The sequence below is a fragment of the Sceloporus occidentalis genome, unplaced genomic scaffold (assembly GCF_023333645.1).
Source record: "Sceloporus occidentalis isolate IW3139 unplaced genomic scaffold, rSceOcc1.0.p SCAF_5, whole genome shotgun sequence".
NCBI classification, from domain to species: Eukaryota; Metazoa; Chordata; class Lepidosauria; order Squamata; family Phrynosomatidae; genus Sceloporus; species Sceloporus occidentalis.
The window spans coordinates 169,483,889-169,621,106 of record NW_028316985.1 but is presented as its reverse complement, the minus strand read 5'-3'; the positions used below and the strand labels follow the sequence as shown (position 1 = coordinate 169,621,106).

At 39.8% G+C, this 137,218-nt stretch overlaps 1 protein-coding gene across 2 annotated transcripts; it reads left to right on the top strand.

Annotated features, from left to right (window-relative positions):
- The first annotated feature begins 67,903 nt into the window (after window positions 1–67,903).
- LOC149313133 (melanopsin-like) lies at window positions 67,904–136,964 on the top strand. Of its 2 annotated transcripts, none has more exons than XM_089526107.1 (10): window positions 67,904–68,024; window positions 101,032–101,168; window positions 108,742–108,875; window positions 112,097–112,300; window positions 121,735–121,906; window positions 123,386–123,544; window positions 124,855–124,962; window positions 129,535–129,709; window positions 134,728–134,877; window positions 135,702–136,964. In XM_089526107.1, the coding sequence occupies exons 1-10, from the start codon at window positions 67,998–68,000 to the stop codon at window positions 136,098–136,100; spliced, it is 1,665 nt and encodes a 554-aa protein (XP_089382233.1). In that variant the 5' UTR covers window positions 67,904–67,997; the 3' UTR covers window positions 136,101–136,964. The 2 variants fall into 2 exon arrangements, with proteins under 2 accessions (XP_089382233.1, XP_089382235.1); XM_089526109.1 differs by lacking the exon at window positions 67,904–68,024 and adding an exon at window positions 101,910–101,971 and having other exon boundaries at window positions 101,083–101,168.
- Window positions 136,965–137,218: the final 254 nt, after the last annotated feature.

The following is a 137,218-nucleotide window of genomic DNA, read 5'->3' as shown; positions in this document are numbered from 1 at the left end:
GCTGACTGGTGCTAGGCCAAATGGGCAAAGCAGGCAATCAGTTTGAAGGGATCATGCTAAAATTTGATAATACATATAAAATTATTTAATAGCACTCTCGTGATCTACTGGGATACATGCAGCTGTACAGGAATAGCTCCATGTGTTCAGGTATCAAACAGATGATTGGTAAAATTGGGGAAGAAAGCTGTTTTTAAAAGGGTTTGAAAATCTATGGCGGGATACAGATGGGCAAAAAGGGGTGTATTCATGACGTCATGAAGGTAGAGCCTTCAGATGGCCCTTACCTGAATGCCGCCATGAACACGCCCCCCGCACGCCCCAAGCGGGAAGAAGCGGCATTAAAAAGGTGCTGCTTTTCTCCGCTTCTTTTCTGTTTGATGCGCAGCTGCGCAGCTCCGTCTGTAAGCTGCTGCACCGGTACGCCAGAATTGCTACGCCGCTAATTTAAGTTGCCCATTTAAAAGCTCCGTGTCTGCTGCGTCGCATAATGAGTCGGGGTCCTGGAACATGCGCAGTTTGCAGTCAGGCTTTAATTGCAGCGTCAGCTGCCATGCAGGTGTGGAAGCTGCAGCACAGCTGCAGCGCATTTTAAGACTCCTAACCCTAACCCTAACCCTAGAGCAACATGTACGCATGCGCTGCTTGGAAAGTTCGGACTTTAAAGTGAGCCCCTACACACATTCCTGTGCCATTTTCACCTAACAATAAAAACCCCTAAAACTGTAAATATTTACATATGTACAAGGGAGGTGATGGGGGATGGCAGGGGGACAGCGGTGGCAGCGGCGACAGCTGTGGCTGTGCATTGCAGATTCAGCAGGAGTGCGGGGACCAAAGGAGAGGAGGCATCCATGATGCTGGTGACACTGGCAAAGTGCAAGCGGGCAAGGATGCCAACACCAGCTGATCACCAGCTGGCAGGAGACCACCATTGTTCTTGGGCAGAGCGGGGAAAAAAGTTTTAAAGGGGCTTGGGCACTTTAAATGTGCCCATAGGCTTTCTGCTGCCGCTGCTTAGCGCTGCAGCTGCGCAGCTGCGCATCCACCAGCCGGCAAAGGGGGAAAAAAAGCCCCGTTTTTGGCCGCCCGTGAGGAAGCTGCCTCTCTCTTTGCAGCGTCCTCCGAGGTGGCGGTTTGGAAACTCCGGGTCTGAAACGGCCCCAGGTGAGGCGTCTTCACTGCCCCCCATGTGGAAGCCCCATCTCCTGAGCCACGCCCCCGGGGCGGGCGGTCTGGAGGCTCCGTATTCAGCAGAATACACCTCCAAGACGTCTTCCCCTGCCCGTTTGTATCCCGCCATTGTTACTAGACATACTCATTTTCATTTTCCCCAGAAGGTGGCAGCATTAGAACAGGGAAAACATGAACAATGAGAGAATGTGGAATTAATATGGAAAAACAAAGGGATAATCTAATAAAAGTTTAAATTTTTAGAAACATTTATGGGGCATAATTATAAACCTAAAATAAAAAATTAGTTGAGCCCATCACCACTTAATGCAGCAGAGACTAGTCAATGGAATTTGTGAGTCGATGCAAACCTTCCCATGAGCAGCATTCCATTAATACTAGTATCATACCGCCTTTATACAAATCCAAAGTGGACCTACATCCAGCAATGTGTGTACAGGTCTGCTCACAGCATTTTAGAAAAGGATATTGTAAACCGAATAAGGTACAGAAGAAGCAACCTGATTATCAAGGGACTGGAGCAATTCACCTATGAGGAAAGTTCAGAAAGTTTCCCATAGAAAAAAAAAGCAAGTAAGGCATAATAGACCCAGCATGGCATAGTGGTTTAAATGTTGGATTACAGCTTTGGGGACCAGGGTTCAATTCCCCGCTGGGCCACAAAACCCACACAGGACCTCAGGATGGCAATGGCAAACCAGCTCTAAACAAATCTTGCCAAGAAAACCCCATGATAAGTTTACTTCAGAGTCGTCCTAAGTTGGAAACAACTTGAAGGTTCACAAAGGGGTGATAGAGGTGTGTTATGCACAATGTGAAGTAGATAGCAAGAAACTTTTTCTTCCTATTTAATACTACAACCTGGGATCATCTACTGAAGCTGAATGATAAGAAGTTTAGGATCAATTAAACAATTGATTCACAGAGTGCATAGTGAGCCTGTGGAACTTATTCCCACAAGATATAGCTATGGCTGTCAACTTGGATGACTTTAATTTGAGACTGGATAAATTCATGGAGAATGATGCTGTTTGTGGCTAGTAAAACAGGATGTTTTATCTCAGAGCCAGTCTGCTGGTGTACTGTCAGTTGCAGGAGAGCACAAGGGCACATTAGTGTTCATATGCTGCTGGAGTGCTTCCCATAGATAACTGATTAGCGATTGGGAGTGGAATGTTGGACTAAATAAATTTCTGGCCTGATCCAGCATGGTTCCACTTACATTCTTACTATGCTTGTGTACATTTGCTATCAGAGTTGTGGCTGACAAGTAGGGTACATGAGAAATGGGAATGCTTTTCAGCTGAAGTACTTATATTATAAAACAGGTTGCTAAGATAATTTCTGCCTATGTTTCAGAGAACAATGACAACCCTGAAAATAAAATGTACTTTTAAATATTTTTGACTCTTAAGGTATACTTCAAGGTTGCTATTTAACGATTTTTACTTTTTATGGAGTAGGGTTATTTTCTGTTGTAAGATGCTTTGTGTTCACAAGCTTCCAAAAAGTAGGATAGTGGAGTTGTGCATAACTGATTAAGTGTCTAACTAGGAAGACCCAAGTTCAAATTACTACTTAACCACAAAGTTCATTAGATTACCTTGTGCAGTTACTCTTACTCAATCCAGTTTGCCTCACAGGTAAGGTCTTGAAACTTGAAATCACTTCAATTTATTGCTACGTTTGCCCTTTCCCTCATGAGAGCTTAGCAAAATACATACTTACTAGCACTTTCCACATGATTAGATTTTTGCATCTTTTTCCTCACCATTTCTTCAAGGAAACAGGCTATCAAACTTAACCAAGGCTATGTCAAAAAATTGTCTCGTGGCTTTTGAGCAGTTTTTGTTGTTCATGATCAAGAAGTATCATGAAAACAGGCAATTAAAGATCTGTGTAAAGTTTGCACTCTTGGGCTGTATTGTCTTTCTCTAGCATGGGGCTACAGTGCTTTGTTTTACACTTTTTTTTACACCGTTTATCATGAGCCCTTGGGCTAAGATGGAGCTACAAAAGGGAAACAATACATATTCCCTGAAGGAATAAATTACATTTCAAACTTAGATGCATTTCCCTCTTTTACTTCTTCCTGTTCCTTTGTCCATATTTCTCATTTCTTTAACATCACAGTTCTCTTCCTCTTCAGTGCCCCAATTTACCAGCTTTTCCCTCTTGCAACCTGTTCATGATTTTGATCTCCTCCTGACGTGATTGGTAGTGCCCCCCACTCCCCTTTTGTCTACATTAAAGCTGTTTAATAGAGTGGGCAGAGGTTAAGCCGGCAGAAGTCACGTCAGTGATCAAGCACTCACGTGGGTCCAAAAGCCTCATTTGCTAATGGGACAATCCCAGCAGACTAGAAAATGGGAAAGAAATTGTTGCATTTGGTACATTTCAATAGTGCTGGGTCCCCACTGCCCCCGACTCTGAACCCTTATGTACAAGTTTTGGGAAGCCAAAATTTCTATGTGCATTTACATACCTGACGTTTACTGGAACAAACCATAAAAGCCATATGCCTGATTATTGCCAGACGAACAATATGTGCAAGGCTGACATTAATTCCTATTGAGATCCACTGGTAGGTGTTTTGTAATTCACAAAGCAGTCCTTAAATTGTTCATAATGTTTCAAACGAAACTGACACTAGGTGAGGAAGACAATTCATTGGAAAAGTTACAAACACAGGAAACTTCTTTATTTGTTTATATAGCCACTATTTGTGGCTGCTGTGATGGGTAGAAGCTCATGACATTTCATATTATGTATTATGTACGCTACTGCTAGATCCTCCTTTTACTGGAGAAGCCATAGATTGAATCTTGGACCTTCTACATTCAAAGCCCATATTGGAACTAGATCAGAAGTGGAACCATGTGTTCTTCCATATGTTGCAGTGCAGTTCCAATCAGCCCTAGTCAACATAGCTAATAGGGAGAATGTTGACGAATATCTGTAGGGCTACATAGTACCCATCACTAGACTAGATTTATACACAAGAGAATTCCACTGACATGAGACAGAATAATTATTTTTCCTCCCTGATTTCTTCCTGCATATGCTCCTGAGGACCCACTGGGCCAATATGGCAGGTGGTACTTTAAGCTTCACAGGAGAAACCTGGGGGAAAATATTGTTCTAGTGTCCTTCCACAACTGGGAAACCTCTGCTGGGCTCTGGATCTTTCTCCAATTAAAGGACCCCTTCCTATTTGCAATGAAATAAGTCTGTATGAATTCATCTTGATCAGATGAAAAAAGTTTCATGGAAGAAGCTTGGTTCAGTGGGGCATGGATACCTGAATCTTAGTTTTAGTGTCTCTAAGAATAGACTCATTACATAACTGGGATTTATTTATTTGTTAGTTTAACATTCAACAAATGATTCAATAGGACTAGCTGATAAGACTAATAAAATGCAGGCCAGAAACATCTTCAAAACTGGATTAATCTAGATTTAGTATGTTATAATGAGTATTCGGTCAGGTGTAGGTTGTTTATAAAGGGCACTTTTTATCCTTAGTGGGCTGCAGTGGCATGTCCAATTGCACCAGGTAACATCACAATACCCATGGCTCGCAGTTCCAGCTAAAAAGCAGGGTTTGAGGGAGAGGCATGTGCTGGTGCCAGGAAAGCAAAAACAAAATTGGTGGGGTTGTTGGTTGGGAGAAATGCAAGGGTGCATTTGGGTATGCAAAACCTTCAGAGTCTCCATGCAGCCCGTAAGCCACACCTTTCTCACTATGCCTTATAGCTAGGAGAGTGGAGTCCAATTCCTCATGTACATCACCAATGGGTGCAAATTAGATTGTTTTCTTTCCTACAGAGTGAGACTAGATGTTACAGATTCAGACCAGACTGGCCAGAGTGAGACCAATGATTCAGGTCATGGATGCTTGGAATAAAGGAGTGACCATGATTTTTTGCATCTCCAAAACAAACCTACTATCTTCAGGTGTGGAGGAGGTTGTGTTCAAGTAAGATGCAGCCACCAATCCATTCAGCTTCTGTACATGAAACTGCAACTCTGGTAGTTTGCAGTAAAATCTGAGTATAGTCTCTTCTAAAAGGTGGCAAGCAATCACTATTTCCTGAGTTATCTCTAGGTGCACACATCTAGATAGCATTTACACTCTGCATCTATTCTGTATTGCCCCCTTAAACCCCCACAAAGGATGGACTATGTTAAATCACTTTCTGATGCTACTTCTAACTCCCATCTGAGGCAACATAATTTGGACCCAAGCATGGAATCCCATTCTTGAAGCACTTTCACATTATACAATTATAGCACAGTGATCCCAATTTAAGCGCTCTTGTAACATCCTATGGAATGCTGGGGCTTGTAGTTTGGTGAAGTACTAGAGCTCTCTGGCACTAGAGCATTAGGGAATACTCCTCCCTTCACTGAAAACTCCAGAATACCATAGGATGGAACTATAGTTTTTAAAATGGAATCATAGTGCTATGATTGTGTAGTATGAAAGGACCCATAGTAAGCACTTCTTATAAATGTTCCCTTCAATGTGAACCCTCAAGATGGAGCACCTGTCTTGGATCATTGAGACAAAATGCACTATGAGGATGGCAAAACTTTCCAAGGAAAGGATGAGGAATTCACTTTTTTAAAATTTATTTTGTCACGTATCAGGTGTTTAATCCCTCCAGAATAACCTGCCTTTCATTACAGATGAATTATCCTCACAGTAATTGCTCTTCTCTGCAATTTGCCTTTGGGCACATCAAACACACTTGGGCACATCAAACACAAACCTTTTGTAGTTCCTGAGCATGCCTGGTCTTTCAAACAGAAGAGAATATGAGAAGAGCAAAAATTCTGGATTAAATATCTCAAGTAGGAGTTATTGGGAATAAAATCAAAAATCCTTTTTATTTCTCTTGCATGGTTTTACAAACGATATATATAAGTGTGATGCTACAAATAAGAACTTCAGATATTGCAGATTTTATTCATTTCCTCAGAAGTGGCCCATGTGGCTTCCATCAAGAAAGCTTTGACCATTTTCATTTCCCTACTGACTCATGACCTCAGGCACATCCCTCTTTAGATCATCCTGTGTTTGCTTCTCTCTTGTTAATTCTACTGGGCTTCAAAGGAACATTGCCCCATTTCCTTTCTTTTATTTTCAGGTTGTTTGCAGGTACAAAGTAGGCCTTTGGGAGAGTACCCTTTTAAGAGCCACAAGGTGTGAATACTAAAGGGTCATTGCTAACGGCAGTTTCAGGGCAAAAGCAAATTCCAGTTTGAAATTTAGGAGGAGGAAAGTTTCAGCTATTGTAAATCTCTACAGGTACACCACAGTTAAATATGGTCTAGTGGTTTGAGTGTTGGACTAAAGGCTTATCTACTCTTAAATGTATTGTGTGCATTTCTGTGGATTTCCATGATACTCTGGTAAAAACTATGAGGCATTTTTCTTTTGAGTTTAAGGAGTTGGGTTGTTGTTTTTTTGTGCACCTCTTTGCAAAAAGCCCAAAACACTGCAAACTGTGTGTGACCAGATCAAATTCTATTCCAGGGGTAGGCAATCTTTTTGAGCTGGGGGCCGGGTTGCTGTCCCTCAAACAACTGGGGGGCCGAAGCCAAAAAATAAATAATTAAATAATTTTTAAAGAAATTAAATATATAAATAAACCAGGACAAATGTAGGACAAAAATTTCAAATAGAAGACACTTTTTTAAAAAAAAATGGAGGACACGCGAAAAAATTTGCTGATTTTTTTAAAAATGTTAATATAAATGCATGTTTCTGAGGCTTCTATAGACAATTGCCCCCCAAAGGCCCTGGCGGCATTCGGTGGCAGGACCGGGCTGGGGCTGGTCCCAAGGCCTCACCAAGCCGCATCCGGCCTGCGGGCCGCAGGTTGCCTACCCCTGTTCTATTCAAATGGAATGCGGATTATGTTAATCGTGTAGACAGGCCCTGGGATACTGGGAGACCAGAGTTTGAATCCCTGCTCAGCCATGGAAACCTGCTGGGTGGGCAAGTCACACTTTCTCAGCATCAGAGGAAGCCAAAGCAAACCCCCTCTGAACAACCCTTGCCAAGAAATCTCCATGATAGGATCACCATAAGTCAGAAATAACCTAAAGGCAAACAACAATACCTCACTTAATGAAGTAGATGTGCTGCCGGTCATTACTTCTTTAACAGAAACTTTGGTACCAGAGGCAGAAATAACATAGAAAGAAAAGAGATGGGTTCCAACACCACAAAAGCAAAGAGCAGTTCAATGTGTTTCGGCAAAGGTTTTATCCAAAACTACCAATATGTGCATATGAAATGAAACATCCAGGTCAAGGAAGATGTTCGCAGACAAGGTGGGTAGACCAAAACAGCCTGGGACACAGATGGTCCCTTCAGGTGTCCTAGTCCACCAGCCATCAGTGGCAAGTAGACTGGAGCCTGTCTTTTCCACAGCAGTCCAATCTAATCCTCCAGGACCATTGGCCTCGCTGGATGTGTGTGTGTATGCACCAGGCAGCCTGGGAATACCAGCATGAGTTAACACACTGGAGTGACATGAATGAGGATGGCACTGCTTACCTTCCTAGGCCAGGTGTCAAAGCTGACCTCCTTCAGACTATTTCCAGAATTGTTGCTATCAGAAGGGCTGTAAGCATTAAGTATCAGAGAGGAAAAGACATGCTTGGTGTATCTCTAACTGTGTCAACTTATTTTTCTGGACGAAAGTCCATAGAATCATAGACTTTGAAGAGACCACAAGGGTCATTCAGTCCAACCCTCTGCCATGCAGGAACTCTCAATCAAAGCATCCCCGACAGATGGCCATCCAGCCTCTGTTTAAAGACCTCTAAGGAAGGAGACTCCACCACACTCCGAGGGAGTGTGTTCCACTGTCGAACAGCCCTTACTGTCAGGAAGTTCCTCCTAATGTCAAGGTGGAATCTCAAGATGTTGAATAGCACTGGGCCCAGGACAGATCCCTGTGGGACCCCACTGGTCACTTCTCTCCAGGATGAAAAGGAGCCATTGTTGAGCACCCTTTGGGTTCAGCCAGTCAACCAATTACAAATCCATGTAACAGTTGCCTTGTTTAGCTCACATTCTACAAGCTTGTTTGCAAGAATGTCATGGGGAACTTTGTCAAAGGCCTTACTGAAATCAAGATACAGCGCGCCCGCGCCATATGCGGGCGCGCCATACGCGGCCTTGAGCATACGCGCTCAAGCTATGGGGCACACACAGGGCGGAGTGTCCCATTCAATTGAATGGGCGCGCGCGCCTGTTGCGCCCCGCACGCTCCCGCGCTGCCGCGCCACCGTGCATGAGCCCCATTGTTTCCAATGGGGCTCGAGCATAGGCGGAATTCGCCTTACGCGGTGGGATCCGGAAAGGATCCCCCACATAAGGTGAGGACAGACTGTATACTATATCCACAGCATTCCCTTCATCTACCAAGCTGGTAATTTTATCAAAAAAAGAGATCAGGTTTGTCTGGCATGACTTGCTTCTCTGAAACCTATGTTGACTTTTTAGTCCTTGAAACCAAGGCACACAAGTCAAATGACATGCAAGCATTTTACTAAGTTAGCCCAAGTGAAGCCATATTAGTGCCTCCTTCCTCTTCATAGCCCACTGGCGTATTCCATTATGATTCCAAATAGTCCAAATAGCAGTCACTCTTTACCTTCTCTCAACCCTCCCATACACTTGGGCTAAAAATAAGGGAGGAAAGAAGCGCATTGACCCCAATGAACTTTCTAAAATCCCTCCACTTATATTTCCTGATCCTAATAGAATGTTCACATGCTTGCTTTTAATTTATTTTTTAAAAAGTTCAACTACATACTTCTGTTTTAATGTACTGTGTAATTTAGCCCCAATCTTGGTAGTTCACCAATGATTTACAGATGTAAATGTTCACATCCTCTCCACAGCTAGAATACAATTGCTGCAGGCTTGGAATGGGAAAAAAAGCCTTTTGAAACCATAAACATTCTTTCTTTAAAAAACAAACAAAACAATTTTATCAATGAGAATAATTCCTTGGGAAATGTGCAGAGATCAGAATATATGAAATACATATCCATTGCTGCTTAGATAATCAATGGTATTACCCTTGCAACTGAAAATTTGTAATTTCAAGTTACAATACTCAAGGAGAGTGCATTCAATAAAACAAATAAATTGCCCTTAAATGATGAAATTGAAGAAAGATACAAAATGTAGCTGAGTGATTCCAAAAGTATGTCTATGCAACAGGAAGAAAGAACAGGGAAAATACAAAGACAGAATTGACTTTGTTATTTTTCAGAAATGTTATCTCTTCTTCCTCTTCAAAACTGTGACATGACTGCCCAAAAAAGTCTTATAGGGTTTAACATAAAGTAGTCCAGGGACAAGGAACCAAAGGAGTTAATCAGACAAGGGAAATTGGAAGTATAATACAATGGCAATCTGAATGCAATCATGGGGTTTAACGTTATTGTGTGATAGACTACCACACACAATTTTGGGCAATGGCAAGCTATTTTTGGGCAATGGGAAGTCAGTTTGAACGCAATTCGAATTCACGTAAATTTGCTGAACTAGCAAATTCATGTGAATGCATTCTGGCCCCACTTTCTTTTCATTCAAAATTAAGAGAAATTCCTCCTGTCTGATAAACCCCTCAGAAACCCCAGGACAGAGGAGGCCAAGTAAGGTTCCTTATTCAACCTGCAAGCTGCTTCTGCTGTTATCTCTTAATATCAGTGAACCTCTTGCATCAAAACAAACTCTGGATTCCAGGTTTGGTACCAACCATGTTATAAAACCAGGGTAGACAAAATACCTACTTTCCAACATTTAACAGATGTAAACTGGAAAACATGCAGCCAAACAACAAGAGAATATAATCAAGATGGCAAAAGCTATTAATAAGGAAGAACACACAAGCTAGGGAAAGCTGCCAAAGTTTGCTTTTGCTTGAATCTACTGGGAAGGGCAAGACTCTGCCTCCTCCTCTTCTCTCCCTGCTGCTAATTTGATTGAATGCAAACTACATTTTGAACTTTGGATGCAATTGAAGTAAGATGAGGAGAAAGAGGGAGGAAGAGAGAGAATATCTAAAAAGCAATTAAAAAGTGGATTAAACAAAACTATCTCTGCCAAAATGAAACAGTTGGAAGGTATGCAAAATATACAACATGTGTGACCCCCGATTCCTTTCAATCGCCCCCCCCTCTCTCTCTCTCACACACACACACACTATTATCCCCCAAGATGGGAAATAATGTCCCCAGAAACCTCTTGGAGTATGATTCATCTTTTAAATATAATTATCTCCCAGATATTTGCTTTTCTTCCATTCTTTCTTTTTGATAAAAAAAGGCTTTTTAAAAAGTGTATGGTCAGAGCCATACAGTTCCAAGGGTAGTGAAGATGGTCCCTTAGAATTTGCCTAGAATTTGCTCTGAAGATGGTCCCTTAGAATTTGCCTAGAATTTGCTCTTGTCTGAAAGGAAGCCCATCCAGAGTGATAAGACCATTGCTGGTAATGGAAAGTTGCTGAAACAGATGTCCTAAAATTAAAACCATAATTATAAACCTCCTACTCATTGCATTTAAATGGAAAAGAGCTTTGTGGACTTGAATTTTTAATTTTAAACCCATTTAAATCATGACAATTGTCATGCCCACAAAGAAGGAAATAAGGAAAACAGCAAGAAATTTCAAATTTCATTCCAAAATACGATGGTCAAAAGGAATAGAGCAAGCTGTAAACTTGTGGGAACTATCTGCGGGATCACTAGAACCTGAAAGTCCACCAGCTAGAGTTGCATAGAAAATAGTACTGTAGTTCAAGAAGAGAGATGGAAAATTGCCGAATCCGGGACTGCTGAATGGATGATGAGTCCAGCAATTTGTTTTCAATAGGAAAGTTTGTTTCCTAAATATATCGGGATGTTCAGATACTTACAAGAAGCTTCAGTAGGTTGCTTTTGCCTTAGCCTCTCTCCTCTCTTCCCACTGAGTTAACTGAGTGGAACCTACTTTTGCACTTTGCTCAGTTTGCAGCAATTGAAGTATGCTAAGGACAAAGGGGAAAAAAGAAGGAGGATAGAGTAACTGGGACATTTTAAAAGCAGCTGAAAAAAGTGGAAAGACAGAGGATCAATCAAATCTAGATTAAACATGTATATATATTTATGCATCTGTGTGCTATTGTCCAAGAGATCCTGCATCTTCTGTGTACAATTGCCGCAGTAGAATATATGTGCTAGCCCTGCCATTAGACAGAATGAGGCAACCGCCTCAGATGACATACGTTGAAGAAAGCACTCTCATCTCCCCATCCATTCTTCCCCAGCCTCCCACATTCCTCTCTCTTGAAAGATGCTGCTATATATGACATACAGCCTGTGGTGTATCTGCTGAATGAGCCTGTCGATTTTAGTTACTCATGTATATACTCATGTATAAGTCAAGAAATTTTAGTCAAAAAATTGTCACCAAAACCCTGACTTATCTGCTGGTCAATATATGTACTGTACTTTAGCTCTTATTTAAAAAGAATTCATCCCCTGGTGAAAGTTAAGCATGCAGTCTGATATGGAAGCACCACTGATCCTTCTCTATTTTCTCATCCATCCAGCCTTGAGGGTGCACTCAAGCTGTTATACCTGCTGGGTTTTTGTAAGTTCTTTGGCATTGTTTTTCCCTGATTCATTCTTAAGACCCTTTGTTACATGCCCCTATGTTTTACCTTCAACCTATCCTTGGGTCATATAAAAATCCATAATTTTGGCCCCAATATCTGCCCCGACTTATACATGAGGTCAACCTCTGATCAAGTATATATGGAATTTCAGAAGATTCTGTCTCATTGCCCGTGTTGATTAAAAATCAAATGCTAGTCCTGTTGGATTCTCTGTGAGGAATTTATGGAGTTACCCTCTTGTGTTTTGCTTAGGGAACCAAATTGTCTTGCTTTAGGGCTGTACCCCAGTATATATTGTTGAGATGGTGTGTCTTCAAGTCATTTCTGACTTATGGCAACCCTATCATGGGGTTTTCTTGGCAAGATTTGTTCAGAGGAAGTTTGCCATTGCCTTCTCCTGAGACTGAGAGCATGTGCCTTACCCAAGGTCACCCAGTGAGTTTCGTGGCTCAGCAGGGAATCAGACCCTGGTCTCTAGAATCTTAGTCCAACACTCAAACCACTATATCACACTGGCTCTCCCCAGATATATGTGTGTGTGTGTGTGTGTGTGTGTGTGTGTGTGTGTGTGTGTGATTCCCTTGTGCAGTCTGACCAATCCTCATTAAAACTTGTCAGACTGTAAAACATGAATCTCTGAGGATAATTCTGTATGCACTGGAAGTCTTCCATTTGTTTGTTACTTAACTGTGGGCTTCAAGGCAAAGGCCTTCTGAACTTAACTGGACAAACCTCAAGGAGCACCAGAAAACATTCTTCAGCTCAGAGGATTAACCTAGTTGCAGAAAGGGGAAGGATGGATAGTGGCAACATTTTTTGCAGAACAAGAAAAATAGACTGGAACAACAGCCGCATCACCACATTAATGAGATTCTTATTAACAGAAGAAAATAGGATCTAAGATGACAGCCAACCTCTTCCTTAAGGCTGTGGAGACAAGGTAGACAAGGCTGAATCAGCTGTTTCTGTCTGCCTCTCCACCGCCAAGGGTAGGCCTTTTGGTGAAAAGTGTCACCTTTAATTGCTTTTTCCGCTTTTGCAAATTAGTTCCTTCAAAGCCTGTTTATTTATGCTGCCTCCACCATTTGGGACAAAGAATCTCTAATTGTCAGAAGAACCAAAGGGCTGCTTTTTCCCAGACAGTGGTGGTATTTAAAAGGTCACCAAGTCTTGGGGACTGCAGATGAGGGGAAAAAATTTACTCCCTTTATATGGCATATAGATGTGGGTTTGTTTGTTTTTTAAAGCAGACCTTGTTCATGGAGTTTAATGGGGTGAGGAATCACAATCTGCACTCTTCTTGGACAACAGTCTCTAATCTAACATTAAGAATAGAAGTAACCAAAAATCAGCTGCAGAGCATTTCATGTTTCCTGGATGTATAATATGGGACTTACAAGGAGTGGTTCTTGAACAAACAAAAAATCCAAAACAGAAAAACATTCAAAGGAAGTATGAAAAGAGAAACAACTGAACTGACATATATTCACAAAGCCCATCCATTAGGAGAGGCATGAACAGGAATAATAGTTTCATGGCACACTGTTTAATATATGAATCTTCACAACTACACATATAACAAATGCAATATCCTCAGAGAAAATTTTGAACCCAAGGGAACTGACCTTTAGTAAGCAGATTTATTGCTTTCCCACATCTTTGCTAACAGACTGAGGGTGCATTTACACTATAGAAATAATACAGTTTGGCACCACTTTAAGGAGTGTAGTTCCATCCTATAAAATCATGGGATTTGTAGTTTATAAGATCATTAACCTTCTCTGCCAAAGAGTACTGGTGCCTCACAAAACTACAGATTACGGGTTTCTATAAGATAGAGCTATGGTAGTTAAAGTGGTGTCAAACTACATAATTTCTACAGTGTAACTGCATCTTACATTAAATACTACTACCAACCAATTGAAAGGCCTGTATACACACTTCTTTGAAGACGTATGACCAGGATCACAATTTGTATTTTTCTGTATCCCATTATATCCTACTCCCACAACTCTGTAACTATGCTTTAAAAGTTGTGGATTTAATATCACTCAGTGAAAGTGCATCTGAGGAAGTGGAGTAATATCCACAAAAGCTGATGCTAAAGTATAAATCAATTAGTCTTAAATGTGCTGCTAGACTCCCACCACCACCACCACTTTCTTTCCTTTTTTAATACTCCATGGCTATCCTTCCGGGAGTGTTTTATTAGTTCATTTGAATGCATGGGTACATATTTCAATTTGTTTCTTGATTGCCAAACCTCATTAAAGTTGCTCAGATTCATGTCCGAAATGATAATTGAAAATAGTAATAGCCCTAACATTAGACAAGATGAGACAGCCTCCTCAACCATCGGTGCTGGGTGGTGTCATCTTGCAAACTGCCTTGAATCCCATTTGGGAGAAAGGTAGGATATAAATGCAATAAATAAATACAAGGTGACCAGATATCGTAACCATAAAATAAAATAAAAGCCAAAAACTCTAAGATAAATATAAATTCATTTCACATGGTTTATTTATAGCTATATTACATATATTGTATTCTATTGCATACTCAACTATATTTTCTGATGAACTTATCTTCACTAAAATGCCTTATTGGCTTGCAATATACTTGTAGGACTCTGGCAAGACAAATGCTTAAAATTGTACTTTACTAGCAAACAAATTGTATTTTACTAGTTGGGGGAAAAAACGTTTTAACATTTGCAGTGTGTCCTCAAGCAACTAAATACCAGACATGTTAGCTGTCCTTTTCACCTTCAAGAAACAAACACACCTTGAGCTCTGGAGGCAAGTATTTGTTGCTGCTCCTAGGAAAAAATAACTTTAGAAGGATCCATCTTATTCCCCCATTTACAGACCTTCAATGGCAGGCTACCAAGTGGAGGCATTTCTCAAGGGGAACAGCAAACACTGTGTTATTCAATGGGCTTTTTAGCTATGATCGAAATGGATGATAATTTGGAATTCCTCCTGGGCAGAAGGTTGAAATGTAGGACATGTTCTGAAAAAGGGGGACATCTGGTCACCCTGAATAAACAGCATAAATAAAACCTTTGAACTATTCTTAAAATTGTCCCTGTGGCTATGCTTGCTGGAGGTGTTGGTGGTAGGGTTCTGGGAGTCAAAAGCAACTTTCTCAACTTCTGGAACAGACTGGATCTGTTTAATCCTTTGTACCATGAAGCAAAATGTCTCAGGCTTGGTCTGCAAAAGAAGTTTGTTAATGATGCAAAAATAGAGCACTTCTCATTGAAGAGTCAAAGGGAAAACTGTGGCCAGCGTAACCATGTATCTGAGACTTTTGGCCAAGTGTTAACTGTTGATGGACAACCTCTGATGTCCCTTTTATGAGTCTTATCTTTATATTGAATTTGGACTTAGGACCAAGGATGATATTATCCCTGAATAGGAATGATTTAGGATAGCTGTAATTGCACTTAAATTATGGTCATACTGTTAACCCATAACACAGTGTCCAGCCCACTTGTCCCAGCACTGCAGCAGCTGCATCTTGAACTTGCCCCCTAATAGCAAAGAAAATTCTTGTTGGTTGCTGTGAACTATGTGAACAGACCACCCAATGAAGCAACCTTTCCTTTGGCAAACATCTTTTCTATTTAATTCAATTCCCTAGATTATTGTTGTCCAAGATCTGGAGCAAAACCTCTCTCTGTTTCCATGCAGGCTTGTTTGTGGGAGAGTTGCTGACCTTCCAAACAGCTTTCTACCATGGGAGATGGCTACAAACCAAACTATAATTTTAAGTGGGCAGAACATTGTAACACACTTAGAATCATAAAGTGAGAAGAGACCTCAAGGGCCATCCAGTCAAACCCCTTGCCATGCAGGAATACACAATCAAATCACCCCCAACAGATGCCCATGGCATTCTCAGAAGTGATGAATGATGGCTCCCATCTCAGTGGAACAGTGTATCCACTTTAGATTTCACTCTGAACAGTAGAGCTAAATCTATTTTTGAGTTAGGGTTTAGCACCTTGGATAACACTTTAAAATTCAGGCTAAAATTCAGAGCAGATTCACCATCCCCCTAATATTGGATCCAGCATTTGACACTGACTATTAGCAGGTATGTATCAACTTCTTTCTAAATAATTTTAAGTATTTGTTAAAATATTTTACAAGAAAGGAGAAGAAAGCAATGGTACAATTCAGATAACTATGGCCCTTTATAAACAGGCACCCAAGTACGTACTCTGTATGTACTAGGGTTGCCTGGGGGCGTCTCTTTTAGATGCCCCCAACCCTAGTACATACAGAGTACGTACAAAATGGCAGTGCCCTGTCCACATGGGCGCCGCCATTATGACGTCACGGCTGCGCCGCCTCCAAACGGAACGGCACAGATGTGATGTCCTGGCACCCTTTCTGCGGTGACGGAAGGAGCTCCATTTTGGAGCTCCTTCTTGGTCGCTGGCACAGCCTTTACATGGCTGCACCAGCGACACAAAGGAGAAAGGGTCCAAGTGGCCCCTTTCTCCCTTTCCCCGCCGTGTCGGGGTGTCCTTGGGGCTTGAAGCCCCAAGGACACCCCTTTCCAGGCCGCGGGGAAGCGGCCTTTTGCCACTTCCCCGCGCCTGGAAAAGCGGCGGATCAGGGCCTCAGGGCTGCCGCTGTGGCAGCTGAGGCCCCGATCCATCGGGGAAAGGGGTGGGTACAGGCTGCCCCAAAGGAGCGGTCTGTAAACTGCCTATATTATTTCTCAACAAAATTTTAAAATATTAGGATGAATGTCAATGAAATCAGTTATTTGCTGAGCATCTCAGACATGTTTCCTGCTACATAGTCCTGGGTTGGATAGCTTAGGTCTCATCCTGTCACACTCTGGCTTCAAAGGGATTGTTGGATATCTGCTGTGTTGAGAGTATAAACTGCAGATCTGTCTCCACTATTTCTCTAGTTGGTGCTCTTTATTCGTGAGCTCTCCTTATATTCTTCTTAGTCTCTTTTCTCTCTTGGTCTTTTGCCTGTTGTGCTCAGTTGGGCGTTTGTTTTATTTGTTGGTTTTGCTTTGTGATTTGCAGTGTCTCTTCAAAATGTTATGCCCTTCAACAGTCCGAAGCAGCACAATCATTCTACAATTTCCATCCAGCTGGCACATATAAATTTGGTCATGCTGATGTTCCCTCTTATTAGCTTAATTGAGGAGTGGACCACACACATCTACAACCAGATGTTCTGCCAAACAGTATCTTTGTTGTGATCTCCCTGAAACCTTGGCTGCTGTCACACTACAGAATTAATGCAGTTTGACACTGCTTTAAATGCCATGGCTCCATCCTATGGAATTTTGGAATCTATAGTTTGCTGTGACACCATTGCTCTCTGACAGGGAAGGCTAAATATCTCACAAAATTATAAAATCCCAGAATTCCATAACATTGAGCCATAGCATTTAAAGCATTAATTCTGCAGTGTAGATACAGCCCAAGTGTCATAAACATCATGTTATCTCATGCTACATTTCCAGTAATATGTATGCAAGATGATATGCAAACAGTGTAGTGTAGGGTTTGAGAGCTGACTACAGCTCTGGAGATCAGGGTTTGATTTCCCACTTGAGCATAAAAACCCAGTGGATGATCTTGGGCAAGTCATATTCTCTCAGCCTCAGAGGATGGCAATGAAAACCTCCACCCACCACCCACCACCCACCCCAAAGAAACTTGTCTAGAAAACCCTATGATAGGTTTGCCTTAGAGTTGCCATCAGTCAAAAATGACTTGGAGGAACAAACCACAAAATTATGAAAACTATGCTCACAATGTTGGACATTATACTTGCCATACAGAGAATTTTCAAGTAATTATCATGTAACAGGTGTAACTTGAAGATCAGCTCTAAGCCCCATGGATTTCACTAGCCTTAGAAACTTTTGACTATGAGTAGATTGCCATTCTAAACAATTCAAACAAACATCTTCTCTTTCCTGATCTGCCTCATGTTCATTTGAAAGTTACTAAATTCAGTGGCACTTGCTTACAACACACATACCTGCTCAGACGTAAGTCACACTGAACTCAACAGGGAACAGTCTGAGAAAATTTGGTATAAGAGTGCAATATATGTAATTTGGATTGTGGACTTCTGGAGACACCTTCCATTTTGTGCCACTCAGTTTGCAGAGTTTCAACATCTATAAAATAGAATTTCTGGGAATCGGGAATGAGGGGAAAAATAAGCATTTCCAGTAAGTCTGATGTTGATGAGAAAGTAATGACTACATTTATGAAATTTCTGATCGTCTTGTTTCTGTTGATAAAAGCTTGGTCTGGTTCCCTTAAATTCTTGTGTGTTTTCCCCCCAGAAACATTTATGGATCCTTGTTTGATATGCGCGTGCATGTGTGTGTGTATATATAACCCTTCCAGGAACCTGAAATACAGCACTCATAGGAGTCACAAATCACAACTGCACACTCACTGGAGAAACAATGAATGTTTCAGGTGGATGGACAACAGGGAACAAACATGAATTCTGTTGCTATTACACGAAATATTAAGAAAGTTAGTTTTTTGTATCACAAATCCCAGAATCCTCTGGCCAGTAAGGTCCCAGTGATGCAGAGCTCTGTGGACTTTCTAAACTCTGCTGCATGTCAGTTTCTGCCAATGCTTAAACAAAGTATTGCTATATTTTTTGCAGAGTATTTTTTGTTGTTGTTGTTGTTCAAAAAAAACCATCAAAAGAGCCACAAAATTGTTATTGGAACATTCTTGGTGAGGCTGAACCTTTGTTTGACTGTACAACATGATTGTCAAATGACTGCAGATAAAAAACAGTAATTACATTTACAATTTAACCAAAAATGGCCAAAAATGCCTCCTGCCTTTCAATGCTAAAGTTTTCCTTTGAGCGTTCTTTCTTCAGGAATGCAGATTTCAAGATCAGCAGCAGAAATGTTCTCTCATATATTTCTTAACATTCCCTTTCTGGTGTTGCATGTGTGCCTGTTTTTCTCTCTTTTGCACAGAACCTGACCTATTTTAACTTCAGTTTAATTCTTCTTGTGACCAAAATACTTATTTTTTCTCTTGTAGTTAAGATAAACACATAAAAAATATTTTGAAAGGCACACTCCTGCCATACCTTACCTTGAAGAATCCTCCTGAGATGAGGAGGAAAAGCAGGAAGATGGGCTCTGGCATCAGAAACCTGAGTGGAGTGAGAGACTCCAATTGCCAGTCCCCTTCTGGGGTCAATGGAGGACCCTCCAAAAGTCACCCATCTCTTCCCATCTCCCCAAACCAGGAAGAACATACAGGGTGTATTTTTACTATAAAAATAATGCAGTTTGACACCACGTCAACTGCCATAGCCCCAGCCTACAGAATTTTTACTACTACCAACAGAATCCTAGGATTTGTACTACTACCAACAGTTTTGTGAGGCACCAGAACTATTTGGCAGGGAAAGCTAAGGACCTTGCAAATCTAGAGTTCAATCTGAAATGCAAAGGTAATGGAGGGAGGAATTCAGGACATCTCTGGGAACAGTATTCTGGCTGATGTTGACCCACCTTAAATGTGGCTGTGACAACCCACTAATTGCCATGGCTAAAACATATACAGTAGTCTGGATCAGAGTGCCAGCATGGTGTAGTGGTTTGAGTATTAAATTATTATTTGGGACATCAGGGTTTGAATCCTGGGTTAGCCATGTAAACCCACTGGGTGACCTTGGAGAAGCTACACTCTGTCAGCCTCAGAGAATGGCAATGGCAAATCCCTTCTGAAGAAACTTGCCAAGAAGACCCATGATAAGTTCACCATAGGGTTGCCATAAGTGAAATGACTTGAAGGCACAGAACAAGAACAACAAGGGGGCAAAAAAAAAAAAAAAAACCTACTAGATGGTGGAACCAGAACAAGTCGATCAATCAAAGAGTAAATCAGTAGACAATATCAAAGGATGAAAACATAAGCATGTACCCAAGTGCAGACCTACAGAAAGAAAAAGAAGTCTAGTAGGTTTTTTCATCCAAGGATTGTTCCAATGATATTTTTTTCTTGTTCAGAAGAATCCAATGGCCACCTGTGTGGAAGGTTAGTCATTGCCACATGAGGTCACCAATGTAGCATAAGTTGAATCTCCCTTATCCAAAAAGCTTGGGATCGGAATATTTTGGAATATTTGCTTACATATAAAGAGATACCTTGGAGATGGAACCTAAACCTAAATACGACATTCTTTCATGTTTCATATACACTTTATACAGAGGCCTGAAGGTAATTTTGTACATAATATATTTAATAATTTTGTGCATGAAACAAAGCGTGTATACACTGAACCATCAGAATCCAAAAATGTCACTGTCTCAGCCACTCGTAGAAAAGATTTTGGATTCTGGAGTATTTTGGATTTGGAAATTTCGGATAAGGGAAACTCAACCTGTAGTGATACACGGATATTCCAGAGCGTAATGCTGAGGTATCTGTTATGGCAGCACCATATCTGATATTGTGCTAAATCCTAAAGCCCCTCAGAGGCCACAGTACAACACTATAACATTCACATAAAAACTGGCCAAAACAAGATTATAAGGGGAAGCAATTTTTCAGCTATCATGAAATGTAAGGCATGAAAAATCTCTCCTGACTGTAAGTGTCAAAGAAGTAGTTCTGCCAAATATACTGTGAATGCTTATGTATTCCCTTTTAGAGAAATGAGTTTTATTTTATTTACATTTCCCAATGGGCAGCCTCAGTGATATGGAAAATATTTACTTACTTGCTTACTTACTTATTTTTCCTGCCTTCTCCCTGACAGACAACCTGAGGTGGCTTACAAAATAGGGAAAGCAAGATAAAAATAAAAACTGATGATACAAAGTTAGAACAGATTTAAACCAAATATAATCAAAATGCTATCAGTTTTAAAATGTATAAAATAATGTTTAAAATGTAACATTAAAGATTTTAAAACAGCTTTCTCTCACACACTTGCATCATAAAAAGTCTCTCCACAACCACTTGACCATCAAATACCTGTTTAAATAAAAATGGCATTGCTTGTTGTTGAATCCCAAGCTAAACTGAACCTTTCACACTGATGAGCTATGTTTTTCTACTTTCAGATACCCGCTCCATAAGCTTACCAGGGAATAGTGCTTAAACAGGTAGGTAGCCTTGCATTCAAACAAGCAGGAGGAGGAACAATCCTTGTTACTGGCTCTACCAATGCTTTTCAGAATGACCCCTTAAGTCCTCTGTGCAGGTTGACCACCTTCATTGTCTCCAAAAGAGAGGGGAAAATGAAGGAATAAACTTTTTTTTAAAATGTGAATGTGCTAATTTGTTGGCACAGACACATTCCAAGATATGATTCCTGTGATTTCAGTTGAATCCTGAGATTTGCAATTTAAGGAGTACTATTTAGAATTCGCAGCCAAAGAGCTCTCATTAGCAGCATTTGGTGGCTGCATATACACTTGTCCCTCCATATTTGTGGCTTTGACATTTGCAGATTTTATTATTCACGAATTTGATTAATATGTTCTCTCTAGGAATGTCTAGGTCCTCCAGTGCAATTCTATAGTCAACTTTAATTAAAAGTTGCACTGAAAGACCTAGAGATTCCTAGAGAGAATACTCTACTAGGCATTTGTAGCTCCTCCAGTGCAGCTCTATGGTCAGTGTCTGTCGGACGTTGACCACAGAGTTGCACTGAAGGACCTAGAGATTCCTAGAGAGGTGTCCTCTCAAGTAAAAACATGATGTTTTTGTTATTTGTGGTTTTTCCATATTCACAGGGTTCTAATGCCCCTAACCCTAGTGAATATGAAGAGACAAATGTACTCTGCTGTGTTAGGCTATAGTAATAAGGTCTGCATCTACTCTCATTAGCAGTATTTGGTGTCTGAATATACTCTGCTGTCTTAGGCTGTAGTCATAAGGTCTGCAGGAAGAAACAACAGGGCCACCACTCTGTTTATCCTAACAGTCCCACAAGCCTATGATCAAGCTATTTTTCAGCCTGCTACTTAATTAATTGTCAACCAAATGTATATGTTCTAATTGACTAATGCAATCTGCATAGATTTGCATTTTTAAAGAAAAGGATGTTTTGTTTTACTACATTAAATTGTAAGGGGTAATTTTGGAAACAATTTGAAGGATTAATTGCCACAGTGGGAAATCTAGGTGTCTGCTGTGCCATGGAAACTTGGGTTGAATCACATCCACCTACATGAAGAAATAATGTTTTTAACTTATGCGTGTTAGTTATAAAACTGCCTCCCAGACTATCTGATGTGGGAGATGACATTTTCCCCCAGAGTGCTACGTTACAGTATTATATTTGTGCTCATTCGCTGCAACCGTCTTTCTTTTTTCCTGAAAACAATTCAGGAATTAACAGCTGAAGGTTCAGGGAATGATCCACGGACCTCCACTTTGAGAAACATTGATCCAGAGTTTCTCTTTTATGTATTTGCATTAAAATGAATAAAAATAAGTAAATATGCTGACCATCTCATTAGGAAGTACAAGAACAAAAAGTTCTGAAAGTGACTCACAAACTAAATCGGGGGGGGGGGGGGGGAGATAAAGAATATGACCATAAGATATGACATAAGCTACTGTAAATGTCAATGAAGCAGATGTCACAGAAACCTCTTTCATGTGGGTGGTCTGTGTGCCAACACCGAAAAGGCCCTTTGCCTTGAGCCAAGTACTTCACCTGGCAGGAAAACCCAGAAAAAGGCCTTTGAATGAAACCTCAAGTCCAAGTAGATATGCAAGTCTGGAGGTGGACCTTCAGGTTTCAGAGTCGTCATTTGTGCCTGGGAATGAACTGGGAAATAATGGAAACGATGCAGCACTAGGATAAATCCACCCAGACCGAGTTATCAATTACATACTGTGTGTCTACGCAGCACATTATGGTGATTTGATACCACTTTAACTGTCATAGCACAATCTTATGGGATCCTGGAATTTGAAGTTTGGTCACCTTAGATTTGCTATAAGTCAAAAAGGACTTGAAGGCACACAAAGACAAAGATGCCTGGGGGGGGGGTGTTCGTTACCCTCCCCTAAGCTACTCTACAAATAGTTTCTAGCAGAGAATTTTAAGTTCCTCTCCAAACTTCATATCCCAGCATTACATGGACAGGAGCCAAGACAATTAAAGTGGTATTTGACTGCTGTTACTAGTGGAATAGATAAACTCATTATCATATTCTGGACTAATTAACATTTTTGGATTATTTTCAAAGACAGCCCATGTACAATTAAATATATTAATCCATGTTTAGATGATTAAAATTATTAATGCAACCAATTCATCAACTCAACAGTGCAAATCTGTTTCTTATCTTAAAACCAAAATGAATCCACATTATCCTGATCAGCACTGGCATGGGTCAATATAGGGGTTAGTTAGCCATTGGTATGGTAATGATTTTCCACTGTCTGCTATTTCCACTTTTCTTAGAGAATGTGCAGGAGGGATACATTAAAGAAGATGAGAACATTAATTAAATGACATACTTTCTTGATGAATTCTGAGGCTCTCCTCTTTATCTGAAAGCACCAACTAAATCCAGAGGAAGTCAGAGGGATTAAAATTAAATCCAAGATTTAGTTTGGCAGATGTCTGTTTTGGAAGGTTCATAGGCTATTATTGGATCAGTAAATCATGGTACAGTTCTGGGCAGCCCTGTTTCTCAATAGGCCTGTAAGCATCATTGAATCACTATCCTAACCCTCAGCTCACCCTCTTTCCCTCACACCTTGCAACTGTCTAAGAGACAAGCATTATTATTTATAATGATTATCCCAGTGCTGTGTTTTGGAATCTACAAGCCCAATGACAGTTCACTAAACTAGAAAAGAACTTTAATGTAGAGCCAGCATTAAATAAAAACATTTGCACGTTAAAACACAACAGTTCTGAATAAACTCCCATCAGCAAAGCATTCATGGAGCAGCCATTTCTTCATAATGGAAGTTCCCGTTATTGAAGAAATGGCTGCTCTGCGAATGCTTGGCTGACAGGAGATGCCTCAATGACTCTTCAAAAGCACGACCTGCTATCACACCTTCATGCTTCTGGAGTGTTTTACTGGTGATTTAAGCATGGTAAGCTTCAGGTGTGATCATCTCTCAAGAAAAACTTTAAAATGTATTAAAACTTGTACTGCATAGCAAAGTAATTTTTAAAAAAATATTAATGTGATTTCATGATAAGGAAACATCTTAATAATTTATCAATTTATTTATTATTATATAATTTATTAATATTATTATATTAATTGAAATTTCCCTTTTTTATAATATGATTTATTTGCAAAATAGTTTAATCATTAATTATACCTTTATTTGGAAAGCCAACAGGCTTTTAGAATGGAAGGTTTTTAAGGAAAGAGCACTGAAGAGGGAAGAGGGTGTAGTGGTTTGGGCATTGGACTAGGACTCTGGAGATCAGGGTTCGATCCCTGCTCAGTCATGTAAACTCACTGGGTGACCTTGTCCAAGTCACACTCTCTCAGCCTCAGAGGATGGTAATCTTCAGAAGAAACTTGCCAAGAAAACCCCATGATAGGGTCACCTTAGGGTCGCCGTAAGTCTGAAATGACTTGAAGGCACACAACAACATTGAAGAGGGTGCTGTACCATTTTAATTCAACTGTTTTAAACTGTTTTTTTATTTAAAGTTTATACTTTAAATTGTTTTAATGTTGTTAATAGTTGAATTCAGTTGTAATGTTAGTCTTTTGTATGTTTTTAATTATATTGTATTCATTTTAAGGCTTCTTATTCTTGCTGTTGTGTGCCTTCAAGTCATTTCTGACATAAAGTGACCCTATCATGGGGTTTGCTTGGCAGGATTTGTTCAGAGGAGGTTTGCCATTGCTTTCCCCATTTTAAATCTACCTATTAAATATAGGCTATAGTTTGTTTGTTTATTTATTTGTCAGCCTCCATCCTTTTCTCCTCCTCCCCTCTTCTTCAAAACCAGAAGGTCCTTATATTTGATTGTGTGAACCTGTCCTGAGCAGAGTAAAGGAATGGAGATACAGGTGATAAGCTGCATCCACAGATTTCAACTGGTGAAGTTGTAATGAGTGGGAAGCAGAGTCCAACATAAGACTTTAGCATGGAAAAGGACTTAAGGTCAGAAAACTCCCTTGTTGCTGCTTGCTGTTCTGTTCTTTAATTCTCTCAACAAGCTGTAAATTCCCTCGTTGCTCTCTAATGGATGCTTTTTAGGTTCTGTTATAAACTGATGCTAAGAGTTTCCCCCTGGCACAAGGCGCTTAAGAACACATTGTCTTGATATGGTTTCTCACTTATAAAATTAATGGCTAAGCTGTCTGACCTCTGGAAATTTCAAAATGGGAAAATATCATACAAGAAGCCCTAACATACATGGAATTAACTTCCCCGCATAATATCAAAGACATCTATGCTTTCAGTATTGGCAGAGGAGGACCTGTTTTTCAGAAGCGTCCCATTTACATGACTGCAGGCTTGGTGGGTTCACACCTATTCTTTCTATTCACAGTGTCCTTATTTTTCTGTCCCACCTTCTAAAGCAAATGGGGGTATATCCCATTTTAGAAATGACATGCCACTCAGTTCTGAGACAAGCATGAGACCAAGTATGTTGTATTTCTTAAGTAATGACTTTTGGTTTTGTACCCCATCCAGAACTGTTTGGCACACCTCCAAACCCAGATCAGGACCCTTAATAGTAAGCACTTCACTCTTGTCAGAATTGAGTTTCAATTTATTTTTGCTCATCCAGCCCATTCCCTCCTCTAAGTATCCATACAGAAGAGACACATTATCCTTAGCTGAGGCTGTTTTTGAAGGTATGGAGAAATATATTTGGTTGTCATAAGCATATTAACAGCACCCCACCCCATGCCTTTGGATGATCTCTCCCAGTGGTTTCATGTTGATGTTGAATAGCATCAGGGATAAAATGGCACCTTGTAGTATGCCATATAACAGCTCCTTTTTTGGTTGGACAGTGTTACTGCAAGGTCTTGCTCTTTGCATCCCTCCTCTGTAAAAATATTAAATGGATATCAAAAAGGGATGTATAGAATATGTAACTGTGAGGGGCACCCCACTGCAAGAAATTGTCTTGACCTATAAGGAGATCCAGGTGACTCAGCATGGGGGAGTTCTAAAGCACATAGCAAGGACAGCAAGGATAGATTGATCAAGATCAGAATCTCACAGTGTCCCTTATTGGAGCTATGCATCTGGAATTGGTACAGTATTGCCCTCTGCAAACCCCTTTCAGTCACAATCTGCTACCAATTTTTATATCATTAGTTCTTAAATGTATATCTGAGTGTTTTGCATGAATGATGATTTCCTTTGATTGTACATAAATTTACATTTGAACCTATACTCCAGAGTATTTTTTATTGCTTAAAAAATTCCTTAGGATTGATAGGGCTGAAAGTGACCCTCCTGAATTCCCCATGACACCCTTAATTGTTGTTTTCCCAGATTTTGTTTTTTTTCTTTCTGTATTCCAAGAGGTTGAAATGCCTCTCCTAAAAACTACTTATTGGTGGTGAGAGCTTTAAGCTAAAACATCCTGACATTTGTGATCCTACCCTTTTGCTTTTGGTCTTGTTCATCACTAGAATTCAGCCCATGATAACCTCTCTGAAACTGAAGTTGTCCCTTGGTTTGAAGGAAGTTCCCCAACCTTGATATGTGGTTTCTAAATACATTATTCCAAAACCAGTGTTTTAGTACATAACATGATTATTTCCAATTGAAAGGGATGTATGTGAGAGCACCAAAATGTTCTCTAGCTTCTGCACCCTCCCAGTTCATAAACCTGTTCTTCACTGGCTTTTGGGACATTTGTTCTACTGGAAAAATGAGACATCTGAATGGTGCTATCTTTGAAAGATGGGAATGAACATCCAGCTCTGTGAGTCACCTTGCCATATTGCCTGTCCAGCATAATAATATATTCAATTTTTGCAAATGGGTTGAATGTCTTCCCTAATCCTTATAAGTAATGGTGGGATTCAGCCGTTCATGAATGAAATGAAATGGGTTTTTAAAAACATATTATTTGTATATCACCTAAATGTAAATACTTTGGGGTCAGGGAATATCAAGCCAACAGATAAAGACTTAAAGCTCATCCTTCTTTAGACAGAGACAGCAAGCAAACCATTAATATAACAGAGTGCCAACCTTGGCTGCATTGTTGCTTCACATATCATAGAATCATAGAATCATAGAGGTGGAAGAGATCACAAGGGCCATTCATGTATGATGTTTCTTGGAAGTAAGAGTCAGGGGGCATTTCAACCAGTGGTTCTCAACCTTTGATTTCCCAAAAGTTTTAGACTTCCAGAATCTCCAGCCAGCATGGCCAGTGGTCAGGAATTCTAGGAGTTCAAGTCCAAAGAGACCAGAGGATCACTTTGCCACACCTGAAGAAGGACAATAGGTCAGTTTAAGGTGGTATGTGGCCAGCTGTCGGGAACAGACAATTCTGTCCAATAAGGGGGGAAACAAATGCCAGGGGCAATTCCTCCACATCACCAACTATCTGCTGCCCAAGGTGGCTGCATCACTTTGCATAGGCCAGCTCATGGAATTCCAAGGAGGGTGACCAAAATGGTAAAAGGTTTAGAAGCCATGCCCTATGAGAAGCATCTTAAGTAGCTGGGCAAGTTTAGCCTGGAGAACAGACTGTTGATATGATAGCCATGTTTAAATATTTGTAAGGGTGTCATATTGAGGATGGAAGAAGCTTGTTTTCTCCTCCTCCAGAAATTAGGACAGGGAGTAATGGATTAAATCTACAGTAAAAGAGATTCCACCTCAACATTAGGAGGAACATCCTGATTGTAAGAGACAGTGAAATATGCTACCCTGAATGCATGATGGAATCTCCTTCTTTGGATGTTTTCAACAGAGATTGGATGGTCATCTGTTGGGAGTGCTTTGATTGTGTACTTATTGGGGTTTGGCTGAATGGCCCTTATGGTCTCTTCCAGCTCCATGATTCTACAAATCTATCCTATCAAGTTAATTTTAGAAGTAATCCTAAAGAGAAATCTCAGTTAGTTGAAGAATATACAAATCAATGCACTGCTGCCCTCAGCAATAAATGTTTCATATTTGGGGGGAGGGGGGCAGAACTGTTATGGTTAAGGCATCATTTCAGCAAGTTTTGACCTTACTTCCTAGTATTGCCCAGCAATCCAGTTAGAACTAGCTTGCAAAATTTCTTTCCCCACATTTTGTATGCATCAATAGAAACAATGTGAAAGTAGGAGTAGTTCTGAAGTTAGTGGATCTGTTTAACCTGTTATTTAAACATGATATATATGAACTCCCAGGCCTCTCTACTTCAGTAGCATACAATAACATAATGTAGCCATTCCTTTAAGGGAAATGAAACCTTTTCCCAAAAGTGTCTATGATTTATTATCAGTAATTGCTTCTTCTTTTTTACTCCAACAACTTCTGATATCTGTTGAAAAAGTCCTCAAGCAAGACTTGTCTGTCCTGGAGATCTTACAGCCCCTGAATTAGCCAGCCATTATGAGCCCAAGTCATCTTGCTATGTGAGGCAGAGTATCAAGTACTCCAGGAGTCCAAGTAGACCACAAGTTGAACATGAGTCAACAGTGTGATAAGGCAGCTAAAAAGGCCAGCTACAAAATGCAATTTTAGGCTGCATCAATAAAGTATAGTGTCTAGATCAAGGGAAGTAATAGTGCCAGACATTCTATTCTTCTTTGATCAGGCCCCACCTGGAATATTGTGTCCAGTTCTGGGCACCACAATTCAAAAAGGATGTTGAGAAACTGGAGCGTGTCCAAAGGAGGGTGATTAAAATGGTGAAGGTTCTGGAAACTATGCCCTAGGAGGAACCACTTAGGGAGCTGGGGATGTTTAGCCTGGAGAAGAGAAGGTTAAGACGTGATATGATAGCCCTGTTTAAATATTTGAAGGGATGTCATATTGAGGAGGGAGCAAGCTTGTTTTCTGCTGCTCCAGAGACTAGGACCTGGAGAAATGGAAGCAAGCTACAGGAAAAGAGATTCCACCTCAACATTAGGAGGAACTTCCAGAAAGTAAGGGCTGTTCGACAGTGGAACACACTCCTTCCTCAGAGTGTAGTGGAGTCTCTTTTCTTAGAGGTCTTTAAACAGAGGCTGGATGGCTATCTGTTGGGGATGCTTTGATTGAGAGTTCCTGCATGGCAGGCATTTGTACTGGATGGCCCTTGTGGTCTCTTCCAACTCTACGAATCTAGAGGGGTTTAGAGGGGTTCCTTCCTAGTCCTCCCTAAATCATATTGGAGGAAAACATAGTAAAATTTTCCAAAGCTTGAAAAACCTTACAGGCTCTTTTCAGTTTTAAGAAATCATATATATAAAAATTAATAGGGAGTATGATAGGAGATGCAGCCCTACAATGTCCAGTCCAGGAACATGTGGCCCCAGGCTTTGGGAACTTTCTCTACCTCTGCTGTATGTGATCAGTGAATAGCTGAATAGAGCTCCTGAAATGCATATGTAGCATATGTAAGGGCTCTACATGTTCCATAGGAGCTGATCGCATGGACTTTAAAAGTGTTTCAAGACTCCCAGGTTGGAGCCAGGACACAGGATGGGCATTTTCGCATGCTATGAATCGCCACCTAATCACCTCCCACCATCAGCCCAGGTCCCAGTCGCGCTCCACCAGTACATTTTAGAAGCCAGAAAGCTTTTGACTTCGAAAAAGTGCTGGCAGAGCACAGCTAGGACCCAGCTTGGACCCGGGCTGATGTGCACAGTGATTTGGCGGCTATTGAGCATGTGATAATCCCTACCTCCATCCTGTGTCCCAGCTCCAGCCCAGGAGGCTTGAAATGCTTTTAAAGTAATAAGCTTCTAGGTCTCAGATATATTAGACCCATTCAATCTATTATGGAATGAAGAGTCAACACATTGATAAATCTCACTGATTCAATAGGTTTACTTTAGTTGGGGCATAAATAGGATATAGGCCATAGGATGTCTCACTGCAGTGATCCAGGCATGCATTCACTGAATGCTGGTTTTGAATTACTGAACAGAGCTCTTATCAGATGATGAACAACTCAGAGAAAGAAGACACCTTGGATCGAAAGACAGAACCACTTCTCTAAAAAGCTAATCCTCATGAGAAATGTCCTTGTTTAGACTACCACACCCCAAATTCCGCAGACTGCATGTCAGTCCCAAAAGCAACTTTTTCAAAAACTGGTTCCAGGGCTATTTGTCCATACTCCCATGGAACAAGACAAAATTCAGAACTAATCGATGGTGACAAAGACCTCAGTGTTCTTGTTTTTAACTAATCAGAACTAATATACTCTAAATAATTTATTCAGATAAAAAACCCAAAGATTGATTTTACAAACAACCAGGAAATCAGACAAATCCAATAGGTTTGAGAGAAACTGTGTCTGATCTAATTAAAATCAATGCCATTGCCTGGATTCAGGCTAGCAGCTATTTGCAAATAAATTGTTAACTTTAATTTGACTCCATCCTAATACAGCTGTGGAGTTATTTGAAATAAAAATAGAGACAAGTGGAGTTGTGTCTAGATTACTGACTGCTGCTCTGTTCTGCCTCTTAGCTTCCCTGTCTGCCCAGTGTGCCAGACCCTCCAACATTTCACAGATGAACTGGGACATGTATGGCCAAGCAACGTCAGAATGTGGTCAAGATGGTGAAGATTATTCATGTGGAAGAACATACAAGCTAGGAGAGGTTACAACAGTTTGCATCTGCCTGAGTCTACTGGAAAGGGCAAGATTGTTCCCTCTCCCTGCCCCCTCTCTCCCTCCACTGAGTTAATATTTTATATTTTGAGCTCAGTTTGCAGCAATTGAAGTGAACTGAGGACTAAGGCGGAAAGTGAGAAGAAGAGGAAACACTGGGTTATTTTAAAAGGAGCTGAAGAAATGGGATGGAAGAGAAATTCGGGATGATACCTGCCCAACTAGGACTGTTGCTGTGCTGCCTTTTAGTACAATACATTAAAATGGTACTACTCCAAGCAGTGGTTCCTTGAATGAGACCAGTCTCCAAGCCGTATGTTGATACCTGGAGGTTTTTAGGAACGAACAAGATAATTGGAGCCAATAGGCACAAATATGACACTAGTCCCTGCCAGACTAAGAAGAAAAATGCTGATCCCCTACATCATTAAAAACAGTCTGTCTGTAACCCACCCTATCACTTGTTCTTTGACAGGTTCTTCTTTGGTGCTCACAGTATACTTCTCCTCCAGTATCCATGTTCCCTGTCTTGTATACTATTTCTTTTTTCTGTTTACAATTTTCTATTTTAAAAAAACATAAATGTTTTTGTGTAGTCATAGTGATAAAGTGATGCAAGGCTTCATTCTGGTAACTTAAACATATCCACATTTCCCTTTTGCACTCTACTTTTGTTTTCTATTTCTAATTTATTTTCTTTCTTTTTTCATGTAGTCTTTTTTCATGATAAAGTGATACAGTTGACCCATCATATCCACAGATTCTCCATTCATGGATTAATGATCTTGGGCAAGTCACATGCTCTCAGCCTCAGAAGAAGGCAATGGCAAACCTCCTCTGAACAACTCTTGCCAAGAAAACCACATGGCAGGTTCACCTTAGAGTTGCCATAAGTTGGAAACTACTTGAAGGCACACACCAACAACAACCACAGCTGCAACTCCTGCCAAATCCTGAGACTTTGGAATAGTCAATCCCTCTTTTAAAGTGAATGTCTCCAAAATGCATCCTAATGTCTGTGGGGGTAAAAATCAGTAAGTTATAGCTGCTTGAGTTTTCCAATTCATGTCTTCAATAACTGATTTGTGGAGTGGCAAAGGAGATCACAGAGGAAGAGATCAAATGTATCTAAATATTTCTTCACAGCCCATTCTTCTTTCTCTTCCTCTTTTATTCTACAAAGATAAAAAAAAATCAGTATGATCTCTCTCACTCCCCCTACCTCCCCTTTTTAGTCTTCCCTAAATTCCTCTTTCCTTTCTCTCTTCTGCATACTCTTATTAGTTGAAATATGTTTGCCAGAACATTAACACAGAAGTGTTTTTGTTTTCAAGAGGTGACAAAAAGGACAAATCCTTAATACCTCAACACTTCGGATTGAATGATATACTTAACAGACAAACTAAAGTGCCTAATGGAACCTGACTGCTTGAGAACAAGATTATTGTCTTTACACCTTCCTCTATAACTGAGGAATTGGGGAGCTTTAGCTGGGAAAAGACAGTATCTGTTAGTCTAAATCTAACCTATTAATTCATCCAGTAACACCATTTTAACCCATGTGTGCCCGTAGCCAATTCTGAAAACTTCAGCAAAAGTATACTTAAAACAGTAAAACTGCATCTCATTTTCCTGGAACCTCCTGTCCACAAGAAGACACAAAGCTACATTTTGCACATTTTTCCTGAATAATTTTTTTTCTGGTGTTAGCCAAAAAGCTGTGGGTCCAGGGCGGGCACCCACAAATAAATATGTTTTAGGGGAATTTTTATAGTGCAAATAAAAATACCTTGGCTGGGGCAATGTTCAGCCTGGGATCTTTTCTCTTTGTATATGGGTTCCAAATCACACAGAACTCCAGAGGCAATTCCAAATAGGTTTTGTAGTTTATTAACAAAGTAACCAACACAACATGCCAACACACATGCACACATGCAAGAACTAATAAAGCAACGGTGGGAGAAGATGAAAAGTGGAGACCTTAGTAATGGTAATACTGAAGCTTGGTTCCAATCAAAGGATGTCTGGAATGGATATGGCTCAATAGCTGCTTCGACAAGTGGAGCAGCTGGCTTATTGAGGAATCTAGCAGAGGTCTAACAGAGATTCTGTCCTGCTTCAGACGAGACCAAATTGCTAGTGTTTAGAAAGTGGTTTATACTCGAAATCATGTCCTGGGGCAGTCATTTTAGGATTATCTCATTGCTAAATGGTTTTGCCAAGGAAGAAAAATGTTTGGACAATTGGTGTGAATATCTCAGACAAAGGAAAACTACTACTACTAGAGAAGAGTCCTTTGTCTATGTATGCACAGCTAGCTTCCTCAGGCAGAATCCCATCATCACCCCCCCCCCCCACACACACACACACAGAAAATGCTGATGCCTTTGAGTGATCTCATTGTGGTGGGTGCTCTTGCTTTCTCCCATGCTGCAGCCTTCTTGATTTCCAAATATGGTACAGACAGGCCTCTGCAGTGGGGTTCCCTTTCCAGGCTACCTACCTCAGCACCCTTTTAATATTAAATTGATATCACAAATGAGAGGGGTGATAGGGGGTCTGAGCTTGGGGTAACACTGGATTATATCTGTGGAACTACAGGTGTTGGGATTTTAGAGTTTCCTCTCCGGTACACTATTTTATGATTTTATCAGGATGCTACTGGCAAGAAAAACGCTTCGGTAAAAAAATGTTTCTGTATGTATCAAAGAGCTTGTCAATTCAAGAGTTGAGTAAAAATGCACAGAAGGGCAGAAAAAAGTGAGACTAGCAAGGTAGAAATAGCAGCAAAGAGCAGTTAACAATTTTGGCACTCCTGTACTTGCTAATGGCTAGTTTTCACCTTTACAAATTTCTACCTGCTTTTCCATAGCCATTCTAACCAGTCACGTTTTCTACTTTCTTGGCTCTTCCATTGTTATGTGTTTGACTATGCACAAGTAACTTGCAACACAAGCTATTTTTAGATGTTTTATAAAAGGACTTCTGCTTGTTTCTTTTTTTTTGCTTAAGACTTTTGTGTGGGCATGGATAGGTGTAAGACTGGTGGTTCTTCTGCTTCTGTCTTACTAATTGATTACTCTGAGAAATCTAATATTACCGTTAACTTTTCCAACTGTTACCCACACTTAGGCTTTGTTGCAGCTGAAAATTAAGACTGGTTAAGTAAATCAAGGGGTTATTGGAAATATTTTGAGGAAGGATGTGAAATGATGCACCAGACTGAGGTAAAGAAACGCAGCTCTGCCTGCATTTCACGGATCCCAACCATATTGCAGGGAAGCTTGAAGAGAAGACTTATTTGGATAATCTGAGCACAAGTAGACCGAAGTTTGGAAATGTTGAATTCTTTTTGGATTACAGCTGCCCAAATCCCCCAGTTAGCATGATCTTCATTCGCTGTCATCTCCCATCCCAGTACTAACCAGAACTGTCCCTGCTTAGCTTCCAAGATCAGACAGAACCTGGTGTCTTTAGGGTATTAGGCCATCATATTTTTTTGCCTTATGCCCAGACATTTCTCTCTGCCTTATCCTCTTTTCTGGCTGCTGATTCATCATGCCCCCTGGGACACCCTCCAGGATATCTAACATGGCCCCAGTATGCCCTTTTGCAACCAATAAGAAAAACTGTGTTGATGTTCAGCAATTCATGTCATCCAAAAGGAACAGAGCAATACCCATCCCAGATGATCACTTTAAGTGGATTCAAGGTTATATGCTGAGCTACAGATGTTAAAGGGCAAGAATCTCAGCCATAAATATTAACAAATGGGTCCTCTTCTCTCTTTTAAAGCTAATGGTCAATAAAGATGAGAAACTGAGCCTGGAGTAGAAGGTTCCAACAAGAACTGAGAAGAAGTATACATCCTTTCTTGTCTACAGATGCAAGTTTTGCCATTCAACCCACAAATGATTTCTATAGTACTTGCAATCACTGTCCTGCGAAATCTAAAGAAAGATCCTGCTGGTAAAGGGGAAAACTGACCATTTTGACTACCATGTGTTCTTCCTCCTAGAATAGCTATCGATATATGGATAGAGAATATGTATATTCAAAAGTAGTCCTCTGTTCATGATATCCTATAGAAAGTATGGCAGAGTAATGACAGTGCTGGTCTGGAATTTGTGAGGTCCGTTTCTAATCCTCCACTGAGCCATGAAACTTTGGGTAAGAAGGTAAATTTGCAGCAGCTAGTTTCTCTCTGACCTACTCATAGGATTGTTGTAAAGAAGAGTAGACCTATGTGCCTTGAAGAAAGGGGTATACATATAGCAAAAGGGATATACATATAGCAAAGATATACATGTAGCAAATAAATGAATAATGCAAACAAATGGAAGAAACTCACAGCATTAATTTTGAACAAAATATATGTATGTGTAGCTTCTAATAGTGACTATGGGTTCATCTCCACAGTAGAAATAATGCAGTTTGACACCACTTTAAATGTTGTAGTCCATCCTATAGAATCCTGGGATTTGTAGTTTTAAAAAGTCTTATAGCCCTCTCTGCCAAAGAGTGCTTGTGCCTCACAAAACTGCAGATCCCAGAATTCTGAAGGACTGAGCCATGGCAGTTAAAGTGGTAGCAAACTGCATTATTTCTACAGTTTAGATGCACACTGTGGTGTTCCAGCCTAAGACACTGAGACACAGATATCAATATTAATATAAAATGTAAGGCTGGCCTTCAGTATCCATGGGTTCCTTATCCATGTATTCAATCCATGAACGGCATGAAAATGTATTAAAATATATATAATTCTCAAAAGCAAACCATGATTTTGCCATTTGATATAAGGGAAACTGTTTCACTGTGTCATTGTATTTAATGGGATTTGAGCATCCATGGATTTTGACAGATACTGGGTCCACTGTACAACTCTAAAAATCCCCTTGAAATAAATGCCACTTCATTCCTTGTCTATAAGTGTAGTGCAGTTTTCTGATGTTCATAGGAGTCTGTTTGGTATTATTTTGGAAAAGGAAAAGTGAGGGAAGGAGTACATTGGTATCTTTCAAATGCTGAAAGTGATAGATTTCCTTTTGTCCTTTTGAAAAATCTTGGATAAATCCAAAATGGTAACATGCTATGTATCTCATTCCAAGCTTTAGTATAATTGAAACTAAACTACAGTGGCAACAGTTGATACATCTGTAACTTTTCCCCTAAAAGGTGTATATGTACAAGTGTTGGGGAGTGGTAGTCTACGTGGAAAAGCAGCAGGGGGGTGGATTAAGGCAGCCCTCACCACTATACCTACATTTCAGTCTGAGTTTTGTTTTGCTGCTGCTGGGAAAAAAAGGAAGCAAAGTGACATGCATCTCCTTATACCTAAGCCAGAACAAAGTAAACCAGAAAATCTAAGGATAATTTCAGATAAGGCTCAAAAGAACAACAGTACTAAATATTTCATAGAATTCTCTCTGTATATTACTTTGCCCTGGTTTAACATGTTTTTCTGTTTAGGATTTTTTTTTAACAGTGTCCTTCTTCTGCTAGAATTTTCAATTAGGGAGCAAGTAATTAGCTTACCCTTTTTTCTTTTCTTTTTTGTTCATCTACTTATTGTATAATAGCAGTGTTTGTTAATCCATGGCAGTGCTATGGCTGGCAACTTTTTGGTATTCACGCTACAGTCTGTGGCAGCTTTTTGGTATTCACTTTACAGTGTATGCAAATCACTTGTTGGACTGAACCTTGTGGTAGACCAAGAAAATATGTTTTCCCAAATCCATCAGCTGCTTGGTTTAACTGCTTGATTTAACTGACTGTTCAGTTCTGAGTATGCTGGATACCACTGGGGAAAAATTACTGGAAGCAAATCTAATGGAAATAAATGCCTACTTTAAACTTAATTATGATTGATTTTAGTATTAACTCGAGCATTTTATGCAGGAATCTCCTAATCAGGGCAGGTCCTTGAACAGTTACTGGAATGAGATGACAGTCTCAGATAGCAGATGTTAAGGGGCAACTATAGAAGGCCCCTAACTAATTATTGTGACCCTCAGTCATTCTAATCTCTCCAAGGCCTTGCCAGATGGTGATAAAATTGAAGTAAAATTCAATTGCCAATCCAGTTCAATTTTATCCATGGATTTAGGGATGGAGAGGGGTACCATCCTGTCATCCGTCTCAGGCACAGAACATTTTGGGCTGGCCTTGACCTTAAGTATATGCTAAACGCAGACATTTTTCCTCCTTTAACTCAGGAGGACTCCAAGCTTGAAGAGCTGGATTAAGCCCTTGCCTTACTCTGAGGGTTTCCTTGGCTGAGGTTTCCTTGGCTGAGTGAGGATTTGAACCCTAGTAGTCCAACTGCAGTGCAAGACCCACTCTAGGTACAATTTGGTATAGTAATACAAATACAACTAATGTTCCCTAGAGACAAAATGCCTCTGATATTGAAATTGAATATATAGGGCAGGGGTAGGCAACCTGCGGCCCGCGGGCCGGATGCGGCCTGGCGAGGCCTTGGGACCGGCCCCAGCCCAGTCCTGCCGCCGATTGCTGCTGGGGCCTTTGGGGGGCAATTGTCTATAGAAGCCTCAGAAACATGCATTTACATTAACCTTTTTAAAAAAATCAGCAAATTTTTTCGCGTGTCCTCCATTTTTTTTTAAAAAGTGTCTTCCGTTTGAAAATGTTGTCCTACATTTGTCCTGGTTTATTTATATATTTAATTTTTAAAAATATTTAATTATTTATTTTTTGGCTTCGGCCCCCCAGTTGTCTGAGGGACAGCAACCCGGCCCCCGGCTCAAAATGATTGCCTACCCCTGATATAGGGATTATGATTAGTAGCTATTCATAGCCTTGTGTTATGAGAAAACCCTATGAAATTCATGGGGTTACCATAAATGATCAGGAGACTTGAAAGCACATATACAGATATCATGATCACAGCTGCACTACAGCTATTTTCAACAATCTTTCTGAGCAGCATGATGCCCTAAAAACATTGTCCCATTCTAAGCTTTATAGATCTGTTTATTGAGCGCTCCATGTGTGGGTATTCACTCAGCATGCACAAGAGCCTACTGTACACAGAAACAAGTGTAACTCCAAAGGTCTCTATGAATTATCTGCATACCACAAACCATTATTTTTTGTAGTGCAGTATTAAGCCAGGTAGGGATACCCTATGGATATTGATGCCTCTTTTCATTATGCTTCATAATGAATAAAGGAATAACACAGCCTTTCCTTGAATTTAATGAGGGCCTGCTTCTTTGATACATTTTAATGCTTTGATCTGCACAGCTAGAATGAAGGCATTAGGAATAAAACAATTTAAAGGCAAGAACGATGCTAAGTATTTATGACACTGAAAATAATAGCAGTTGGGACTGACACAATGTAATAACTTATGAAAAGTGCATAATTTCTCCCCTGAAATCTTTAAAACAGAAAAGATAATGGGTTATCCCTAGATGACCATACAGCTTTTAAGTGTTCACAGCCATGAACAAAGTTCAGTGGTTGGGAAGAGTTCTGGGTCTGTATAAAAGATATAAGCTTAGCTTTTTTTGTACAACCAACTACCATGAATTCTGTTATACAATGGATAAAAAAACCAAAATTTAACTATGCAAATATTTTCTGTTTGATGGCACTGCTGTAGCTCCGTCCTATAGAATCCTGGGCTTTGTAGTTTCATAAGGTCTTTAGCCTTCTCTACCAAAGAGTGCTGGTGCCTCACAAAACCACAAATCCCAGGATTCTGTAGGATGGAGCCATGGTTGTTAAAGTGGTGTCAAACAGCATTATATTTACAGTGTAGATACAACCTAATCCATCCATGTTCAACTGGTTTTGAACCAATTCATATGCATTTCATGTGACTGAGCAAGAATACTTTGCTTTTATGCTGCTCTAATGCACACTAGATATGCATCCCTCTCTGCTTCATGGCATTTTACCATTGACTGGGTTGTCAGTGAGATGTCTATCAATAGCACAGCATGGAAAAGAAAAGCAAGCCTGTAAGCTTGGCTTCTTTCCAGGTGTGCCACAAAACCCTGCCACTTGTATCAGTTGTAACATTGTGTTGTGGATTAGTCACCAATGAGCAAACACCATTTTGTACATAATGGATACTGTTCCATGCAAATTTATTTGGAATAAATCCCACTCCCACATAATGCAATGTGTATTATTTCTGAGTATATACCCACAGTATTGCTAGGAAATTGAGCTATAAGAGGCATATGTCTATTTGTGTGTGTGTACTTAGAATCAGAATGGTCTGTAAATGAAAAACAGCACTGAAAGGCAAGTAGATGTAGGAGAAATGAAACCTTTCAGAAAGGTATTAATTTTGTCTTTCCCTGAAAAAGCAAACAAACAGAATTCTGAGATCTCTTTCCATGAGGAAAACAACAATCTGAGTGATTGTTGTTTCCAGTCCATAGACTACTTCCATCCAATTTACACATTAATTATTCTTTTAACAATTCTCCTGATTTGGTGCAATCTGCAAATTCATCCTCCTCATTCTTAACCCCCGTCTTCATATAGTACTAATACGGATACTTGGGGAGGGGGGGGTGGACTTCCATTGTAAGAAATGTCTTACTACCTTTTCTCTGCTTTCTGTTCTTTATTTAACCTCTTATCATTTTATAAGAAGATCTCACTTCTTGTCCTCAAATAAGTTCATCCTGGACTCTTCATTGAAATAAGTTCTTATCAGAATTCCCAAGTATCAAATTTATCAGAAAGCAGAGGTGCATGAGAATCATCCATTCTCTCACAAACTACATTAATCAAGAATAATTATCTGGATATATATTTTCCCAAATCGCAACAGATTAGAATCTCTCCATCATGCAATGCATTATGATTGTATACCGTTCAACAGTTCCAGGTTAGCAGGGACACTCCCAATTAATCTTCTGCTGTTCCACTTTCTCAACTGTATTTAAAATTTCCTACTTTTTGTCTCCTCCTTCCACTTTCCTTCATCATCCTCAGCTTACTTCAGTTGTTGCAAACTGAGCTCAAAGCTCAATGTAGGACATTATCATACAAACCCTGTTCTTGCTGTGATTCTGTTAACAAAAGTAAATGGATCCTCAGTATCACACATTCCTTCAATAGTGCAACTGGTCTGTTTCAACCATCAATGGTCCCTCAGCTCTCTTCCAGACTCCCACTTAACCCTGCCTCCCTGCCCTATCCAGCATTCCTTCTTTATTTTTTCATTTTTATTTTTAGTTGTAGCACAATTTAGCAATTAAGATGACACAATTTAGTGAAACGAAGAAAAAAAAAAAGAAAATGAAAGAAAATGAAAAAAAGAAAGAAAAGAAAACTGGCTTGTCTACAGATAGCAAGGAGGAAGGAGAGAGAGGGAGAGACTAAGACCAAGTGACTACCCAGTATTGGGACTGCAGCTTGAGACATTTATTACACCAGAGGGCTAATGTCACAGAAGCATGATTGGCAGCTTATTGACACATGTTCCCTGTCAATGGCAAGGGATACCGGGTTAACATTTTGGAGACACAGCAGCAACTATTTGGAGGCAACATCGCAGTTTATCACATGGGAGGAATTTCTCTTAATTTCGAATGAAAAGAAAGTGGAGCCAAAACACATTCACGTGAATTCGCTAGTTCAGCGAATTTACATGAATTCGAATTGTGGCCGAACTGACTTCCCATTGCCTGAAAATAGATTACCATTGCCCAAAATTGTGTGTGACCACCTCTCTACAATAACGTGAAACCCCATGATTGCATTCAGACTGACTTCCCATTGCCCAAAATTGCATGTGGTACTCTATCACGCAATAACGTTAAACCCCATGATTATACTTCCAATTTCCCTTGTCTGATAATTTCCTCCATGTGATAAGTATTGCCAAAGGTGCTACTATCCACCTTTAATTCTGATTTAAAAGACTCATGTAATAAAGTCTGTAGTTTACATTCAATGAACTGAAAAGAGGGGAGAGGAGAGGGTAGAATTTTGCCCAACTAGTAGACTCAGTCAAAAGCAAACTTCTGTAGCCTCTTCTGCCTTTGGAACAGAGCATCCCATGCTGTGTGACTCCAAATTGCTTCTAAAAGTAGAGGAAACTCCTCCCAGTTAAGACTGACTTTCTTTGAGGAGATTCTTGAGTTTTGTGTGCTTTTCCTCATTCATAGTTTTTGCCTTGTTGTTGCCTGGCCACACTACTTTTACTTTATGTCAGCGTATGGCTAACATTTTTCAGACATGTGCACCCCTGGTTCCATCTATGAAATATTGGAGGTATGCGACAGAGGAATCCCTGCCATCTCTTCAGGAAAAGTTTTAATATTGGGGGGCACATAAGACACATACATTTTCTTTAAACAAGGCCCTTGGATGTTTATGAATGAAATTTACTCTTCTTGTTGCCTGAGCTCAAATCATAAAGCCGGATTTGGCTCAGGTGTTGTTGCACTTTATATATTGGTTTTTAAAATTGTGTTGTTTTTACACTTCTTGAATCCTGCAGTATACATGCATAAAGATACTTAACTTGTAACAGTCCCTCTCTCTCTTACTTCTCTGGAAGTCCACACCACTGGCTGGTGGTGATATGGGAACATCTCAGCTGCCAGGCTGGCATGACTGGGTTTCAATTTTTCAAACAAGCAAATTGTATCATTTTGTTGTTTGCTTCAGGACACTTGTCCAACATATTTTCTGACTCTCCAGTACAATACTGAAGTGCTAAAGTGATAGCATAGAAAGCTGTTGCATAAAATGAAGTTTTTGCCCTAAATGTTTCCCAATAATATTTTAAGAAACATTTGTTTAGAGAAAAAAACTTTAGTCTTAAATTGGTAGTGGTGTTTATACTGAGAAGATGAAATATAACTTGCAGGGTAGCTGCGTTCCCTGTCGTTTCTGTGCAGACAAAAGTTTTGGGCAAAAAATCCCTGCAATCCAATCTCCTGCAATCCTTGATGGAATATCTCTGAGGGAAATTTGTTCTCAACAGGAAATAAAGATTGCTTGCTCCTTTGGGCCTCTGTTCCATTACTGAGACTATTCACAAAGGACCACCTTCCCCGACATGTTCATATACAAGAAATAAAACCATTATCGGGCATCCTTCTGTGATGCACCTCACTTTACCTGTTGTAGCCAGACTTTGATCAAGTTTATCTAGGGAGACTCACTTGACTTTCAATCTGAACTCATGTGAGCATGTGAAGCTGCTTTGTACCAAGTCATATGATAGGTTCCTCTAACTCAGTATTGTCTGCATTGATTGGACATTGTTTTTCCAAGTTCAGACAGGATTTCACCCCAACCCTATCTGGACATACCTTTTGCATACAAAACATATGCTCTACCAGATAAAGCCCATCTATGTTAATTCAGGAGAATAGATGGTTTGTAGTTCCAGAAGCCTGAACCAGTCTGGTCAGTGGTAAAGAATTAAAGGGACAGTACTGTATCATATGACATTTAAAAGATCCTTCCCCCTGCCTTTTAAAACTAGAATGTGATTAGATATTTAGCTTATATCTGCTCCTCCTGTTTTAATTTGCAATTGTGATATAAGACATTACTTTATATTTTCCTTGTTGACTATACCTTCCCTGGGAATTTACATTTAGTTATTTAGTTTTATGAAAAGATGGGATAAAAACTCACTAAATATATTTTAGCTGCTAAAATATAATGTCTTCTATAAGTCAAACATTGTGAATGCTCTGATTCCTGTTTCTGTTCCAAAATATTGCTTTCTATAAAGCATTTTCTTTTTTCTTTTCTTTTTTTAAATAACATGATCCTCCCCCTCCCATTTGTAAAAATTTTAAAATATGTTGCATATCCCAAAAACAGCTGGAAACTCAATGAGGTAATGTGGTGGAAATATTCCTTGTTGAAATAAAAAAGCTATAGAAAGATGGAGTCACCTTTGTCAGCCAGAGAGATGGTTTTTGAAATAAAGGCTTGGAGTTTAGAGAAACTAGAGCAAAGGAATAATGAGTGCATCTTGACCTGGATGGAAGCTGGCACCAGTAAAAAGACATAACATAAGCTACTGAGATAAGGACACATAGTTGACATTCAGAAGCAAGGTTAGGAGGAAAGCCACTGAATTCCTACAGGAGGGGGTAAGGAGTGATGATGCAGTTTTAATGTATGCATGTATTTCTGTTCTGATTGTAAGAATTCTGTATGTTTAAATTGTAATTAGCCAATCAGGTGTATTGAAGAAGCTTCTTTGTCTTGAATAATATAAAAAGAGCCATTTTGTCTTGTTCGGGGTCTCAGCTTTTGGAACTTGAATTCCACTGAGTTCATTGTTTTCCTTTGTCGACAATTGGAAATAAACTTATGGATTTTCAATTACTAGGTCCTCTTGCCAATCCTTGCTCTGTCAGTCCTAGAAATTTAAGTTTCCTGAAATTTCTGTTACAGTAGAAGTATGTGATTAACATTCATCTGATTAGCCTTCAGCACTAAAACAAAATCAATGTGTGTCTGGTTAATAGGTTTGAGATGAGGAGATAAAGTGCAAGGATAATTCCAATTGGGTCTGCAACACCAGCAGGACATTTTAATCACCACTGTAAAATAATGATTATGAGACTCTGCTTCACAAAGTGTTTTAAAAACCAACCAGCTAGAACCTGGTCCATTGTTAAGTCTTTTTGCAGGCCACTGCTGACAAAAGTCTATTCATCTACTGAATTGGCAGAAAGCAGAGGCTGTGATGTCACCACGCCTATCCAGTGCTTCCATCAAAGCAAGTGATTTATTTCCCCTACCTCCTACTTGTTTCCTACAATTACATCAGCAGGCCTTGGCCTCAACCTGGAAAATATAGTGTGCCCATTGCCCTGTGTAGGACATAGGTTGAAATTAAGTGCATCTAAGCCTTATGTGTCAGAGGTTGTTTAGTACAAGCTTGACATACATAGTTTACGTATTTTAACATATAACATCAGTTTGGACATGACACCAAGCTACGGTTCAGTATTAGGAAAATTAACTGCAAGCCTCAAAGTTGTACCCTTCACTGTCCTCTCTTCCTCCAGTATGGTCAAATATTTTAAGGTTATTGTCTTTGTATAGATTAACTGCAATATAGAATGCTGTTTGAAACTAAACTGTGATTAATGGAAGCAAGGTAAGATTAACCACAATTTGATGGGTTTTGACAATATGACAAGCTGTGGTTAATGAAAAATAGAAACTAAAGCTTCCAGATGCATGCTGAAGACCAGAGTGGGAGCCCATGTGCCACTGGTGTTTGTTCTCTTAATGTTAAACTAATGCTAATTGGGTTAGCATAACACCTGAACCTACAGATAAAAAGGAAAAAAGAAACTGATCTTGATAAATGAGTGGATGCTACCATATTAACCAATAGTTTGCATTTTAATATAACCACTGTGATTTCTGCTGTGTTGGTTGAAGAGGAATAAAACTCAGGAGCTTTAAACTGAGGAAGCTTTCAGTTTCCTTTGGTGTCCTGTGATACAGAACATCAAAGTCAAAAAGTAAGACAATTCATTTATTGTGTGGAGAGGCCTCACGAAGAAAGGAAGAAGTAAGTATGTGATGCCATCAGTTTCTGCTTTTGTTTAAACATGGCTGTCTTTTCTCATTAGAGAGATAAGACAGTAACTGTGTGTTTACAGCAGAAACTACCTGTAGACAGCAATGACTGGCTAGATATTAATGATATCACAAACTTACTTCTCTCTCCCACTAGACAGGTTTTTCAATATTTGATTGCTAAACAGAGCAACTGTGAATATAAATGGAATGCTTTCTTTAAGGAAGCTCACCTGCTGCCACACTGGTATCGTTTTTTTAAACTCAGGTTAAAACTTTTCTGTTCACTCAATATGCAAAATGCATCTATAGAACAAGGGCCTCATTCCCACCACCTTTTAAATCAGATTGCAATTCAGTTTGAACCGGTTCAAATGTCCCTGGTTACCACTTAATCTGAATCACTGAAGTGATTCCGAGAGGAGGGCCACACTCCAGACCCATTTAGCCCACATCTTTCTGATGCTGATTTCTTCCGCTTCTTTTTCGATAAATCGATTCTGTGCAAGTGTGAACCACAAGCGAATCGGAATCTATTCAAATTTCCCCTTTGGCTGGCTAGAATCAAATCATTTTTAATTGATTCATTGGTGAATGGGAACCACAAGTAGGTTATTTTGATGTCAGAAAATGAAAGAAAATGTGATTGGGGCAAGTGTAATGTAAACCATGCTGTTGTTGAATTGATCCATCGATCCGGATCACACACCAATTTATCTGTAAGTGGGAATGAGGTCTTATTATATTTAAGTCGCTGTTGTTAGCTGCCCTCAGATCAACCTTGATTCATGGTGAACCTGTGTGTAAGAGACTCCCTATCCCCCAGTGCTCTGCTTAGGTCTTGTAGATTTAGGCCTGTGACATCCCTTCATGGAGGCTATCAGTTTGGCATACGGTCTTACTCTTTCTGTTGTGTTCTACATTTCCTAGCATTATTGTCTTTTCCAATAGTATATGCCTTCTCATAATGTGGCTAAAGTATGACAACCTCAGTTTAATAATCTTGGCTTTCAGGGAAGAGTTCAGACTTGATCAGTTCAAGAACCCTTTCATTTGCCTAAAGAAGGAATGAGAACTTTTGGACCCTGAAGGTAGATATGGCCTGCATAGGTTCTCCTTCCACCCAGTTTCCCCCTGCCCCATTACCTCCAATCAGAGAGTGGGAGAGTGGGGTAGCTATTTAAAAACTGCAAAGTTTCTGCATGCAATTGAATTCTAGTTTGCAGTCTAGGAAATTGTTGCTCTGGAGTTTATTCCTGTGCAGAGTGGCATGAAATTGGGTTGTGCTGTGTATGTTTAGTAGGAAAATGTCCACATTGATAAGAATTAGATCACCTTGTACTGTGCCCATGGCCCTACCTTATTCTCCAATGGCTCCTGTAACTCTTCTCAAATCACAATTCAGCTCCCGAGCTGTTAAAAAAACAAAAACAGTTCTCCATCTCTGTCTTAAATCAACATAAAATCTAAATACCTTTGCTTTGTGAAACTTCCAGTATTCCTCTGATTTTGCAACCTTACCAGTATTATTTTAAAATAAACATGCCCCTTATTTTTTTTAACATGAAGGGAAAGCCAGACTGAAGTTATTATTTTTTCCATTTCTTTACTGAACTGTCCCATTACAGGAGAGAGCCAGTCAGTAACCTCTTGTTCCTTGATGATGTGGGGGAGGACATAATATCATTTATGTACATTTTTTCCACTTGTTGAAATAACTCGGATGCTGCGGGTCCTTGAAAAGCTAGAGAAAACAATATCTGCTTAACTCACATACATAGGATATGATTACAGAATTGTTTTGCTCATTCTTAGTATTCCACTCAAGTATGCAATGGGAATGTGGGTAGGATCACTACTCGGAGTACCCAACCAGGTCTCTGCTTTATGATAACCTTTTCATTTCAGAGATGGAGTGATCAGAAAAGTACATAATATTCTAAATGCAACCATGTCATAAATGTCTACAAAGGCAATGCAGTCCTATCATCTCCTTTCCTCTCCATGCATGGAATAATCTCTAGCATGAAATTTCCTTCTTTCACTGCCACTGTGCTCTGAGTTGATGTTCATTAGAATGCAAAGGCAGCATGTTAGGACACTACTGTTCATACTGTGAGATTGTATATTAAGACAAACACACAGCACATCAGCCTATTGACTAGAATTGTGCTGCTGCCAAGCTCTGCTTGTGCTCACTGCAAACACTCCAGCTGGGTATAAAGTGGAATCATTCATCACCGATCTTTGTCTTCTTGGCTATTAGTCATCCTGTTGCTGATGCTAGGACTATTGGACCAAGAAATTGTTTCACCACTTGAAAAATTATAAATAGGTAAGCACCTCATTTGCAGCTAGTTTAGCTATTATTTGCAAAATGTAGATGAAGGCACCTTGGCAAAGACACATCTACACTAATCACTCTCTTATTATCATCGAGACTGACAACTATAAAAGAAATAATTGCTGGAGTATTCAGAGGGGGAACAGGACTTCATTTATACTATCAAACGTGGTTTATATTAACTGGTTGTTTCTCTCCATTCATAACCTACATCTGCTGACTTTCATTTTAAGATTTACCTTTATACCATTCTATGATGTGACCAAACTAGGGCTACAGTGTAAGGTTCTGGCCACTGCATCACAAAAGGGATATCATAGGGTAAGCAAAATTACCAGGAAGCTGAAGAAATTCTCCTATGTGGAAAGTTTACAACATTTGGGAGTCAGACAAAAAAAATTCAAGTAAAAGAGAGGGGTCATTATGATAGAACTTTGAGAATGGTGTAAAGAAAGTAGACAGGAATAAGTTTTCCTTCTTGGCTTTTAGGTAGATAGATAAGTGAAAATGTCAACCCAATCTGTAGCTGAAAGGGGTAAAGTATCAGAAAAGGAACAGATAATAAACTGCCAGTATCATTCTGTACTTAAACAAATCCATAATGACAAACATCTGGGATACTCTGCATTGTTCTGGTCACTGTACCTAAAAAAGGATAAATTTAAACCATGGCTCTGTCCTTCATCATAGATTATTCCTCTTCTATCTTGGCTCCTCTTTAACCACACAAAACTCTTTTTAATACATTCTGGAAATGGGAAGGCAAGCCACACAAACCTCTCATAGACTCAGAAAAGGCATTGCTTATGAGGAAAGATTACAAAATTTCAGGCTGTTTCGTTTAGGGGGGGGGGGAAAGGCAAGTAAAGGAGGATGTAACAGGTGAGTATAAAATTATGCAGATTGTGAAGACAGTAGACAGAGAACCTCGATCATAATGCTAGAACCCAACATCATCCTCTGAAAATGATGTTTGGTTGCAGATTCAGGGTAGATAAAAGGAAGTACACCTTCACATACCACATTGTTTAACCCTCAAATTAAATGCCACAAAAATGTAGTGATGTCTGCCATCTTGGATGGTGTTATAATATAGATTGGATAAATTTATAGACAAAGAGAGCAACACTGGTTATAAGTCAGGATACTTCTATCTAACCTCTAATGAGAGGATGTTGTTTTGCTGTTGTGTGCCTCCAAGTCATTTTTTACTTATGACAACCTAAAGCAAACCTATCATAGGTTTTCTTGACATGTGTCTTCAGAGGGAATTTGCTATTACCATCCTTTGAGATTGAGAGTGTGTGACCTGCCCAAAGCCACCCTGCTCCAGCACAGAATTGAACCCAGATCTCCAGAGTCATAGGCCAGTGCTCAAACCACTACACTACGCTGGCTCTATATTGTTCTTATACTGTCCAGAGCTGCATTAATGGCTATAACAAAAGATAAACATAATAGTTTTTGTGGGTTTTTTAGGCTATGTGGCCATGTTCTAGCAGAGTTTCTTTCTGACGTTTCGCCAGCATCTGTGGCTGGCATCTTCAGAGAATGCTTTGCCTGGAAAAATTGGGTGTATATATACTGTGTGAGCCTGGGAATGCAGGAGTGATTTGCATGTGTATTGTTCTGTGCTGATGGCTGGCTTCAGGCTGGGAGGCTAATGCAAAAGAGGAAAGGGGTCAATTTTCTTGGATTCCTAGCACATAAATATTTCGTTATTTAGGTTTTCTTTATGTAAAACATTTCAGATAGCAGATAGTAGCTGATTTTCAGTGCAATCCTACGCACATATTTTCAGAGGGAAGTTTTACCAAATTCAATGGAATTTACTACCAAGTAAGTGTGTATAGGATTACTGCACACATAATGAACTGCAACACCTGGGTGTTGCCACTATCTTTGATATATAATCTTCAAACTCTTTTTCTAGTATATATGAAATTAATGAAAAACAGAAAAGCCATCACACCTAACATTACAGGGACAGAAACTGTGAAGACAGATCTAAAGCAAAGGAACTGCTGACTGATTAGAAACCTTGTAATAGTTTTGTAAATTTAGGAGTGATAACCCAGTTGTGGCACTCATCCTTATAATTCATATGCCTGCAAGGAGTTCGTCTTTCATTTCTATTGGACAGAGAAATCTCCAGTGTACCAAAATGCATTCCAGTGAGGACAGCTGATGATATTTTTGGATCAACTTGTTAAATTTTCTAAGCACTTTGGATATCACTGGAGACAAGGGGTGTTACAGAAAGGGTGGATACTTCCTAATTCACTGAGTTTTTATTTCCAGACTAATAGTAGAGAATGTACAAAGATACTCTTCTATGTACCTGTGAATAAGTGTACTCTCTCTCTCTCATCTTCATCAATCCCACAGATTGTCAAAGCAGATTTGAACATGATGTTTTTCCCAATGTAACCAGCATATGACAATTGGGAAATGTGGGTTGTTCTTTACACCAGACATTTTAAGAAAGCTTTCAAATATTTAATCAAACATTACTTTCCCTCTTTCTATTTTTGAACTGTTTTAACTAATATTCCTTTGACCAAGCATTGCTATCCCCACATTTATTTTAAATTTAGAGTATGTTACTTGTATTTCTAAACTCATGTTTTATAGCTGTTTATAACAGTTCCTTTGGGAAGTGGAAGAAATTATGATCATGCAGGAAGACGAGGTAGGCATCAAAAGAATGAGAGGGCTGGTAATGTCCTGATTGTAATGGGAAAAGGTAAATTCCAAGCCTTGGCAGCAAGCCTTTAACCTCAAACAAGAAATGATGACTAGCTAAGAAAAACTGGCTAAACAGCAAGTTGAAGACTTCAAACTCTGGTGCAGAAGACTTAAACATATCAATTGATATTAACGCTTATATTTATATTCATTCTTCTTTCATCTTCCCTGGGCATATTTTCTTCTAAGTACTTCAGAGCCTTCTATCTGCAAAGTTACAGTCTATGGGTTAATGAAAAGGTGTAGTTGTATTCAAAGTAGCTCTCATATTAGTAACAATGACCGGTATGTAATACGATACTCCTCACCTGTCTCAGTTTGGAAGGAACAGTCCCAATTAAAACTCTGTTGTCCAACTTTTTCAGCTGTATTTAAAACATCATAGTAACTCTCTCCGCTTCCCATTCCTCCCTTTGTCTGCAGCTTACTTCCATTGCTGCAAAATGAGCTCAAAGTGCAGGAAAAAACCTACACCCAATTAATTCAGTGGAGTGAGATGAGAAGAGGGACAGAATCTTGCCCTTGCCTGGTTTTGTTGTTGTTGTTGTCATATGCCTTCAGATAGTTTCTGACCTATTGCAACCCTACCACAGGGTTTTCTAGTTAAGATTTGTTTAGAGGGATTTTGGTTTTGCCTTCCTCTGAGGCTGAGAAAATGTGACTTGCCCAAGCTTACCCAGTGAGTTTCCATGTCCAAGCAGGGATTCAGGTTGTGGATTTCAGAGTAATATTCCAGCCCTCAAACCACTACACCACACTGACTCCTATCTCTGACCAAGGCAAAAAGTAAATGGCTGCAGTCTCTCCTAGCTTGTCTCTTCTTCCTCAATAAAGTTTGTCATCTTGAACACACTCTGATGCTATTTGGCTACATAAGCCCTGGTTTTTATCTGTGAAAAGTTGGAGGGTATGCAATTGTGTCATTCTGTTAGTATGAATAACATTGCATTCACAGACACCTAGTTCCAGCATATGCACAGAAATGGAACCGACTGCAATTTCCACATTCTCAAGAGGTTATGCAACTAGTTGAACAAATAGTAGCATACCTAGGAGCACAAGAACAAATGTGCAACTGTGTGTGAACTGACAGAACACCACTAGCACAAGGTTTTTTTCTTCTGGTGTTAAATTAGATTTTACATTTTGATCTACTCTGTTCATAGACTCCTGTATCATTTCTGTTCTGATTTACACCAATGGATTAAAGCACCTTCAGTAAAATAAGATTAAAGAAACAAATATAACAAATGAATGAATGAATGAATAAAAAACATCAAGCAGTGCCCATCCAAATGCTCCCCTTGCCAGAAATCATCAGTGGTACTTAATCTACCACATCACCTTAAAAGAAGAAGTAACAGATACCTGAAACTATCTTCCTGAAAGGATGCAAATAAAGGAAATCTCAGTGGCCCATTCAAAACAATGGTGCATGCATTTTTTCCCAACAGACAGAAGCTTTGTGCAAGCAAACAGAGAACACTATTAACAAATGTCTTTAAAAAGCAAGGATGTGGATTGAGAAGACAGATGGAGTGAAGAGATGCCTGAAGCTTAAGGGAGATGCTAAGGTACAGTTGACTGGAGAGGAAGACAGAGAGATGGAGGAAGAAGCCAATAATGAGATTTAATGTTATAGAGCAAGCTGAAAATTGGAAAAATGAAGCTGCCAAGTCAGAAAATTACTGTGAGAGTTCAGTAGCTCACAAATGGAAACTAATTAGATAAATAATAATGGCATGTTTTACTGTCTTTCATAGGGCAATCTTACTAAAGTTGTGTCCATGTGTGCTTTCAAGTCACCTGTTGACATAGTGCCAGTGGTGTCCCTGCCCCTGGTGTCACCCAGTGCAGATAGTTTGGCTATCTGGGGGCAGGGCTTCTGATGGAGGTGTGGCTTCCGATGTGGAGGGCAGGACTTCCAGAGGCAGTGGAACCAAGTGTGTGCACCCCTCCACCTCGGGGCCACTGCCTCATTTTCTTCATGAGGAGAACAAGCCAGTGGCCTTGAGGTGGGGGGCCTGACCTAGTGTTACCCCACTTCTGGTGTGTCAGCCAGTACAGACCTCATCTCCTGCACCTCCCAGTGATCCCACTGGATGATCACCCTATGAATTTCATTGGGTTTTCATAGGCAAGGAATACTTAGTTGTAGTTTACCATTTTTTTCCTGTTAAGTATAGTCTAAAGCACCTGGTACCATTGCCAGTCTCCTATCCAAGTACTAACCAGGTCCTGACACTGCTTAGCTTCCAAGATCAGATGGGATCTGGTGCCTTTAGGGTATTTAGGCAATGCTTTTAGCAGTTGGCTCAAGTAAATCTCATTGTAATCAGCAGGACCCACTTTGGGAAAGGAATTTTGGATTACAGTTCTGCATCCTGGCATTGGAACCTGCAGCTCAAGGGCAGGGACATAACCAAGAGGGGGGTCCATGGGGGTCTGGATCCACCCTTCTGTTAGATACAATGAATGGTGCGTGCTGCTGCGCTGCTGCACCCAAGCCCCATTATAATGGTGGCACTTAGTCTGGACCCCCCCTCCTTCCCAAAATCCTGGCTATGTCCCTGTCAAGGGTCATAGCCCTTGGCATAATTTATTGTGATTGGTTGCACCGTGCAGCTGTCTAGATGCTGTGAGCCAGTTCTTTCTCGATGGATTACTTCTTCAGGATTGCTTCTTCTTCTCTGTGTGTTGAGGGAGGAAAGAAGAGGTGCTGTAGCATAGAGAAAGAGCAGCGGAATCTTGAAGTCTGTCCAGTTTTAGTTTGTCATCCAGCAGGAAAAGTGTTGGCATCCTGTGAGATGCATGGTGCATGCTCCAGGCTGCTTCATCTCAACTGCCTAAGCCTTCCTGCAGTCTTGCACTTGCACCATTCTGTTTATATGCAAGTGCAATGATGTGCATTTTCCACAGTAAAGTACAATATCAGGGCTGCTTTTTGCTTCACTTTTTAGTCTGGCTACATGTCATGTCAATTTCCTCCTCATTTGGCCTGATGCATCATATAAACAGGTAGGCAACAAGTTGGTTTGTATCTGTTTTATTTTGCCAGTGTGGACAACCCTCTAGTATCAAATCTGCAAAAGAGAGATGTCTAAAACCAGTTACTAGTCCAAATTAGAAAAGACCCATTGAATCAACTGCTCAGTTATAAATTAATTAAAGCAGTGGTCCCCAAACTTTTTCAGGCTACCGCTGCCTTTCCTTTTGGCCAGTAACCCTAGCTCCTTTTTCCCACCACTTATCCCCCACCACCATGTGCTCTAACTCTTTACTCCAGTTTATCCCAAAATGGTGCCGCTTTGAGCCACAGAAGCAATGGCCTGTGTCCAAGCCTCACACAAGCTTCCCAATTACCACTACTAGCAAAAAAAAACAAACACAAAAAAACAACCAGTAAGGGAGTGAACTCGCATGGGCAGGCAAAGAGCGGGAGACACCACCACACAAAATGATCAGCAAGGGTATGTGGTGGTTTTCTGGGGACTTTGAAATGGTAGGTAAATGTCATGTAATCCTTATACCCACCATAATCCTAAAGACCACTGGTTCCCCTTGTCTTTCCTGCACACCTGTAGCCAAGGGTCCGTAGGGGAATTTTATTATGTGGTTATTAGTCCAAATATTGCAAGAGGGGGCTGGCTACCAGAGCCCACTGAGATCGTCTCCCGATATGTATACGGAGTAGACCAGGGCCTCCCAATAACTGAAGCTGAGACAGATTGCAATAACTAAATGTCTACTTTATTGAAAACAGGGGGAACACACACAATGCACACACTCACACACACAATCAAGGCTCAGGAAGGTAGGTTGGAAATGTGGAAAAGATGTTTAGGCTTTGCTAATGGTATACTCACCAAGATGTAGTCTTCCTCCGGGAAGCGAATGGGATGTGGGACAGTGAGACAAGTCTGCTCCGCAACCTGGGTTTGAGCAGAAATGCTGGCTACCAGAACAGAGGTCCAACTGACGTGGAGTAAGTAGACCTTGTAAATGGCGCGCTGAGCAGCCAAAGTTGGGACCTTTTAAGGGCGAAATCTCGCCTGAGGGCAGAGAGTTTTGGTGATTGGAACAAAGGCGTTTAATTGCTTTCTTTCACCTGGATGTCTGGATCTGATAATATCACTGACTTAAGTTGTTCGGACAACAGACTTGAGGAGGGGGGTGATAGCTTCAGGGAAGGCAAACATTTCACTCTTTCTGACTCAAGATAATCCCTTCATGTGACTTCCCAGAACTTCTAAGATGTTAATGTGGCTGCTCCCCTAGGGGAGGTGCACATGTCTTCTCACTTTGCCAGTAATGGCGGACAGGCTAGGGGTCTGGCCAGGGGTCATCCAAGGGTTATCATTAATTCCAAAATTTATATAAACCAGCATGGGTAACACACCAGTACTTTGGAGTTTATCACACGCTGTTTAAACTCCCTTTAAAGCAACTTACCCCATTCATGTTTAATTCTTTCCTGCACATCAATACTTTGGAGTTTATTGCACACTGTTTAAACTCCCTTTAAAGTAACTTACCCCATTCATGTTTAATTCTGAAGCTGGATCCTATCACACATGCTGGAGGACAGGTGATTGCAACCCGGCTGCATCCCAGACTCCAGACATGCTTATCCAGCATCTTTTCAAAACTGTGAGTCTGCTGTTTTTAAAAAGATGCCAGGTAAGCACAGCTGGGGTCTGGGATGCAGCCGAGTTAGATAGGTTAGGCTGAATAAAATGTACAACTGGTACAATGTAACCAAGTGATCTTAATGACCCAGAAGGCATTTGAAACTCCAGACTAAATCCTACATTGTTACCATTACATCATATTGGTTCATGGTTGCCTTTGAGACATGCATGAATAAGTGCTCTGCAGTTTGTACTATCACTGGGGTACATGTCCGCATCCATCCATTACAGTATATCGGAGGGGATGCATTTTATTCTTTCCCAGATCTTTTTCTTGGAAGGTAATCTGTTAGGTGATGTGCGTCACTGTGAGTTGGGGCCAAAATCCTCAGCAGACATGACTTGAGCAAAAAGTAGGCAGGGCCACCTTCTCTCTGTGTGTATCTCTCTACCATTCCCACCCTCTCTTTCTGCTACCCCCTTGCCCAGAACTTGGTTAAGTTACTTTTTTGGGGACCACAACCCCAAACTAGCATGGCTACTTTTCCAAACTCTGTTAACTCTTTCTGCTGTCCTCATCCTGCTCTGTTACCCTCCTTTTAACCACTGGCTGCACCCACACTGCAGAAATAATGCAGTTTGACATCACTTTAACTGCCATGGCTCAATGCTATGGAATTCTGGGTACTATGGTTTTGGGAGACATTTAGCCTTGTTTGTCAGAGAGAGCTGGTGCCACAACAAACTACAATTCCTAGAATACCACAGAATTGAGCTGTGGCAGTTAAAGTAGTGTCAAACTGGATTATTTCTGCAGTGCAGATGCAGCCTCTGTCTAGTATCCCCTGGGAAACAATTAGCTCTTACTCGAAGTCTGACCTGATCAGTTACAGAGGGCTTTGGAAATTAGACCTAGGCCTGTTACAGACTGCCAAAATAAAGCTGCTTCGGGTCTCTTTGGAGGTATGCTGTTTAAATGATGCATGCATCCTAAGAATCCAGAAGCTGCACCGAAGCTGCACTCCAGTGCTTAGGAATGGAGTGTGGCTTTGGCGTGACCTCCGGACTCTTAGGACCCATTCATCATTTAAATAGCATACCTCCAAAGAGACCCGAAGCAGCTTTATTTTGGCAGTCTGTAACAGGCCCAAGGACCTAAGTTTGCTCTCTCAGTTCCATACACAAACACTATAAGAAATACAGATTCAGCTATAACTTTAGACAGATTAACTTTCCTAACTAAAAATAACTCACCATTAAACTTTACAGGACACTTGGGTTAAAAACGGAGACAGGTGCTAACACCAAGATTGTCTTGTCTTGTTATGTTCTGAAATCTTTCCACCCAATTTTCCCCCCTTCATAGTTCCAGCTAATATCTGCGGGCCTCAGAATCACTTGGGACTTGTTTCCCAGGACTTCTGGTTTCATGATCTGATGTTTCTTGCCAGGAAATAAGATGTTGAAAAAAGAATAAAGGACCCCCTCCTTATACTCTGCCTTCTGACTCCAACCTCAACAGTTACATTTTGTAAACAAAAATAGTATGCAAAAATAATACCATTTAATAAGTATTTTGCTTCGGATGCTGCTAAAAAGTATAATCTTGCATTAGTATTTGCACTATTTTACTTAACATTGCAAAATCAGTCTTCTCCAATCTCAAAGAACTGCTTTGCTACAATGCTAGTTACATATAACTAGTTACTTGTTATTACTTTCTTTCTTCCAGTAGCAAGGGTATAACAACATGTCATCCTGTTGAAACTTGGCAAGTGATAGTTTTTCTTCACCTGTGATATTACTGTAACTTTATAGTTACTTTTACAGTTACGGGGATATTGCCTCACTAAAGCTGCATCTACACTGCAGAATTAATGCAGTTTGACATCGCTTTATCTGTCTTGGCTCAATTTTGTGGAATTCTAAGATTTGTAGTTTTGTGAGATATTTAGCCTCCTCTGTGAAAGCTCTCTGGTGCCAAACAAACTACAAATCCCAGGATTCCATAGGAAGGAGTCATGACAGTTAAAACAATGTCAAAAGCTCAAGAGTTGCCCTGTTGTGGGTGTGTGTATTTTGTATTCCAGGCCAGCAACCTGAAACATTAAAATGTTTAGGTTTTCTAATAGGTTTTTTAAAATCACTTTTGTTACTTTCAGGAAGCAGAAAAGTAATGAACACCTTTAAAATATATTGTAACTATAAATAGTAACATTTGGGGGCATGATACATAACTATTCTATTATAACAATTAATTACTTTTTCAAAACAGATTTCCAAACTTGCTTGCAAGTTTATTTATTTGTTTATTTAAAATATGCCTTCGTTGATATAGGTTTAGGGATACCTACTTTTATTTTCCTCATATATATTTTTTCCTGTAGAATTTGCCCTAGAAAATTTAAAAGGAATCATTTTTAGAATATCTTTATTCCCTCATTTTTTTTTCCTTTGGGGAATTTGCCCTAGAAAACATAAAAGGAAGAATCTTTAGAATGCTTGGATATGGCCAAAAATGAACTAAGATCTATTTCTTCTGTCTTTGAGCTACAGCAAGTCAAAGGGTTGCTTGCAAATATATGTGCTACTAAAACAAGATATCATTACAGGCAGCATTGCAAGGAAGTTACCTTTTTTAATTGATTCTTAAACGATTTATAACCAACCATAGATCAGGGCAGGATACAAAAATTAAAATAATTTAAATAAAATTAAATAATTGTGTTTTATTATTGTTGCCATCCTGATGATCATGAATTAGCATTAAAACCCAAGTAAGAAGAGCCAGCATGGTGTCGTGGTTCGAGTGCTGGAATATGATTGTGGAAATCAGAATTCAGTTCCTTGATCAGCCATGAAAATCCACTGGGTGACCTTGGGTGAGTTAGACATTCTTAGCCCCAAAAAACACAGTGATAGGTTTGCCTTAGTGTTGCCATAAGTCAGAAACCTATGAAGGTTGAGGGCCACTGAATGGCTTACATAGTTGCCATTCTCATAATACAAAGCCATCAGTCCTTCCATGCTCTTTTGTACTTGCATTTTCACACTTTTAAGCTGGAGTCATCTGTGTGTATGTACCTGCAGGTGACCTATCAACTTATGGCAATACTGTGAATTTCATAGGCTTTTTGTAGGCAAGCAATACTCACAAGTGGTTTTCTGTGAAACCATGAAATATAGCCTAAGTATCCTGTATTTGTTGGTGGGCTCCCATCCAAGTACTAACCATGGCTGACCCTGCTTAGTCTATAAGGTCAAATGGCATCTGGTGCCTTTAGGGTATTTAAGCTCTGTCAGCCTATACCGTTCACAGTCATTATTGTTTGTTTTTCATTTCTTTTAACAGCTTCCAATACATGTTCTGTGGGTCTTTTTCAGTCTTAAGGTAAATATTTTCTACTGAAAATATCTGAAAAGTAACTCCTTCACATTTCTGATCTTCACAGTCACTGAAGAGCATCGGCAGAACTGTAGAACTACAGAAGCCACTCCATTGTGTGTGTGTGTGTGTGTGTGTGTGTGTGTGTAGATGCCAGTGGAATATCTTCTGGGAATTCTCTGAGCAAATATCTTCTGACACTGCTAGCAGCATAAAAATATTAAGATTGTAATGGGCACCTCAGAAACAGCAAGATGTTTTCTTACCAGCTGTGCAGTGAGATAAATGTGGATTCTATAGATGTCTTCGGATTCTTGGGATTTTTTGTTGAGCTTGGAAGTGGAATTCAAACTCTATCCACTTTCTCACCCTCCCTCATCATCAAACTCATCCTGTGGGCACCCTTAAAATTTGTACCAGTGTATTTGAAAGAAATTGAAACTACAGGTGTAGAAGACTCCATGTTCAAATTTCTGCTAAATTAATAGCTAGGGAGAACTACCAGACTGAAAGCTAACAGGAGGCCTGTTTAGTATCAGCAGCTCATGTGGGGCTGCACTTGCCTCCCATCATGTCCAGACGAGGCACCCCGCCCATTCAAACCACAAGCCATCCCTAAACATCACTTTTTTAAAAGCCTATTTTTCTTTGGTACATGGGAAAATCTCCACTTGTTTTCATTTTATGTATCATTCACATCTCTATGACCAAGACAAGCATGCCAGTGTGCACATGGCACATTTGTATACTTGATATTATTAACAAATGATGCATTGCACATCAGCAGTCTTCTGCTGTTGCTAAAATGTGTTTCCTTTTTTAAAAGGATGTTATTCCAAGACAATCAAAGTTTGTTGTAGTTGTTGTTAACTGCTGTCAAGTCAACCTTGACGTATGGCAATCCTATGAAAGAGAGACCTACAGTTCACCCTGCCTACTATCAACAGCCCTGCTCAGGTCTTGCAGGCTCAGGCCCATGAATCTATCCATGTGTAATGTGATCTTCTTCGTTTCCTGCTGCCTTCTCCCTTACTAAGCATCATTGTCTTTTCTAGTGAGTCGTGACTTCTCATGATATGGACAAAGTACAGCAGCCTCAGTTTAGTCATTATGGCCTCTAGGGAGAGCTGAGGCTTGATTTGTTTTCGGATCATTTATTTGTCTTTTTAGCAGTCCACGGTATCCACAGAACTCTTCCCCACCACCTCGTCTCAAATTAGTTGATTCCCTTCCTATCTGACTAGACATTTTCTTGATATTTTCATTACTGAGGATTTGCAAGGTATGTGTACAATTTCTTCTGGTAATAAGGAAAAAGCCAAGAGAATTTAGGCTTCAGTCCTATCCATATCCACACACCTGGAAATAACATAAATGCATTAAATTTCAGTACACATGAATGCAGATGATTATTTTTTGTTATTTAGACAATATTAAATGTTTAATTGTATGCTTAATAATATGAAAAATGAAACTACTTGCACTTGGAAAATAAACTACTGAAAATGGAGGCATCAGTCTGTGAAGAAATTAAAATGGTGTCCCTCAGGGTTAACAGCTGCTTCATTAATCTGTTTTGAAGATGCCTAGTTATACATCTGTTAGGCAGAGTATCCCTATGTACATATTGATCTAATTAAATTCTACAGTATCTGGAAATTAATATCCTTTTCCAGACAGAAAAAAGGTAGTCTGGACATTTTCCTATTCCCTTTTTAATATACCTGAAATATAGTTGTGGTGGCACAACTCAGTATTTGGTCTGCTACAGCTAAAGCGGATTAATAAGGTCCTGCTGCCAGTTGATGATATGGCCCACCACAAATGTTACTTTAAAATCATAAGCTGCTTAGTCAATAATTTAAATAAGGATTACAAGTGTGGGAACATAGCCACAATCATTCTGCATGTCTTCACCCTTGATCAGTGTTATATTTATTAAATTATAATGTACTTGTCCCTGTATCAGTAAGTAACATATTTTATAATCTTTTGCCTGCCGTAAAAGGCACCAGAGTGCATGCTATTAAATTTATTACAATGGCTGCACCTAGGCTACAGTCCTATTCCTACTTACCTGGGAGTAACTGAAATCAACAGGACCTACTTCAAAATAGGCATGTACAGAACTGCCAGTCTTTAAAGCAGCAGCAGGGAAAATGTGGCATCCTGGTAGCTGTATGATCATTCCCATCATCCCCACTAATATGGCCAGAAGTAAGCAGTGAAAGAAGTTATAGTTTGGCAACAAGGGGAGAGCTACATGTTCTCTAGTTCTCCTTTATAGACTTAAAAAAGCAAGTCAGAAGACTGTTTTCTGAACTGTTGGGATATTGACAAGATAAGAGATATTAATAAACTGAGATGTGCACGGCTGGGTCTGAGTCTGTCTGTTTATAGACAAATACCTTGCAGTTAGAAAAGCATTTCTAAAACCAAATTATTCTGACCTTTTTGTAGTTGTTTGTTGTTAACTGCCCTTGAGTTCACTTTGACCTCTCCAAGACCCCCTGTCCGCAACCTTTCTGCTCTGGTCCTGCAGGCCCAGGCCTGTGTCCTCCCTGATCAAGTCTAACCATTTGGCATGTAGTCTTCCTCTTTCTAATGCCTTCCACCTTTCCTAGCATCATTCACTTTGCAAGTGAACGTTTTACTGTAGAGAATCGATTCGAAGCTCTTTCCCTTATCAAGGAGGATGAAGAAGAGCAGCATGGACAGACTTCAGGGACAGAGCAGGGGAGCCCGAGAGTCCCACCCGAGAGAACAGTCGCTGCTAAGCCTCGGAGGAGGCGTGTGGTCGTAGTGGGGGACTCCTTGCTGAGGGGTACAGAAGCAGTGATTTGTAGGCCTGACAAGATGTCTCGAGAGGTGTGTTGTCTTCCAGGTGGAAAGATCCGTGATGTGACAGAGAGGCTGACAAGACTGGTCAAGCCTACTGACCAATACCCCTTCCTTTTGGTCCACGTGGGAACTAATGATACTGCAAGACACAGCATTCAGAACATCAAAAGGGATTACGAGGCGCTTGGTAGGAAGCTGAAAGGAATGGATGTACAGGTTGTCATCTCGTCTCTTCTGCCAGTTGAAGGGCATGGTCCAGGAAGGGAGAGGAAAATAGCAGATGTGAACAACTGGCTTCGCAGATGGTGCCGCCGAGAAGGATTTGGATTCTTCGATCATGGGCTGCGGTTCCATGAGGAGGGACTTCTTCCAACAGACGGGTTGCATCTCACGCCAGTTGGAAGAAATGTTTTTGCCAACAGTCTCAAGAACTTGATCAGGAGAGCTTTAAACTGAGTTCCGAGGGGAAGGGAGACAATATTAAGGAAGGCGAAAGGGATGGCGAAAATAGTCAAACTGACATAGAGGAAACAAGGCAAACAGTGCAAGGACCCAGCAGTGGGAGGCAAAAAAACTTGCACAGGCAGCAAGTAAAAGGGAACCATGGTCTGCGATGTCTCTACACTAATGCACAGAGCATGGGAAATAAGCAAGATGAACTCGAACTCCTAGTACAACAAAGCAAATATGATATACAGTGGTACCCCGGGATACGAATTGATCGCGTTACGAAATTTCCGGGGTACGAAAAAGTTAGATTGGAAAAAACTGTTCCGGGTAATGAAAGATTTTTCGGGTTACGAAATTTATTTCGGCGCGTTTCGGCGCGAAATTCAAATCTGAAGCGCGGCTAGCGGCTTTCCAGCGCTAACGGAAAGCCTTTTCGGGTTGCGAAATGTATTGGGTTACGAACGGCGCCGCGGAACGAATTAATTTCGTAACCCGAGGTAGCACTGTAATAGGCATCACTGAAACCTGGTGGGATGAGTCTCATGATTGGAATGTGGAAATAGAGGGGTATAACCTTATTAAGAGAAATAGGCCAAACAGGAAAGGAGGAGGAATAGCACTATATGTCAGAGATATTTACACCAGTGAAGAGATCCTGGACATCAATCATGGAAGCCAGGTGGAGAGCATCTGGATAAGAATCAAAGGGGAGGGAAACAACAAGGGTGTTATGGTGGGAGTCTACTACAGACCCCCAAGTCAGACTGAGGAATTGGATGATATCTTTCTAGAACAGATGACCACACAGTCAGAAAAGAGAGATGTAGTAGTGATGGGCGACTTCAACTATCCTGATATTTGCTGGAAGTCAAACTCAGCAAAATCCTCAAGGTCTAGCAAATTCCTCACTTGCCTGGAAGACAATTTCATGGTCCAAAAGGTGGAAGAGGCAACAAGGGGGTCAGCTATTTTAGATCTGATCCTAACCAACAAGGATGACTTGGTTAATGGGGTGCAAGTGGTGGGATCCTTAGGTGGAAGCGACCATGTTCTCCTGGAGTTTGTAATACAGTGGAAAGGAGAAGCCAGGCAGAGTCAGACACGCATCCTAGACTTTAGGAGAGCGGATTTCAGTAAACTTAGAGAAGTATTGAGGGCGATTCCATGGTCAGAAATACTAAAAGATAAAGGAGTTCAGGATGGATGGGACTTTCTCAAAAGGGAGATACTGAAGGCACAATTTCAAACAGTTCCAGTGAGAAAGAAAAACGGGAGGTGTCTCATGAAACCAGGATGGATGACTAAGGAACTTTCAACCGAGCTAAGTTTGAAAAGGAACATATATAAGAAATGGAAAAAGGGGGAAATCACGAAAAAGGAATTCAAAGAAATAGCAGGCATGTGTAGGGGTAAAGTCAGAAAAGCTAAAGCGCAGAATGAACTCAGGCTTGCTAGAGAGGTTAAGAACAATAAAAAGGGCTTTTTTGGATATGTCCGCAGCAAGAGGAAGAAGAAGGAAACGGTAGGGCCACTGCGTGGAGAAGATGGCAAAATGCTAACAGGAGATAGAGAAAAGGCAGAATTATTCAACACCTTCTTTGCCTCAGTCTTCTCAGGAAAGGCAAAGGGTGCTCAACCTGAGGATAATGGAGCAGAGGACAGAATAGGGGAATTTCAGCACAGAATAAGTAAAGAGATAGTAGAGGAACACCTTGTTAATCTAAATGAATTTAAGTCTCTGGGACCAGATGAACTCCATCCAAGGGTATTAAAAGAACTGGCAAAAGTAATATCGGAGCCATTGGCAATCATATTTGAAAACTCCTGGAGAACAGGAGAGATCCCAGCAGACTGGCGAAGGGCAAACGTTGTCCCCATCTTCAAAAAGGGGAAAAAAGAGGATCCCAACAATTATCGTCCAGTTAGTCTGACATCAATACCAGGAAAGATTCTGGAGCAGATCATTAAACAGAGAGTCTGTGAACATCTAGAAGGCAATGCCATAATCACAAAAAGTCAACATGGGTTTCAGAGAAACAAGTCATGCCAGACAAACCTGATCTCTTTCTTTGATAAAATTACCAGCTTGGTAGATGAAGGGAATGCTGTGGATATAGTATATCTTGATTTCAGTAAGGCCTTTGACAAGGTTTCCCATGACATTCTTGCAAACAAGCTTGTAAAATGTGGGCTAGACAAAGGAACTGTTAAATGGATCTGTAATTGGTTGACCGGCCGAACCCAAAGGGTGCTCAACAATGGCTCCTTTTCATCCTGGAGAGAAGTGACCAGTGGGGTCCCCCAGGGCTCTGTCCTGGGCCCAGTGCTATTCAACATCTTTATCAATGACCTGGATGACAGAATTGGGAGCATACTTATCAAATTTGCAGATGACACCAAATTAGGAGGAATAGCTAATACCCCAGAGGACAGGATCAAGATTCAAAATGACCTGAATAGACTAGAAAGCTGGGCCAAAGCTAACAAAATGAAATTCAACACAGAGAAATGTAAGGTATTGCACTTAGGGCGGAAAAATAAAATGCACAGATATAGGATGGGTGACACCTGGCTGAATGAAACTACGTGTGAAAGGGATCTAGGAGTCCAAGTAGATCACAAGTTGAACATGAGTGAACAGTGTGATGCGGCAACTAAAAAGGCCAATGCTATTTTAGGCTGCATCAATAGAAGTATAGTGTCTAGATCAAGAGAAGTAATAGTGCCACTGTATTCTGCTTTGGTCAGGCCCCACCTAGAATATTGTGTCCAGTTCTGGGCACCACAATTCAAAAAGGACATTGAGAAACTGGAGCGTGTCCAAAGGAGGGCGACAAAAATGGTGAAGGGTCTGGAGACCATGCCCTATGAGGAACGACTTAGGGAGCTGGGGATGTTTAGCCTGGAGAAAAGAAGGTTAAGAGGTGATATGATAGCCCTGTTTAAATATTTGAAAGGATGTCATATTGAGGAGGGAGCAAGCTTGTTTTCTGCTGCTCCAGAGAACAGGACCCGGAACAATGGATGCAAGCTACAGGAAAAGACATTCCACCTGAACATTAGGAGGAACTTCCTGACAGTAAGGGCTGTTCGACAGTGGAATGCACTTCCTCGGAAGGTGATAGAGTCTCCTTCCTTGGAGGTCTTTAAACAGAGGCTGGATGGCCATCTGTCAGGGATGCTTTGATTTGGATTTCCTGCATGGCAGGGGGTTGGACTGGATGGCCCTAGTGGTCTCTTCCAACTCTACGATTCTATTATTCTATGATTCTATGATTTAAATGCAATGTATTTGTATTCAGATATGAGGAAAAACTAGACTATGATTTGACTGATACTGGGAACACATTTTATTTATTAATAAAACAATTTTGGAGATTTAATCATAATATGGCTTCCAGTTCAGGAGTTCTCTAATGTCTTAAAAGTTGAGAACAGTTCATTCATTATGAAACCAAATTCTCAGAGAAGTATAAAATATTGCAATGCTAAATACTCTTGACCAAAAATAAATTCCAATGGATCCTGTAGATGGCACTAAGGCTTAGGATGCAACTTGATCTTCATGATTTAACTTATGCAAGATCTCAACTGGCGATACTAAAAGCGATTAAATATTTTCATATGTAAGAACTGAAGTCATTTTGATGCATGTTTACCAAAAAGTCAAAGAGACAATTTTAAGGTCTTTCAACTCACAGCAAATAACTACATAAATGTTCAAAATAATTGAATTGGATTCTAAAATCAGCAGCTTATTTTAGAACAGAGAAAATATCCACTTTTTAAATTGCTATTTTCTCTGCTGATCTTAAATAAGCCACTGACCGCAGGGTGGACATAAAGCCATTTGTCACCATAGACAGATCTGATGTCTCTAGAAATGGGTGCAGCTGACACACTAGGGCTGAATCTACAGGAGGGCTGTGTCCCAGCTCCACTATGTAGTATCCCTGCCTTGGTTTAACCACTTTACTGCCACAAACACCTGTTTTAATCCAAACTGAAATCAGTTTGGAAAGCCAAACAGGACCAATGTTACGTAGTCACATCAGTGCAATTGGGTGTTTCTACTGTGTGCACATGTTCACTATATCAGTTAATTTTATTCCTTACAGTATATGCACATAATCATATATTCACTTGATCAAATAGCCTTTGTCTTTTTCTTTTGTTCTGTTTGCCCACTGGCCCTTCTATAAAGTGAAGCCAGTAGAGAAGAGAGCAGTTAAATGTCGATCTGAAAATGTGTGCTTTCAAACACCAAGTAAAAGAAAGAGAAGAAGGAAGGAAATGGAAAAAAGGCAACACCACCATTTCTGGATGCTGATACAGAGCTATTCTTCCAATGGCAGGAATGATCTCCTGACCGAGGTGGCCATCCACATCAGAGTGTCTCCAAGCAATTTTATCTGCAAAGGTAAAGCCAAATTGTTCACAGCAAGTAGTCTGGGCTCTCTTCTTGTGGATCAATGTGTAAAAGACATCTGATAACTCAAACAGCTTCACTGGCCAGAAATGATGTCAGAGAAGAATATCTCTTTGCCATCTGAATTGTTACCAAGTAGGCCTCTGTATAGGGTCTAGCATGTGTTTGATTGAACTTGCTCCACGTTTTCTGCCAACATCGCTTTAGTCACTGCCTGACTCATTTCATCTCTGCCAGCTCCCTGGGAAACCAAGGAGCTGGTTTGGCTCCATTTCAATGGGTTGAAACTCAAAAGGAATAATGTTCCCTAACATAGCCGTTACCCATTTCCAGAAATTAACTGAAGTTTTGATAGAATCTCCTGCAGAGACAACAGGAAAATCCCTGAGAACCACCAGGAAGCCATCCAGGGCCATCAGCCTTCTGGGACAGATCATACAAATAAAGATGATGATGATGATGATGATGATGATGATGATGATGATGATGATTATCTTAAATGGTCCCCAGTTCTGCAGAGCTCCTGAGTCCTTGTGAATCTAAGCCTGGTCAGTTAGTGATCTGCTGATGACTGCAGAGCCAGAGACAGGTCCTCCATTTCAAGATCATCATCACCCCATTCAACACAGAAAATAAGGGGCTAGATATCACATGGTTGTCATGGCAGACATGAAATCTGGAACCATTCCCAACAATGCAGTCTCAGCATGGATGTTGAAGTCCTCCAGCACAACACACAGAGGAGACACCAACCCCAACCCCAACCCCAACTCTAAGACAATTACTGCTTGCTCAGGAAGGGAAACTGTGAAGCAGTGGGATTAGTGGTACACCAACAGAATCCCTATTCTCTCCTGGTCATGTACCTTCAGATACACAAATTCAGATTGTGGGATAGAGAACCTGGATTGGGACAGAATCCCGATGGACCACTTAAACTTCACTTCCCCGCCCCATCCATGCCTGCTGCATGGTAGGCAAAACTGAGAGAAATTACCCTGTCAGCCACCACATCCAAGCAGATCCCTGATGCACAGCACATTGCATGTGTATCCAGGCTCATTTCCTGAATGGCAACTGGCAGTAGGAAAAGGAGGAGATTGCATTTCAGGTTGCTTGATTCAACCAAGGAAGTCAGGGCCCTGATTCTGAAGATCTGGGCAGTTGATGACTTGAAGGTCTCTCATTCATAGGGTCACCATAAATCAATGGCTGCATCTGCACTGCAAGAATAATTCAGTTTGAAACCACTTTAACTGCCATGGCTCAATGGTATGGAATCCTAGGATTTGGAGTTTGTTTTGGCATCAGAACTTCCTGACATGAAAAGGCTAAATATCTCACAAAACTAAAAATCCCAGAACTCCATAGCATTGAATCATGGCAGTTAAAGTGGTGCCACTGGAATATTTCATGGCAGTTAAAGTGGTGTCAAACTGGATTATTTCTGAAAGTGTGGATGCAGCCAAGGTCAGCTTGATGACAAATATCAACACCTAGAACCATTTTCATTTTGCTTTCTTTGATGAATTCACTCAAGGATATTTCCTTTTCTTCAACTTTGTTTCATTTGTAATAACTTCTAGCCAGAAATATTACATGGACATGGTGGATAGAGTCGATCAATATCACTTCAAGGAGGTAAAGCATGGTTTGCTGTCATTATTTTCTCAGTTTGTCAGTCAGATGCTATCTAATGCATCTCGTTCTGCTTGAATCCAAACAACAGTTCCAGCAATATGGCAAATAATTGGTATGGGCCAAGTATTTACAGCCTGAAATTATATTTCTGCTATTCTCTCTCTGTAATAATAATAATAATAATAATAATAATAATTTTTATTTATATGCCACCCTTCCAACAGATCAAAGTGGTTTACAAAAATGCATAAACAATTACATAGACAATAATATAATACATACACAACTAAAAATTCATCCCCTTACCTTAACTAAATATAGTTTAAATTAATCAAATTACAGTTAACATCAGAATACAGTTAAATTAATTACATTAAAATATACCCTCTAAATATATTTGTAATTTCCATCATAGTTCACACTTTTAATGATATTTCCATGAAGGAGCTTTTGACTGAGCAGTTTTAAATCTGTTTGTTGTTGTTGTTGTTGTTGTTCTTATGTGATCAGAAGGGGAATCATGCACCCTTCCAGATATCGTTGGACTACAATTTCTAATCTTTGGTGCCAGGGGCACAATTCCAATCCGATTTAGATTGTATAGATAATGAAGTTTTATGTTAAGTTACAGTTAGCAGAAACCTATACAGTCTAACCCTACAAATGTTTACTTGACATTAGGTTCCATAAAATTCAAGGTAACTTTTTGTGAATGGAAGTGTGCCTAGGATGCAAAGAATACAGTCCAGTCCTAGACATTTCCTCACAGGTCATCTACAATGAGATCAAAGGAACTGCAGCCTTCGGAGAGGAACTGCGATTCTCACTGTTCTCTGTGGGGATGACTTCTGAGTAGATAGGTGTAGGATTGTACTCTTAATCCAGTTTCTCCACATCCTTTTTGGACCCAGAACAATGGACCCAATGCTGAGTGTCCCTCTGATGATGATGCTCGGGGGGGGGGGGAGGGGGAGCATCCCTGGTGCGCGCTCCCTCAGGCGCGCGCCCTGGCAGCAGCCTCCTCCTGGCAGAGAGAGAGAGAGAGAGAGGCTGGGAGCTTATAAAGAGAGGCAGCGGCGGCGCCTGGGAAGAAGGCTTCCTGCGCGGGAAAGGCAACCTGGGGCGGCGAGGCTGGCGCCCCTGCCCTGCCTCCTCCTCCCTTCCGGGCTCTTCTTGGTGCTGGGAGCTCGAGGGAAGCTGGCCCCCAGCCCCGGAGTCCAGCCGAGGGATGCCGTCGGGGGCCAAGTGAAGGGAGCCCGGTCTGGCTGCTCTGTGGGCGCCTGGGAGGCATGGCAGACCCGGAGGCACCTGGACAGGTAGGCAGCCCCGCAGCTTTGGGGGGAAGGAAGGCCAAGGCCAAGGCCCAGGGCCACTGAAAGCTCAGCCCCGCTCCCAGCAATGTCCCCGGCAGGCTGCTTGGAGGAGGGCCTTTGGGGGATTCCTCCTGGACTGGCCCCGGGAAAGGAGGACCTGGGAAGGACTTTGAGAGAGGCATTCAGCCCTGGAAAAGCTCTGGCTACTCAGATCTTACGCTCAACAATGTGTTCCTCTGAGTGCCTTCAAGTTCGTTTCCGACTTCCCAAGGCAAACTTAGCATGGAGATTCTTCAATAGGGGTGTGTGTGTGTGTGTGTGTGTTTGCTTGCCATGGCCACCCTCTGAGGCTGAGACAGTGTGACTTGCCCAAGGTCACTCAGTGGGTTTTATGAGGCTGTGTTGGGATTCGAACCCTGGTCCTAGTCCAGCGCTCAAACCCCTCCACCACACTGGCTCCATTCAATTCAAAATCTAGACCAGAATACATCTTGCAATCCAGTAGAAACAAGGTTTTGGGGTGAGGTTTTTTGGAGTTTGTTTTTGGCCACTGAATATCCCTTCTCTGTTTGAAAAGTTTCCCCCCTCTTTTCTCTCATTTCAAAGTTTTCCCCTATTTTATTTGTCATGGCAAAGCCCTAGATCAGGGCAGATCAGACATCCCCCAACACACACACAAACACACACAGACCCTTCCCTTGGGGCTTCTTTTGCTTAATGGTTCAATCCAGCCCTGAATTGGCTTTGGAGGGATGTGGCTTTGGACCACTCACCACCTTTTCTGCCTCTCCATGAAGAAGAGAAAGAGAGAGAATGGATGTAGAAGCAAAAGGATAACAGTTTGCTTTTGGTTCCTATGAACAGCCACATTGCTTTGATCAGAACAATCCCATGCAATAGAGTGCTTCCAGAATATGTTCATTCATGCCTGTGCTTTAGGCTTTGATTGTGTATTCCTGCATGGCAGGGGTTGGTTTTGATGGCCCTTGAGGTCTCTTCCAACTCTGCACTTCTCTAGATTCCATTAGATGTATTTGTTGCAAGGAATTACGGGGGGGGGGGGGGGGAGAGACCCAGCTCCTTCAATAAGACGGCAACAAAATCAATGCAAAATTCCCCAAAGCTTTGTAGCCCCAGCAGGTTAGAGCTCTAGAGTCTGGACTGTGAAAACATGTGTCTCTCCAGCAGTGCAGTCATCTATTTTTCTGTTTAGAAGTTCTCCAGAGTGCCATGGTGTTTGAACACTGAAATACCTTCAAGGCACCAGTTCTCCTTTGATCTTGGCAGGAAAACAGGGGTAGTCCTGGTTTGTACTTCGATGGAAGACTGCCAACAAATACCAGGTGTGATAGGCTATATTTCACAGGAAAGAACTGGCAAACCACCTCTGAATATCCCTTGGCTAAGAAGCCCCTATGAAATTCATAGGGTTGCCATAAGTCAGCAGGTGACTTGAAGCAGGTGACACACAGAGACAGAGGGCTGGACCATTGTCTGTTATTTTCTTGAATAGTTATATTTTTCTGCATCTCCTCCAAGGAGCTCCATGAGACACATGGTCTTCCACTTCTTTTTATCCCCATAATCTGTCAGGTTGGTTAGGCTAAGAGACCATACCTGGCCCAAGTTCACCCATGAGTGAGTTTCATGGAATTTGAGTCTTTCTGGTCATAGAATAGTGTATGGATTGTTAGTCTTTTAATGTGCTGTATAAGTCTGTGTTGACATTGGAGTTTATCAGACAAGGGAAATTGGAAGTATAATCCAATGGCGATCTGAACGCAATCATGGGGGTTTCACGTTATTGTGTGATGTACTGCTGCATGCAATTTCGGGCAATGGCAAGCTATTTTCAGGCAATGGGAAGTCAGTTCGAACACAATTCGAATTCATGTAAATTCACTGAACTAGCGAATTCATGTGAATGCGTTCTGGCCCCATTTTCTTTTCATTCAAAATTAAGAGAAATTCCTCCCATGTGATAAACTCCATTGAATCCCTTTTCCTTGTCTGAGAAGTGGAATTACTTTTTGGAAAGGGACAGGTTTTTGGGGAATTGGTCATAAATTGCTTTATTGCAAAACTTGGTGTTTTCCATTGAGTCAACAGCAACTTCAGTGATTTGAAAGTGTCTTCAAAACTCGCTGGGATAATGGTGAAGCAATATAGTAAAATCACGGTGACTTTGTATGTGCCTGTACAGATGCCACTGAGTTGATATCCCATACAGCTGTCTGACTGTGGTATCCACTTGAATAAACAGCAACTATTTATTATTTGGAACAGATGAATTCACATATACACACACATCAAAGGCTTTTTTTAAAGTTGCATTTTAGAAGAATTCTATGTCCCCTTCAAAAGATTAAAATGTATATGGCTGCAGTATGTTAAAAAATAAGTTTGCGACAGGGAGCAGGTGTAATATTTGTGGAATGTGTTATCAGTGTTTGGTTTAAATAATGTATACTGTTGGAGTTTATTTATTTATTTATATCTCATCTTTCTCCCAATATGGGACCACAGCAGCTTCTCATCATAGCTTCTCCGAAGGACCATTGGCTCTTTCTGGTTGTTGTTTCTTTTTTAAAAAAGGAAAGTGTAATTTTGTAACAGAATTATATATGAAAAGAAACAACAAAGATTCTTGTGCAACCTTGTAGGCTGATAGATTTTTAATGGCATATGCTTTTATGGACAAGATATGTTACATTGAGGTACCACAACACTATGTCATGTTACTGAAACCAACTAACACAGTTAATACCCTCCAAACTAAATTAACTGAGGAACTGTTGTTGTTGTGTGCCTCTAAGTCATTTGGATTTATGATGACCCATAAGCGAACTTACCATAGGGTTTTCTTGGCATGTTTGTTCAGAGGGGTTTGCCATTGTCATCCTTTGAGGCTGAATGAATGATACTCATTCAGTAATAAAGTATCTAAGTATCATCCTTCGAGGCTGAGAGTATTAAAATATAGATTATACATGTACTAGTTCTGAAGCATAAAGACCCCCCCCATCCACCCCCCTAACCCGCCCTCCCTGAAATATAAAATCATAACATTAAAATCATACATAAATACATACGTGGCAATAGTATAAAAGAATATTGGCCATTAACAAGTGGCAGCTAGTATAAGAGCATAATAAAATGAACAGATTTCTACATTCTGGATCTCGTCAGTCGGGAAAGGCCGGTCTTTGCATTTTTTCCCTTAAACCTTCCATAGAAATTGTTCCAAGTCTGTGATTTTCCTCTAGTCATATGGTGTCATCCATATACTGTATCTTAGATTGTTGATCTTTCTTCCTCCTATTTTCACTCCTTCTTCTAAATCTAAACATTTTTTTTTGCCCTTGGTATCCTCTGGGGTTTGGTTCCAGGACCCTTTGTGGATATCAAAATCCATGGATGCTGAAGTCCTGTTATATACATTGGGGTAATAAAATGTTGTCTCTTATACAAAATGGCAAAATCAATGTTTGCTTTTTCAAACTTATATATTTTTAAAATATTTTCAATCAGTGGATGCTTGAATCCATGGATAAACAATCCGTGGATATGGAGGGCTGACTGTATGATGATTTCTGTATGACTGTATGACTATTTGATGTGTTTGTAGCTATCAGCATTAATCAGGTTTGGGAATACATTATGTATGTAGATACATGCTTGGCCCCGTCACAAGAGCAAAACAATGGAATTTACCACACAGGTCCTCCTCGGTCCGGCCTCAGAACGGAACAGAAGGAGCAGGAACGAGTGCGGAATGAGTGGGGGACAGATTTTACCGCACACCCCAGTCCCTCACTTGTTCTGTTTGAACACTGTTCAAAACAGTTCTCAAAAGCTGTTCCCTTCTGGAATGGAATGGGCATGGAAGAGAGGGGAACGGAATGAGTGAGGGACTCATGTGTGCGGTAAAATCCGTCCCCCACTCGTTCCATTCCTGGAACATCCCTGAAGTCCAGTGCGGTAAACTCCAATACTATATTCCTTTCTTTCCCTTTCCCTTTCTCCTCCCTTCTTCGATTACTAGTCAATTTTGAATATGCTTTGCCTATATACGTGAATCAGGTAACTGTGGTTAGTGCAAACCTCCAAACGATGCTTTATAGATGTAGTTCAGGCCATGATTTCAATTTCAAAGATAGATACTAATCATTGTTTGCTCAGGTCAAACATCATAGTAAACTATTATTAATGTTAACCAAGGACTCATTCACACTACAGCTTGCTACAGTGCTGTTATTCCACTTTATCTACCATGGTTCTGTCCTGTGGTATCCTGGGATTGGCAGTTTGTTGAGGGGCATCTAGAATTTTCAGCCAGAGTCCTCTAGTGCCTCACCAAACTAGAAACCCCAGGATTCCTTAGGATGAAACCATGACAATTAAATTTAAATAATAGTGCTATAATTGTGTAGTATGAATGGACCCAAGGAAATGGAAAAAAATGGTGCAATAGAGAGATAATGCCAAATAAACTAGGTCAAAGTATATCCCCAGTCATCCAAAAACAGTTGCAGGAATTGAAAAATGCAAACTAGGCCTTGTATCATGTCCAGTCTTTCTCACCTACCAACAGAAAGATCTTTTTTGCTAAATAGCTGAGTGATTTGTGAATTCATTCATGATACTGTGAAAGCCAGCAAAGCAAGAATCTGGTTCTTCATCTGTCTAAAATTATTTTGGGTTTCCCCAAGGAACTGCTTTCTTCTACAGAGCATAAAACTACTTACTGGGGGGTGAGGAACACCACCTTCTGAAGTAGTCTGTTTTGCTGGCAAATGTCTCTTACCATCAGGGATTTTTCATTTAGTCTGAATGTCCTTTCTTGTTATCTGAATCTGTTGGTTCAGGTCCTATCCTCTGGAGCAGCAGAAAACAAGCTTGCTGCATCTTTCACATGGCAGCTTAAGGCATTTGAAGATGGCTGTCATATCACTTCTTCGCCTTCTCTTCAGCATGCTAAATATACCCAATTCCCTCAACAACTCCTCTTAAGGGCTTAGTCTTTACCATCTTCCTTGCCTTCCTGCAGGCACGTCCTGGATTATCAACATCCTTCTTAAATTGTGCTACCCGAAGTTGACATTCCAGGTGAGATCTGATCAAAGCAGAACAGAGTGAGTCAATTACATTTCCTGATCTGAACACTACAGTTCTGATAAGACCTAGAATAGTATTGGTCTTTTTTTTTTACTCTGCATCACTTTGCACTCCTGTTTACCTTCTGATCTACAGTGCGCCCGCGCCATACACGGGTGTGCCATACGCAGACTTGAGCGTACGCGCTCAAGCCGCGGCGCGTGCGCGTCGCGGAAGGGGCGGTGCGTCCCATTCAATTGAATGGGCGCGTGCGCCCACTGAACCCCACGCGCCGCCGCGCCGCCGAGCACGAGCCCCATTGTTTCCAATGGGGCTCGAGCATAGGTGGAATTTGCCTTACGCGGAGGGATCCGCACTGTACTAAGATCTATGGATATTTTTTCATATACAGTCACCCCTCTGTTTTTGTGGAGGATCCATTTTGGACTCCCCCCCCCCCCCGCAAAAATGGAAAATCACCAATGTTCATAGAATCATAGAATCATAGAGTTGGAAGAGACCACTAGGGCCATCCAGTCCAACCCCCTGCCATGCAGGAAATCCAATTCAAAGCATCCCTGACAGATGGCCTCTGTTTAAAGACCTCCAAGGAAGGAGACTCTATCACCTTCCGAGGAAGTGCATTCCACTGCCGAACAGCCCTTACTGTCAGGAAGTTCCTCCTAATGTTCAGGTGGAATCTCTTTTCCTGTAGCTTGCATCCATTGTTCCGGGTCCTGTTCTCTGGAGCAGCAGAAAACAAGCTTGCTCCCTCCTCAATATGACATCCTTTCAAATATTTAAACAGGGCTATCATATCACCTCTTAACCTTCTTTTCTCCAGGCTAAACATCCCCAGCTCCCTAAGTCGTTCCTCATAGGGCATGGTTTCCAGACCCTTCACCATTTTTGTCGCCCTCCTTTGGACACGCTCCAGTTTCTCAATGTCCTTTCTGAATTGTGGTGCCCAGAACTGGACACAATATTCTAGGTGGGGCCTGACCAGAGCAGAATACAGTGGCACTATTACTTCTCTTGATCTAGACACTATACTTCTATTGATGCAGCCTAAAATAGCATTGGCCTTTTTAGCTGCCGCATCACACTGTTCACTCATGTTCAACTTGTGGTCTACTTGGACTCCTAGATCCCTTTCACACGTAGTTTCATTCAGCCAGGTGTCACCCATCCTATATCTGTGCATTTTATTTTTCCGCCCTAAGTGCAATACCTTACATTTCTCTGTGTTGAATTTCATTTTGTTAGCTTTGGCCCAGCTTTCTAGTCTATTCAGGTCATTTTGAATCTTGATCCTGTCCTCTGGGGTATTAGCTATTCCTCCTAATTTGGTGTCATCTGCAAATTTGATAAGTATGCTCCCAATTCTGTCATCCAGGTCATTGATAAAGATGTTGAATAGCACTGGGCCCAGGACAGAGCCCTGTGGGACCCCACTGGTCACTTCTCTCCAGGATGAAAAGGAGCCATTGTTGAGCACCCTTTGGGTTCAGCCGGTCAACCAATTACAGATCCATTTAACAGTTCCTTTGTCTAGCCCACATTTTACAAGCTTGTTTGCAAGAATGTCATGGGAAACCTTGTCAAAGGCCTTACTGAAATCAAGATATACTATATCCACAGCATTCCCTTCATCTACCAAGCTGGTAATTTTATCAAAGAAAGAGATTAGGTTTGTCTGGCATGACTTGTTTCTCTGAAACCCATGTTGACTTTTTGTGATTATGGCATTGCCTTCTAGATGTTCACAGACTCTCTGTTTAATGATCTGCTCCAGAATCTTTCCTGGTATTGATGTCAGACTAACTGGACGATAATTGTTGGGATCCTCTTTTTTCCCCTTTTTGAAGATGGGGACAACGTTTGCCCTTCACCAGTCTGCTGGGATCTCTCCTGTTCTCCAGGAGTTTTCAAAGATTATTGCCAATGGCTCCGATATTACATTTGCCAGTTCTTTTAATACCCTTGGATGGAGTTCATCTGGTCCCGGAGACTTAAATTCATTTAGATTAATAAGGTGTTCCTCTACTATCTCTTTACTTATTCTGTGCTGAAATTCCCCTATTCTGTCCTCTGCTCCATTATCCTCAGGTTGAGCACCCTTTGCCTTTTCTGAGAAGACTGAGGCAAAGAAGGTGTTGAGTAATTCTGCCTTTTCTCTGTCTTCTGTTAGCATTTTGCCATCTTCTCCACGCAGTGACCCTACCATTTCCTTCTTCTTCCTTTTGCTGCGGACATATCCAAAAAAGCCCTTTTTATTGTTCTTAGCCTCTCTAGCAAGCCTGAGTTCATTCTGCGCTTTAGCTTTTCTGACTTTACCCCTACACATGCCTGCTATTTCTTTGAATTCCTTTTTTGTGATTTCCCCCTTTTTCCATTTCTTATACATGTTCCGTTTCAAACTTAGCTCGGTTGAAAGTTCCTTAGTCATCCATCCTGGTTTCTTGAGACACCTCCCGTTTTTCTTTCTCACTGGAACTGTTTGAAATTGTGCCTTCAGTATCTCTCTTTTGAGAAACTCCCATCCATCCTGAACTCCTTTATCTTTTAGTATTTCTGACCATGGAATCGCCCTCAATACTTCTCTAAGTTTACTGAAATTCGCTCTCCTAAAGTCTAGGATGCGTGTCTGACTATGCCTGGCTTCTCCTTTCCACTGTATTACAAACTCCAGGAGAACATGGTCACTTCCACCCAATGATCCCACCACTTGCACCCCATTAACCAAGTCATCCTTGTTGGTTAGGATCAGATCTAAAATAGCTGACCCCCTTGTTGCCTCTTCCACCTTTTGGACCATGAAATTGTCTTCCAGGCAAGTGAGGAATTTGCTAGACCTTGAGGATTTTGCTGAGTTTGACTTCCAGCAAATATCAGGGTAGTTGAATTCGCCCATCACTACTACATCTCTCCTTTCTGAGTGTGTGGTCATCTGTTCTAGAAAGGCATCATCCAATTCCTCAGTCTGACTTGGGGGTCTGTAGTAGACTCCCACTGTAACATCCTTGTTGTTTCCCTCCCCTTTGATTCTTATCCAGATGCTCTCCACCTGGCTTCCATGATTGATGTCCAGGATCTCTTCACTGGTGTAAATATCTCTGACATATAGTGCTATTCCTCCTCCTTTCTTGTTTGGCCTATTTCTCTTAAAAAGGTTATACCCCTCTATTTCCACATTCCAATCATGAGACTCATCCCACCAGGTTTCAGTGATGCCTATTATATCATATTTGCTTTGTTGTACTAGGAGTTCGAGTTCATCCTGCTTATTTCCCATGCTCTGTGCATTAGTGTAGAGACATCGCAGACCATGGTTCCCTTTTACTTGCTGCCTGTGCAAGTTTTTTTGCCTCCCACTGTTGGGTCCTTGCACTGTTTGCCTTGTTTCCTCTGTGTCAGTTTGACTATTTTCGCCATCCCTTTCGCCTTCCTTAATATTGTCTCCCTTCCCCTCGGAACTCAGTTTAAAGCTCTCCTGATCAAGTTCTTGAGACTGTTGGCAAAAACATTTCTTCCAACTGGCGTGAGATGCAACCCGTCTGTTGCAAGAAGTCCCTCCTCATGGAACCGCAGCCCATGATCGAAGAATCCAAATCCTTCTCGGCAGCACCATCTGCGAAGCCAGTTGTTCACATCTGCTATTTTCCTCTCCCTTCCTGGACCATGCCCTTCAACTGGCAGAAGAGACGAGATGACAATCTGTACATCCATTCCTTTCAGCTTCCTACCAAGCGCCTCGTAATCCCTTTTGATGTTCTGAATGCTGTGTCTTGCAGTATCATTAGTTCCCACGTGGACCAAAAGGAAGGGGTATTGGTCAGTAGGCTTGACCAGTCTTGTCAGCCTCTCTGTCACATCACGGATCTTTGCACCTGGAAGACAGCACACCTCTCGAGACATCTTGTCAGGCCTACAAATCACTGCTTCTGTACCCCTCAGCAAGGAGTCCCCCACTACGACCACACGCCTCCTCCGAGGCTTAGCAGCGACTGTTCCCTCGGGTGGGACTCTCAGGCTCCCCTGCTCCGTCCCTGAAGTCTGTCCATGCTGCTCTTCTTCATCCTCCTTGATAAGGGAAAGAGCTTGGAATCGATTCTCTAGCTGCAAGCTCCCCGAACAATTCCTTCTTGGCTTACTTCTCTTTGTGACATTCCTCCAGCTGTCTGCCTCCTCTGTTTGGCAAGTGACCTCTTCCACCCTAGCATCTTCCTCTGCGTGGTACTCATCCAAGATGGTTAGTTCTATTGTGTCCAGGAAATCCTCTTGTTCCCTAATCTGCTGAAGTGTAGCTACTCTGGACTCCAGCTGCTGCACTTTCTCCTCCAAGAGTGCTACCAACTTGCACTTGGTGCATGTGAAGTTCTCCACTTCTGTAGGCAAGAAGAGAAACATCCCACAAGAGTTGCAGGTGACTGCAGCAGATCCCTCGTTGTCCATACTGCAAAGTCTTTAGTAATGAGTATAACAGTCAATCTACTGGGAATACTTCTTTAAAGGAATGTACTGGCTGCTATCTTACACTTAAAGGGAAGGTTCTGTTTCAATATCCGATTCTAACCTGATGCCACTTGAGCAGAGTTGTTCAGTTAAAGAAAACTGGAAGTTGGTATATAAAGCTAGTCTGCTAGCTCCGCCCCCTTGTGACTCACAGATACCATTCAAGATAGCTTGAATGGTAGTGCACACCCGTGGACAGCTGTGGGGATGTGCCATGGATACGTGCCCCTTTTTGTTCCCCTCTGTTTGCCACCTGCAAATGGGCAAGGGATGGAGGGATGACTGTACTGCTCTCAGTGTAAGTGTAAACAGTCTGTTTGTGCACCTGATTTTTCCTGCCTAGATATAGCACTAAACATGGATTTAAATATGCAAAGTAGTACTCTACATTTACCTCTGTTGAAATTACTTTTAAAAAACTTTTTACTTTTTCACCTGTTAAGGTGTCTAGATTCTGTCTTCTAAAGAATTAGCTATGTATACTGTAGTTTATATGTGGGCAGTTAAACACCCCTTTAATTTTCTTACAACAAACCTTTTGCCAAGATGTCATTGAAGTGATAAATCCATTCCAGTCTTCAGTGTGAACTTCAAAGTGAACTTATTTAAAGTTTGGAGTAAAACCAGGAACAGATTCATCATCCCACTAATAAGGAGATCATAGTTGTCACTGCCCAGCACTAAATAGACATCTTTATACTGATAGTCCTTAGGATACACAGGTGGGATCTGCAGTGATGTATTCAAGTCTTTCACTCCAAGTCTCAAATCCTTGCAAGATACATTCAAGTCAAGTTGCATATCACATCTGGGAGCTAACTTTAACAGAAAAAGAGGTATATGTTTAGGGTGGTGTGTATGGTTCCAGTAACTAAAAACAATAACTAAAAAGACATGAACAAAGATAGGCTTTAAAAAATTAAATTATCATAGGTGCAGTACATATTGCCAACAAGCAGCGTGCCGGTGCCGATTCTAGGGTTAGGGACCACGTGGCAACCGCACGGTCCCTAACCCTAGAATGTGCAGGCAGAATAGCAATAGTGGTGCCCTGTGTACATAGGTGCCACCATTGGTATGTAAGTGGCGCACTCGTTACATCCGTCCTGTGGCGGAAAAAGAACCTGCTTTTCCCGGGTTCTTTTTCCTCCAGAGGGAAGCCGCAGCTGCCAAACTGTGCGGCTGTTTGGCAGCTGCGGCTTCCCTCCGGAGGAAAGTAGGCCGCTGGCAGGCCGCTCTTTTCGGGCGGTCTGTCCCAGGCCATAGACAATTTATCAAAATTGCATTTTAGAAAAAAATTACTCTTCTCCTAAAATTCCTTGTATGTTTACAAACCTTGGCATTTCTGCTGTTGCCTTTCCTTTCTATGTGGATGACAATACTTTGGCTAAAGAAGTTGGAGAACTAAATTTGCTACTCACAGGGCGTCAGATAACTACTATAGCTTCTCTTCTCTTCCCTGTATCTTCATCCTAATGCAGTTGCACTTTGTGACTCTGGCAGTTGTTACTGTCCCATTTCAAGAATCACTGCTGGCTCACAGAACCAGAGCAAGGAGATGTTCCAATCTTGAACATGTTCCCTGTGCAGCTTTGGCATATTCTGATACCTCTGGAGAAAACATTAAATTACTTTGTTCCTAGATCTGGAGAAATCCATGGCTCATACTGTGGATATTTTAAATTACATGTCTTCATAGAGCAGATCTCATAAATTATCCAGATTCCCTTTTAAAGCTTAAAATGCTGTTTGCTCATAAGTCTACTCCAGGAATTATAAATTAGATTGTTTCACAAACCGAAAACAAAAATATACATTTTTGCTAGTTTCCACATGCATTTCTTAGACTGAATGCTCTGAATGCTCAGAGGTGATTTCCTATAATTTTCCTCTGAAATATGGCCTGTAGTACCTGATATTTATTTGTATCCCACCCCCCTCCATTCCAGTATTAACCAGGTCTAAGCCTTCTTAATTCCCGAGACAGGATCTGATGTCATCAGAGTATTTGGGCTCAGTTGTCATAAGCTAAAGACATAGTGGTTTCAGTGTTGTAATATGACTTTTGAGACCAGGGTTTGATTTCCGAATCAGACATAAAATCCACTGAGTTGACTTAGGGAAAGTCACATGCTATTAGCCTCAGAAGAAGGCAAGGGTAAACCTCTTCTGAATAATTGTTGCCAAGAAAACCCTATGATGCGTTCGCCTTAGGGCCACCATAAGTTGGAAACAATTTGAACACACACAACACCCAAAGGTGATTTAAATTTTTGTGGATGCTTTTCTTATTTAAAACCTTACAAAACAAAACTAAGTAGTAATTCCACTTCCTTGTCAACATTTATTGAAATATAATCTGTACATAGATAAATGTTTTAGAGTTGTGACTGTGATAGAATTGGACTGATGGGAAGTTTGTTACTGAGTTTTGTAAGTGGAGGATATGATTTCATCTGTGAAATTGTGATACAGGTGTTGCTTGTTAAATTTAACATGCCACTTTTAGCAGCAGCATTGCACCCTGTCTATACAAATGGGTTTCGTAATATTCCTTGTTAAATATAATTGCAACAGTTGGGGACAAGCTGGATCAAAATAGCTAGAAGTGAAAGTTCATTTATGTCAGACATTAGCTGATGGATGAGATTTTGAGAGAATCTGCCAGACTGAAGCCAGAGTTGTGTATTAGTCAACATGAAGAGTGGCTGTTTTGTGGTGTGATTGGAAACATAGCCAACTGTAATTCAAAACAACATTTGTTGGTATTCCCTAGGTTCCAATAATTGAGATATTGCAGCTGTAGATTTGCTGTTTTCTTTCTTGGTTTAGACTGATATCCAGCAGATGAACAGAAATGGGCAGAAAATATTTCTGCAGATTTGGTTCATGAGCCTGTATGTCCTATAACCCCAGACACTGGTTTAATTATTGAAAATGGTCTGTGGTAAGCCCTAGGCTTTTATGATTCTCTCCTTCTTTTCTCTTATATGCATGAGCAGAGAATAATAAACACCTCTGCATTCCTTTTGAAAAAGCTACAGTTTTTCTTTGTATGAAAATTGGGAATGATTGTTCAAAAAAAGTATGTAGAGAGATCTTGTAGCACTAACTCTGAAAAAAAGAAGTTGGCAACATGAGCTTTCCTAGACTTCAGTCTACTTCCTCAGATGCATTTGGTGAAATGGAAAGCCAGGAACAGACTTATAGATGCCATTAGTGTGTGAGAATGTCAATTCACATTCAAAATCTTTTGTGTATAGAAATGAAGTAGCAAGTTCAGTTTTTAGTCCAGTTGATGAACAAAGGCAGAGGAAACTAGCTTGTAGGTGACCAGAATAGATGTGTGTGGGAAACAGAGTGATGTGATGAACAGGTCAAGGGTGCCCCCATGAGGATGGGGGTTAGATAGTGTTGAAATGTGTGTAGTGTGCCAGGAAACCATTAGCTTTCTTCAACCGATTGCTGATGGACTGTCGTCTATGGATGAATTCCAGTTCTGCTATTTCTCTTTCCAATCTTTCTTTGTCATTCTTTTGTTCAAAGACTGCTGTGCTGAGATCTGAGATGGAATGCCTGGGGAGATTGTAATGTTCTGCCACCAGTTTTTCTGTATTCCCATTCCTAATGTCTGATACATGTCCGTTTATCCTCTTGCACAAACTGTAGTTTAATAATCTGGTTTGTTAGCTAATGAAATTCACAGCTTGTTTGCAGTAATTCTTATGGTTAAAATCTTTTGAGTTTATCTTCTAACTTGCAATGACAGGTTTATTCCAATTATGCCAAAGAATTTGGATTTAAATGTAAGTTTATCTCACTGATAGCAGTAGGATGATATTATAAAATGTATGTAACTGGATTATAGATATGGCTGAATGAAAAGCTTTTTTTGGCCTTTTTTACTCATGAATGGTGATTGAAACTATAAGCCTTTTATTTGCATTCAGTAATCACATGTAGTTGTTGTGAACATACAATTGCAGAAATACTATCGCATTTGTTTTGTGCATCTTCCACATTTTCAGTTGTTCAGTTGAGTTCTAATGCCTAGCTGAATGCCACCAGACTATGATACTATTTTATCAGAGATGGACAAATTAGTTTACTACAGGGGCTATCCTCTCCTACTTGTCAAAGCTGCTCTCCCCTTGTATTGTTGGCAAAATGCAGTGATGAACTGCAAGAAAGCCCACTGAAACAATCAGGAAAACTTTGTATTAAAGAGGTTTTTCCCAGTTTGCAGCTCAATTTCTGCAATGTGGCTTGCCATAAAACTTGTAGCTGGTGCAAAAATGGGGAGCACCATACATAAGTATAGGGTGCTGCAAAAACAGCTTAGGAAGACATATATGGCCATATGTGGTGTTTTTTTTAAATATATATATTCCCTTGAATATTCATTTATACATTATCTTATCAAATGCTTAGCCAAGCCTTTGTTTGTTTGTTCCTTCAAGGAAACAACTGAAAAAAATCTAACATCCCTTAGAACAGGACTTCAAAGATTATGACTATGAATGTATTGTTACTGCAGCTTCCAAGTGGTAACTCTAGTGTGTGCAATTAACTCAGATATTAGACCAGATGTACCCTATGGAATCAAATAAATTTAAACTCTATTTTTTAAAATTAAAAAAAAAAACCTTCATAGAGTTGCAAGGTGGGCATATGTTAAAAGTAACTGTTAGTAAAAATCGTAGCCAATTACTGAGGCAGATCCTTGCCTCATCTTGCTAAGTGTTGCCAACCTGGTCTAGCAACAGCTCTTCAGGGTTTCAGACAATGAAATTCCCAGGCACAGGCAGGAATGGAACCTCACCCACAACCCAGTATCTATCAGATTGTAGCACTCTTTCTTGTTTCCCTCTATTGTATAGCATTTCCTTTGACATTTATCTTTGGCACTCTGTGTAGCAATTTGGTTTGTCATCTCTTCTATTAAATAAACAATTGCTATTACCAAGTTTTACTGGACCCATTTCCCTTTTGTTTTCTAAAAAGAAACCTAGACTGCAAACTTACTTTGAAGACTGCTTATGTCTCTAGGGTAAGAAGAGCTTTCAAATGTAAATATAAATGAGATTTAAATTAACATAATTTTTTAAGAATCTTAGGCCAAATAAAACGTGTCAGTCTTGAAGATGTCACAAAACTTTGTTTCTGTTCCAACATATCCCTGGCAAACTATACAGATATTCTGGCTCTATCCAGCTGTCATTTACTTGGTGTCTATTCTATCAGGTTGTCTGTCTGTCTGTCTATCTGGGGCGGGTTACAGACCGCCAAAAAATACGTATGGAATACGTATTAGGGTTAGGAAGGGGCGGTGCTTCCGCACCCCCCTAACCCTAGTACGTATTCCATACGTACAACATGGCGGCGCCCCTTCCACATGGGGGCCTCCATGTTTACGTATCGGGCGCATAGCATCCAGACGTGTCGTGGCGCCTATGATGTCGCAAATGCGCCAGCGGCGCCTCGCGACGTCACAGAGGCGCTGCAAGAAGGAGCTCCATTTTGGAGCTCCTTTTTTGCTCCGCGCAGGAGCCATGCGGTGTGGCTGCTGTGGCTGCTGCGGCTCCCGCACGGAGCAAACGGCGGCGGCAGACCGCCTCAAAGCGGCGGTCTATAACCCGCCTTAGAGAGTCATAAAAAGCACAACAACTTCAGCCTGGATTTGCTTTTTAATTTTTTCATCTCCATCTCCTTGTGTGTGTTTCATGTCTTTTGGATTATAAACTAGGAGTGGAAATCAAGTGGTCTTGCAGATACTATTAAAGTGCAACTTGTAGCAGCTCTAGTCAGAATAGCTAGTGGGGGCCTGGCTCAGAGTTGCAGTGCAACAACATCTCAAGGGCCACATGATTCCTTCCTCTGTTATAAACCCAACAGCAGGGGTTTACTATTGATATATTTAAACTGCTCTGAGAGCTTTTTGACTACAGGGCAATGTAATGTTTCCCTTATTTTTCCTTAGCTACATTTTGAATATGAACTACTTAATTATATAATTTTAAAAAATCATGCTTAAACTCCCAAATAAATTGTGGGCAAAGTCTTCCTGCTGTTGATATTGCCCTCTGTCATTAATGACAAAACTAACAAGAAAATGGATTTTCAAACTATATGCAATTGTCATTTTAGTATACAATACTAAACCATACTATAATGCTCTGGAGGATGAATCTCCATCTTTCTGTTCTTCTCTCATCTCAGATGTAACTTTAAGGATAAGATTGAAAGCATTGCCCCCCACTTTTAAACTCATTAAAATTTGTGTAAATTTACAGCGCTTTATAAATAAAGGTTAATAATAATATTATAATAATAATAATAATATAAGAAATTTAGTTATATCTGAGCTTGGTAGAACTGTGGGGCATTTAATCTTTCATTTGTCAGGAGAATAACCCTGGTTTGCTTTTGACATGTTTGAAGAAACCGTTATTTACTACTGGAGAAATTGTTGATGTATCCACACTGCAGAAATAAAGCACTTTAACTGTCACAGCTCCATCCTATGCATTCTTGGGATTTGTAGTTTGGTGAGGTATTCAGCCTGGTCTATCAGAGCTCTGGTGCCCCATCAAACCACAAAACTCCCTTATTGCAACAGCTCCAGTGGCTGCCCATCCATTTCTGGGCAAAATTCAAAGGGGTTCTGATGACCTATTAAGCCTTATATGACTCAGGTCCCAAGCTATGACCATACTATTCCATGTGAACCTGCCCTTGTTTTGAGGTCTTCTGAGGAGGCCTAGCTCCTTGTTCCACTCCCTTCACAGCAACATCTGGCAGAAACATGGGAGAGGGCTTTCAGGGGTTGCTCCCAGGCTCTGGAACTCCCTTACCAGAGAGGCTAGGCAGGTGCTCCCTTACTATCTTTTCACAAACAGGTAAAACTCTTTTTAATTCTGGCAGGCCTTGTAGAATGCAAGAGATTTTAATTATTGTTCGGGTAGGTTTTAAGTGCTTTTAATTTTATGATGGTTTAATTGCTTATTCAACTATGTTTTTTAACTGTTATAAGCCACCTTGAGTCCCAGACTGGGAAAATGCTGCCACTGCCATAATCTATTATTATTATTGGATAGTTATTACTTGTCTATTGTTGCTGCTTTTAACTATCACAAAATTAATCTGAGAAGCAAAATACGGTAATCATAATCAGTAGATCTCACCAAGGTATCCCATTTGAAAGTATTAAATTATATTAAACACTTAGCAAAACAATATAAAAACATGTTCAAACGTATATAACAGATTTTAATCTAGTACTTTGTAATGCCATTGCATAATAATAAACTGTTGTGCTTTGGACTGATTGGCATTTTGATGGTTGGCCTTTTTTATTTGCTTTTAGTGGATTTTTTATTGCTGTAGTTTTTAAAATTACACTGAGTGGTACTTGTGAGATTTATATTCAAATTGATTTTTCTTCTTTGGATAGGTTTTCAAATAAGGAAAAAGCTTTTCTCCAGTTAGTCCTGTTTCTACCCAGTTCAACGAAGTTTTGTTATTGTTAGCCTTAGTCCAATGCACAAACCACTACAGAACACTGTCTCTCTCAACCATGTTAAGCCTTGTAATGTTCTCAAATATATTCACTCTTTGGTGAAACCAGTGCAATGACATTTCATAACTTAGGGACAACTGCAAAATATCAGAAGCTGATATATATGTCACTGGGGAATAGGAGTTAATTTTAAAATGAAAGTTGATGTTTCTTGAGGCCAGTCAAACCAAGAGAGAGGAAGGAAAACAGCATTATGAAACTTGCTGATTTTCTTTCCCATAGCACTTAAGTATGGTTAATGATAGTATCATTGGTGCCCTCAGCAGATCTTAAAATGAGCCACATGGGAAAGGCTGTCTCTACTGTATATTTAGTGAAGCTATTTGGGAATTTATAGCCTGAAAAGTAGCATCTTGAATTCTATTCAGAAGACAACAGGAAACTGGTGAAGATGATGCAGAAATAAGTATAATAATTTTTTGGTCTCAGACCATGTTTTACAGCATGCCTCTTTCTATACTAGCAGAGATTTATGAATATATTTCAGCTGCCATGTCATGTTGAGTGTGTTGCAGAAGTCTGTTTTTATAATGCTGAAGATGTAATGAAGGCTGCTGTGGACTTAATGGAATGAATCAAAAGTCACACTTGCAACTGGAGTTTGCTTTTTTCAGAAGAGAAAGTGTCTTCATATTATTGTTTGGAAACTATTTTTTTTTTATTTTTAACTTCTCTTCCTCACATTTCCTCTACTTACTGCCTCTGCTGGTATATACTGTATTTTCTGGTGTATAAGACTACTGGGCATATAAGACGAGCCCCCAACTTTCCCAGTTAAGTTTGGGATGTACTCACTGTATAAGACTACCCCTCTTCCAATGCACACCAAATAAAAATTTAAAAAACATTAGATTTGATTTCAATATGATATTTAAATTAAAATGCTTATGACTTGCAGGTCCTTAGCAGGCTGCTTGGATTGGTCAGCTCTCTCTGCCTGTCCAGTGCTCCCTGTCTCCAAGACTATCAGAGCGGTAGCTGCTTTCATACGATCACTGCATATGGCGGGGATGCAGCCGCAGCCGTTTTTGAGCTCCCCCCACCATATGCAGGGACCACAGGTTCTCCAGTCCAGCTCGGACGTTTCAGCACCTGCCCTATAATATGACACCTGGCGTATAAGACGACCCCCAACTTTTGAGAAGATTTTCCTGGGTTAAAAAGTAGTCATACGCCAGAAAATACAGTACCTCTATTTCAGAATATTTCACCATGATTTGCCATTCTTTTATGCAAAGCATTCATTATACAGAATGGTGTAAAGATACTGCACCACCTGTGAGTTGTTAAATAAAGAGCCATGGTGTCTAGTTGATTCCAAGCACAGCTATCTCAACTAAACAAAACTATATTATGTCAGGCAAGGTTGGGGGGTAGTAATGGCTCTGGAACACAATGTGAATCAAGGAGTAGAAATTATTACTTAAAGATGCCTTAATGATAGCTGCATAAGCATTGCTAGGAAAAGTAACAGAGGCACTAAAAGTGTGGCAGAAGAAGGGACACATAATTGTAACTAGCTCAGGACCTACATTCACTATAATTTTGACATGTATGGCTATCCTTTCATGCTTCTTGTTTAATAAAGTACGTGGTATTACAGTATACAGTTCCCTAACAATGTAGTTCTGTACATATAATTTCTTACAAGTAAGAGGCTACAGTGGAACAAGAAGTTTTAAATTAAGATGAGAAGAAAATTGTGGTTATGATTACATAGCACATATTAAAAATGTATTTGCCTCTATATGTTGCCCTTCCACATTTCTGTAATGAATATGTAAAATTTTGGCTTCACTCATCCTCCCCCCCTTCCCTGCTCCCAGCATGGCCCATTTAGAAAACAGAGTTATTTTTATTCACTTGCCATGGTAATTGCATTATGGGAAAAGCTGGGGGCTGAACTGGATTTTCCATCTTGTTGTGTAGTTGTAAATCCATGCTTTTTTTGGAAGGAAGCTTCACGAATGTCGGCCTCTTGCCATGAATGTTTTGTTTTCTATTTACAAATAGCGCCATTCCAGAGGATAACTTCTCATTTTAGTAATGCATCCTCATTCCAACAGTCAGGCCTGGTTTGAATGTTGCATAGGATCTTTCACCATAGCCTTATTAATAGACAAGATATTAAATGGGTTATGTTGATATCTGAGTATTAATTACTCTGGCACTGCTATGGAAGTTTAGGAAGAGGGGTAAAATAATGAAAAGAACGATAACTGTCTTCAAATATCTGAAGAGCTGTCAGGCAAAAAAATATATGAATAAACCGCTATTTCTCTTGCTCCCAATAACAGTGCTGGACAAATAGTGGAAATTCTGAGAATGGTTTTAGCTAAGCACCAGGCACAACGTTTGACCACTACAAAGTCAGATCATTGGTTCATGTAGTCCAGTATTGTCTACACGGACTGGTATAGGGATTCCAGCATTTTATGTAGGACTGACACCTCTGACAGAAGATGCCTGGAACTTAATCAAGCAGCATCTATATACAAAGCATGTGCTATTCCACAAAGCTGTAGCCTTCATCCCACTTCTGTATATTGGCTAGTTAGCATCCACAAAGCTCTGATCCCTGGGAACTCATGTGATTCCATTGAGACTACAGGCCTTGTCTTTAATCTACTACAAATGAATTCCAGCACCTTCTCTGTCATATGTAGACCTAGGAACCAGCTGCACAAATAGACTGAGTGAGCAGCTTAAATTCTTTCAAGTAGCTCCCTTACCTATTGCCAGAGACTACCTATTCACCCCCACCCCCGCATTTATTTATTTTTTGCCCAAACTGCCAAGAACCTACCTTGAGAAGTTCAAAAAAATGCTAGGTTGTTAGATTGTGGAGTGATCCTTTATGAGACCTCACTGCTTGTTTGTATTGCTTTTATTGTTTTTTTTATAGCAGGCATTTATCATTCATTTCAGATACCTGTGTACTTGTCCCTCCCCATTCACAGACTTGCCATCCATGGTTTCAGTCCTTCATGGATGATAAGCAAGGAGGGACAACATGGCACATGTGCAGGAGCACATAGCCATTAAAACCTATGGGGCTTGAGTATTTGCATTTTTTCTGATTCATAGGGTGGGTGGGTTTCTGAACAGATCTCCCGTGAATTGGGAGATACGAGTATCATTTGTCATTTTGACAGGGTTAGCTATCTAGCTTTCTATGTGGGAGGATGAGGTATTAATAGACTGAATAATGGTAGTTGTAGTAATAAAGTAGTCATTTATTCACTTAGGTGGAAGAAAAGAAGCAAAGTCTAGGTGGCTGTGTAGGGCTCTGTTTTATTCTGGAAGTTAAGAGATCATGTTGCCTCTTGCCTGGGGAATCTCCACCAGCCTACTGATTACCTGTCACTGCTGTCTACTGATATTAGTGGTAGGCCTTTAGACAAATTATTTCCATTTTGAACTTTGAGCTATAGCTTTGGCCACTATGGGTCTGCCACTTTCTGTTCATCTTTGCTTCACTATAGCCAGTCTTCAGGGGCTCATTTGCCCTTCCGTCTGCTGGCTCTAACTAACTAAGACAGGGTACCTACTCAGCTTTTGCCAGCTGTTAACAGAGAAAGAATTGGGGTCATGTTGTTGCTTCCCCGCCTAGCCCTTTTGCATCCCTCCTCTTGACCTACATCTGAGTCTTACAAGGCTGCACATGATGGCTGCCACATCAACATGATTGAATGCATTTAATTTGGTGTTTTGCTGTGCTTCCTCAGTGCCAACATTTGTTGTATTGCACTACTTCATGAGCTTTTGCATTTGAACACATTGCTGCTAATCTTTTTGTATTTTAACATAAAGTATGTCACTCCAAGATTTCTTACTAGAAAGTTAAACATTTCTGAACTTTGTTGAATTTACATCAGTTATATTTATGCTTGGGTTATAAATAAATCTTTGTGGAGTTCTTAAAAATGATATTCATCATTAGCTTTCATCTGCTGAAACTTGGATTTCAGTATTCTAAATGTGAATATTTGAACTTTGCTATATTGGTCCTAATATATTTTCAGAATGTGTTCTTAGTTTATTAACAAGATATACCTGGACCATGGTCTGAAGAACAGACAAATGGAAAATAAATGACCCTGACTAGCTGCAATGCTTTTGCTGAATACAAAATACTACCTGTTCAGTCCAAAAAATGCATGTATTCATACTTTCTGTTGTGAATTTTGTTGGGAAGATCTGATCAACAGCAATTAGGAAATAAATTGTTAAACAGTAAAGGAGCAAACAATTCTACTTTTCAGCCTGGAATGAAAAAAGTATAAATTGTTGATCTAAAAAGTACGTTCACAACTAAAGAGACCATTAAGACTATAGTCTCACTGAGACTCAACCCACAAAACCTTTTATCTTATTAAACTTCACTAGCATTTTGACCAGTCATTTTGCATGCACGCACATATAGGCAAACACAAATATACAAATGAAAATATAAGCAGTCTTTAAAAATTGTGACACTACATATTGGCATTGGGTGTCTTCTAGATTTGTAACATTTTGGATAATTATCATTCAATGTTTGTTTGTTTGTTTAAATAGTGTTATATTAGTTTTTTCGTGAGCTTTTTTGGAACATTTGTCAGGTGCAGTAGGATATATTTTCGAGGACGGAAATAACAAACCACAAATAATTTTTTTTTTTTTTTGCCTAAGAAAGCCCTATGAAATTCATGAGCTCACCTTATATCAGCTGTTGACTTTAAGTCACATAGATAAGCACACATACACACACACACACACACACACACACATTGAAACCAGCTGTCTTTTCTCTACCAAAGATCACAAAGGCTTTATCCGCGCTGCACCACTAACTGCCATGGGTCAGTGCTATGGAATTCTGGAGTTTGTAGTTTCTTGTGGCACCAGAGTTCTCTGACCAAGAAGGCTAAATGTTTCACAAAACTACATAGTATTGAGTCATGGCAGTTAAAGTGGTGTGAAACTGCATTATTTCTGCTGCGTGGATGCAGCCTCAGCATCAGGATGGAAGGGAATGGTTAACTTGCAAGTATTTTTAAAATTAATATCATTTTATATGGACAGATTACCATTTTGATAGATATCTTGTGGTTACTTTGCAGTGTTAGTTCTCTGAAATTACTACTCTCAGCTGCAAAAAAATTAAAATAAAATAAAAATCCTGTCTCTGTTTTAGAATCACAAGGCAAAACAATACATTTAGTGGATTTTTGTTTGTTTTTGCCTTCCTTTCATTGGCATGTCATATTACTTTCACAAATGCAGTGACTAATGCATTTGTATAGTCTATAAACACTTTTCTTTGACGTGAAAGGTGAGGTTCTGATGGCCACTTTACAGTACTGTTCTGACATGATAATAATCTAATACATCTCTAATGGTGGGGCTGTTCTGAATTTGAGATGAATCATCTGTTTCTATGCATGCCGTTCAGGTGCTACATGTGGACAAATCTTGACAAGAGCAAACTGGGAGAAGTTGTTTAATTACACTCTTTCCAGTTGTGGATGGTGGTTGCCTTTTTAGTGAATCATTTTACTTTGAACTTTAGTGTGGCCCCTTGGATAGCATCTTTAGACTAAATCCAGAAAAGGTACATGTAGAAGCCATTAGCGTACTTGATGGTTACAAGCCAAATAGGTACTTGTTACTCAGGTGGCCTGTCAAGAGTCAGTTATTGTGTGCCTTCCAATTGTTTCCTATCACAACAAACCAATCAGAGAGTTTTCCTGGCAAGATTTTTTCAAGGGGATTTGCCATTGCTTTCCCCTGAGGCTGAGAAAATGTGACTTGCACAAGGTCATCCAGTGGATTTCCTTGGCCAAGTGGGTCTTCAAAGTTGTAGTTCAGTCCTCAAACATCTTGACTAATTAAAAGTGTGTGTTTTAAAAAAAATGTCTTGAAAAGTAAATGGAAGTTAAATGGACCTTGAAGTTTAATGGACCTTGAACAGAAGGGAGTTACATTAAGAATGTGCAAAACCCTCAAAATGTTGGAACACACACAAGAGTCTCCTCGTCAGGTTGTGGGCAGAATTGTAATGTATGGGGGTTTCTTGTTGTTGGCTTTGATTCCCTTTCCAAACTCTGTATGTTTCTTCCCTGTTTCTCTAATACTCATACACACAGAGAGACAGCGTATATAAGTTCTGGTGTGTCAATGTATTGATGCTGCAGTGCCATAGCTGGACTTCACAAATGAGTTCTGGTATAATAACAGCATGTTGATTTGTTCCCTTTTGGGGTGATGAGCATTTTGCTCTGTACTAGAACATAGCACTGGCTTGTGAGTCACATGTAATACTGTTATGGATCTGTTACCTTAATCCAGTTTATACATTAAATTTTGCACAGTTTATACAGAGGACATAGTGGATAAATAAGGAAATATAATTTAACAATTCCGTCTCTGATAACAAATTATGTGTTAGACCCAGGCTTCTCAGTTTGGGATTTTGGACACATAGCTGTCTGTGGGTTTCCAAGACTTACAGAATGTATGCTGAAAAAGAAAGACAAAAAGGGAAAGGTTAAAGGAAGGAGGGAAGCCAGGAATAAGAAAATGGAAGATGCGTGGAGAAGATGGCAAAATGCTAACAGGAGATAGAGAAAAGGCAGAATTACTCAACACCTTCTTTGCCTCAGTCTTCTCAGAAAAGGCAAAGGGTGCTCAACCTGAGGATAATGGAGCAGAGGACAGAATAGGGGAATTTCAGCACAGAATAAGTAAAGAGATAGTAGAGGAACACCTTGTTAATCTAAATGAATTTAAGTCTCCGGGACCAGATGAACTCCATCCAAGGGTATTAAAAGAACTGGCAAAAGTATTATCGAAGCCATTGGCAATCATATTTGAAAACTCCTGGAGAACAGGAGAGATCCCAGCAGACTGGCGAAGGGCAAACGTCCCCATCTTCAAAAAGGGGAAAAAAGAGGATCCCAACAATTATCGTCCAGTTAGTCTGACATCAGTTCTAGGAAAGATTCTGGAGCAGATCATTAAACAGAGAGTCTGTGAACATCTAGAAGGCAATGCCATAATCACAAAAAGTCAACATGGGTTTCAGAGAAACAAGTCATGCCAGACAAACCTAATCTCTTTCTTTGATAAAATTACCAGCTTGGTAGATGAAGGGAATGCTGTGGATATAGTATATCTTGATTTCAGTAAGGCCTTTGACAAGGTTTCCCATGACATTCCTGCAAACAAGCTTGTAAAATGTGGGCTAGACAAAGGAACTGTTAAATAGATCTGTAATTGGTTGACCGGCCGAACCCAAAGGGTGCTCAGCAATGGCTCCTTTTCATCCTGGAGAGAAGTGACCAGTGGGGTCCCACAGGGCTCTGTCCTGGGCCCAGTGCTATTCAACATCTTTATCAATGACCTGGATGACAGAATTGGGAGCATACTTATCAAATTTGCAGATGACACCAAATTAGGGGGAATAGCTAATACCCCAGAGGACAGGATCAAGATTCAAAATGACCTGAATAGACTAGAAAGCTGGGCCAAAGCTAACAAAATGAAATTCAACACAGAGAAATGTAAGGTATTGCACTTAGGGCGGAAAAATAAAATGCACAGATATAGGATGGGTGACACCTGGCTGAATGAAACTACATGTGAAAGGGATCTAGGAGTCCAAGTAGACCACAAGTTGAACATGAGTGAACAGTGTGATGCGGCAGCTAAAAAGGCCAATGCTATTTTAGGCTGCATCAATAGAAGTATAGTGTCTAGATCAAGAGAAGTAATAGTGCCACTGTATTCTGCTTTGGTCAGGCCCCACCTAGAATATTGTGTCCAGTTCTGGGCGCCACAATTCAGAAAGGACATTGAGAAACTGGAGCGTGTCCAAAGGAGGGCGACAAAAATGGTGAAGGGTCTTGAAACCATGCCCTATGAGGAACGACTTAAGGAGCTGGGGATGTTTAGCCTGGAGAAAAGAAGGTTAAGAGGTGATATGATAGCCCTGTTTAAATATTTGAAAGGATGTCATATTGAGGAGGGAGCAAGCTTGTTTTCTGCTGCTCCAGGGAACAGGACCCGGAACAATGGATGCAAGCTCCAGGAAAAGAGATTCCACCTGAACATTAGGAGGAACTTCCTGACAGTAAGGGCTGTTCGACAGTGGAATGCACTTCCTCGGAAGGTGATAGAGTCTCCTTCCTTGGAGGTCTTTAAACAGAGGCTGGATGGCCATCTGTCAGGGATGCTTTGATTTGGATTTCCTGCATGGCAGGGGGTTGGACTGGATGGCCCTAGTGGTCTCTTCCAACTCTACGATTCTATGATTCTATGATTCTATGAAATTGGCCTGCTTGAGTCGCTGTCGGTGTGCTGGGGGGGGGGGGACTTAATTGCTCTGTCAGCTGATTAAGAAACAAACCAGGTTCTCTCTTGCTCACATGACATGGTGAGACCTCAACGGGGAAGGAAAGGTCTTCACTTTTACTTTCTTTCTTCCTGTTACATAGCAACAATGTACCTCTTGCTATTTTATAGCATGGTAAAAGAATGGTTTAGGAGAAAGGTGTTCTTTCCTCATTTGTGCATTTGGTCCCCCACCATGAAATAGAGGCCAGACACGTAAATTGGATGTAAATAAATGGGCCTTTATTAGACCTAAAACCTATTTAAACCCCAACTGATAACTGTAAACTTTCGAGAAAGTGAAATCCTGATGCGAGTTCAGCTGAAGCCAGGTGCCTTTACCTAGATTACCTCTTCAGCCTACCTATAGGGCAAAAACACCAGACTCTGAGGGCAACTGAATCCTTGGATTGTATCCTCAGCCAGTCATAGGGAGGTAGATATGAGGCACGCTCTCCCAAACTCCCTCGAATTTGTAAGAGATGGCAAAACCCCCATATCTTCCCCAAACACTGTTTCACGAGCAGCCTCTATGGCCCTTGACATGTAAAAGCTGCCCCGATCCAGACCTTTCACCTCAATAGGGTGCCTAGGCGCACACCGATTGTACCCCCACCCCCATTTAGGCCAGGAGAAACTTATTTAACATCCTGCCCTAAGACCATTACTTGTCCCTAGAAACAGTATGAGATAGGCAAAAAAACCCGGGAAAAGGGGAGAAAATTCCTTACATGGCCCCAGAACGACCGAACATTTCCATACTACCCTGAGGGTGGGATGGCAGGATGCAGACTCACAAAAGAGACCAATGAGGGGGCAAGACAGCTTAAATAGCTTAGGTCTGCCACATGTTGGCAGGTTGGGCCCATAAGGCTCCGCCTTTTATTATAACCCTGGTCTCAATTCATGGGCGGTCTGAAATATTACACCCAAGCCTATAGTGGCAAACCATTGTTTGGGTATCCATTGCTTAAAGGTGCTAAATGGATTTTGTTTGAGTCTGGATGGAGCCCAAAACAACTGTGGTTCATACCTGAGGATTTGTTAAGATTTTTAATTTGTTTTCTGGATTTCCCTTTTAAAAAACAAAACAAAACGTTTCTTCAAAAGTATATATTTAATAGCATTTGTTGTTGTTGTTGCGCGTCCCACCAACTTGTCTTTTTACTAAAGCAGACATACCGTTTGGGAGTACCTCTTTCCTGAATTTCTAAGTGGTAAAGATCTGATGGGGAGAGAAAGATAGACAAAGAACTCAGCAAACAGCAAAGCACCAATATAAGCTCTATCCCTAGGTACCATTTTTATTTGTATTGATTAGTGCTGTGTACTCTGATACTTTGGTGCAAACCACATTTATAGCTGTCATGTTCTATTAAATATAAAACAGCTGAATTCATGGAGACACTCACACATTGATTCATGAGAGTCAATATACCAGAGTTCCAGGGGTTACTGCTGGGTAACACTGGGCGTTTAAATTGAGCTGTTCTCCTTGTGCACAGCCAAGCTGAAATTCAGCATTACATGGTATAAGTTCCTAAAATCAGTTATATTCTTTTACTTGTTTCAAAATAGAGATAGTGGTTTTACAGACCTTGTCTCAGTATACCCTTAGACCTTCTAACACATAGGCGTTAAAGTTCAGTAATTTATTTACTGAAGGTTTTTTCACCCTCACTTTTCCAAGCTGAAAACAGTTGCATGAACATGTTAAACACAGCACTTCAACACACACACACACATACAGCAGTGTCTTTAATTCTAAGAATTCATTCAGGCTGCATCTGCACTGTAGAAATAATCGAGGCTGACACAACTTTAACTGCCATGACTCAATGCTATGGAATTCAAGGAACTGTAGTTCTGGGAGAAACCTAGCCTTCTTTATCAGAACTACAAACTACAATTCCCAGAATTCCATAGCATTAGGACATGGCAGTTGTAGTGGTGTCTATCTGGATTATTTCTGCAGTGAGTTTATAGCCTCAGTGAATTCTTCATAGACTTCCATGTCAGTGAGGCAACTGATCCATCTGGGTCTTAGTTTGACCCCCATGAATGTGGAAAAACCACAAATAACAAAAACACTTTGTTTTTACCTGAGAGAACACCTCTATAGGAATTTCTAGGTCCTCCAGTGCAACTCTGTGGTTAACATCTGCCAGACATTGACCATAGAATTGTGCTGGAGGAGCAACAAAGGCCTAGTGGAGTGTCATCTCTAAGAATCTCTAGGTCCTTCAGTGCAATTTTTGGTTAAAGTTGACTATAGAGTTGTGGTGGAGGACCTAGATGTTTCTAGAGAGAACATATTAATAAAATCAGTGAATAATCAAATCTGCAAAATTCAAAGCCACAAATGTGGAGGAACAAGTGTGTTTGGGAGATACAATTCATTACTTTGGATAGCTCCTTTGAAAATCAAAGTACAAGTGAAAGTGTTTTTACTATCCCATTGACATGAGAGCCACTGTGCTCCACTGTATTCAAGGTAAGCTTTGAATCACTGAACTACACTGATTCTCAATGAAGAAGTTCTAACTCACACTTTATACCATATGTGCTTTGTTCTAAAAGTTATCACACATTTTGTAAAAACAACAACAACAACCCTGCATATTCAAAACTTTTAAATCATATGCAGCCTTGATCTTCTGCCTAGCTTAAGATCTTCAGCCTGATTGCTTTCAATCAATTTTGCATAGTTTTTTTTTCAGCCTGTTTGGTTAAATCAGGAATGACTTGCTAAAACAAAGTTGTGTTAGCCTGTAAAATCAAAGGATTTGAATTAATATTGCTTGCATTGCATTAAAACTCCTGTTTACAGAAAAGCTTTATAATAGTTTAATATTTGTGAGGACAATGTAAATGTAAATTATTATAGCACAAAGCAATAACAACTTCTATTTTTCTTCACCCTACTGCTCAAACCTACTGAAAAGGTCTAAAACTGTATCCCCCCCCCCTGTGTTTATGTCTTTTGCTCTCTTGAAAACCTGTGCTAATATTTCTAAATACACTCATCCCTTCATATTTGCGGCTTTGATATTTGCGGCTTTGATTATTCACGGATTGTACTAATATTTCTCTATATGAATATCTAGGTCCTCCAGTGCAACTGGTCAACTTTAACTAAAGGTTGCACTGAAAGACCTAGAGATTCCTAGAGACAATACTCTACAAGGCATTTGTAGCTCCTCCAGTGCGGTTCTATGGTCAGTGTCTGTTGGATGTTGACCACAGAGTAGCACTGGAGGACCTAGAGATTCCTAGAGAGGTGTCCTCTCAAGTAAAAACATGATGTTTTTGTTATTTGCGGTTTTTCCATATTCACAGGGATCTTGTGCCTCTAATGCTAGCGAATATGGAGGGACAAGTGTATACTAATGTGAAACGTGTTCATGAAACCATACATAGTAATCTATGCAAATGGTGTAAAACATCCAGGAGACCATTACAATCATGGCTGCTCCGTCCTCAAAACATAGTTAGGTGTATAGTTTAGTATGCATGCATACATGCAAGCACACTGATAAATGATTGGGCTGTTGTGCCATTTTATTCCCATAAAATGACTTCATGTATCAGGCTACTCTGTTTTCTTCTATGTGAAAATGATAATTACATACATGATGGCTAAAGATGGCTGACAGTATAAGTTATACACTACCATCTGGCATAAATTACTAAACCTAACTCAAAACTTTGAAAAAATTATCTTTTTGGACATTGATATTCAGAACCCCAGCCAATAATGGTTCTATGTGTATTATGGGAGCTGTAATCCTAAAGACAATTTTTCCAGGCTCTGCCCTAGTTGCTTTGGTACATCTACAAAGTCACTGTCACTCTGTTTTGCCAGGATAGGCAAGAACCACATAATTCTGCTCACATTTAGAAAAAATAGATTTTATAAGGTAGAATGTAGTAGGCTGTGTATTGCCATGACTTCCCCCCTGGGGATGTGGGAGAAGGACAAGATTGAGATTGAGTTCTAGTGAACCCTTTCCTTCTCATTCATTTCTCCATTCAAAATCTATTTGCTTTTTTCAGTGACTTAAAAGATGGAGATGTTTATATTTTTGACACCTTTGTAAGAAAAGCAACCTGAAGGTGTGATCTTTTCTTTGCCATTCCTCTGCTCAGTCCATGCACTCTCTCCTTGAACTGCTTTGCATGATAAGGAGCCTCCTGAGAAAAAAAGAATAATAAAACTGAGAGCATGGTGCATTCTCACCTCAGAGTCAGTACCATTATACCTTTATAGTACTAGAATAGAATCAGTTTTCCATTTGAGAGCTTGAAGCTTCAGGGTGGCCATTGTCTCTAAATGTTTGAATTGCTTCAGCTGTCAGCAAAACAACATTCCTCATTTTTAATCATTCCTTGACAGACTGGAGCATGTAAAGCTTCCTGTCACGCAACAGTTCGCTGACACAAAAGCTTATATCCATTAATGCAGTCATTTGAGACATAAGGCGGCAGTTCAGATTACATGTTTCAGCATCTCTGCATCGCACACTAGCTTCTGCTGCCCCCCATTCAGTTTCCAGCTTTTTGTTTTTTCAGGCAAAGGAAATGTATGGATTCCTCAGCACTGTCCAATGTTCTGAATGCTGCTCTGAATGCTGACAGAAGAAACATGTAAAATCTAAGAGTGTGTGTGTGTGTGTGTGTGTGTGAGAGAGAGAGAGAGAGAGCACATTAAATACTGGTGTTTTTCTCTCAGAAATTTGACTTTGAGTATTATTATTATTATTATTATTATTATTATTAAACATTATTTCTAAAGCACTGTAATTATACACACACAAAGTAACATACAAACCTATCATACAATCCTTTTTTGCTGACCATATTACCCATGTAAACCAGCGTGAAACAAGCATAGTGATGTGCTTATTATTAACATTACAGTACTTAACACCAACGTCCCCCAATTTGCCATCCAGATGTTTTGTCCTAACAAGCCCCACCATTCTGGGTCATTAACCATCATTTTTGGGTCTAATGTGTGTTGTATGTAGATCAGAATAGCAAAAGACTATGCTGTTGGGAAAAGCTAGTTTGTGCCCTCATATATGTGTGGCATATCAGATATGTCTGTTAATACTCACCTTGCCAAAACTGTGATCCATTAGGCATATCATTCTATTTTGTTACAGATTGTAGTTTCCAAATCAAAGAAACTAACCTGCTATATAATATTTTCTCTGCAGAGATGCCCTTGAAAAGTGTTTGGAATCTGGAGCTACCTGCAAACTGCAGGACCCAGATAGTTTTCAAGTGTACATCTTAGATGTACATACCAATGTTTATAAGAACTTCACTGGCTTCCAGTTTTCTTCCAAGATCAATTCAAATTGTGAGTTTTGGCCTACAAACCTATAAAAAGCCTGGACCCATGATATCAGAAAGATCATCTTCTCTTATATGAGGCTTCAGTGTTCATACCTGACTGGGATTTTGCTTAGCAGCACCCTAACTGTAGAACTCCTGGCTAAGGGAAGTTAAGATAACTCCACACCTTCTGAGCTTCTGGCAGGCAGCTAAAGTTGTACTACATGGCCTTTGATCCTTAAAATTATTTTGACTATTTTAATTGCTTGGTTTTGAAACATTTTGAGGAGTCTGAGAAATTTTTAAAATCAACATATTGCTTTAATTTTGTCCCATTGTGCATCACCTTGGGCTGAGAGATAAGTAAGAAAGAGAAAGAAATAACAAGAGAGAGAGAGGAGTTTATCAAATGGGAAGAATTTCTCTTAAATTCGAATGAAAAGAAAGTGGGGCCAGAACGCATTCACTTAAAGTCACTAGTTTAGCGCAATTACACGAATGCGCATTGCATTCGAACTGGCTTCCCATGGCCTGAAAATAGCATGCCATTGCCCAAATTTTCATGTGGCAGTCTATCACGCAATAACATGAAACCACATGATTGCGTTTGGACCGACTTCCCATTGCCTGAAATTGCGTGTAGTGGGTTATCACACAATAACGTTAAACCCCATGATTGCGTTCAGATTGCCATTGGATTATACTTCCAATTTCCCTTGTCTGATAAACTCGAGAGAGAGAGAGAGAGAGAAGGAGGAAGGAAGGAAGGAAGATACCGAATCAAATATTTACTGCCTCTGGTTTGATGACAGTTCATTTTCAGTTGTCACATATTTGAAACCTAAACTAGTACTAGGTTCAAGAGGGCCTTTTGATACCAAAACCCTCACGTCTTTGATACCAAACTCCTCACTACCATGTTGAGTTCCCATGGTATCCTGGACAAATGCTACATCAGCCATTGAAGAGGATTATGAGAAACTTAATATGAGCAGCTACGCATATATGTCCATAGCAAAGAGAATGTAAGAGAACAGGAGGTCCAAAGGACGAAATGGTGCAGGTGACCTTACTGGAGAGGGGCAATAGGGTTTCAGTAACTGCCCATAGGTTGTGTGTCCTTTTTCTAAATAATATTCTCAAATGTTTTCTTTCTGAACTCTTCCCATTTTGGATCCAACAGAAACTTTTATGTTGTAGGCAGATGTTTTAAATAACAAATAAAATAAAGAAATTTAATAGACTTGGGGTATATTACATTACTACTTTTTTTATCCCACCTGGGAAGGAGGCCAACATCATTTGTATCTCTTTTCTAATGTGCTCCCCACTGACAGACTTATTACGTTTTCTTCTTTCTGTATTATTGGTTAAGAGGCATTCCAGTTCAAAAATCATGGTTCTCTAGGTAGCATCCTTCACCCATTTTCCTTCTTAATCATCATATATAGAAAGCAATGCCAATAACAGCAGACCCCATAGTTTTCTTCTTAACATGAATATAGCATGTGTTACATTCAAGTAGGCGGGAAGACTGGTGTTCAAGTAGCCTCAAGATCTCCTCCTTCACAAGGAATAGAAAAACAACTGTGCAAACAGTAAGACTTGGTCCAGATCAACTGTATATCCCAATAAATTCTTGAAATATGGTTATGCAAATATAACATTGCTGAGTCAATACCACCTTTTCTGTAGGAATATCTGCTCTGTACTTTTCATATTAAAAATAAGGGTGCAGTTATCATTTTTTGGACTGGCTGTAACATCTGGAAGTCACAAGATCCTATATGATCCTGGAAACTAAGCTCTGTCACGCCTGGTTAGTACTTGGATGGTGGAACCAAGGAATACAGGTTCTGTAGGCTGTGTTCAAAAATAGGAAATGACAAACCACCTCTGATTATTCCTAGCTTAACAAAATTCTATGAATTTCATGGGGTGGTCATGTGTCAACAAACAACTTGAAGGCACTTACATACACAATCATTTGTTTGACTCAAATAAAGCAGAAAGCTTTGATATGTTGTAGTTACTAATTTCATTGACTGAAACCATGTTAATTATAGTGATGTCCTCTTTTCTCTGCTTTTTTTGTTCAAGACACAGAGTATGGGACCTCAGCACCGAACAAAAGTGGATGTTCCCGACTATGTTCTTTACACCGTAGGCTCTTGTGTTCTTGTAATCGGCTCTATTGGGATTACAGGGAACCTTCTTGTCCTTTATGCATTTTGCAGGTATGGCTTTCAGATGTTGGGGGTAAAGGCAAAGGATACTTTTTATACTTCTTAACAGGGGAGGGGCAGAATCAGCAAATGAGTAAGCTGTTCAGACAATACTTTCCTGTTTCTTTTTTTCTTTTTTTTTTAAAAAACTATTAGAGATATATCATTAACAATATATACAGAATGCGTTGCTTTTACAGGTGTCATTGCTCGTTGTGTTTCACATTGATTCATCTATCTGTGTGATATATCTCACATATTTCCAATAAAGACATAATACTTTCCTGTTTCACAAAGAAAGATTAGAATATCTAATTCTGCACTGACATGTGGACTGGCTGTAGACTGACTATGTCAGGGACATTTTGTACTCAGATCTGAAATCTCCTTGAGGTATGGGAGTTCCTTATCTCCAAGGAAACATCTTAAAAAGTTATAGTTACAGATCAGCTTATATGTTTTCACAGCCGAATGAGTTTAAGCACATGATGTTGGACTTGTATGTTGCAAGTGTTTCATTTTGCTTCTCAAAGTACAAAAAATAGAGTAAATAACACAGTGCAGAAAGCTTTGCTTTTGTGATTGAATGATAGCCTAGATTGTGTTTGTTTTTCAGAATTAAAGTGCAGGGAAAAGGCAGAAACAAAGACTTCTCATCTACAGCCACTTTTATAAATTTACTATAGCCCTAGTATCTGGCAGGTAGCCCCATTAATTTGTTTACATTCCATCTTTTTCCATCACACAATTCAGGATGGAGTACATGAAGGTTCTGAGGTGATCTTGCATCTATTCAGGGTCCAGATTTAAACCAGGTTAGTTTTATCAAGTAACTGTACCATGTGCTCTCCTGAACTGTGGTAAAAGAGTAGCAGTTGAAAGGAAATATTCATTTTTCTTTTCTTAAGATTCTCAAATGATACAGTCCACAGCCTTCAAGCAGGTGGTCTTAGCTTGTAACATTGCACAGTCAGGTAGAAATGGTTTGAATGTACATTCTCTACATTACAAGGCATGTGGTTTCAGAGACTGTATGTTTCAAAGCCATTTCCAGCAAACTGAGGATTTATATCTGACCTTACCCCATGTCTACAATCTTTCATAATAGTACCATAGCAGCATCATATATCAAGATTCTTTGATAAGAGGCCTCCTCCATTACTATCAGTGACAAAGCAAGTACATGGTTAGAATAGCAGCAAGAAGCTTTGAAATCTAGAAACAATAATCTGAATGTTTACCATGAGCACAGAGAAGAAACTGAAGACATGTCTCAGAATGCTGAAAATCTTGGGGTTTTATTAGTACAAAAGCCCTCATACCAATAAAACGACAATTTTTTGAGCATTTTGAAACATGTCTCCAGTATCTTCTGTGGATTCCATTGAATGCTCCCCAGATTGTTCTTCTTTTCTCATGGGTACAAATAGAAAATAGGAGTCCTATGAAATTGTAATGAGGACGTGAGTGTCTGTTGTATCTGGTCAATTAATTAACTTGCTTTGAAATGTGCAGTTTTTTTCATGCTTTTAAGAGTCCACTAGATTTCTCTCTCCATCAGTTTATGCACTTCTGTTTCATTTAGTAGAGTAGAGGGATTACTGAGTTTGAAATAACGGGGAAACTGTGTGAATACTATTGTGCTCACTCGTCTCTTGTCATCAAAATAATTATTACATGTAGGAAAATAATTTTGTGTCTCATGTCTCACTGCTGGCCCTCAGACAACCAAAGAAAAGGGTGTGAGGCACAAATCTAAGCATGTGAAGTGATGAAAAAGTTTACTAGATAACCAAGGCTGAGGCAAATATAGTTGAAGCCAGGGTAAAGAAGAAGGCAAGCTAAATACCACAGGAAACATGAGTAGCTGAAGTTGTTTCAAGTATTCTGAGTACAACAGATTGTCAGGAGAAAATCAAAACTGGTGAGCACCAAGGTAAGATAGGTTGTTCAAGGAGCAAATGCAAAAGTTGGACAGTAGAGGATAGTGGCTGAGAAAGGCAGAATTTCTCAGGGGTGAGACAGAATTTACTTTGGACCTCAATGATACCATTGACCATAGCAGCTTGTTGAGTCATTGGGACTCAATAAAGACATGATGTAAAGATGGCTCCTGTCTGAAGGGATGAGCCGAGAAGATCCTGCTGGAGACTATTAGTATACTGCATTTGGCCTTTAGAATAGCTGATGCCCCAGTTTTGCCTCCCCACTTTTTCACCATTTGCTTCAAATTGTTGAGATAAATCCTGGGGCTCAGCTAAAATAAATATGCAGATGATAGACCACCTCTGTCCTTCATTATCTTTATACTACTTTTTAAAAATATTTATTTATTTAGAGTATTTATACCTCGCTCTTCAGCCACAAAGGCTCTCAGAGCAATTTACAGATTGCTAATTTGATAGTTCCTTGCCCTCAGGCATATAATCTAAAAAGACATGGCACAAAAGAAGAAGAAGTGTCAGTGGGGAAGGAGATCAAATCAGCAGATACTGCTGGTTCTTCTCTCACTCTAAGGCCAGAGTGATGGTGGTTGGAATGGAGGGAAGGCCCTCCATCTGCTTCTGGGGCAGGACATGGTGGAGCAGTGCCTGACTCTTCTTCTCCCCCTATGAGGCCAGGGTAGTAGCAGTTAAAATAGAAGGAGGGCTTTTCATCTGCCTTTGGGGCTAGATGGTGGAGCTGGGTCTGCCTCCACTTCTTTCTCTCCGAGACTGGGGTGGTAGCAGTTAAGATGGCTTTGAAAATCCTGGAGTTAATTTTGAGATGGGAAAGTTCAAAAGTAGCTGAAATTTAGTCCAGATAAAGATAGAGGCAAATGGGTAGATAAGTCAAACAGTTTAGATGAAGGCTGGTGGCTCGTTTTTGATGGGGCTTTACTACATCTGAAAGAGCTCACCTTTGGAGTCCTCCTCATCTTGGTATGGTCTATGGAAATGGTGTCAGTCACTAGGAGCTCAGTTTACCAAGTTAGGCTAGTTCACATATCTGAACAAAGTTAACTATGCTTTGATTGTGCACACTGTGCTTACACTTTAAGGCTAGACTGTTGTAGCAAATTGTATATGCACATTGTGTATCTCTGAAAACAGGTTGGAAGTTTCAGCTGGTACTAACTGTAGTTATCTGGATGCCTGTTGAGTTTAGACATTCTGGATACAGAAACATTACTTTTCATTGGCTGCCAGTCCGTTTCTTAATTCAGTTTTAATGATTGGTACTGAACTGTCAGGCACAAGATAGTTTGACAATGGGTTATATTTAGGACCACGTACAACGAGGATATGCAACTTCAGAAGGTATGGTGGTCAATTTTGTCCATCCTCCAGTGAGAACTTGGCAGGGGCTGCATCCCTTGCCACAGAATTTGGGTGGGAATCAGGGAAAAAACAGCAAGGATTTCCTTTCTTTAAATGGTTTTTCACTGTTTGGCAAATGCATTGTCAAGCCCCAATAAACCATTTAAAATACTTGCTTTAAATGTGCTTTGAAATGGCTGGTGCTGAAAATAGATTATGTATTTTGCTGGCAAGTTTCAGTAGCCTGCTTTTTGTTTATATGTTTTGTTTTGTTTTGTTTTGGAAGCAAGGAGTGTTAAGGTTAAACACTGCTGGTTATTTTTTTATTTTTTTAAATCTCATTTATTTTTATGAAAATAAACCTTAATGACATTGCTTTGAGTGATATTTACAATTGTTGAAATATTGAAAGTCAATATGTGAAGACTCATCTTAAAAACAACAACAACAACAACAAGATACGCATAAGTAAGTTGGATGTGTTGAGAATTTAGCTGTGCTGGAAGCCAAAGGTTCAGTACTATATTTTGTTTCTGCCCTGTGGCTCCCCTTGCCTCACATCTAGAGGCCACAGCATAGAAACTTAAAAGGCCAGGTTCAATTTTAAAAGTCATGAGAAGATTGGCATTTGGCAATGTACCTGAACATGGTGCTTTGCAAAGGAGTGATCTTAGGTTTAATAATTTTCTCCTGGAAAAGAAGAGAAACATAACATAGCCAACAGCTATATATGCACAGTATTAGTGAATAGAGTAACCCATACTGGATAATTGACCTGCATTGCTCATGACCTTTCCATGCTCATCTAATGTTAGTCAAATCTAAACATAAATACAACAAAGCAGAATTGGAATGTTTACATTCCTATTTTGCTTCTCCCTACTGAAGTAGATTATTGCAGACAGTACAGAGCAAAGGGCATTATGACATTACAACAAGATATGCTAGTCTGTTTCTTGATTCAGTTTTAAGGATTGGTACTGAACTGACAGGCAGAAGATTGTTTCAGAATGGGTTATATTTAGGACCACGTACTACAAGGATATGAAACTTCAGAAAGTATGGTGGCCAATTTTGGGACCAGCTGCAAACTGAAACTGTTGCCTACATTGCTTACAGCAAATTAATATAAACAAAACATTTAAGAAAGAAACTTTTGAACCTCCTATTCTTGTTAGTACCAGCACTACTACAAATTCTGTTTTATTGAAATTTTAGCAAATTTGTTGTTGTTGTTGTTTCAATACTGGTAGATAGATGTGAGCACATTTCTGACCTCTAAAGGAAAGTTAGATTATATTCTGTTTTCTTCTAAATGCATTAATAATCTTGGTGTACGTGTAATACTCCAATAACGGCTTGAGTCATTCTTACAGTCTGTTACACTTACCTATAATAGGGCAAATCTAAAGTTAGTCCTATTTAGAATATAATGTGAGTAAACCAGACAATACATTTATTGCATTTTTGAAGAAATGTTCCACTGGCAGTGAAAGATGTCTGTTAGAGCACATAACATCTCTCACACTAACTTGCATTTAGTGTGACCTCTTTTCTGGCTGGGTGGCATTAGGAAAATATGCACATACTTAATTTGCAAGACTGATTGCTAAGGCAGGTATCTCTTAAGAAATTCTATTGCAGTAGGGAAGATGTGAGAGCTAGCATGGCATAGTGGTTTGAGTGTTGGACTACGACTCTAGAGACCAGGGTTCATTCCTGACTCAGCCATGGAACCCACTGGGTAACCTTTGGTAAGTCATATGCTCTTAGCCTCAGGGGAAGGCAATGGCAAACTAAACAAACCTTGCCAAGAAAACCCCATGATAGATTTGCTTTAGGGTCACCATAAGTCAAAAACGACTTGAGGGCACATACATAACAAGAACAGCAACAAGGAACATGTTTTCCTCTTAGTGCCCAGTATGATTCCAATTCAGTTTCAGTGGCTCTGTTCTCTAGACTAACATTGTACTTAGCTCACTAAATGCAAACTCCCATTTCTATGTGCCATTTATGTGTAACGCTGAAGATTCTGTGAACTCCTGCAAGATGTAAGTCAGGATTTATTATTATTGCTTGTATAAGTATGATTCTTTAGTTGATGAAAAAAACTAACAATTCACATTTGAGATGGTTCTGAATTTATCCAGTGCAAAAGCTTGCTTGGTCTTACATATTTTTCTACTCTTATATAACAGCATCAAATACAGTTTGTAAGCACTGAGTAGTGCTTGTTTTTCTGTGCTTTTATGCAGTAACTGAGAAAAACATGTTTAAAAAACATGATAGGCCGATATGAAAACATCCATAGAGACTAAGTAGTTGCTTATCACACATTTCCACTTTTTTTTTCTATCTAAGGGTAGCAAAAGAGAACTTGAGTTGGGAATTTTCTTGAATTTTGGTATCAAAACATGCATAACTGAAAGAGAAGCTGTAGCTTATTATATTAAGTGAGTTTTTAGAAAGATTGATTTCTGGACATATAGGAGTTCATATTCAGTGTCTTGCTGTCCTGATGAACCTTCAATGCCAGCAGTGGTTTCTGTTCTAGGTGAACTGAAATTGCTGAGTTATCCTACATGGATCACTAAACATATGTCAGATAATAATGACTTTTGGTCATGCTAAATAGGGCTAGCTTTAACCCAGTGACCTAAAAAAGTAGTACTCAGTTTTGTATTTCTTTCTTTTACTTTATGAGTCAACCCATTTTACCATTGACAATTAACATTTAAAGATATGTAAACATCAGGCAGTAGTACATAATGCCAGCATCTGTAACACTGAAGCCCAGAACTTACTCAAGGTGGCTTTAAGAAGATGGATGTTCTATGAAGGTAATCCAGTGCTGTTGAAGAAGTATAGAATGGGTTAAGATATCACTGGAGATTTTTTTTTTTGATCTGCAATAAAAGCAGTTTGCACAGACTTTTGGTAGAGTGGACTACAATCACAGTTACAGATGGATTCTAGTGTTGTTGTTTTTTTAATAATAGCTGTATGGCATGGAGTTTATGGCAATAATCCAGTTTGGTACTTAAGGGCTAAACAGACCAGTGATAAATGCTGACATCAGGGCAGAGTGGGGGCAAGGCAACCACATGCCACAACTCTGCCCAGATGCCAGCATCACACTGCCCACCTGACCATATGGCGGGCAGCGTCACACTTTCTTTGGTGGAGCTTTTAGATGCGCCGCACCAAAGAAATCCTGAAAAGCTGTGGCAAGGGCAGCTTTTTGCTGGCTCTAAAAGGAGTGGCTATGTGCTGGGGGGGAGGGGGATCCAGCCCTGATCTAATGCTGAAAGGGGTGTCTATTTTGCCCCTCAGATTAACAGAAAAATCCTGGTCTGAAGAAAGAAGAAGAGGTGATTTTCCTCTGCACACAATGCCCACATGGAGATGTTCTCTTTTATTCCCTAGCCTCACACAGCACATAAAACACTATTCTGGAGATTTTCCCAGCCTGCTGAAGTAGATATGGAAAGTGCATGTAAAGCAAGTATTTTTCATCAGCTGAAGTACCCAACTGGATCCTGGCCAATGTAGCATCACTGTTCCAATGTTTTGCTTTTGTGAATGCCATGGAATATTCTGCTCCAGACAGCCTACAGAATAACATCCATTATATGTATGAATTAATATATAAGTAACTCAGACACAGATAAGATTTCTATCAATATTTTCAGTTATATATTGGTAGATTTCATTAACCATCTTGTAGAAGAATTCAGGAATGGAACTTAAAACAAGGGCAGAAAGATTTATTTCCTCTAAAAAGTGATCACATAAACGTATCCCAAGTAGGCCCCAACCTTGAACCATTTGGCTAATATTTATAAAGTGATTGTACAACTTTGCCTGTTTAGTTCTGTTGTCTATTGATGTCCTGAGAGAAATTACAAATCTGGTCAAAGTTTCCTATGTAATTCTGTAGAGAAAGTTTCTTGTGTCCCAAGCATTGTTCATAGAAAGGAGGGAGTCTTTCAGCAGAGTTGGAAGTGAAAGTGGGAGCAAAATACTGACATTTATTATTTCAGATTTACTTGGAGCCCCTTGTAAAATGAGGAGAAACTGTTTCCTTAATTACTTTCTTTTGTATAACCTTTATTCCAAAAGGTTTGTGTGTATCTTTAGTTCTGGTAAATGGCTCCAGAACACTATAAATATACAGTACCTTCAGTTGCATAAAATGAATTATAATAAAAGAGAAACTAACTGGGTGCTTTCTCTTTTTCTCTTTCTTTCCTATCTTAAACATCATGATGACTCTCATTAAGCAACAAGAGGCTGAGGACTCCACCAAACTATTTCATAATGAATTTAGCAGTGAGCGATTTCCTGATGTCTGCAACTCAGGCTCCAATCTGCTTTCTCAACAGCATGCACAAGGAATGGGTACTTGGAGACTTAGGTACTTTTCTGATATTCAGTTTTGCATCTGAGCTTTCCTCATTGCATGAAACTTTTCTTATACATGACATTATATGATTGTAGCATGACAAGAATATTGGAACCTATTAGCTGCTATGATCAACACGGAGGCCAAGTTTTACAAGTTATCACACACACTGCATTGTGTCTGTGGCTCAGATTTTCTCTTCTTCTTCTTCTTCTTCTTCTTCTTCTTCTTCTTCTTCTTCTTCTTCTTCTTCTCCTCCTGCTTTTCAGTGAAAACAAACAGCTGGGTTTAGGCTTTGCTCTGCAGTGCTGACTTCTGGCTTTATCCCTTTATTCTTCCCCTGATACAACTACTGCTTCTTGGTTCATTTCAGCCACTATCTGTTGCTCAGCTCTGAATTTTTGGGAATGGAGGCAGGAGTGAATATTACCTGGTGTGAATACTAAAAGAGAAATTCTTTGATTAAATCCATCTCCACTCACCTAGAATCAAACCAAAAGAAGTTTTGTACAAGGAAGTGCAAAAACCATACCATTTAGGAAGTGCTTCCAAGTGCCCAAAGGCTCAAATGGGCCTATGTTCATATTTGGAAGTCATACATTAACAAGTTAGTTTTGGAGGTAAAGAGGTGCTATTGCTAGTCCTTCTGTTATTTATTTAATAACATTGACTGGCAATATTGGTTTAAAAAGTAGCATTTTACTGGTTATTTGTGGGGGGTGTGTGTGTGAAAACATGGCCCTTTGTGTACATTGGCTGCAGTACTCCAATTTTTCTTTAAAATAAGGATCTCGCACCACTCACATTACAACACACTCAAGGAGGTGTGGCTTGCAGTTGGACACATTTCTTGGACATGTTTAAGAGCACCAAGTTGTTTCATAATGTACATAGATTTGAAAGCAAAAGACAGGGCCCTATGCTTCTGTGAGTGATGCAGGAGTCTCATTCTGAAGTAAAAATTAAAACAGCATCCAGGCTACTTCTGTAGTTAAGGTAAATGTAAATACTTGTTTTGGAAAAGCAACAGGTAATGAAATAATTTACATACAATGTTACTTTTCAAAGACATACAATGTTACTTTTCAAAATTACAGTGTTAACAGCATTTATTTTATAGACTTTGTAACTACGGTAGTAGCCTTAAAAATTGTTCAGAAAGTAATATTCCAAGGTCTGGTTGAGATTTCAGTGCACCACCATATGCTGATGTAGTGTTATCCCTGTTTTGAAATTATTATTATTATTATTATTATTATTATTATTATTATTATTATTATTTATACCCCGCCCTTCAGCCAAAAGGCTTTCATAATGCCCCCAAGCCCCCAAGCAGCATGTGGAACATCTGTGGAAAGTCTGTCCATCATTTTTTAAATCCAGTGCTACACATATTTTTTCCAGCTCTTTGCTGCCTCTACTGTATGCCATCATTTTAATTTCTATCATATTGCATAGATAGTAAGAAACAACTTGCTGGATATTGTACACTGCAGATCAGCCTTTTCGATTCTGACACCTTTCATTTCTCCATATATATTGGATCATATATTCCATCATCCCCAGCTAGTCTGACTATGCTGGTTGGGTATGGTGAGACTTGTTGCCCAATACTTCTCAATGACATTAGATTGAGGAATTTTGTTTTAGATCAAATTGTTAATAGTACTAGCTGCTTTTTACTTTCACTGTTTTTCAAAGCATGCAACAATCTCAATTTTTGTTTTTATTTTTTGACATATTAAAGCTTAGGTTTATTATTGGTCTTCCATCCTCAAAATAAATGCATGTTTTAAAACAGTTAAGGTCATTATACTAGGCAACATTCCAGGAAAAATGTAACTTTAATTGTATTGGATTTTCTTTGCGGCATTTTTCCATAAACAAAGCATGCTCAGTCACAGTCTATAGTAGGATATGGAACACTTTGATGTTTAAATAGATGTTTAATCCTACATATCAGCAGAAGGTAGGTTAATGGAAGATAGCTATGTGATTTGCAATGTGTTGAAAGAATTTCTGACTCTCAATTATTTAAGAACAACAACAGCCAAATGCATCATCTGAATTAGGCTATTGGAAGAGGTCAAGTTAGCTGTGAGCTCACTTCAGTACTGATACTGAAAACAAATTTCTAGACTCAGAATATGTTTTGAGACACCCTTCCATTTTATGTATATTTCTTCAATTGTATTGTTATTATTATGTTTATTTATACCCCGCCTTCCTCCCAGTACAGAGATTCAAGGCGGCTTTCTTTGTAGGTGTCTTTCTTTCATAGTTAGTTCAGCTTGGTGAATCTGAGGCTGCATCTAGACTGCAGAATTAATATAGTTTGACACCACTTTAATTACCAAGTCTCAATGTTATGGAATGCTAGGATTCACTGTTTTGTGAGATATTTAGCCTTCTCTGTCAGAGAGCTCTGGTGCCATAACAAACTATAATTTCAAGAGTCCGTAGGATGGAGTCATGACAATCAAAGAGGTGTCAAACTACATTAATTCTGTAGTGTGGCAGCAGCCTTGGAGTTCTAATGCAAGATTCAGTAGATGTAACAAAACTGTATATTCTTCTGTATATTGTACTAAGTATGTGTCTGTTATGTTAAATACTCTGAGATTAATCACTAGCTTCAGAACAAGCTACCAACTTCAAACCATGGTTTAAATCTTGACTTGTTTCCAGTTCAGATATAATTGGAAATTACAGTTAATTAGAGATCCCTGGCTCACACAGTTGGCCAGTGCATGCAGGCAAAAGGTACTACACATCTCCATGGTGGGGGGAGGGATTTATAGAGTATTTCAATTTTTAACTTTTTATGTTAAAAATGTATATGAAAACATGGTATGAAATATGGTAAGAACTTTTGTTAAAAAGGAATATATATATATATATATATATATATATATAATTTGATAATAGAAAAGGTTTGGATAAGATATATACTTTTTTTAAAAAAAAATACGTATTACACATCTTGGTTTTATATGGTTGTCCAAACACTACTACAGTGATTACATATTTATACAGGAGGTATAAACATATTTAAATAAAATGGAAAAATAGTATGTGAAAATAAGGCCAGAAGGTACATTATTCCTCAGTGCTATAACTAAATAACCCCTTACCATGTCTACAGCAAAAATATATTTATGGTTTCTTCTATTTGACTCCCTGTTACCTAATTTGAAAACTAAAAATCTTATGCTTTCCCTTATCTGCTTTAGGCTGTAACTTGTATGCTTTTTGCGGGGCACTCTTTGGAATAACCTCGATGATGACCTTATTGGCTATTTCAGTTGATCGCTACTGTGTGATTACTAAACCTTTCCAGTCCATAAAACGAACATCAAAGAAGCGCACTTGCCTTATCATTGCCTTTGTCTGGCTCTACTCGCTGGGATGGAGTGTGTGTCCACTCTTTGGGTGGAGTATGTTATTTATTCTTTCCTTTTTTTTAATCCTCTCTACAGTGCCATAATGTATATATTGTTTTTGTTTTGTTCAATAGGTGCGGAACAGGCTAGAGACATTAGGAAATGCACCCTCAATTAATGTTTCTCATATTATTGTCAGAGGTAATTCTATTTCTTTGTATACCCTGGCCCATGATTTGAGGTCTGCTGTAGGGGTCCTCTTCTGCATTGGTCAGGTGGTGTGGTTATTCCACCACCAAAGAAAAACATATTGGATTTTTTTAACTAAAGCCTTTGTGGAACCTAATTGATTTTATACCATTCTGCACATGTGTGTGGTTTGTAAATGTCTTAAACCTTTTAAAACTGATTTTAAACTGCCTTATTTTAAGTTATCAACTATCTGAAATTCTTTCGTTATTTTTATTTATTATGTTTTAAATTGGTCAGTTTGATTTTATTTTATAGTGCCTAAGATCTTTCAATATAGGGTGGGATATGGATATTTAAATTTCTATGGTAGTGAGAGTATTCTTACAATCCTGGAATTCTCATATTCAACTGTTCATCTTGTATATCTAAATGATTAATCTCTTCAGGCCCAGAAGCAAGTTTTCTGTCCCAAGACTTGCTATGAGTTGCACAACCATTTTTTTCGAAGCTAAAACCAAAAGCCAGAAGTCACTGCCCAGTTTCATAAAACCCCAGGAAAGAGAGCAAAACAGCATGCAAAACTGTTTTGGTGCTGATAGTAAAATTTGGTAAAACTTATGATTTGTGGGTTAGATGGTGGTTGTTACCATTGTCATCTTCTGTTTTATTGAGTTTTGTTAGTTTGTTGCTGTGTGATTTCTTTATATGTGTGTATATAATCTTTATTGTGTGTACACCTTTGAGACAACTGAAACAGAAAAGTTGGTAGCATGAGCTTTCATGGAAGTAGGCTCAAGTCTATGAAAGCTCATGCTATCAACTTCTCTCTTTCAGCTAGTCTCAAACATGTTACAAGATCCCTCTGCATACTGGTTTTCCAGACTAACATGGCTATGTCTTTTAGTATTAGAATGGTTTATCCTGTCAGTGGAAGGACAACAAGGGCAGAGCCATCCCCACCTGCCTCGGGAGGGAGTTCCAAAGACTGAAAACAGACATCAGGAGGGCCCAAAGGAGCCTGAGAAGATAGTGGGACAGAAAGAATGACCTCTTTTGAAGATCTTAGGAAAGGTGGATATAGGGAGAGATTTTAAAGTTAAAGTTTGGGAGAAAGAAACCTGACAGATTCTTCCCATTCCTAGTGCTGTACCAATGGTGTGTGTTTCTATTGCCACCACACAAGATCCACCAGTACACATGTGAACCCTCAATTGTCACTTAAAAAATATATTTTTACTGTTTAAATATTTTACAGTATCTAATGTTTTTAAAAATATCCATCCCAGCTCAGCTGTATGTACTAATGGTGACCGTGGACCATGGTTCTTACCAAACCTAACTGCTTACTCCTATATTACCTATTTTGTGTCACTGTTACATTTGTTTTTAATATAATTTTTATTTTTATTTGCAAGCCACTTTGTGATAGCGTAATGCAACATAAACATGAGTTTTGTTTGTTTTAAATGGGTTTTGTATCAGGAAGTTAGAGAACATTCTCTTCGTATAATGTAGTAAGTAGAGCTAACAGTTATATTTCACAAGTTTGTCATTACTGTACTTTTTAAAATGTAGTAAGAGGTGGATAATTTGTGAGGATAATTTGTTGTTATTGTTTAGAGTTGGGATTTTTGGGTAGAATAAAGTTGTGCCATATATATATATATATATGATTTAGTTAAGACTTTAAATCCTTTCCTAGCTTATCTTAAAAAAACCAACAGACTCACTTACTACACAATATATGCACATTAATTTAATTGATTTCATCAAGCAAAGAGGATTTTGTGATATTGGGACTACAATCATTTATAGATTTATGTGAAGATAAGTCCCATTGAGCTCAGCAGGGTTTATTTCATACTAGATACGTATAGGATTGCACTCTAAAAGATTCAGCTGCATAACTTTTTATCAGTAAAAATAATAATGTTAAGTAGAATGAGACATTTTGTCTTCACATCTTAGCCTGCCTGTTGATGTAATCCCCCTCTACCCACTGCATAGTACTATTATTCATTCCTCCCTCTCCCCATCCCCACATTTATGCTGAAGGCAATTCCCATGTATTAGCTTCTGGTATATCTACAGACCAAGCACAGGATCCAGTAATATTACAAACAATTGGCAATTTAAGAAATATTATTAGGATTCTCTTGTGAGGTTTTTACAGACTTAAGGCCCAGTTCTGAATGCTCTCTCCTAACAGCAGGCTGCTAGGTTTACAGGGAGCTTCATTAATTCTGGGCCTTTGAGTATGAAAACATCTGGTGCTTGGTTGAAAGAAGGGATTTTCTCCAGTTTCTGCTTTTGGTAAGCAGCAGCTCAGGAGGATTCACTTTTCTCATCTCTATATACCCTGAGACATTGGAAAGCATGACATGTGGCATGGCAGTGTATGAAAGCAGTCACCAGATATGCCAGTGAACCTCCCCTTAATGTTATGGTATAACTTCCCTAAGGCATAGAAGGAACATCTGGCATATATCATTTGAGCAAGGAGGTTATGCTCACTGCATTTGGTGGGATGTATACTATTCTTTCCCCCCTCCCAGTGGAGCTCAGAAGAAACATCTTCCTGCCTACAAGCCCTTTCACATGACACAGAGCTTTATCACACTAGCGAGATCCCGTGGGAAAACGGGAGTTAAACACAATTTAAATTAAATTCAAATTTAAACAAAACTTGTAAATGTGGGGAGTTTATCACACCAAATTGCTTCCAAAATGAAACAACATGAAGTTAAACCGCAGTTAAAGTGGAGAAAACTGGCAGCTTTTTACTTTCGGAACATTCCAGTAAAAAGCTGCCAGTTTTTTCCACTTTAGCTGCGGTTTAACTTTGTGTTATTTCACATTAACTGCAACGTCATGTGATAAACTTCAGGCATTTCCAGGTTTTCTTTGTGTTAAATAGCGTTTAACTCCCATTTTCCCATGGGATCTTGCTAGAGTGGAAGTCCACAGTGAAAGCACTGATTTCACTTTAGCAAAGATGGCTGCATGCTTTGCAATTATGGTTTGGTGAAACACTATGAAGTTTATTGCACTTACCTTAGAATGGCACCTGAGCGTTCTTAAAGGGACCGTTCTGGGGAGGTGGCGGGGAACGCTGTATATCACACAGCAAGAACGCCGCCGCCGCCGAATGTTCCCCTTCCGTTCTGGGAGCGTTCCGTTCCGTTCTAGAGGGCCGATTTTTGAGAACGCTTGAGAAAGCGTTCCCAAAAATTGGCCCTGGGGAACGCTCCCTGAACGGAAGGGGGACACTTGGCGGCGACTGCGGCATTCTCACTGTGTGATATACAGCATTCCCCGCCGCCTCCCATCTCCAGAATGGTCCCTTTAAGAACGCTCAAGGGCCGTTATAAGGTAAGTGCGATAAACTCCTATAACGCTTTGTCTCAAAATTCTAAATACCCCTCCTTAAACTGCAAATCCTGTGGTGGTGGTGGCAGTGGTGGTGGTTTCTTACCTCCCTCTCCCCATGTATTGAGGTGGGAAAGAGCAACAGATTAAAATACAACACATAACACCAGGTAAAAACACATAAAGGTAAAAAGGTAAAGGTTTCCCCTTGAAACGAATATCTAGTCATAACCAACTGTAGGCGGCAGTGCTCATCCCCATTACTGGGAGCCAGTAGTGTCTGAAGACGATTTCAGTGATCATGTGCCACTATGACTGCACAGAATGCTGTTACCTTCCCAATGAAGTGGTACCTATTTACCTACTTGCATTTGCATGCTTTCAAACTGTTAGGTTGGCAGAAGCTGGGACTAGTGATGGGAGCTCACTCCATCATGTGGCACTTGAGCCTTGAACTGCCAATCTTTTGACCTCGCAATTGTCAGACTTGACATCTTAACCACTAAGCCACCACATTATATCACATCATATAGCATCATATCATATAACTTATAACATCACTGCATCATATAACACATAACATCAGTTTAAAAGAGCATATGAAATCAATAAATATTAGAACAATCAGTCTATAGTTTAAAAATCATTATTTAAGTTCATACATTAAAAATCGGCTGGATGGGCCTGCTGGAAGAGCATGGTCTTTAATACTGTTTTAAATTATGACAGCATATTCAGCTGGTGAATCCCTTCCAGTAGATTATTCCACAGTTTAGGGGCAGCTGAAGAAAACATCCTCTGGCTGATGATTGTTAACCTAGTCCTGTCTGACTGGAGTATATGTCCCCCAGAGGTCCTAAGTGTATGGGGTGGATTATATCCATATCCTCAACGCTCTTCTCCAGCACCACATCTCAAATGAATTGATTTTGTGAAGTTGAAGGCTTTCATGGCCGGCATCCATAGTTTTTGTGGGTTTTTTCAGGCTATGTGGCCATGTTCTAGCAGAGTTTCTTCCTGACGTTTCACCAGCATCTGTGGCTGGCATCTTCAGAGAATGCTTGCCTGGAAAAAGTTGGGTATATATATATACTGTGTGAGCCTGGGAATGGAGGAGTGATTTGCATGTGTATTGTTCTGTTGCTGATGGCAGGCCTCAGGCTGGGAGGCTAATGCAAAAGAGGATTAGTGTCTGCTAATTGGTGATCATTATCTGCTGGGAAAGCCCCTGACTCTGAATGGTTTCCCACTTGCATTTGCTGAGTTCTCATTTTGCTATTCTTTAGGACTGGGAGCCAAATTTTGTTCACTTTAAGGGTTTCTTCTTTCCGGTTGAAATTATCCAGATGTTTGTGGATTTCAATGGCTTCCCTGTGCATCCTGACATGATAGTGGTTGGCATGGTCCAGAATTTCAGTGTTTTCAAACAGTTTTTTATGCCCAGGATGGTTTGTGGCATGTTCTGCCAGAAAAATCAGCAGTTTTAGATATACAGTTTAATAAAAAATAATAAATAAAACTTTATTTATATACTGCTTTTCCAGTTATCAAAGCGGTGTACAACAAGAATATAGGTACATAGAGGTTAAAAATATAAAATCCACAAATCTCAATATACATAAAAACACACAGCCAAAAATCTTTCAGTCAATGATGTGCAAGTCTATCAAGAATAGTGGCTACAGAGAGTCAGACAGATATGCCAGTTGGAATAAATGTGTCTTCAGAGCCTTTTTAAAGGCATCCAAAGTGGAGCAAGTTCGGATTTCATCAGGAAGATTATTCCAGAGAGTAGGTGCTGTCGATGTGTATGACCTCTTGTGAGTTGTTGACAACCTCACTCTCGGACATTCTAATAAGAATTTCCCTGATGTTCTGAGAGTGCGGGGCGGATTATGTGGGAGAAGGCGCTCCTTCAAGTAGCTCGGGCCCAAGCCATGAAGGGCTTTATAGGTAATAACCGACACTTTGTATTGGGCCCGGAAGCTAATGGGCAGCCAGTGAAGAGGTTTTAGTACCGGGGTTATATGGTCTGCCCTAGATGTTCCAGCGACCAGCCTGGCTGCTGCATTTTGCACTAACTGAAGCTTCTGGACCTGGTACAAAGGTAGCCCCATGTAGAGCGCATTACAGAAATCTAACCGAGAGTTTACCAGTGCGTGTACTACCGTTTCAAGGTCCTTTTGGTCCAAACAGGGACGCAGCTGGTGTATCAGCTGAAGCTGGTACCAAGCACTCTTGGCCATCGCATCCACCTGGGATGAGAGTTGTAGGGATGAGTCCAAGAGTACTTCCAAACTGCGAACTTTGTCCTTTAGGGGGAGAATAACCCCGTCTAGGACTGGATGACAAATTTCCCTGCCTGGACTTGGGGTACCTATCACAAGTACCTCTGTTTTCTCCGGATTCAGCCTGAGTCTGTTTTCCCTCATCCAGCCCATTACCGACTCCAGGCAGGCATCCAGAGGAGAGATGCCATCCTTAGTCACTGTATCAGTCGGAGACATGGAGAGATAGATCTGGGTGTCATCAGCGTACTGATAACACCGAGCCCCATGTCTCCGGATGATCTCTCCCAGCGGTTTCATGTAAATGTTAAACAAGCATGGGGGATAAATTGGCCATGTTTAGACATAAAAAGAGAAGGGGTAGTCATAGTTACCAAGCGAATGCAAACACAGCATACATAATAGGTCTTCACGTGAATAATTTTTAGTGTTTCAGTCTCTGCAGTGCTAGAAGTTTAGACTAAAAAAAAGAAATCATTGAGGGACAGAATTCTTATTGGAAGGGCAGTGTACTCATTCTGCCTTCCCCAGTAGCTACTACTCCAGCAGAAAGTCTTGCTTCCAATGGACATTATTCTTATTCTATATTTTGGATAAACAAGTGGGGAAAAACAGAGATAAACAGAACAATTTCTGAGAATATTTCTGTTCTAGGATTGTGACTGTTTGTTTGTTTGTTTGTTTGTTTGTTTGTTTTAATCTTGTATTTCAGAGAAAGGTAATGACAAAGAACTTCTATTTCTTGCCTAAAGAAAGTTTTGAGATTAATGGGGTTTTCATAAGTCAACAGATGACTTGAAGGCACATGCACCGAAGAGGAATTGGCTCAGTTGTACCAGGAAAATTTGCCATGCAGCACCTTTTAATGTTCTTTGCAATCTGCATTTTACTATTCTGCCTGTTATATGAATGTATATAACTCAGAGCTAGGCAACATGTGGCTCTCCAAAGTTGGTATATCATTAGCCCTAGCCAACCAGGTTAGTGGTGAAGCAGCATGGCAGTAGTAATTCACTGACATCTGTAGGTGAACCCTTGTTATCAACTTTCCCATGCACAGAATTAAAAAAGGATCTTAAAGAAACTCCCCTATATTAATGTCCCCTGAACTAAATGTATGTGGACATTTGGCATATATTAGTAGGCTTCATTTTTGTTAAAAAAATTAATTGGATGTTTCAAATTGCTTCAACAGAATAATTGCCTCAAAGTTCAGTGTTGATAGAAAAGTGAACCACTGATTTATAATTCCATTTATAAGAAATGTCTCTGCTAAAAAGTCTCTGAAGAACCTTAATGAAAATGGCATTACCTGCTGCAACAAGCACTTAAGTTAATAAAGGTTACCAAATTTGTCTGTGGAGAAAAAGTTAACCATTTCTCTGTTGTTTGCCAGCATCATTTCTAGATAATGTCTTCCATCCCAGGAAGAATTCAGCATGAGCACTGACAAAGTAAAAAGGTTGCCTGTGGAAGACTGACAGTTTCTTGATCACTTATGCATAATACATTTATTCTTAATAAATGAGACACTCATAGATGACACGATACATACCAGGGGTCTTTCAGACTACATAATTATAGCACTAAGATTCCACTTTAACTACCATGGCTGCATCTTATGGTTACCTGGGGTTTGTAGTTTGGTGAGGCACTAGAACACTCTGGCTGAGAATACTTAATACTCTGTAAACTGTAAATTTTACAGGATTGCATAGAACAGAGCCATGGAAGTTAAATTATAGTGGTATTGCTACGTAGTGTGAAAGGACCACAGATTTTAACAATAGATTTAATAGTGCATGTTCTGGGACAGACTTGAACTGCACAACAATTGTGATTTCAAACACCCTAGTCTACTCATCCCTTAGATTGAGAGGGCAAGTCTCGATACATGATGTACCAGTATAGCCAAGAGCTTACTGGACTAATGTCAATCCTACAGTTAAGCATAAGTATTTTTGAGTTCATTGGAGCATCCTGCATCATTTATTTATATGAAGAGCAATCCTATGACAACTTGGGAGGAATTGCCACTTCTTGCAAGGCTTACACTTGACAAGACAAACATTGAGATAATCAGTCATCTTTTTTTCCTACCTCTATTTTATCCCTCTTTTGCCCTTGCTCTAATTACTAGTTCCAATTGCTAGAGCAGAACCACTGAATCAGTGGGTGTTAGCTTTATTGTTGTTATGTGCTGTCAAGTCATCTTTAAAGTACAATGGCCGTATGAATGAGGAGACTCCAATAGGCCCTGTTATTAATAGCCTGGCTCAAGTCTTGCAAATTCAGAACTGTGGCTTCCTTGATTATGTCAATCAACCTTTAATATGGCTTTACTTGTATTTTAATATTATAACTTTGTTCTTGAGAGCCAGTATGGTGTAGTGGTTTGAATGTTGGATTACGACACCAGATATCAGGGTTTGATTCCCTGTGAAAACCCACTGAGTGACCTTGGACAAGTCACACATTCTCAGCCCCATAAAACCCTGGGATAGGGTCACCTTAAAGTGACTAGAAGTCAGAAATGACTTGAAGACACATGACAGAAGTAGCAGCAACAACAATTACAACAAATTTGTTTTTAGTTGTTTTTATTTTTTTAAAAATCATGTTGTGAGCTGCCTTGTGTTCCAGAATTGGCAAGTCAAAGGGACAGTCCTCAGAGGAAGACCTCCCTCTTCACTTGTAGTCCCAGAAGATTCTCCCAAGAATCATAAACAGTACCCTTAGATTATTTATATCTTGCCTTTAAGAACATGTTCACCCGAGCTGGCTCACAAATGAAAGAGCAAAACAATAGTAACATGATAAAACACATAATCATTAAAAATACCTCTATTTTTTGTAATCAATCTCAATTGAAAGTTAATTTTTTTTGGTGGGGTTTCCAGGCTATGTGGCCATGTTCTAAAAGAGTTTCTTCTTGACGTTTTGCCAGCATCTGTGGCTGGCATCTTTCTCTGAAGATGCCAGCCACAGATGCTGGTGAAATGTCAGGAAGAAACTCTTCTAGAACATGGCCACATAGCCCCAAAAATTATGGATGCTGGCCATGAAAGCCTTCGACTCCACATTGAAAGTTAATTGCAGCCATTTTCAAACCAGGTCTTAAGGGTAATGTAATGAAGGAATGAGATAGTGGGGGATCTCACTCAAAAGGGGAATGCATAATTATGGGAGCCACTACTGAAAGGGTCTTGATCGTAGATTAGACTAGACAGCTGCTAGCAGATAAACTAAATTTCAGAAATTCTTTTAGCTTAACCTCCCCTGATACGTAGTTGCCTAAGGTTAGGGGACTTAAATGTATTTTGCAAAGGCCAGATCTGAAAGAAATCCAATTGAAAACAGTGTTTTGGGCTCATTATTTTGGGGGTAATTTCTGTTTAATTTTTTTCCCGAGGATACATGCATAAGATCAAATCACAGTACTTGCAAAAAACAGCAATATACAGAATTGTATCTAATAAAATGGGGTATAGTCCACAGATGTTTATGCTGCAGTAAATGATTTTTTTTCAGGTATTACAAGACTGTTTGGAATAGTATTGCTGTTTCCTTCTAGCCTGGCAGGCTTTGCCATCAATTCCTATTTATGCACTCTATAATAAAGATGTTTATTCTTCCTAGGTTCCTATATACCAGAGGGTTTGATGATATCCTGCACATGGGACTATGTGACCTATTCCCCAGCAAACAGAAGCTATACCATGATGCTATGTTGCTGTGTGTTCTTTATCCCTCTCATCATCATCTTTCACTGCTATATATTTATGTTTCTGGCCATAAGAACTACTGGCAGGTAAGCAGAGCACTGAAAAAATGCATTTTCTCCAAGATGGTTATTCAATTTGGCTATTCTGTTTTTACTGTTTATCTCAATGAGATGAGATAATTGATAGCAAGAATGACATTTTTGTGGGCTTTTCCTGTCTTTTTGTTGTTGTTCGTTAGAAATGTTTTCTCATCATTTTGAAAGTTTTTTTAAATTAAAAAAGTGTTTATGGTTGAATAATAATTATTGTAGTCATTCAAGAGAATAAAGGTACAGAGTAAAATAGGTGATTTTCATCACTGAAACATTTTCTGGAGAAATTAGATGGAAGAATTCAGCCTTTATAACACTAAGTTGGAAAATGGAAGATAATACTACATTTGTAAATGTCTGAAGTGGTACCTTGCACTCAGCTGCCCCATGGTGAGATTCATATTGGGAACCTCCCACCCCATGGTGAGATACACTCACAGTAAGGGCTGGGATACAAAACTTTGGACTTCAGAATTTACAGATAAATTACAAATGCAAAGGGGAGATGAGCTGTCCACCCCCCATCCCACACACAAAGCCACTATCATTGTAACTTAGAAGTTTATCAGACGCCTTACCTTCCACCATGCTCCCATTGCATAAACATCACCGAACTGCAACGGGAGCCTCCTGGTGGGATCACGGATGGTGCTATTAAAGGGGAACGCTTCCATTTTCATCATGGAAGCGTTCTCGTAATTGTTTAAAACAGGGCCCTTTTTAAATAACAGATTAAATCATTATTAAAAAGGGGCCCTTTTCCTAACAATTACGAGAATGTTTCTATCATGAAAATGGAAGCGTTCCCCTTTAATAGCATCATCCACGATCCCACCAGGAGGCTCCCGTCGCAGATTGGTGACATTTACGCAACGGGAACATGGCGGAAGGTAAGGCATCTGATAAACTCCTTTGTCATAGAGGGAAAAAACACATCCAAATGGATATTTTCTCTTTTGATAAACTGTCATCCTAGTTTACACCATTGTAAATTGATTGCTAGTAATGATAGTCCCATACTAAGTGCAGAGCCATAGCCAGATTTTCTACGATCCATGGTGGATCTTTCCAATGCTTACAAGACTGAAGAGAGGAACAGGGAGTTATCCAAGGTGCACCAGCCTCCACTGGGAACTGGGCTGCAGATGAGATGGGTAGCAGTATTGAAAGAAAGAAGCTGCTTGCCTTCAGTTCTATTACCCCTTTACACAGAGTCGAAGAGTTGGAACAAAGGACATTAACAGTGACTGCAGCCACCAGATCCCAAACCAAGCATTCATACAGAACTATAAAAATTGAAAGGAGACAGGAGGCTGGAATTAGCCCCAGTGAAGGCATTTGCCCCACCGAGCAAAACATCAGGACTGTCTGAACAAATTATTACTCACTGAAACACTTCCTTCTCTTCTCAATTTTCTCTCTCTCTCTCTCTCTCTCTCTCTCTCTCTCTCTCTCTCTATCTCTTCATCACAGGAATGTTCAGAAATTAGGATCAACCTATAACCGGAAATCCTCTGTCTCACAATCCATGAAGAGTGAATGGAAGCTGGCAAAAATTGCCTTTGTGGCAATTGTGGTGTTTGTCCTATCCTGGTCTCCATATGCTTGTGTTACTCTAATTGCATGGGCAGGGTAAGTGGTGAGGGAACCGTGAGATCATCCATTTCCCCAATTTGGGACCCAAAGCAGTTTACAACAGATTTTAAAAAGTGTAATTAAGAATTCACAAAATACAAAAGTTTAAAAGTGATTAAAATATTAAAAAATAAATGCCATTTAAAATCATAAACCAATAAAGACACAACAACACAAGAAAAATAATGAATAGAAAATATAGCACATTGTATAAAACCCCTCCCACTTAAATAGGCTTGTCAAAACAGAATGATCTTCATCTGTTTACAGAAAAAGAGTAGAAAAGATGCTAGTATAACCTTTCTGGAGAGGGAGCTCCAGAATCTAGGGCAGCCACTGAGAAGGCCATCTCCCATGTTCCTACCAGATATACCTGTGAGGGTGATGAGACAGAAATAAGGACCCCTCCAGCAGATTTCTAATCAAGGACAGGTTCATAAAGGAGAATACAGTCTTTCAATCATGAACCATATTAGACTTTATGTCAAAACCAGCATTTTGAATTTTGCCTGGAATCCTTGGTTTGCTGCGTGTTTTTCTACAACTGTTTCCAACCAACCACCTCTATTATTGCCATGATTGTTGTCATCATAATCATTATCTTTCTCCTCCACTGTTTTCCAAAAACTGGGAATCAAGGCAGCTTACAAATTAAAATCAATACATTGAAGTTGTATCTAAGTTGTATTTAATTACAACATAGTTTTAAAAGGATCAACATTAAAATATTCTAATGTTGATCCCAGGTCCTTGCACTGCCAGTCAGAGGATATGTAGTTTATCTTATCTTTTCTTCTCAGCTTGTTTTTGTGTTTTTTGTTTTTGTGCAAAGAAAAAGGGTGGAAGAAGGGTGGGGAACACAGAGGGGTAAAAACCCAAACTTTTCCAAGAGCTGATCTAGAAGTACTCATTTACATTTGTGAGTAATGATGTATCAATAGCTGGGGTACTGGGATTCAAAAGCAGTACATTGTGAAAAATTATGAAATATCTACAAACTTTGGGTCTAACATGTCCATAAAATGGAATATGTCATTCAGAATAGTTAAAGGCACTTAAAATATAAATTAGATCAGAAGCAGCATCTAATGAGAATTCTCAAATCTGGCCCTTGATACTGGATCCATTTCCCCATTTCTGAAGGAACTGATGCTTCCTTAGAAATTCTGTTGTTTGATGTCAGAAAAATAGGAAATCTGATTCCTGTGCTCCATATGTTTATTACCATTTCATGAATCACATCCAAATAATTTTGCCCTTAACTAATGATAGTTTCATAAAAATAATTTTTTGGTTTTTATTTCCAGATATGCCAGGACCTTAACTCCATATTCTAAGTCTGTGCCTGCTGTTATTGCCAAAGCGTCTGCAATCTACAATCCCATAATCTATGCAATCATTCACCCAAGATACAGGTACAGTGAATCTAGATTTAAGGCAGTGATTTTATGAGGATATGTGTGTGCTTTTAAGTCAATTTACTATAGAAAAAAACCTTTACTTCAGTTGAATCTTATTATGGTCATGTATTTTTACCAACTGCATCGATTCAGTCTCTGCGATCAATAGGGATGGGCAAATACCTTCTGCAAAATAATGTGCTCTACTGGATTTTGCTGCTTTAAATATATCATGGAATTTAGACGAGTTGCAGATTTCTGAGCAAAAATATTTTACTGGGATTACAAGCAGGAGGGGATCCTTTCCCAACATTGGGTTGTCCTAGACCTCCCAGTAACCTTTATCATACAGCAGTGATATATCATCAATTCTAGAATGTAAATATTCATTTACCTTGTTCTTGCATGCAAGAATGAATGATTTCATTCTTTTATGGGATCTTTTGCCCATTTTTTAATGATTTTTCAAACATATGGACTTTTTTGTGAAAAATTCATTTGCATAAAACATACTGGTTAGAATCACAGAGTTGAAAGAGACCAAAAGTTTCACCTAGTCCAACCCATCACCATGCATGAACACACAACTAGAGCACTCCTAAAAGAGGGCAAACCTACCTGCGTTTGCAGATCTTCCAAAGAAAAGTCCACCAACTCTGAGGCAGCCTATTCCACTGTCAAACACCTCTTACAGTTAAACTGTTCTTCCTAATGCTTAGGTAGAATCTCATTTCTTATTATTTGAACCAATTGGTTTGTGATCTTGTCTTTGGAGCAGCAGAAAACAAGCCCACTTTCTGCCAATAATGCTGGTTTTGTGTAAAAAGATGGTTTTTGTTTTGTTTTGTTTTGCAAACAAATTTTTCACAAAAAATGTTCTGAAGTCTGAAAAATCTTGTTGAGGTTGACAAGGCGGTTGCTTCCGAATAAGTGCAGGCTAAGTGTGAAACCTTTTGCTCCTGTTTGGTATGTTTTCTCTTTCAGTTCAATAATTATATCTGGATCAGCCTGTAAGAATACATTTGTAAAACAAGGGGTTCTCTCTGCTTTACTTGGAAGTACTTTAGAAAAAATACCTTTCCTGCTTCTTATGCTTGATTCTTTAAAAATCCTTTACATATTAGTTGCCCAGTCCTGGGTCCCCAGATGTTGTTGGACTACAGTTCCCTGGTCATGCTGAATGGAGCTTCTGCGTGTTAAAAGTCCTGCAACATTTGGGGACTCAAGTTAGGAAACCATTAGTTTAAAGCAAGGTGTTCCTTCTCTTGGATTTAAATGGAAAAGAAGTGGCTGTTTTGCTTGCTGAAGAGAATTTTAAAAAGAGATGCATACCAGCATGATAAGGGGGGGTGCTTAAGGCATTTGTCAAGAATCTGTCCCTTCTTGTGTAGATCAAAGAGGAAGATGGTGAGCAGTGAATAGATAATGCTTCAAAGTTCTGCATAGTTCATTCTTTGCCCTCACAATCAGAGACAACATTAATTATACAGAACATGCAAATGCACCCATATTTGCTTGATCTGCATAATACATAAGGAAGGTAGCAATTATTTACCTAAGAACAACGGGCAGAATTCACAATCACAGTTATGAATGTATTACCTAGAGTTATACACTCATCACTGCTTCGTATTCGTGATTCCTTTATATTCCCAGGTTTATGCAATACATAGGGATCATAAAAGTTGCCCAATCTTCACTTACTGGGCAGCAGCCATTGCGACAACAGAGGTCTGATCTCCTGTCCATTGGGACATAACAGACAGTTGTTCCAGTGCCCCTCCCATCAGCAATCTCCAGTGCAACGGGGAATTATGTCAGAAATCCTCCTTTTCACTGTCATACTGAAGATTACTCAAAGTCGGGGGGTGGATGAGAACATTAATCATCTACTTCCCGATAGACAGGAGAACAGACACCTGTTGATCTTAGCAGAGCTACCTAGTAATTGGAGATTGAGGGGAAAGGCTAGGGTACACTACTTGGCTATGTAACTAGTATAATTACATAGCTAAATGGGTGAAGGAGGAAGAGGTGGAGGTAATATAAAATCTGTTTTTCTTAATTTATGCAACAGTTTGCAGTGCCTAACTAATCAGACTAAGCTTTAATCTTGCTAGGAAAGGTTCACAATCTTCTAACCCTTGTTCTGTCTTCCTCTAGTACCCTACAATAGCTAATACATATTTAGCTTTTCATAACCTTTTGGTTGGGCATATTTGCACAGGTGTCCTTGAAATGGTGAGCATCTGAATACATGATACTAAATTGACACTGAAAAGAGAGATCACAAACATCCATCAATAATGCCTGTAGGCCTGTGTCCCAAAATCATTGCTATATGCCAGTTATATCTGAACATTATAAAAGCATTGCAGCACATTATAGTTGAAGGGAAGATGGGTTGTTTATCTACATGTTCTTACATAAATCATATTTCTAACGATTCTCTGTAGCTTTGACAAAGGCCTTGGTGAGCTAGGTGATGCCAGTTTTTCCTATTATGCACGCCATCATTGATTCTGTTTAGTCTCAGATCTATTATTCTCAAAGTAGTGTTGAACACATTTCCTATTTACATCATGGTTTATCTCCAAGGCTAAGATGAAAACAAGCATGAAAGTTTAACATGGTATGGAAGAGAATATATTTCCCTTCAGGCAGAATGCTATGACAAATAACAGATTGTCCAATTCACTGTTCATTTTCTTTGGTCCCCTCTCTTGATTTTATTATTATGATTATTATTACAGCAATGGAAATGGGGAGGGGAGGCTTTTCAGCAATTTTCAATTATTGTTCAAAGCATATTATGAAATTCAGACTGCTTTTATAACTTAGATGTTTTTATAATCTAGATTCCATAGGTCATTGAAAACAGAAGTTAAGTAACTTTTTTGGAATCTAGATTTTTAAAATAAAATACTACTTTGTACTTTTTCTTGCCATCCATTTTATTAGAAAGAATAACTTCTGTGTTTATAGGAAGGTAGATTGGTAGATATAATTTATATAAGAAAGAGAAGAGAATAATTTTTCCACAAAGTTTTTCAGCAGCTATCATTTATGAATAGCAGAGTTTCACAACATGTCCACAATAGTTGGAGTATAGCACACACAGCTCTGTTGTGGATTCTGGATGATACATAAATCACGCATTTTAGAAAAATAAATGCTGGCCTTTTTTCATTATTAAAAAATGATTTGTGAGTTCACCACTAGATGGCAGCATAAACATTCAGTGTGATTTTTGGCTGTGTCAGCAATAGTTAACCATTTGTGGCTCATGTGGAAGACAATCCTAGAGAGCAATATAAATCTTGTATAATGAGTCTTGTGTGACAAATACAGAATGGAAGAACTCACATAGCTCCATTTTTTTCCTCTTAGTTCCTTCAACATTGCAGTGTGAAGTAAAGCATGAGGAAGTTTGGGCATTTGTCTCCTTCTCCTTCGGCCTCTGTTGCTTCAAATATTAAACCTATCACTCACTTCATTTATGAAAATGTGCATAATTAACAAGGTGGACATGTGAACAACAGTGGTGCCGTAATAAATCTGGAAGTATAAGCCCCAAGACTATCGCAAGGAGAACTGAAAAGTGCCAGTGACTTGTGTTGATGTACATTTTTTTAAATTTCCAATTTCTACTAGTTTTGATCCATCAGCAGTTGATGTTTTCTAAATCTAAAGGGTTTTGTTCACTCATAACCAAGTCACCGCAAGATACTTTGGATTATAACAGTCCTAGTTCATACACATTGTTACTGGGAAAATCCATTTTTCCTCCAGCTATTGTGGGGTTTGCAACTAAAGTGTTAGTCAAAAAGTAACCTTTTTTTAAGCCCTGGAATTAGCCATATGGCACAGTGAAGCTTACCTCTTGGTTTTATATTCACTGATGTTCACATGTCCACTGTTAAAGGAAACAGTAGGGTCTGGGTGGGGATGAGAGATGCTTGTCAATCAAAAGGCCCCAGGGCTTTGACTCAGAAAGCTCTGGGCCCTTTATACCACTGGTATATATTTATCAAAGAACCACAACCATGGAAGTATTTGTGATATCAGCTGCAATTTTTGAATTGGCTTTTGCAATAAATAAAACAAAGAGGTAAGCTTCATTGTGTCATATGGCTAATTCCAGAGCTTTAAAAAAGTTACATTTTGACTACAACTTCCATAATCTCTTAGTAAGCATGACCAGTGAAATGTTCAGGAAGTTGTAGTCCAAAAAGCTACAATCTCTGGGTTGTTCTTATGGGATATATCAGTGGTGGTGAACCTATAGCACGTGTGCCAGAGGTGGCACTCAGAGCCCTCTCTGTGGGCACACACACCATCGTCCCAACACACAGTTCACTGGAGTTTGTCACTAGAAAGCCAGAAGGATGCCGCACTTTGTGATAAATAAGTGGGTTTTGGGTTGCAGTTTGGGCACTCGGTCTCTAAAAGGTTCGCCATCATTGGAATATATGGTATTGGGTACATAAAAATAGGTATTTTCAAATACATCCTCAAATCTCTCTAGCCAGTATTTTGTTTTATATATGTTTTGAGTCACTGTTTATTATTTCTCCTGCTTTACAGAAGAACCATTAGAAGTGCTGTTCCTTGCTTGAGATTTCTTATACGGATATCCAAAAGTGATCTTTCAACAAGTTCTATAAACGATTCGTCATTCCGGGCTTCTGTGTCCAGTCGCCACTCTTTCACTTCCAGGAACAAGAACAGTTGTATTTCCTCCATTTCTGCTGCTGAAGCAGTAAGCTTGATTTTCATAGAGGCGGGGTATTGGAATTATGTGGCCTACTAAAGGTTGCTGAAATGTAATTCCCATCAGCCCTATTCAGCATAGTAGTGATGAATCCCATTATCCATTCATGGTCTATGGACTGCGTCATATGCATCATTTCCCATAAAATATCTCCAATGTATACCCCTTCTTAATAAGATCAGAGCTTCTTTTCAAGATTCCAGTCATCCATTCTCTCCAGGAAGAGTGTTCTGCTGCTAGTTGTCTGCACTGTTCCATGTGCATATGTACTTATCCTGTGGAAGTACTGGGTTAGTCCTGTATTGGGGTTGGGAACCAAATTATTATTATTATTATTATTAATAATAATAATAACTTTATTTCTATACCGCTTTTCCATCTGATCAAAGCGGTTTTACATAGTAATCATAAATAAACATACAATTCAATAAAATTTAAAATCTACATACATACAACAAGATAAAATCATCAATCTCAGAATCTATCGGTCAAATCCTAAAGTGAATTTCCATCGGGGAGTAACATTCTACAAAGAGTCAGGTGGATATGCCAACCGAAATAAATGAGTCTTCAAGGCCTTCTTAAAGGTATCCAAGGTGGAACAGACCCGAATTTCATCTGGAAGTTTATTCCAGAGGGTTGGAGCTGTCGACGTGAATGTCCTTTGGTGAATAGATGTTGGTCTCACCCTAGATTTCATTTAAATCATGGTAAGAATCATAAATCCCTCAGTTGCTGGACTGCAACTCCCAGTGGCCAGTGGTGAAGGATTCCCTCCCTTGATTTAAACCAAATGTTGCTTTACCACTTATGGAAGTGAATCAAAAATTAGCACAAATATTTAGAGAGCTGCTGTATTCAGCGTAGTGTTGGTTTCACTAAGTGCAGCTGTTTTATACTCCTCAGTCCTGAACACAGAAATGAATCCCACTAACAAGCAAGCATTGGCACAAATTGGATTTTTATCTCTTGGCTTTCTTCAAAAGTCAAATGGTTTTAGCACACCAGCCTGGGGGGTGATGTGTGTCTGTTCCTTGTTTAAATCTATCTGTACTGAGAGAGCCAGCATGGTGCCGTAGTTCAAGTGGTAGGCTAAGACTGAGAGAGGTCAAGGTTCAGTTTCCCATCCAGCCATGGAGAGTTGAGTGACACTGGGCAGATCACACTCTCTCAGCTTCAGAGGAAGGCAATGGCAAACTGCTCAGAATAAATCAATAAAACTTTATGAAAGGGGCACCATATGTTAGAGTCAGCTTGAAGGCACGTAAAAACAACCAATTGTATGCTACATATAGAAACTAGTGCTGCTGTATATTTCTCTAATGCGAGGCAGGTTTAATTCTAAGACTACTATATTCAAGTGTCTAATAACAGACATACATTCAATTTGTTTAGGGCACAGTGGAAACATATAAAGTTATTTTGCAAAGTGTGAAGAAAGTGGATGGACAGCAAAAAAAAAAAAAGAATGAAAAAAGTGAAAAGGACTTTTAGCATCCTTTATGATACTTTTGTCTTGGGCTGGGGGATGGAGAACCATTGAAGTTTAGTGTTGAAAATTTCTTAGAGTGCAAAGGGAAGTACTTCACATACACTATTTCACAGTTTAAATATGACATCTACTACCACAAGATTCAGGGACAGCTGCCAACTTGCATGGTTTTTAAAAGGGGATTAGACAAATTCATGGAGCATAAGTGAATAAATGTGTCATGATGACTATATGTTTTCCAACATGAGATACCTCATGCTGCCAAATACCACTTGCTAGAGAACAGCAGTGGGAGAATGCTGTTGACCTTATGTCCTGCTTATGGGTTCTCCACAGGCATCAGGTTGACCACTATGGGAATATAAGGAATTGGGGTTTGATAGATCTCCGATCTGAACAACACAACTATTTTATCCAATGCTGATTAGTCACAAATAGACACTTTTATCACACTGTTTTGTGTAGTCTTTCCCCCCTTTCCCTTTGGCATTCAGTTGCCTGTCATGTACTTTTTAAAAGCCAATCTGTTATTGTTGCTTCCTTTTGGGAGGAAAGGACCCATACAGACAGGCCAAAATAAAACTGCTTTGGGTCACTTTGGAGGTATGCTGTTTAAATGATGCATGCGTCCTAAGAGTCCAGAAGCTGCACCAAAGCTGCACTCCAGTTCTTAGGACTGGATCATGGCTTTCGTGCAGCTTCCACTCTTAGTACTCATGCATTATTTAAACAGCATACCTCCAAAGTGACTTTATTTTGGCCTGTCTGTATGGGGCCAGAGATGGCTTTGTGTTTTGTCAGAGCAACCGTTCATTCAGCCACACAGCAACACAGTTAGTTTCTGCTGGAAACAGTGCCTGGCCTTTACCAAATGACTGGTAAAATACCACAGTGAAAGTTTATCAAGGAAGGAAAAAGGCCAGTGTGTAAAAATAGCTGCTACTTTAAGAACAGGATACATAAAAAAAAAAAAGCATAAGGAGAATGCTACAGAAAAAGTTTGAAAAAATGTTCAGCCTTTGGGTTAGTTCATACATAATGAATAGGCTTTTAAAATTGTCTTGCACTGGGAGTGAGAATTGCAGTTCTGCCCCAGGATGTTTCAATAGCTGTATACATGTTTGAGTGGAGGATGATCATGCAGATAACAGCAATCAAGACTTCTGTATTCTAGAATCTAAAAACATCAATTTGAGGCAAAATTATCTTCACCATCTACTGATATAACAGGAATATAAAATAAAATGATGCACTTCTTTGTCTGTTCAAAGAGACTAATATGCTGAGGATGTATATGCTGACACGTTATCACAGTTATGTCAGCCTAAAAAAGAATAGTCCCATGGAAAGTAATTTGAATTTCTTGCTAAGAGCACTAGATTTTCTTTTCTCCACTGTAAATTGGCCTCTATTTTGCCATAGAAAGAGGGGCTCTGAACTGTTTCTTGTGGGGTTGCTGCTTCACCTTACTTTTGCTTTAATCCAGCATTTGTTTGAGCCGTAATAGCTCCTCTGATGCACAAAGCAATCTCCCTGTAAGAGTATCTTTCTTGATACTGTTAGTGAAGTGGGATGCTCACGGCATTTCATTCCTTTGTATGCATAGCTTCAAGTCCCGTTTAAACTAAATGGACACACTTGTAAATCAGGAATGCATATATGCATGAACGTTAGTAGGTGTCATGCAGTTATCCAGATGTTTTTGGGACTAAAACCATTGGCTATGCTGACTGGAGCTGTTAGAATTTGCAGTTCAACAGCATCTGTAGTGTTGTGATGTCTGCCCCGGTTACACGAAGAAGCACATATTGTAATAATCTCGGGCTATGTATTCTAGCAGGTATCATGCATGTCCCTGCACTGACCAGTTTAACTGTTGTTCTGTGCTGGTGCTACATTTCAGTGGTTTTTAAAGCAATTAGGAGTCATGTGAGGAATGGCAAGGGGCTGCAGGGCAGAATCATATGGCCTGCTCTTTGCAGCCTATGATAGCCTGCTGCCTGCATGTGTCTCCCATTGCTAATCTGAATAGATTATCTAGATAAAATGAGTAGGATCCCCTTGAAGTGGACCTCAGGCAGGAAACCTAGTCAGTTGGGATGCTCAGCTATGATGATTCATCATATTGAGAACTGCTGAGAGATGCATAATTTTTCATTCCCAAAACATTTATCCGCAATAATTATTTTGGCCATCTTATGGGATGCTTCAAAAAATCAGAAGGGAAACGAAAACAGGCACTTACCTGCTTTGTATCTGTCTTTCTATCATCTCACTCAAAAGCCTTTTCTAAATCAATAAATATCAGATTTTAAGGTGTGGAATGCACTCTTAATGGTATTTCATTAATCCTTTTAAAACAGACTCCCTTTCAACACAATGGATAATGTTTAGTGGGCTTTAGCCTTTTCTCATCCTTGCTTTTAGAATGCCAGTAAACAGATTGAGACCGAACTCTTATTTCCATGTATTTGGAAGTAAGCCTCTTTGAACCATGTGAACTTTGATTTTGAGTTGATACATATGATTGTACTGTTCTGTATTTGTTGGTTAACTAGAATAGACCCATTGAACTAATGACCCATTAAATCAACCTTTATGTGCATCCCATTGAAAGTGTAATTTACATAGGAGCTGACTTAACATACACTAACTGATTCAGTGGGTTTGTGCTAGATGGGACTAGCTGTTGGATCCCAGCCACTGCTTCTGAGTCAAGCATCACATGTTCTGGCTGTCAGGAGAAGGGTTGTAGCTCAGGTTAGACATTTTAGATCCTCAGATAGCTGTTGCCAGTAGTCCAAACTGAGCTAAATGAACCAATGCTCTTACTCAGCAAAGGGCAGCTTCCTCTCTTTCTAACAATTAGCATTTGTGATAAGAGCCATTTTTCCGTTGTTTCTAGAGTGTTAGGAAATATGCAAAGATATAGCTATATTAATCTGTATCAGTGTGCAAAGTGATTTTTAGCACCTTTAAAACTAAATAAGAGAAAGAAGTTTGTAGTGTAAATTTTCATAGAAACCCAGGAAACCCAGTGTAGCTTATACTACAGATTTCTTTCTCTCAGACTCAAAGGTTCTACAAGATCCCTTTGCAGAAAGTCTGCAACTAAAAGCTAGATGAGCATGATTTTCTTGCAGCAAGTGGGGGACACATCTTGTAAAGTTATTTTTAAGAATAATTAATGTAATGACAGGCTGAAGGCATCCATAACTGCAGTGCAAGAATGTTTGTCTGATGTTTAAGCCTTATCTTATCTCTATTTAGTTATATATGGCCTCAATGTGCCATTATAGTTCTTCTCCTTAAAGGTAACTTTCTAGACTGCTGGCAGGGTGTTGTATTATAAAAACCCCTCCAAATCTCTGATTCTGTGTTTCCTTAGTTATTAGGGTCATGGTCACATGTTCAGTCTCAGTACAAAAACAGCTTTTATACAAACATTACTGTATTTTGATTGTTTAGTTTAACTAATGGCTCTATTCATTTTACTTTTACTTTTATTTATTAGACTTGGAGTGATGTAGAGCTTGATCCTGTGGAGTCAGGCCACAAGAAGCTGCAAGCCTACCGAAGTAATTCTTTTTCAGCAACAGCAGCAGCAGAAGAGAGTGGGTTGCTTCTCAAGGCCCATAGCTGCAGTGTTCCAAAAGAACAAAAGGTTAAAAGAAGCATCAGTTTCTAACACTCCTTAGAATAAAGTGTGAAATCCTCCTTGATGTATGTCTTTATGATCACCATCGTCTGCTCCATTATAGATATGCATATGTTGTGTTGAAATTAGCTTATAGTAATCCATTTAAACCTGTTTTTGCCTTGTTCTGCCCAGAAGAAAAAGACAAATCTTATTGGAAAGGTAAATTGGCTCCTACTCAGTGCAACTCAGGTTGCAGTAGTGAAACATTTTCTCGCCATATTTTCATCTTCACTATCTCAGTGGTTACATTACCTCCATCTGCTTCAATCCCACTTCAAAAACTGATGAAAATGGTGAGATCCATTTTTTAAAAAAATAAAAAATAAAATATCTTGTCTTTGAGGAGGAAGATGAGAAAGAAATCTCTGTTTCTCACTGACAGTGGGAGTCCTTGGCAGCTGCCACCATCATGAAAGTTAAGATGGTGAGTACTGAATGCATCCTTTGCTGATGCAGAAGAGGACTGATGGCCACCTGGTCGCAGTTCAGTGTCATTATCAGAAAGCTTCTTTTTCACAATGTGGAAGCTTCAGGCAATGACATTAATGCATAGATATTCTATAAATCCAGCCAGGATAGTGTTTCAGTGAATGGTGCATAAAACCATTGAGGATGCATAAAACCACCTATAAACCTCCAGAACTCATCTCTCAGGGACTTTTCCCTAATTCAAAGACTGGAGATAATTGGTACGTAAGACATGTGACAACTCAGGAAGAGTGTGTGATTCTTGCTGAAGAAGATTAAGCATGGAATGTTAATTTTCCCCTTCTGTCTTTCCCCTGTAGGTGGCTCTGTCCTCTATCAGTCTAGAGGAACCACATGCACAATCCTTTGGAGGGAACATCTCAGAACTGCTGCTCTTAAGTAGTTCTTTGAAAACATCTTCTCTTCCGTTTGGCTTGAATAGTAGCAGCACAGGAGGGAGTACAGATACTTCTCAAGTGGAAGTTCAAGAAAGCCAAATAAATGGAAGCCTTGACTCTTTTACAAGCCCTAACCTTCCACAAATTGTTATAATTCCGACCTCAGAGACCACTCTATCTGAGGGGCAACGGGAACCAGAAAATGGACAAGAGGAAAATACAGATTTATTCTTTTCTCAAAGGAAGAATCACCTGTTGGATATAGGAAGGCCTAGTTCCTCTACTGAACTCCTTGAAGTAATTGAGAAGCTTCTGTCATAAATATAGAAGAGGGGGATTGTCTGATCTCTTGGCTGCTTCTTTGCATTAATATACCAAAAATAAACTAAAAGAGCTTTGTAGATTAAACAGAGAACTTTTTATATATTATTTTTTAAATGCAATCTTTAGTGCATTCCTGAATTTTATGCATTTTGTGGGAGTAAACTACAGTGATAGATGCTGAAGGCCTGAAGTATACATAGCTTAAGTAACAAGTGTTTGCCACTCAGACCACTAGTATCTCACAGCATATGTACCTGGAATAGATCTGTCAGTCTTTGATACCTTCATGAACACTGCCATTCAGGAATGCCAAACAAACATATACCCTGCCATATCTACAAATCTAGGATTAATTAATTCATGAAAGAAGTCTGGAAATGTACCTAGCTCCACATCTCTTGATGTACTGTTTCCAGTAGTTGATCCATTAAGTGTAATCTGATAGACTTGCTGTCAGTAAGGAAAAGGACAAAACTGTATACAGGCAATATATAGTTCAGCACCTTGTAGGTCCATATTTAAAAATCACTGGTGAGTACCCAGCTTGTTGGGGCAATTGGCTTACACATTGTAAACTGCTTAGGTAGTGCTAGTTCACTAATAAGCTGTATAGAAATGTACTTGCTATTGGTGCTTAAACACTTCTTTTTTTTCTTTGGCAGAAGCTAAATAAAGAGATAAGGGAAAGTAAGACCATTGAGGAAAACTATTGCAGTCACCAGCTCCATAATTTCCCAATAGCATACTAACAGTAGCAGGGGGGAAATACCTCTGATTGTGGTTAACAGTATGTGGCAATAGTAATGAATGGACTATTGATTTTTCACATTAGTCTTTATTCACTAATGACAATAAAATACTTAACTGTTATAACATAGTTGTCTCTATGGGGTTGATTCCACACTTTTCATGTTTCCCTTGGGAGGTTAAAAAACATTGTGTAAATGTTTTGTTGTAAGGGATCAAACTGTGACAACGGTCTCTCTATATTTCGTAGAAGAAGTTGCATCAAAATACTGCTGGCCTGCAAACAGTAAAGTTCTAAAACTTTTAAAACTGGAAGTAGGAATGGATGGACTATAGGATGATTTAATAATAATAATAATAATAATAAT

Bases quoted from the DNA above. Each gene is read 5' to 3' on its own strand.
- LOC149313133 (XM_089526107.1), top strand. From the start codon at position 67,998: ATGGCAGACCCGGAGGCACCTGGACAG. The intron at 112,301-121,734 runs GTATGTTATTTA...TATTCTTCCTAG, and splicing joins GTGTCCACTCTTTGGGTGGA to GTTCCTATATACCAGAGGGT. The intron at 129,710-134,727 runs GTAAGCTTGATT...TTTATTTATTAG, and splicing joins CCATTTCTGCTGCTGAAGCA to ACTTGGAGTGATGTAGAGCT.